The sequence below is a fragment of the Strix aluco genome, chromosome 13 (genome assembly GCF_031877795.1).
Source record: "Strix aluco isolate bStrAlu1 chromosome 13, bStrAlu1.hap1, whole genome shotgun sequence".
Taxonomy (NCBI): domain Eukaryota; kingdom Metazoa; phylum Chordata; class Aves; order Strigiformes; family Strigidae; genus Strix; species Strix aluco.
The window spans coordinates 11,113,537-11,257,715 of record NC_133943.1 but is presented as its reverse complement, the minus strand read 5'-3'; the positions used below and the strand labels follow the sequence as shown (position 1 = coordinate 11,257,715).

The 144,179-nt window shown below is 41.8% G+C and overlaps 2 protein-coding genes across 3 annotated transcripts; both read left to right on the top strand.

Annotated features, from left to right (window-relative positions):
- The first annotated feature begins 79,146 nt into the window (after nucleotides 1-79,146).
- CPEB4 (cytoplasmic polyadenylation element binding protein 4) lies at nucleotides 79,147-124,316 on the top strand. Of its 2 annotated transcripts, XM_074838734.1 has the most exons (9): nucleotides 79,147-82,176; nucleotides 92,239-92,320; nucleotides 109,737-109,760; nucleotides 111,707-111,880; nucleotides 114,266-114,355; nucleotides 114,991-115,109; nucleotides 116,013-116,127; nucleotides 116,338-116,519; nucleotides 119,874-124,316. In XM_074838734.1, exons 1-9 carry the CDS (start codon nucleotides 81,055-81,057, stop codon nucleotides 120,099-120,101), a joined length of 2,136 nt encoding a protein of 711 aa, XP_074694835.1. In that variant the 5' UTR covers nucleotides 79,147-81,054; the 3' UTR covers nucleotides 120,102-124,316. The 2 variants fall into 2 exon arrangements, with proteins under 2 accessions (XP_074694835.1, XP_074694836.1); XM_074838735.1 differs by lacking the exon at nucleotides 109,737-109,760 and having other exon boundaries at nucleotides 79,148-82,176.
- An 8,169-nt stretch (nucleotides 124,317-132,485) lies between these two features.
- On the top strand, nucleotides 132,486-139,112 carry C13H5orf47 (chromosome 13 C5orf47 homolog). The gene is made up of 5 exons (XM_074838359.1): nucleotides 132,486-132,774; nucleotides 134,399-134,487; nucleotides 135,953-136,055; nucleotides 138,620-138,669; nucleotides 139,052-139,112. Exons 1-5 carry the CDS (start codon nucleotides 132,486-132,488, stop codon nucleotides 139,076-139,078), a joined length of 558 nt encoding a protein of 185 aa, XP_074694460.1. The 3' UTR covers nucleotides 139,079-139,112.
- Nucleotides 139,113-144,179: the final 5,067 nt, after the last annotated feature.

Here is a 144,179-nt window from a genome sequence, read left to right as displayed (position 1 = left end):
AAAAGGGGGTTACCCCAGGGATGAATTTGGCCCACGGAGGAGGCTATAAAGCGACAAGAAACAACACAGAGGGGGGAAATGAGAGCAATTAAAAAAATGAACCTGCTTGACCCTAATTTTGCAAATCTCTAGCTGTCAAAGAACGTACCTCAACTAATTATGTTTGGATGTGAAATTATGGAATCATTATAGCTCTGATTACACAGGTCCCCCAGCTCTTGCCTGCTATGGTGTCTGGGTGTGTGTGCTTTCTAATGTGATCTTTCATTTTATATTTGCTTTCTTGTTTTAGCTGTCCAGTTCTCTGGCAGTATCCAGAAATAGGCCTCCAAAAAAGAAATAATTGTATCCCACATCTGAAATGTGCTATCCTCAGCTGTCCTCCCACCTCCCTCCTTTCTCTTTCTCCTTTTGGCCTTTGGAGACCGGAGACACTGCTGTAGTTGGGCAATTATGCTTCAAAGCTGAGAACTGCACTGAACTGCCAAAAACTGCTGAAGCAGGAGAAGCACTCCAGCTTTGAACGTATGGCATGGAAGTGCAAGCCCTTCCCAGTCAGATGCTCTCGGGGCAAGAGCAGGGCAGCTAAATATGAAATAATAAGCTAACGTGAATGTTGGGTGGTTGAGAAACTTTGCGTTTGGGTAGCAAATTAAGTGTAGTCTCTGATGCAAAATGTGTCTTCCGTTCCAGGATAAGGCCTGAAGTATAAAGACTCAGGATTTCTGGGTGTTTCTGAAAAAAGCATTTTCAAATTTGGTCAGCTCAAAGTATACCTCCTGTTTTATTTTTAATTTTTTTTCCGTTCTCTAACACAGCTGCTGGCAAAGTCCACGCTCTTTTTCCTTTAATAGTCAGACTGCCAAGATACTCTGTATAGTATAATTCAGGAATCCAAACCTTTATCAGGGACCTTGCTCTAAGAAATCAATATGACCTGCCATCCCCAAGCAACTCTAAAAACAAACCCTTGCCTGAAGCTCTGATAATCAGGAGCAGCTCTGCAGCAACAAATTAATGGGCATAGCCTTGCACTTGTCGTTCTGAGCCTCTGTGTCCCTACTCCAGAGAGGACAGTCGAGCAAGGCGAGGCTGTCAGGACACAGGATCTGTAACCCTGTCCTTGTCAGCAACTTTACAATAACGAACCAACTTTCTATGTCTGCCACAAAACAGTTGGAGAAAACAAACAAAACAACCCTCTGCTGCAAAACACCACTCCCAAAATAGATTTTGGAGAGATTATTACATGAAACAGCACAGAGAGGAAAGGATGATTCAGAAAATAGCTTGCAACAGTCCTTTAAGCAGCTTGGGATTTTATGGTAAATAATGCAGGAAGGAAGGGAAGCTGCAGACTCTAAAATGGATGTGCTGGAAGGTCTCATCAGCACCTGAAATGTCTTTGGAGATCTTCCAGCAGCAAGGAAACACACCGCAGACATAACTAGTTTTTCTAACACCCCCCTTGACCTCCCCTGGCTCCTTGGAGAAACTGAGTTTCTGAGCATTTAGGGGGAGTAGGGCTGAGTGACGGGCTTGAGGGAAACCCTGAGCTTCAGTTCAGTGAACCCACCAGCCACAGCAAATGCAAAGTGAAGGCTCAGATACCTTCTGTGCAATTCCTGCTGCAGATAGCAGAGGTGCACAGAGAGGAGCAGAGGGCAGGATTTGGTCATTAGATGTGAGGAGAAGTTCACATGACCTCCCTGTTTCACGCAGACCAGGATCCTTCGCAGCACTCTTATACCGTCTGACCTTTATAGCACTCTTGGGAATACCCTTTGCAGGCTGGCTGCTGGTCTGTGCAGCGGTGACCCTGCTGAACGACAGGCATGGGTCTGCAGCTGGTACCGAAAATTTCTTCTCTGGCACCCTGAGATTGCTACTAGCTTTCCAGGACTTTGCCTTCCCCGCTGAGTGATCATATCAGTGTCCCAAAATGATGTGATCTGGCAGCACCATTAATTGAGTTAAGTGAACTGATACAGAACAGGTATCCTGTACTGTAACCGCTACCTCGGAGACATTGCTATTTCTAGCTCTTGTTTGTTGGATGTGTTAGATTTTGGTTTTCTCTTTTTTTCTTAATTTTATGGCTGTGAATTTAAAAACTTGAGCTTTAATCAAGAAGGAGATGAAGACCCAGAGGGTGTTACGTGATAAGAACTTAGCATAGGACCATATGCCCCTGACCTTTTATCACCTTGTGTAACGTTGTCGTAACATGAAAGCAGCCCTTCACTTGCAACTGCAAGATGACTAAAATAGAGTTAAAACTTTTCTTTCAAGGCCTTGTTATCCTTCGTTTGCCCCCTTCTAGAAGGTGGTTTTAAAGCAGCGCCCGCATGAGCCTGGAGACCTGCTGTGTTGCTTTCCAGAAAGAATTTGTGCTCATTACAGAAATGGGCAGCAGATTATTTCATGTATGTATTTTCTGCATACTGAAAAGTGTTTATGGAAGCAGGTTGCGTGCTTCATCATCGTTCCAAACAGACACTTGCAAATGTATCCTCACTGAGACATTAATGTGTGTCAATGTGTGTGTATAAGCAGCAGCGTTTGCATGCTTAATCGGGCACGTGGCCTTTGTTAATTAGACAGTCAGTTAATGCTTTATGTCTGTGGGTCTGCATGTGCAATCATTTGCCCAGAACCTCATTAATTTTACTGGCTGCCCCTCCTGTTGGAGTTCACAAATCAAGCTGAGCATGCACACAAATCCCTTTGAGTAGGTTTCTCTAATAAAGCAAATCAGGCATCAGAGGAAACTCTCAAAGAATATTGAAAACAACAAAGCTATAAGGGCCGACCTGGTGATTTTGCAAAATGGCTTTGTGCTATCAAATGGGAGCTGCAAAAATCAGTCGAGAATTCCCCTTTGCAGCTAGGAGCAAGCAGGACTCTTCCATCTTCTAGTTACTTGCTGTGCGTGTACATACACATATACACAAATGTGCAGTCATTGTCCCTATGAATTTTTTGTGTGTACTCACTGTAGATATCTCCTCTGAGACTTCTGCCTGTAGGACACAGCATCTGCCAATTACCACATCCAAAGAAATAGCCTCAGTTCACAATAACCCAGGTAGCACAGACTTGAAGACTACTCTTGTAGATGTGGATTGTGTGTATAAAAGGGCAGATTGCTTCCACATGCTCATTCTCAGCCCAGGAGAATGGAAAGCAGCCAAGGGGCTTTCTTGAGAGTGGAATTAGAGAAATAACATTATCACTCACTGTTCTAGACTATGGTCAAATGCAGCAATGAGGCCTCTGGGACTGATGGTAGCTGTGGACATTTGCAAAGAATGATTTTCCTTCTTAGTGATCAACAGATCAGTAGGGCAGATGTGTAGATTCATGCTTTTTTTTTCCCTTGTGTTCTTTCAACAACAAAGCAGTAAACATCACTGAAACACAGCCTAGCTGTGATCACGGGGTGAAATCCTCATTCCCACAGACTGCAGTGCAGACAGTATTTCACTCAGGATCTTCCAGACATCATTCCATGTTATTGTTACCCCTTATAGCTTCTTCTATAGATAGAAAGGTGAAAACGCTCCAGGAGTAGCAGCCGGGGTGTTACGCTTCTTTGAGCCGCTCTGCTTGCACTATACACCTCTATTGGCGGAGGCACAGCACGAGTTGTGACTACGCTTTTGCCATCTGCACTGCAGTCCCCATTACGGATGCAGTGCTGAGCAGCTTATTTCACAACTGACTGAAGACAAGGGTATAAGCCCATGTGTGCGTATGAGGTTATTCCTTTCATCATTCAAAACTGATTTGGGGGGTGGCAAGGTAGAAGGTTCAAATTGGGAAAAGCTGCTCATGAAAATGTTCTCTGCAAAAATAAAAGAACTGGTTGTCATTTTTAAAGGACGAACCTACAGCACAGATATGGACGTAATTAAAAACTGGGTTAGACCTGCACCGTGTAAAAGCCTAGCTGCATGCTTTAGCCACATTCCTAAATTGAACTGTTTGTTTGGACTAACCCTGCGCTAGGGGAGTGTTATTTCAGCACTGCAAATACACAAGAATATATGTGGAAATGTGGTAATTACATGGCTCGGTTCCACCTATATCTCCAAACTGGACTGTGTTATTACTGTGCTAAGGGATAACTGTGATGTAGCAAGGGAGAAGTGACAGTGAAACTGAGTTCTTAAAATAGAGAGGGGCTATTTTACTTTTTCTTTTTTCCCCAGCTGTGCTTGCATAAATCTAGACTTAGTTCAGATGTTACAAGAGTTCCAATTGCTTTGGAAAAAGAAATCAGTTATAGTTGTGAAATAAATGTCTCTGCCCTGGCTGGGTTGCTGGGAGGGCTGGAATGAGCAAGACAGGCTGATGTGTCTTTAGCTGCCCTGAAACAGCTCCAGAAGTAATGTTTAATCAAAGCAAGCTGACATTTGTCTATTGAATTGTTATCAGAATTGCTTAGTCATTCATGTGCCATTGTGTTTCAGAACAGAGAGCAAGGGATTTATTCAGCTTGACATGAGCTGTTCCCGGCCATTAGCATTTCCCCAACATCTGACCACTATCTTCATTTCACATTGCTAAACAAGTCACCTTGAGGCCAGGGTACGGCTGACTCCCTCTACACAAAGTTTCTTGCTAGAGCATCCCTGGGAGGTATTTTCTTCTTTATTATCACTCAGCACACCAGCTCTTCAGCCTCTTGTGATGAGTGGCTCGGGGGACGAAGGGGTCTGCCTGCTCTTTGCATGCTGCTTTGGTTTCATGCCACCATAAATAACACTAAAGATCTCCAGTAAACACTACCAGCTCCACCTTTGTTGTAAATAGGCTTGGAGGCTCAGGAGACTGGCTGTGGGATTACTGGCATTTGAAATCAGTTTGGATCAGGAGTCTTTGCCCTCTCTTCTGCTGGGTCTCAAGAAACAGCCACTCTGAATTTTTAGACTGTGTGTGGGAGGAAGAGCGGAGGTGTTATTTGGAGTGGAGAGGGGGTGGCTGACTGAGGAAAGAAGGGATGTCTAGTTCATGTGCGCGTATGTGCGAGGGAGAGACAGACAGACAAAGCGAATGTGTTGCTGAATGCAGGAGTGAAAGCCAGCGAAGGTGTAGCCATAGAAACACTGTGTGCTTAGTAGTAATGGTTCAGAGCAGTACAGCCCCTTTATTCAGCCTGGGGGAACCAGAATATTTTGGTGGTATTTTTAGGTCTGTGCTTGCATGCATTTGCCCTGGGCATGCACATGCATCTCTTACACATGTCTGTGGCTGCTGGTAAACACATGAGTGTCCATGAGGACAGAAACTACCTGGGTAAGTGGCACGGTACTGTTTAAAGAAAGATATACTGATGTGAGAGGAAGGCTGGAACGGAGCCCTGGGCTTTATCAAAGAGCCGAGAAGGGGCAGCAGAGCAGTGGCAAGGGACATGCAAGTGGAGCAGGTAGAGATGGGAGGTGGTGTCTCACCACTACCCAAAACATGCCTGTTGCCCTCTGGGAGCAGAACAGTACCATGGAAAAAGCCTCTTTCCTGCTGCAGACAGAGGATATTTGCATGGGTGGGTAGAGGATGGGCCATGGGTGTTCTCCGCAGGTGTAGGTTTATGCTTGGTTTCAGCTGATCTAATCCATGCTGCTGGGTCATGTGCTCTCCCTGGTGCCAAAATCAGCTCTCGAGTGATCTGCCAGATTAGGAATCTGATCCCTCTGAAAACTAACCCAGCAGAAAGGGAAAAGACAAACAGATAGTTTCCAGCTGGATCAGTTCCCTGGCTTGGCTGATGCTCATGCCAACAGAAGGACAAAGGTAGGGACAGGAGTAAGGAGAAAGTGAAAATACCCTTTTCCTTGGCAGTTTGAACTAATATCAGCTTAATTACAAAACCACTGCTCCCTGAGTCTCTACTGTCTGCACCAAAAAAAGCCAGGAGCTGGGATGAGGAGGACAGTGAGCTAACTTTCCACCCGGTGAAATACTGCTGTGTTTGCTGGGAGCTCAGTGGTGATGTTGGAAAGGAAAGCCGGCCGGTAACAGTGCAATCCCTTCCCTCTGATTCTAGGCACAGTTTACTTGAAGCTTATTAGTTAAGAGGTCAATGTCCATGAATCTCCCCTGATTGCTCCACAGCCCTGCATTCCCAGCATGTCTGGGAAGGAGTCAGGGTAGTGGTGAGGGGCTGTATATTGGGCTAAAAAATGTTAAGTCTAATCTGGTCAAGAGGGAAAGAAAAACTGTGCTAATCTCTCACCCAGCCTACAATGTGCTTCAGGTTGCATCTTTTAAATTGAAAGGGCAAGCTGAATATTTGGGGTTTTCTTGGTTGTGTCTTTGCAGGGAGAAAAGAATTATGTTGGAGTTTTCTCTTTTTAATACAGTTTCTATTTAGGCATTGCCATGTCCGCTCTGCTGTCTAGTGAATGTGCAAAATTGATAGGTGGCTGTGCAAACCATATCAATGTCACACGAGCATGTCACACAAACATCAGTGTCACATAACTGTTGTACCAGTACAACTGAGATACAAGGGCAGCAAGGAGCAGCAGAGGGTGAGAGGATAGCTGCAGAGACCATTGCTGCCTCTTGCCTTGCATCCTGAAACCAGGGCCTGAGATTGGGCTGAGGCTCCTGTGGCTGTGCCTGGCTTTCAGCTTCTTTCCCTCACCCTCTGTGTGTTTTGTTCCTCCCCTTCCCTGCTCACTGCAGCCCAAACCCAAAACAGTAACTAAAGGAAACCTCTGGCTGCATAGCTCTCATTCCTGAGCTGAGTTGCATATGGCTTTACTTTGGGTGGAGATGTGCTTGTGTTCAAGCTTGGTTTTACTCCTCTTGTTTCTAACCTGAGTGAAGCATAACTGTCATAGTCCCTAGCCTCACTGAGTCCAGACCCTCCCACAGCAGCACTGGTGCCGGTGGTGGTGAAACACTCCCAGCCCTGAGATTTGTGAGGCTGTGTGCTGGCCTACAAACCCCAGCCCCAGCGCCTGTGAGGCAGGAGCGTGGGCTGCATTCAGCCTCAGATGTGTCTAGCACAGACAGAGAGGTAGATGGGTAACATCACTACCTCTGTACTACTGCTCTAACATGGTTATAGCTGACCCAAGTGCACGCACTTGTGCAGTTATCCCTGTTATGAGAAGATGTGAGGATTAAGCATATGTAGTGTCAAAGCCTTTTGCATATGTGCTCAAGATGTCACGTTGGTGAGCCTGCTTGGTTTAATGGTATGTGTGTGAAAATAATGGACATGACCTGGCAGCTCTAACTTGGGCAAAACTTCTGTTGAGGAATGAATATAATCAGAGATGGGATCTCTGATTCCAGCCTCTTGTATTTAATGGTATGTTTTATTTTGCATGGCCTTGCTTTGAAATAATTTGTGTCTTTGTGCTTCTGTGAAATCAGATTGTATTTTTTTTTTAATGCTGCAAGCCTGGGAGGCGTTTTCTGAGGGAAAGTGCATAGACAGGACCTTAATTTCTTCTGAGTGAGCATACAGCAAATGTGCTGCTTTGAAATGTCACTGTTTCCCCTATCAGGAAAAAAATGAAACAAAACCAGAGTGGATGACAAAAACACCCCAAAACATGGAACTTCAAACTCTGGTCTTTTCTTACAAAACATAACAGTGCCCTCAGAAGTTAGTGTAAGGGATAATAAAGCTGTGCTTGAAACAGCCAGGCAAGAAACATTGATGATTTAGTGGGCAACAGGAAATCCTTTTTCCTGCTGCTGGGAAAAAATATGGAGTGTGAAGCAGAAAACTTTGCTGTGTGCATCTCTCTCTAATTGGGATGTTGCAGGAACATTTCACATTCTCCTGGCAATGGGGTTTATCCAGAATTAACCCCCTTGTTGTGTGTTCCCTGGTAATAGCAGTGGGCAGAGAGCAGAGAAAGCCGTCCTGCTCCACCAGCCGCAGCTGGGCCTCACAGGAGGTTTGATGTGGGAAATGAGTGGCTCTGACCCACCAACCCCTTCCCTTGGTCCCAGAGTGACCTGGCTGAAAATGTTTCTGTCTTCAGCCCTGCCCCTCTTGGAGATCCCCAGCCTGCTGTGAAGAGGTCTGTGCAGCCACTTGCTAAACTGTGAGGGTTTATGGCATTTCAAGGTAAACTGTCACCTAATTTAGGTTTATCTTTGAACGCTGGTTGTAAACTGCTCGTCAGACACAGCTCTGAAGGGTAGGGTAGATGGACCCAGGTTTACTCTGCTCATTCCCCCTCTGCCTAGGTGGGACCAGCTGTGATATCGGCCTTACAGGCACAAGAGTGTCACAAATATCATAACTGTAACTCTGAGATACTGTCTATATTTTTCAGTGCTTCCATGCTATAGTAGAAACAATAGATTTTATCTTGCTTTGTTTGTCATATCTATTTCAGCTCTAAGCCCTTACCACAAATTACTATTTTATATGCTATGTCCCTGCAGCAATGTGGCAATATTCAGACCCCATGCAGTCTGGGGCTGCTCTAATCCCAGGAAAAATTGTCCCTGCACACTTTGGCTGGATGTCAGGCTTGGAGCAGGGGAGAATTCAAAAGGGAGTTTCTTGGGCAGGTGATGTCTGGCCGGAAAGAAGCCCAGCCTCCCTGCTTCGGTCCAGGAGCTGCTCAAGGATGCTTGCTTTCAAAATCCCCTGGAAGGGGAAGATATCACATGGCACTGCAGCTGGGTTATTCCTCACAGACATGCTGCTTGTTGTGGGTGGGCTTGCTCCAAGTCATGCCCTGCCTGAAGGCATGGAGAGCCAAAGAAAGGTTTTGTTATCTCATGAACCCAATGGCTGGAGTCTGGGTAGGATCCTGTCACGTGGGACCTGTGGCAGCTCTTGGGGTGGAAGATGGTTGGGATGTGCTGTTGCACCAGAAATAAGTAACAACCATATTTGTTCCCCCTCAAACAAGCACATTAATCATTAAATTCGATGTAAGTATTCTCAGAATTGGGGAACACATCTTTCATCTTTATGTCTCTTACAGAAAAAATGTATATGGGAAAGGCAGCTCTTTTCTACTTCCCCTGAAAACTCATGAACTGAGCTTCTTGTGTGCAGACGGTCACAAAGGACAGGGTGTCTGTGCACAGCAAAGATTAGCAAACGCTGCCAAAAGTTCTGCATCGACAAATTGAGATGTTCCCTCTCTTTTTCATTGAATTACCTAGAGCTTGTTGGTCTGGGAGGCTTGGGCTGGATGCTTGATGGGAACAGATGTTCTTCCAAAATTTCCAGTACGTTTTGTTTCAGATCAAACCAGGAATAGCACAAGAACAATCTTTTGTAGTAGCTGGCACTTCCTGGCCCTGGCCCCAGCCACAATGCAGGCATGCAGAGGCTGATGCTGCAGTGAAACATGCTGAAGAGAGTGAGATGGAGTTTTGTGGACCTTGAAAAAAAGGCTTTAAACCACATACCAGAGTTTATACTGGTTCTGCCGGTAATTCTCCATCCTGGCTTTAGTAACTGGAGTTCCAGTTGGGTTGTGTTTTTTAAGGAGAAACTGGTTGCTAGTGATAGGTCTGGCTCAGGATGGGTATGCTGTCTTGGACTGAGATCTTAGTGTATATTTTCAGATTGGCTTCATCCGAGTGTAACGTGTTGAACGCACCCCTTTGTTCCAAATTATCTCCATGCTCTGGAGAAATATTGTTGCAGTTTTTGCCACTTGAGCCCATCTCTTCCCCAGTTCTGTCTTTCTCCAGTCCTTTTCTGCACCAAGAGATGCAGCTTTTTTCCCTCCATCTTCTTGTGTTCACATCCAGTGTCAGCAGCATGTAGTTGTCTTGTAGAAGTGTTTCAGGTCAGTCGGTAGCTAACAGTTGAGGTAGCTTCAGTGGATAGACACTGCTGAAAGAAACTCCCCTTTAGGAGGAAGGAGGTTATTTAAAATGCTACACAAGTGAAAAAAACCCCAAATGTAAACCACAGACCTTCTCTAGGGAAAGCTGCTGAGGGACACACCTTAAGTGCTGGTATGGGAGGCAGCTAGATCCCCTGCGTTTGCTTCGGATATTTTCTTGTTCTTATTACGGGTGTTTCCACATATTTACTGAGACGCTCCCTGTGCACAGTGCCAGTGCTTGTACAAGCTTTCCTGGCATAAACTGGGACTGCTGTGATCCGAGGAACCAGCACTTGGCACCACCCCGTCTTTGATGTTCTCCATCAGCACGTCAAGATGCTCTGTCACTTGTCCGTTTGCTTCTTGGCCAGGGAAGAGTGTGTTGATTTTTTTTTCTTTCCCCCTTTCATCTCCATTTTCTAAGCACTGAACCCATTGTGTTCATTTGTCTGGTCCACCATGGTTGTCAGTTACTTAGGAAAGTCTGTATCTTCAAATCCCCTGATTTATGTGCTCAGAAAGGCTGCCCCTTGGTCCTGGGCAATCTTTTGGAAATGCTTGAAAGCTAAAATATAATAATAATTGCCATAACTAAGGAAATATAGCAAACCAAAAATTTGCAGCGACCATGCATTATGTGTTACATAAGCTTTAAACTAGCAGCCTAAGGTATCTACATACTTGGTACTCCAAGCAATGTGCCTGGTTGCAGCAAAGACGAAGCCCAGGTTGGGCTGCCAGCTCCTTGGGAACTTGGAAATTCTCACATTCCGTGTTCACTTTGGTTTCTACACTACCACAGATCAGCTTTAAAGCTCAGCTAAAAGTTGCATTATCAGCATGAGCTGTAATGACTGTCATGTAGATATACCCATACTTAGGCAATTTCTTCACGAGATTTTGATGACTCCAGCAAACACAGGTTACCTTTACACAATGCAATGCAAGATGCAATGCAATATTTCTCCTGCCATCTAATCTCTGGATTTTGCCCCAAAGTGGGGTGGGATATCATCATCAGACCAGGATATGGACTATAATAGCCAAGCATTTTTAACAGCCTACCAAAAGCCATCATTACTCAGACATCATGGTTGGTCTTTTTTTCCATGTTTTTTGCAAACATATGTATATATATGGCTGAGCCAGATTCATGCTAGCAGGTACAGGGAGGTATATTAATTTTTCCAAGCTGCAAAAGCTGCTTCCCTCACTAAAGCGCTTTGCTAGGGGGGAAGCTGGCTGTGTTTCCAGCCGCATTCTCCCCCGGGACCCCTAGCAGTGCGGTTCATGGGATAGTCCTTCCACTCTGGCCATGCCCACCCCAGTCTGCTCCATCTGCTCTGGGACCACGTGCATGGCTGGTCCTCACCAGAGGGGAGGTTGAGACTGCTGCATACTGTTAATTTCGGCAGCTTTTTCCTCCCTCCCCTTTGTTAGGGCTGGGAGCCCTGCACCCTGGCTCCCATTAGCAGAAGCTGGCACAAATTAAAAACAAATTTAGCCTTAGTGTCTGTGTTCTCAGTGAATTTCACCTCAGCTGATTATTTTTATGGCTTGTTGACAAAATGGTACGTGTGTGCAGGGAGTCTATTGCAGGTCCCTGGAAAATGCCAAATGAGTCACTTTGGGAATGCTAAAACACATCCCTCCACATGGAACGTGCACATGTGCCTGCGTTTGGGAGACAGCGGGGTGAGAACAGGGCATCCACCACATTATTTGTCTCAGTAAATGATTTTTTTTTTTCTGTTTCTGGTGCGTGTGCTCTAGCTGCTTTGTCGTGATAACTGCATCTGCTGTTTCAGACTCATCATAATCAAACCTCCCCCCCTCGCCCCCGTCTCTGAGTTGCCAGGCAGCGGACTGATGGCTTCAACGCCCATTGGGAACCCATTACTCAACTCATCTTGTGCTCGGGATTATTCACATTCTGCTGATGATATTTACGGTCACAGCTGCTAAAACGGTGTTTGCAAATTTATGCTGATTTGATTAGCTAGTTTAGTCATCATAGCTTCTAAGAGCAGGATCTGGCCATAAAATTGCTTTCTGCTGCATGTGACTCGCTAATGGTGTGTCACATGAGAGCACGAGCCTCGGCACAAGCGCAAGGGCTGGAAGAGACCATATGGTGCATCGAGAGTCCCCTCCACCATCTTCAGAAAATTTTATACCCTCTGCAACTGCACCACAGGCAAAGGATTATCAGCTCTGTTGAACCATGTAACCATTCATCCACCTTAATGATATACCAGTAAGTTAACAGGGTTTTCGATAAAACTAGCCCTAAATCAGCCCTGCTGCTGAACGCACATGATTTCCTTACTCTGTGTCATCTTTTGTTCCATACACTGGTCAGAGACTTCTCTGCCACTTGCAGAGCTGTTTGGAGCATGGTGGCAGTCTGTGGATTTGTGCTACCATGGTTATATCCAACCTACTCTGGTTTTGTTTCTGTTGGCTGCCCCTTGAGCGTGAGATGCAATCCCCAGTTATACTCTGTACCTCTTCTTGAGGCCTCTACCTGATGGATTTGGGCATGGCTCACCATCTGGCATTATCTGTGGGTGATGGAGCTTTCTCTGCGGCAGCCACGACAGAAATAAACTCACTCCACCTTAAAATCCAGCTCACTGCCATTTAAAAGAAAAAAAAAGGCTAAAACCTTGTTTTCCCCCAGAGAGACTTCTAAATTACTAGCACTACTATAGATATGTTTTAACCATCTGTGTAATTCTGAAGTCTCTCTGGATGAAAAGGAAGCATTCGTTTAATAAAATAAGTACTACATAAGGGGCACTGTGTTCTTAATATTTTTAGGGTTACTTTTGCATCGGTAACCTGTCAGTTCAACCTTTCCTTGTAATGGTTTGTGCAGCCTTGACTTGGGAGGCAACGCTGTGGTAGATCTGCAGACGTATCCTCCAGCTGAAGTCCTTCCTTTTAACAGTGTCTGGTCTGTAGCCTGCCATTTACTGTTTCCTTGCCACTGCTACTGTTTCAAAGAATCCTTTCAGAGACAGTTTCCTCATTTTCTTCAAAATGACCTTTTTTTAGGTCTTCTCAGACAAGTGCACTCACACACTGACATGCCTCAGGTTTTTTCCTTGGTTTCTTTGAGCTTGTCCTCTTCTTCCCCTGATCCCCCAGGCCTTTCAATTACTTTTTAATGTTCTTCTGGCCTTCTTCCTGAAAAGTGCTGCATGCATTACCTTGCCTGTGGCCCTATCCAGACAGGCTTTGAGCAGGATATAAAGCAGTTGCTCATCTAGGATGTTGAAATTGGAGTCTCTCTGACTGTAAGACATCAGTAATGTTGGACCTCCTGCTCCTCCCAGGTGGGACTGTAAATGAAGGGGGACTAAACTGAGCATCTGTTTATGCTGTAGGTGGAGTTGGCTTCCCTTACCATCATTGCAAAGCGGGAAATGGCCTCTGCTTAGCGCTGTGATGGGTAAAGAAGTGAGAATGGTGGCTGGGTGAAGCTCGTCCCAGCTCTCTGTTAGGGGTAACATACGGGAGCAACACGAAATGGTGGAGGTCAGGGAGAACAAGTGCCTGGTTAAATTTTGGGAGAGGTTGGCAGATGAAAGTGGAGCCAGCGTTTGTATTGGACATGAGTTCATTAGCAGTTGATGTTTGGTTTTAGGAGGACTGTTCTGAAGAGAATGAAGTTGTTATGATGAGTCTGTATTTCTTTAAACAATGAATCATTTATTTTTAAAATGTTTAATATTTTGAGGTCGCTATTCAGCTCATGAAAATCAGGAATTTCCCCAAGTTCTTAGGAAATCCTGATAGTTGTAATTTCATTAAAAAGGCAGGTGTTGCCTTCACCCCTGCAATACAGTGAGTATATCAGCCCTGCCCTCAGGCAGTATCTGCTGCTTCAGCCCTGGCCCTGGAGGCCCTGTGGAGCAGTGTCCTACACTACCCAGCCTAGGCTCCCTCTGCCAAGGCTCTCCAGTCCCGAAGACGGCGGCATGGCTGAAGGAGACGGCTCAGCTTTCTTCAGAGGAAGGAATGGTTTAACAGAATCGGAGTGAGCAGGGGGAAAGGTAAAGTGAGGATTAGGCAAAGTCCAGGCATCCAAGTGCTCCTGCTTTGAAAAGTGTTGCTGGTGGATTTAATAACAAAAAAACCTAGTGGGGAATACGGTAGCTTCTGTTCTCCTTCAGCTCCTCAACTGTGTATCAACATGGAGGTCTAAGCCCAAACCACTTACTCCAAGTTACAAGGTTTCCCTCCTGCGATCTGTGTGGCAGTGGCTTAGTCATTTCTAGAAAAGCCCTATTGGATGCTTTCATTTTGTTTCATTTCAGAAAAACGTTTTGTTTTTTCTTTGCCATAAGGATTAAACACCTTGATCAGGGCTTTGCATTTTCTGTCTTGAACCTCAAACTGAGGGTAGAGGGCAGATTTTGGAGAAACATGCCCAGATTTGTACCAGGTTTTGATCATGCTTATCCCTTCTGCACAGATTGTTTGCCCATATGAAGCAATTCCCCATCTTGCCCACATTAACATTTCCTGATGAGCCAGTGTGTTAATTTTGTGCTCCATGGTTCTCTGCTCACGGGCTTCTGCTGGCAGAGCGGCTGCCTTCCCTTCTGTTAAAGCACCCCATGCTACCGTGCCCTCAGCTCTCACTGGGTTCTGTTGGGTTTGTGAATCCATCCCCTTTTCCCCTTCAAGTCAGGTAGCACGTTTTCTCCTCCAGATTTTATCCAAGAGGAGCCTTTTGTATTACCATCTCTTTAATTAAATAGACATGCTGACTTGATCGAGCCATAAAAGGCATCATACAGAAGCTTGCTGGCACACCATCAAGTGGTATCCCCCATTTGAGCTGATAAACTCAAGGAGAAGCTGCCCTTTCAAGCCTCTGGAAGACTAAATACCAAGCCAAGATGTGATACTGCAAGGCCATGATAAGAAGGGACTAAATCATGAATGCTGATTACATGGGAGGAATAAAGAGAGAAAGAGAGCCCTGCACTCCAGCAGCAGTGATGCCCCATGTGCAGCTTTTATATAGCAATACTCGCAGGGAATCAGGTGGGAGCAACAGCTTTTCCACATCCCGGCACGAGCACTGCTTCCCTTCCAATATCTGCTGTAATAGGAGGGATGCAGGAGCCAGCAGGGGGAAATGCCAGGGAAAGATGCACTCAATTAAAAATAGAGAGAAAGTCCCCAAAGCTCTGACATGGTTTTGTCAGACAGGACTTGCAACAGATGATTCTTGTGAGGATTTCTCACTCTTGGGAAATGCTTCACGGTTTGTCATCACCGGGAAGCAGGCAGCAAGAAAGATGCAAAGAACAGAACAGGCCCAGGAGGAGCAGACATTAAGAGAGCCATAGCTGAAAAATCAATATGGGAATTGTATTAAAAATGTTTGCTCTTGCTGTTTGCAACCCGGACATTGCGACAATTGGAAGCAGGAAGTGAAACCATCTCACTACAGCCAATTCTAGGAGCTCAAATCCTGTGACTCAGCCCTTCTTCCCCCCTAAATCAGGGGACAGTGCAAGAACCTCCTCCCTCCCCTCAGACAAGGATGCTCTGGGTTTTCTGAGCTTTTGAACTTTGCTCTGCAACCAGGAGGGCTATATGCTGCTTGTAAGAAAAAGGTGAAGTGCTGCATTTGCCCTCCCTTGATTCCAGGAGCTGGTGCTTTAAGAAACATCCCTCGCATCCACCTGCCCCTTCACCACACCTAAAATGTCACGAGTGTTTCAGTAAACCCACAGGGATTGGCAAAATTGCTGAACAGAAGCGGCACTGTGATACCATGGTGATGGTTGCTACTGAAAATCCTTCACTAGGTAGGAGCAAATACAGAAGGGAGCCTGCTCTGCTGATGGGCTGGGGAGCTGTGCCCGAAGTGAATAGCCGAAGTGTTGGCTGCTAAATTTAGATTTTCCAGTTCTTGTTCTCTCCTCTACCTGGTTTAAGAGCACATGCTGCTTCTCGTAATATGTGCTCACTAATGGCTTTTGTTTTCTTTCAAATGCCTCCAGCAAAGGGGCCAAATGTATTGTTGAAAAAGCCAAGGAGCCATAATCAATATTTGAGCGCCGCTGCTCTCTCTGGGGTTAGGTTAAGCACTGTGAGCAGAAGCCATGAGGTTTGCCTGCTCTAGTGTCCCTCTTGCCCCAGCCCTTGCCTCCTGATTTCCATGGGGTGAGCCCAGCATTTCCATCTAAAAACCACATGGCCTGGCATGAGGAACTGAAAATCAACACACACTCTAATACGAGTCTTCCTTCTTTATTGCCAAGTTACACTGCAGGGCCATATTCGAGTCCTGTAATAGAGTACAGGCTGGCTTACCTCCAACCACTCCCTCTAGGTGTAGTATTTTTACTTTGCCTATTGTGCTGCTACGAAAATGCTGAACTTAAGTAAAATATACTTCTGTATTATTTTATACAACAATTCAGTGACTTGATGACTCCATTTTTGGATTGCCTCATTCAAGCTGCTTTTCCTCTGCTTCTCTATGCAAATGACATCTCTTCTGTCTGGGTAATGACAAGCTTTTAGAGAAAGGTTTGTACGAAAGATGCTATTATGCTACATATTCTTTGCAGTGCATCAGGACATCTTGTTACAGCAGCCTTGTTTCTTATTAACACTTGACTCAAGCCGTGCAGGCTTGCATGCTGGGGGAAATGAGGGGGCTGTATTTATTCTGACCTATTTGTCTATTAGTTCAAATGACTATCTGGGAACGCATGGGAAGAAGAAAGCTTCAGATCTTCCTCTGCAGACATGTTGAAACAACGAGCTCTTATCAGATCAGCAGAGCTCAGATGCTCAGACAGAAAGATAGGGTTGCTTTGCTCTCAGCTTTTTGCATATCCTAATGAATCTCATTTGCTCAGCCCTGAAGGCAGGTCATCAAACGAGTCTGTCCTGCCGCCCCCAACCTCAGAGGGAACTGCAGGGTGAGGCTAATAAATCAGCCTGCAGAAGGACTGCTGCACTCCGGCCTCGAGCCGCTGGAGGGTGTGGGATGGCGCAGGTGGGAGCTCTGCGCAGGCTGGTGTTGGCAGCAAACACACCACACCATGTACAAAGGACAGACTGGGCACTTGCTCTCTGTAATTAGGGCTTTTGGTCAACTCGCGTGAGTCAGCCAAGGCTTGTGTGTACATAGGGTTTGTGTACCTGCCCCAGGAACAGGGCCTGGTATGAGGAGGGCTGTGCTGTGTCTGTCTGTCTGTCTCCTGGAATGGCTGTTTCATTCTTGAAAGCTTTTCTTTAAAATTTGGGGAGTGGGAGGAGGAGAAACCTTCTTCCCTTGCATTTGTTCATGCTTGCAGGATGTGAAATATGGACAAGATGGCAGATCAGAATTTGGAGGCAGACAGGAGGCTTGGCAGGATTTGTGCCACACTTCCAGAGCTTGCACAAGAATTACGTTAATCTCTTGAATTTCTGTGAAATGTTATCGGTGTCCTCACTTCATGTACAAGATGACAGCAGGGAGGATTGTGCTGACCAGCTCAAAGAATGCCGAGCAAGCACTCGCCTTGCTCAGAGTTGGGGTCACACCTTTGGACTTACCTCAACCCTCCTTCTTGTGCTGAGCACAGCTAACCCTCAGGGAATTGCTGTTTGTTTGCACGTCTCAAAGCCCACTCAATTTTCCAGGTCCCTGGAGACAAAGGTGGTTAAACTCCATAACTTCATGGTTGCCCGTTTTCAGTTGCACCTCTGAGAGTGCACCTCTTGGCACATACGGGCCATGGGGAAGCCTGCAGTTTATTTTTGAGGGGTCACGGCTTATATCACAGAGCTCTCAAGCTGTTTTTCTATTTTTAAGCATGCTAAAATTGCATATGTACCACAGAGCTCCTGGGGTGTTTGGGCTATCTGCGCAACAGGCAATTCGCTGTGCCAGCGCCAGCTCTGTGCGAACTCCAAGCCCAGTCAATCAATGTCGTCTCCATAGAGAAGGAAGAAAAAAGTCACATCTATTGTAGTCTGTCAGCTTCCCTAACCACTCCAAGCCATTAGCTCTGAAGACTTTTCAACTACATCCATATAAAATACATCCTGCCATTCTATTCCTGGTGATACGCTTTAGACTAATTTTTTATGCTGCTTTCAAAGTTCACAGGCAATATATTGATATCAGAGACATACTGTCCCTTTATTGGGCACTCTGGGAAATGTCTGAGGACAGCAAGCACCTGATTTCCCCTGTAACTCTCCAGAGATTTATTTGCCAGTGTAATAAGAATGAACAGCGAGCAGCAAATGGACATCAGAGACGTATAGCTCTGCCTGTAGTTTTGGAAGAGGATGACCTTTGCATTCTTGTGTTGTGCTTTGAATAGCTGGATGAGGAGAAAATAACTGAGTAGCTGCAAAGCCAGAACTAAGCAATCTGAAAAGGAACAGCAGAGCTCTGAAAGTGAAATGGAGAGCTTAGGTCATTTATAAGGTGAGATGGGACATAGCTGATGATGAATTGGTTTGTGTATATCAGTGCGGCTTCTGGGACTGACTTTCATGTGAACAGGGAATGATTAGGAGATGTTTCAGCCTGGGACTTCAGTTCTGGCCACCTCGAAGACCCACAGGGTGTGCTGTGAAATGCTGGAAATGATCACAAGCGCTGAGTCCCAGACTTTAAACATGCTAGAGGTTAGATGTGGTAAGGCACTTTGGGGAATTTGACAGCAAATTGAGCTATTTGTCTAGGCATAATGTCTTTCTCCTGATTGTTTTGAGCTTTTGGGTTTGAATCTGGAAGTACTGTCTTTGCTACATCACTTGCCTTTGTAATGAACTTTCCAGGTGAACGCACATACAGGAGAGAGTAGAGGACTCCTTGTGCATTGTACAACATTTGTTATAGTGCAGCACAAGCGCTACCCATAGCCTAGAAACCGGTGTCAGCAGAGTGTGAGTGATGCCAGGTATAAGCACTAAAGCAAATTCTGCTACAAGGGGAAGCTATTCAACCTGAGAATGGCTTTTTCCATGATATTTAAAGATGGAGCATGTGTGTGCCTCCAGGTATGTATGGGGGAACATAAGTCCACACTGGACCTTGCTACCACTTATCACAGCTTTTAAATAGGTTTACAGGTTTCAAACTGGACCCCAGCTACAGCTAGTTACATTGCTAGTACTGTGCATTGCAGTACGCCCATCACTGGTCATTTGTGCTGCTGCACTTACATGGACCCCCATTTGCACTTTATTTAAAAATGAGGAGTCCATTAAATACAAATTCTGGTCTTCTCATAGCAGTTCTGTGCCTGGGTAGTAGATGTCACAAAACATCAGCAGATATAGGGTATAATTTTAGCTTCCTAAGTTGGTTTCCAAGTTGAAAATAGTCTATGAAAAGCCTGTGTGTAATAAGACATCTGGGACTTACTCATCTGGGGTCTTGCATGGGCCCTTTTGGTGCCGTGGTTCCTTTCTAGAGTGATAAAGCAGAAGTCATTGGTGTTAATTTAATGGAAAGTCCCAGCACCCTCTGCCAGATGTATAAACTACCACATACTAAAGGAGGCAAAAAACAGAGCTGTAATATTCAAATGTAGAAACATATGCCATATGTGTATGTTGCTAACTGCAGCCTCTACCAGCCATATCCCGTAGGTAATGGTATACTCCTTGGCATAATTAGCGATTACGGCTTTGTGCATCTATAACAGATGATGTGGCTATGCATGATTTATGCAGCACAGAGACAGCTTTGCATGCGGCTGGGATGTGACGTTAGTGGCTCTTTATGTGCCTCAATGGCACAAGGCAGGAGCTTAATGAGGAGGTTATTCATGTCCTGTCTGCACCGCTGATTTTGCTGCTGCAGGTATCTGCAGGCCTGTAGAAATGCTCGTGGCCCTGTGTGTGGTGTGAGTTCTCTCTGAGGGTTTCTCCACAGAAGGGAGGATGAGGAGGCAGCCAGTGGTACAGCCTGCACCCTCTGTCCTGCCACTTCCAGATACATTTATTTCTCCTTTCCTACTGGAGGTTTTTGCCTCTGGGCTTGGCTTTCCTGTGGCTTAGCTGCTCCTCCTCACCATCCCCAGGAAAGAGTTGCAGGACAAGCCCTCGCTACTGCTTGCTGGCCGTGTAAAGGGGCAGTCTTCTTTAGAGGCTCCTTATTTAAACCTCCTCCTGCCCTTCCAATTGTTCAGCATATCTGACTTCTGTGTTATTACAGCATTAACTGTAGCAGATTGATGCAGATGGAGTTTGCCTTGGTATATATCCGAGTTCTTCAACTGAAGAAAAATCCTTATCATCTGGATGAGTACCACAGACTTTGTGGACAGCCTTGCCATCTTCAGCAGCACCATTTGTGACCAGTTTTCCAGCTGTATGGGAAATGAGCACCCTGGAGAAAATTGGCAACCCCAGAAGAGAAAATGTAAAGGGGTGGACTGGATGATTTAATGAGGCTTTTGGCTCTCTGACATCCCTGTATGTATGGATTGCTATTTAGAGGGAAATACAGGGAATAGTGTTTTGGACTCATGGTAAGGGAGTTTTATGTTTTATAAATATTGGAAATGTTGTTTTAAAATACAGTTGGGTTATCCTGATGGAAGCTGAATTGGAAGCACCCACAGAGACATACAGAGGTAATGGAACTGGAAGGCATTAGGGCAAATCCTCAGTGAGGACAGAAATTGGTCCAGTACATATTATCATAATATTTTTAAAATGAATAAATATGGTGCTTTCAGAACTGAGGAGGAAACGGGCCTGGTGTACACCAGATATTGAACAGAAACTGGTAGAGGTTGTGTCCTAGCAGACATCCCCTTACCTGCGGGGCTCGAGGGCCAAGCCTCTGGCACAGGTCGGTAACTCTCCATAGTGTCCTGCCTTGCAGCACTCACCCCCTGCACCATGGTAGCAGGAAAACCTCCAGTACCAGCTGGTACAGAAGATCCATTGCTCCACTGCCCCCATTCTTGAGCCCACCTGACTGCAGCAAAGGCTTACTCTGATCTTTTGCAGTACAGCAAAACTGTGAGAGCCCCTGCAAAACTCACTTTAGCCTGAGGGTCTTGGAAAGACCTTGACGTGGCAGATGAGATTGAGAGCGCTGCCTTGCCTGCCTGCGGCTGATGGTTTCTGTCTCGGAAGGGACAGAGATCAGCTGTACCAGCACATCCACCTCTGCAGCACAGCGCTGGAGGAGAATAGGCCCCTTTGTGTATTGCCAGTGTGTCCTGCCAGAGAAACACTGGGGATCAGATCTCATCTCAGGTTCTCCTTCCTGCCATGCCCCCACTCCCACTGGACCTCTGCGGGGGCTCAGACACCCACTCTCAGCTCTTACTCACCCTGTGCCAGCAGTGTCAGGTCTCTCCTCTTCGTGGCTGGGGAGGGATTTGCAACTGGCTTGGAAAAGCTGGGGTTAGTGTGACACTGGTGAGCACCCTGGCCAGGTAAAGCTGCTCCTGGCACTTTACGTGGCCTTGCTTTTCTGCGGGGAGCCAAAATTAGACCCACCTGGAGTAGTTACAGGTTAAATGCTCAGCGAGGAGTGGGCATATGCTGTTACCTCAAGGCAGGGAATAGGGCGAGACACCCCAAAACATTGGGCTTGAGCTGGTGCGGTGCTGAGTGCCCCTGGTGTCCCTGACACTGGGAGGATTTGGGGGAGCTGAGTGTGGCTGGCACGTGGGCTGGGGAAGGGGCTGCAATGCAGGTGGGCTCATGTTTGGTACAAAGCAGGAGGGATACTGGAGACTCGGAAGGCTGCAGGCGCGTTCCCCCAGCTCTTGCCTTCCTGTGTGCCCAGTGAATGAAAGCATTTCCCACATCTCCTCTCCCTGCTTTCCTGTTTACTGAGTTCCCAACGCAGGTGCCTCACCTCCCCAGCAGCTGTCAGGCCATCTCCTCCACACTTCTCAAGAAATTTCACAAATAGGTGGCTGGGGCAGGCTGGAATCATGCCTGGGGAACCAGCAGCGTCTTGGTGCCAAGGTCTGTCTGTTGTGCTTGGCTTGTTGTTTCTACCTGCTGATTTCATTCCTCTATGTGTGTGTGTTCGGGGAGGTTGCTTTGGTTTGGGTGCAGTTTTTTTTGACACGGCTTAAAAATAAACTACAATCTGCTAAAAATTTGGCATTTCACTCCCACTGGCTGGGCGCTGACGCATTCCTCTAGAAGGGTTTTGAATTCAGGAATCTGGGGTGTAGGAGGCAGGTTTTGATCGGTCGAGAGAGCCTGGCTTTGGTTTGTGGGTTCTGGAGGGTGCACCTGGGTGGTGCACCTCACTCTGCCGAGCATTGCTGAGAACATCCTTGTCCTTTGGGAGAGCAGGGACCTGCTGTGCTGCAGCGCTGGGGGCTGCCTGAGGGTGCCTTGCAGCAGGGCTTTTGGGCATACAGCAACTGCTTTTCTACAGGGGTAGGAACCTCCCAAACCTCTGTGAATATCAGATCAGAGTGGGTTTCCCCATTTCTGGGTCACAGGTTGGAGACAAGGAAAAGAAACCCTGTGCCTGCTGCCTTCATGGAGGGATGGCAGTGAGAACTGCAAGTCCTCCTGTGGGCTGGGGATAAGTCTGTGAATATATTAAAGGTACAACTGTGGCAGGAATAATTGGATCTGGGCTTGCTCTGATCCCCTTAGTGTGACTGTTTCTGGAGATGAAGCAATGGTACGATCTTGTCCTGTTGCTTGGGTAAATACTCGAAGCCTGGTGAGGACCACGGATGGCCTGTGGGATGCGCTTGTGTCAGCACAGGATACCTGGAGGCTTCATGCTGGGCAGTGAGTCTGCAGCATTACATGACAGAAAGGCTCTTGGGTGAAATTTTGGCCCCCAAACACCCAGTGCATCCTGTACCACCCAGTGAGCCAGGCTTTCACCCCCGCTTCTTCATTTGTCAGCCTGGGACGGAGAGGTGGTGGCAGTGACATGCTGCCATGGTGACATGGTCCAGCTGACATGCTGACCGCCCTCTGCCATCCACAGCAGCACAGCCCAGGGCCTCGCTGCCAGCGGTAGTGGGGCAGCTTGGCTGGCAGCTCCCAGCTCCTGTTCTCTCTGGGGTGGAATTGCTGGAAAGGCAACTGTGCCCAAGATCTTCTGCAGACATTTACTTTTCCTTGTCTCATCTCTGAAGATGTGTATTTCACCCTGCTTGTTCCTCCTCCCAAGTGACCCCAGGACCATATGTACACACCTCTGCACTTGCTTTTTCTCTCTCATGCTCTCCCTGCTCCCAACACCAGACCAAAATACACAGTCCCCTGCTTGAAGCCTGGGGCACTGGTGGCTCTGCGGGAGCTGTGGGTCCCTGCTCGGCCTTGCCTCGCTCTGTGGCCTGCACTGTGCTGAAGCTCCCCACGCTCTCGCTGTGGCACAAAAGCAAGATCTATCCCAGATGAGATCATCTCCTTGGGACAGAGCAAACAGTTAATCTCTTCATTGCTTAACCGTTGCATCAACAAAGTGAGCTGACCTGGTACAAGGAATAAATGTGACTTTGGCAATGTGGCCTTTAGCCTTCATTGCACAGAAGGAGGTAAAGTCTCGTGGGGCAGCGGGATGTGCCGATGGGCATGGGCATTGTGGTGGCACCGTCACCCCAAAAGCCTGTTGGTGAGGGAGCACGAGGAGCGACAGAGCGAGCTGGAAGTAGTCAGCTGTTTGAAAGCCATGTTGCCATGGCTATCAGGAGTGCGCTGGGAACATAACGCTTCTCGGCACAGGAATGCTGCTGTCTGACTTGTTTTGTGCAACTCCGTGTGGAGCAGGGGACAGAGGCAGTAACCTCGCACAAGGACTAGGCTTAAAACAATATCGAGTGAATGTGCTGACGGGGTGAGAGAGATTGCAACAAAGGAAATTACTGAATCATATCATGCTAATCTAAGCATTGCGGGAGAGCTTATGGTTTAGTCTTTGTGAACAAACACCTTGTATCAGGAGGAGACTGGTTTGGGAATTGTCAGATAGAACATAAAGAGGATTTTGCAGTGGTGAGAGGTGCTGTATTAACAGCTACAAAACACAAACTCTTCCGTCTGTCTTCAAGAGGGAAGTTAAATGTGAATAACAACAAAAGGCTCCTCTATACTGTCCTACCTCAATGCAGATTGGGGTCTGAAAAGCGAGTCTGTTCCCTTGACACATTCTATACGTGGCCCTGGGTAGGAGTGCCAGCTAAGAGGACAATAAATGCCAAATGTCACAGTGTTCCTGAGATGGAGACACTTGCCCAATGGAAACTGGACTGGAGCCAAACTCATTTAGCATAAGCCATCAAACTGTCATGAATTAATTGTAATCTTTGACAGGTGGATCAGGAATACTTTTGGAGAGACTGCTGTTTGCCCTGGGTGCATCTGGAGATCTGTGCCCACAGCGACAGCAAGGAAATGTTATCACACAGTATGCAAAGCCACCTAAACAAACAAAAGTTTCTAGGAAGTGACTCGAATGCTTGAATCCCCTTCCAGCAAGACATTTGTGCTGCACCTAAATGCGCAATCACTTCCATAGCACCTGTCCTTTGCTGATCATGGGGTGACTTACTGGTCTGAACCTCACCTCACCTCACAATAGCTGGCTTCATGGCTGAGGGAGCTGAGCAGAGTGATTTCAGCAAGGTGACATAGGAAGCCTGTAGGAGAGCCAAGTACAAACCCAACCTCTCCCTGTGCCCAGACAGGACCTTTAATCACAAGACTCCTTCCTGCTAAATGTGTCAGCTGGCACTGTCAGCAAATGCAGCACTCTAATGTTTTGCACTTTTAGGCATATTCAGTATTTGTGATCGGTACACATATGAATTGTAAACTCAAGTGTTAGCAGTATGCAAAAGGTTTAAGTTAATATTATTACTGCACACGTCTGAGCAAATGTCTGCACATTGTGGTTTTTCTCTCTTAGTCATTTAGAGTGTTCTTTTACACTCAGCTCCTCCTAGGGAGGTGTTTAGTGATCTGTTTGGAAAACTCATGCCTGTGCACAGGCCGTTGATCAACTTTTGCAGGCAGATCAGAACTGAGTTGGTTTAGTGCTTGATGGGAAACCACTGAGGATATCACCACTGGCAAGTCAGAGGATATTCTTCTGAAATGTTTGCATGACCACACTGGAAAAATATTGACATTGACTGATGGAAAGAGATGTGTAAGTCTGGTGATGGTGGCCCAGCTACCGCTTACGCTGTGTTTGCACTGCAGTGGTTGCTAAATATACCATTCGTGGAGTGCAACTACATGTGCACCAGGTGCTATAATTACACAGAACACAAAGACGCTTCCTAACGTAGACCCCACACCATATGCAGTTAACCCAAGAAACAACAGTTGTGGGCAGTGAAGGGTTGCTGGGATTATGCGGAAGCAGGAAGGAGATGCTTTCAGGGAAGTTTATGCTGCCCTTTAAGGGAGTTCAGCTGCAGTCCTCAAAGCCACTTCGGAGCTGCTCCAACGCATGGTGGAGTTCAGAGCCAGGATTTGAGGAAACCAGGCACATTTGCAGGGCCCTCCCCTGGAGTGCAGACACCTGCTCCTGGGCTGCAAGTAGGGCACGCTTGGAAAATGAAGGAGAAGGAAACCACAGCAATGACTGCCAGCACACAGCCCACAGCCTTGCTGATCGGTTGCAGACTAAACAGCATCCAGCAACTGCTAGAGAAAAAGGAGGCATGTCAACAGCCTTGCCACCGGATCCCCAGCGTTAACTAGAGGAAACTGAAGCCCTATTTCCACTGGGCTCAGGCTGGTGACTGGAAAAATGTTTCTCTGTTTACAGGAATCTGAAACCTTGTAATTCTCCTCTGCTTTCCCTCCCCCTCACCCTTGCTCTCTCCTCTGCAGCCAGCCAATCACTAGTGGACACATTTGGAAAGGAAGGTTTATTCCAACTCAAAACCTCTGTAATTTAATAAGAAAAACAGTTTAGGAACAATAGGAACCACAGCAGCAAGATAAACAAAATATTTTAAAAGTCCAGGGCTAGAAAAGTTGGGACAAAGTGCCCTGAAATCAGAGATGCTGGTCTCCTGGGACCAGTAATAAGAGGACAACCACCTGATACCACCAAGGGCTGGGTAGGAAACCAGCATCTGGAGGACAAGGCAGAGCTGGCATGAGTCCTGGTAGGAGCTGGGCGCTTTCCTGCAGCCACCTGTCTCAGACAGTGGCTGGCACCAGAATCTCCAGATCTCATCCTGATCCTGAAATTTAGTTGATATATAGGCTGCAGTGTGAGTACTGTGTCCCTGCTGCTGACCACATGGGTGGAAATCTAGGGTACCACTCTTTGCATTTGGACAGTACAAAGGCTTTGACTTGTGTGTACTCTCCCTGTGATGAACACAAACAGGCAGCGAAAAGCTCAGATATTATTGGAAAGAAATTCATATGAACTACAGTCTGCATTCAAGAAAAATTCAGATACTGCATAAAAAAATAAGCCTCCCCTTGTCTTTACAAATTAATTTCCCAGGTCACTGTTGTCTTGTGTTGGGCTTTTGTCTCCTTTCTCAACTCTTCCATTTCATTTCCAGAAAGGTAGATGAATCTCCACTCTGACTAGAGGAAAATTCCTAAAATTGTCACATCAGCTTCTCTTCCTCTTTCTGTAGCTGTAAATCTAGCAGTGTTCACAGGCTGGAATAGAAATGGTCAGTAAAACAGGAGGAGGACGTTTGGAGAGGCTTCTCCAAGTCCCTCTTGGACATGCTGCGGTCTACGTTAATTCACCTTGCTTGAAGCTGGATTCACAGACAGTTTGGATCCAGGAGGCATTTTCTCTAAACCAGTGAAATTCTGTAGTTCAAATAAAAGCCTTCAGCCTGCCTCCTCTCTCTGTCACGTGTATTATCTTTATTACTACTTGTCCATCTTGCATCTTGTATGTCATCATTATTTAATATCCCAATGCAAACATGTTGTTATTAGCACCTTTTAGAAGGTTTGTTTCCTGTTTGGACCAAAGTTCATGCTTTGGTAAATGTTTAAAATCTTTTCCCAGCATCTCTGAAATTACTCTCCTACAAGGGGAGGTTGGTGGGCCAGGAGCGTGGCTGAGAGCCCTCTGCAGCTGCCAGGGCTGTAGGTCCTGCCGTATTGATGCCCAGGGCTGGGATGTGACCGCAGCCACCTGTATCGAGCTCCCTCTGCCACAAGCTGCGTGTTCTGGGTAACCCACTGCCCGAAGCACCCAGCTCGTTCCAGGGTACTTGTCCCAACACCAACAGACCATGGCAAACAACCCCCAGTGCAGAAACAAAAGCTCAGTATGCTGCACATTGATGCGCCTTTATTTTTCCTTATTTTTTTCCCCTTTCTGGAATCCTATTGTGAATTATTTTGTAGGCTAATGCTGAATTAATCAGCTGTATTAGCTCCTTTTTACCTGTGTGAAAATGGCACCTGCAGGAGAAGTCAGCAATTTTAGCACCCAAAGGTAAAGGTGAAAACAGGAAGGACAGAAATCCCAGGTAGCTCAGTAGGAATTTGCCTTCCTCAGACTTCTTCTTATTTCAAAATCATCAGTGTTAAATCTTTAGTATTAATTGGAGATTATGTGTGTTTGAATACCACAGATGCATTATTTACCAGCAGAAATTTCTGGCAGGTCTGAAAATACCCTGAGATACTAAGTGAAGCAGGAACCTTTTGAATTATTCAGAGCTTGGACAGACAGCAATCATTGCTGCTGTTGTAACAAGTTTATTATTTTAAATTGTTATTTTCTAGTACTGTCTTGTGTGCATACCCATGGCTTTTTTTATGCTTTCTTTCTTTTTTCCTTATGTTCAGCATGATTTATAAAATTTCACAGATGTAAGTATTGCCAGAGCCCCCTCCTTTCTTCAGATAGTTTGCTCATAAGGAGTAATTGGCTTTTATGTAATATTTTATTGCCATCTAACTTGAGCAATTCCTGATGGTTGTCATGGGCAAAATACCAAGAAGTGCATGCCCCTCCCAACAGGCTGAGCCTCTCCCAGAGAAACAAGCTGCCCCTTTTCAATTCAGTTTTGTATTTTGAGGCCCAGGTGCTGGAATTTTTCTTTGAAGAGATTTTCTTTCTTCCCCTTTAAATCTTGTAAATAGGCTCTTCTGCTTCTTGGGTAATTACAGTTATTTTTGGAGCAGTGAATTTTCATTAAGGCAGAAAGTATTTACTGCAAAAGGCACAAACGCAGGTTTAGATGTTCTTGTACTATAGAGAACGTTGCGTGGAGCGCTGTGCTGCACCCCATGGTGCACGTGAAGCCAACTGAGGCCATCCCTGTCCCCATCCATGTAGGACATGTGGCTCCTCTGTGAAGTGACAAAGCCTTGGGCACCTGAAAAAAAAGCCATGCTGTTGACTTCTGTGAGCTCTGCTTCAAGGAAAGTCAGTTAAAAAGTGCAGAAAATGGGGAGTGGCCAAGGGGACGTTGGCTGACATGTGACCATCATCAACTTGTATTCTTCTGGCCAAAATCTTTAGCCTTTCCTGGTGCCAAGGGACCAGAGCTCCCACGAAAGCGAGTGCCAATGGGGGCTAGTGTATCTCCAGGGCTTGGGGGGTGAAAAGGAGAAATGGTCCTTCCAGGTAACCTATGGCTCTTCCTAAAGAATCGGGATCTCTTTATTTCCCCCAGTAGCCTGATCTCCCCTCCCAGCCCCACTATAGAAACAGATTTTCTTTGGTCCTGCTTTTGTGCAGAATTATCCCTCCATAATCTCTCCACTCCATTTTTCATGGCTTTTAAAAAGTGAATTTGACAGGGGGAAGCACTGCTGTTGTGATAGCTCTGTAGACTGAACTCTTAAAAGAAAAAACCCCTATTGTCATTAGAGAAGAGCTGAGGGAGCACTGTTTGGATTGAGTTGGATCAGTCTGGGTGATAGGATTCAGCATTCAGGGCTGAACGAGGGCTGAGCCTCTTGTTTTGCAGCCGCACAGTCCCACGAGCTGTTCCCCTGAGAATTCAGCTATGGATACCAGACACCTTATCAGGATTGCTATAGCCTCCTGAGAGCTGCTGCATTTTTAGCTGAATCTTTCAGAGAGGTGCTTTTAAGATAACTTCTGCATCTGAACTTTTTCCAGAAAATCATAGCATAATTTAGGTTGGAAGGGACCTCCGGAGGTCACCTAGTCCAACCTCCTGTTCAAAGCAAGGTCAACTTCAAAGTTAGATCAGGTTACTCAGGACCTTGCCCAGTCGAGTTTTGAATATCTGCAAGGATGGAGATTGAACAGACTCTTTGGGCAGTGTAAACACTCATTATTTTTTTTCTTATATCCCATCTGAATTGTCCTTACTGCAACTTATGGCCGTTGCCTCTCATCTCTGAGACTGTGCATCTCTGGGAGGAGACAGGCTCCGGTTTTCTATTGATGTTGTGGAAAACTGCAGTTGAACACCTCCAGAGCCTTTTCTCTTGAATGCTAAAAAAACTTGGTCCTCTCAGCCTGTGCTTGTGTGCTGTGTGTCCTGGCTCCCTGATGTTGCAGGGCCCCTCTGCTGCACTCTCTCCTGTTTGCCAGTCTTTTGGCAGACAGACACAACCTCACAGGTGTTGAGGAGAGGGGGATAACCACTTCCTTTGGCTGGCTGGCTATGCTCTTGCTAATACAGTCCAACAAGGTTAGTCTTCATTGCTGCAAGGGCATACAGCTAGTTTATGTTTAACTTGATATCCATCACGATGCCAGGTCCTCTTCTGCAGAGCTGTCGCGTAGCAAGGCAGACCCCAACCTGCTGAAATAACCCTTTACCAGTGTCAGACTGGTTGTGTACGTGCTGTGATGGGATTCTGGATTCAAGACTGCGTGGATAATATATCTAGGAAGCTCATATTTGAGGGTTCAGCTCCAAGGGTTCATGTGACAACAAAGTCATGGGGTCAGACCAAGAGATTTTCCTCCTCTGCCCGGAAAGATTGTAGAGATACATAGTTACTGGAAAAGAAATAGGAATAAAAACTTAAGGCTGAAGTCAGATACACTATTGTGTCTGCTGCTTTGTCAGGCCAAGAGGTTGCTGTCCCCTTGGATGTGCCAGCGTAACTGCAAGCGTAATTACTTCCTAGCCCAGTGCTGTCAAAATATTTGTGGTTAGTTTAAACATAAGAAGGGAGATGATGATGTTTGTGGAGAGAAGATAGGAAGGTGACAAACAACCTGCAGTTGTCTTGGGGATGGTAACCTCCCTGGAGCTGCAGGCAAAAAAAACTACAACTTTTTGGCAGTGATATTTCTGACATGCTTGTGTTGCTGCATCGAAACAGATCTGGAGCTCCTCAGAGGGGCTGTGGACCAGGTGCCTTCAAACAGCTTCCCAAGTCTGGTCTGATGTTAAATGGAGCAGCACTCCAGAGCACAGCCGACTGCATGGCACCGCGGGGAGAGGATGGTGTTCCATGGTGACCCAGAAGGACCTCGAACGGGAGCTTCGGCCTGAGAGACCAAGTCAACCCTTTGACAGCACCATCCACAGATCTGGTGGTGTGGCAGAGCCTTCCCCTTTGAAATATGGCAGCACTGGAAAAGCCAGAATGCAAGGCATCTGCGATGCCATGGGAAGTCTCATGTATTCCAGGTATTCATAGGTCCTGCTCCTTCCCACATGGGTGTTTTGAAGAGGCTATTCAAAAACACACATGGTGGGTGAAGCTGAGTCCCACTGATTTTTGAAGGACACAGAATTCCCTTGAGCATCTTTGAAAAGCATAGTTAATTAAATTAGACTTCCTTGAGAATTGAGTGGAATGAAAGATTGTTGCGGGTAGATGGGTATACTGTTTAATTGCACAAAAAATGGTCATTTTGCTTAACTTTTTCATGTAGACTTGGAGTGGAAGGGGGGGTGCATTTGTGTGCCTGAAACGTCAGCTTCAGATTCCTTTATTGGTCTGTGGCTTGTTCTGGGATTACAGTATACTTGGGATGCTGTGAATAGAAGGCAGCTCAGGGCACTGTTTTATGTAAGGTAGCACTCTGCACTATTTTTAAATTTTTATGATATGGCAGGCTTGTTCTAGTATTTTAATAAAATGAGACATGCTCTTCCTTTTCTACAACAGCAGCAAAATCTAGTCTAGGGCTGCCCTGCTTGACAGCTTGTGGCAGGATTATAAAAAAGAGTTTATTCTGGGGCTATATATAAATGTTATACGTGGGTGGAGGGTGGCCAGAATTGTCTCATGGGTCACATCCAGTATGCAGAGCACCCTTTGCACAACTTGCTTCTACAGATGCTGGCTGTCAATATCATGGAACTTTGTGGGGTTTTTTGTTTGTTTTTTTGGGGGGGGGTGTTGTTTTTTGTGTTTTTTTTTTTTTTTTTAAATTTCACAAAACGGGGTCTGTAGCATTATCTGCCTCTTGGAAGAAGGGTTGGAACAACCTAGAGCCTGGCACCTGGCAGACATGCACAGCACACCTGTGGGGTGGATATCTATATCGGCATCCTATATTCCTTCTACCTTGCAGCACACATCAGGTATTTCCCAAGAAAAGCCTGGCTGATTTATCTGCCTGACAGTGGTGAAGGCAGGTGGGGATAGGTGGTGATGGCTTTCTGCTTTCTGCCTGTCCCCACCACTGCTGTCCTCCTCATCCCACATGCATTGTGGAGTTCACCTGGAGCAGGCTACAAGCTCTCCAAACACGATGCACGTTTGGGCTCGAGGCTGAGACTGTACTTCACATGTGCTATGGGCATCAGTGTTGCCATCTCACTACTTCTGTCCTCAAAATAAACCCAATTCCTTTCTAAAGGAAGCAACCCCCTTCATCTGAGCTGCTGATGTCAATGTAGCACATTTTTCCTCTGACATTTCCCCCCCAAAATGTTTTGTTTGTGACATTTTCCCCCCAATTCTGCCTTCATTATGTCTCCATACAGTAATGCTGGGTATGTTTACAGGCCTGATTCTCCATGGGTTCTAAGTCCAGAGCCACTCTGTTAGAGTTAAAATAAACATGTGCTCGCTTTAATCACGTGAGCTCAAATAAACATGTGTAAACTTCTTAAAAGTTAACTAGGACTCGCTCAGATTTTGATAGTTTAACTATGGTTAAATGGATTTTATCAGATTTTCCTGAATGATTCACCTCCGCGCTAAAAATAAAACAGGAGGCACTTTGGGTAATTTACAAAAGAAGTATGCATGAAAGCAGGGGTTTGGAGTCAAAGCATCTTCTCTTGCATAGTCAAGAGTATTGCACGACAGCCCTGAAGTTCTGTGTAAACAGTCTCATGAAGGAGAAACAGGGAGATGAGAAAAACAACAAGGAGCAAAATTTGGCAGATTCATGGGTGTTACTCCATTTTTTTACTGTAGGAGCTGATGATAAGAACTTACCCACCGGGGTTTTAAAAATTCAATAATGATTTTTAAAAAAATCACTGATGTAGGAAAGGACAAGGGAGAAAAAAAGACCTAAAGACAAGATAAGTCATTAGAGATGCAGGGAAATGCTGCTGTTGTCTTCAGGCTAAATCTATCGGAACAGAGCGCCATAAATCGAAGATTCATTGCTCCCTCTGCTCATTAGCTGTGTGAAACTGTGACTAAGCTTGAAGGTTAGTTGGTGTAGCACAGTATTATTGTTCTTATTGCCTTGCTCTGAATCAGGCGCGTCGGCAGGCAGCCATGATTCACACATACTGTCTGCCTTGCTAGGTGCCAGTTTTCCACTATTTTTTTTCCATGAGGGGGAAGATTCTGCAGCCTTGTATGTCTTCTGGCTTCATTAATTTTTGCCTGGACAAAGGCAAAATTATTCGAGTGGATCTCTTATTTATTAAAGGAATTGAATTTGTTCACTAGACTAGACTCGGAATGTAACAGGCAGCAGTGTAAAGCATGAAGGATACAAGCCCAGTGGACATTTTTATTTTAACAATGAAAATATGCAATCTGTCTCAGCAAAATACAGCTGCTGAGCAAATTAACTTGTGTTGAATGCTTATTGGGGGCCCATAGCTCATTCTTTTGTTCTTCCTGTTCAGCAAATGTGTTTTTCTGACTGAGAAATAATAGATTGTGGCTCTATAGAGCCTTTCATCAGATGATCTCAAAGTACTTGGCAAACATTAGTGGTTTGCTTGGGAGAGACTAAACCTTATAGTATATCCAGTGGATGGTACCTAGAGAGCAGGGTGAAAAGTACATTGCAACTATTAGAGAGGGCTGCAAAATGTTAGGCTAATATGACTAACAAATACCAGGTGATCTCTGACTGGATGTCTGGTGTTGCAGCTATTTCTTTTTTGATTTATGATAACATTAAGAGGATATAATAATGAGGTTTTAATTTTATTTTCTTTTTTCCAAGCTAAGGTGTGCGTGCCCACCCAAGTATCCAGATAACTTCATTGTAGTGTCCATGAGCCTTGGCTCCTGTCCAAATCTTTGTTCCCATTTCCCTGTGCTGCTCCTATGGAAAGTAGCCCATCCCACCTACCAGCTGGGAATTTCCCTGACACATGGGCATTCTCTGGGTAATATGAGATTGGCAAATGGTGGTGTGTTGCAACCCTCCCCCCCATTTAAGCAATGAAGTATGTTAGGAGTGCCTGAATATTCAGTATCAAAAGACTTTGAGCTGCAGCCTCTCCATGCTCTGTCTCGTCTGGGTTGCAGTCCACAAGCACTATAGGAAGTTAATTAGGAAAGCCCTGGAGTTGTGGTAATTTGAGGTAGGGACTGGACCGGTCTTCAGTCAAGTCCAGAATTAGAGCAGAGACGGTTTTCTCATGTCTTCTTCGTTGCTCCTATTTCACTGTCTTGACTTAAAGACTGTAGAAGGCATAGCTGACGTTGCTTTTGCTTGCAATTTTTGGATTCCTATTGCTGCTGTGCTATTCTTTTCATCCACCATTCAAAACCAAGTTTACAGAATTTCAGCACGGAATCAAGTATCTGCTCAAATGTAGGTGTTTACACAGGCCTGGGCAGAGTTCTGGGTTTGGAGCTAGACTGGAGCTAGAGCTGCAAACCTGATACTCCGTTTCCAGCTGTCTGAAATTTGCAGAGGGGAAAAAGGCAAACTTCTGCATTAAAAAATTATCCACACAGTTCCCCAACTGGTAAGAGTACTCTTCTGATGCAGTCCAAGGCAGAAGAATCCTTAAATAGACAGTACTGAAAATACCACAGAAGAGTCACTTTGGAAATACAGCCTTATGACAACACCTCTGAATTGTGATAACATTGGACTTAAGCATATGTTCTCGTTTAGACCCAAGCATGAATTCATTTGTAATGTAATTTTGTTATGAAGATCTGAGAAATCTGCATATCATCATCTTTGACCCAGCTCCTGACAAAACCTATGAGAGATGGAGTTTCATAAATAGTTTCATGTGGTGCTAATATAACCCAATGGAGCAGAGAGGGGAGAACAGGGTAGGACTGAGCGTAAACCACTGAGTGCAGCTCCCAAGAGAAAAAGAAAACTTCAGCTCTACTAAGAGATTTACATAATGTTAGGAAAAGCGATTTAAATGCAAATAGCCTGGTAAGATTGTTAGAAATTTTGCAGTGGCTCTGGCAGCCAGGTGTAGCATAAAGAGAATAAGAGCTAAACAAATATTTCTTTCCTTCTGTGAGTTCATTTATTCACAACCCAGGTTCATTTCTTTGGCAGGTGTATCTTCCCCTTCATCTTAAAAAATAACAAAACAAACAAAAACTCAATAGAAGGCTGGCTACTCCCTCTTTCCTAAACACACTCCTTTTGCACTACAGCAAAACATGCACCCACCTGCAGACAGTGAATAACCTCTCCAGGTGCTATGTAATACATATATTTATTGAATTTCCCATCATGTTCTATAAGGTGAGGCAGATGTCAGTATTTTAAAACAAATTCTCTTCTACCTCTCTTCTTGTATCATTTGCGACACACAAATTCAGGTATTTGGGGAAATTACCAAATACCTTTTTAACTCTGCCGGTTTTAAAGACTTCACAAACTTGCAGCAGAATTTCAGGATTTGCCTTCCTGAAATGGCCTTTCAGAAGTGTGTACGTGTGTCCACATGTACCATGAAACCAGGATGGTGCAGTCAGGGAGGGTGTGGTGAAAGCCTGAGAAACATCTCGGACTGCTGCATGAACGTGGAAGGCAAGGGGGGCTTTTCATTTTTCCTGTGATAATTACCAAACTGCCCGGTGGGATTCTCTCAGTGCATGTGACAAAAAAGAAACTGAATAAGCAGAGGGAAACATTGTTTTCCATATCAGGCTTGTGGGCACATGTTTTGGATTAGGTGTCTTTGCATTTTCAGCATTTTGCTTTGGAGGAAGCTAATATCCTCAGATGGAAAGCAGGGATGATCTGATGTGACACTGCTGATCTTATAGCTAACAGCTTTCTAGTGGTTGCAGGTTCACTCTGTTAAGACTTTGGGAAGGTCATTTAAAACTTCGAAGGGTAAACCTTGGCTGCACTGAGATCCAAAGATCTTTTTGCCATTGATTAGTGTCAGTTAAAGTCTTGGTGCCTCAATTTTCTCCATTGTAAAATGAAGACACAAATGCTCTCTAGAAGTCTGCAAGAGATGATTTCTTTGCTGCTGGGACAACTGTGATCTGAGGATTGATTCCTAAAAAACAGGAAAGAAAGAAAGAATTATACAATTTGTATTAATTAGTTACCATTCCCTGTCAAAACAGTGCTAGGTGTCTTGTTGCCTTCATGTTGCAGTCTGTAGAGGATGCTTGCAATGGATCCTGTTAGCAGAGAGCTGGCATGAATCCCTCCACAGCAAACTTTCACCTGCTAGACCACTCTCTCCATGACATTGTAAATGTATTTGTTCTCTTTAGAGATGCTGCATTTAGAAATTTGCTGGGTCTCCTTTACACCTAACAGCTTTTCCTCCTGAATTAAATAATGAGCAATTTCTAAATGAAGAGAATGAACTGGAGAAAGGATCTATTTTACTTTTCTTGTCTCCCAATACTTGGGCAGTACCTTAGCAGTCAGAGAAAGAGGAAATACACATCTTCAGAGCTAGAATCACGTAGCATCTGTTCCAACTCTGTCAGTAGAAACACAGAAAGGCGGTATGATTTATCCAGAATTGTGTGTTTCACAGAAAGGCTATCTGATTTATCCAGAATAGTCCTTATCAGGAGCACAAGCAACATAATTTCATAGTATGTAATATTTTGGGACTTAAGAAGGGCTCCACAGTCTGCCTTGTTGGCCATGTGTCACCAGTGCAAGAGCTGGTGGTGTTGGAGTGGGTGTGAGCATACTGGAGGCATGTCCCCATGCCGGTAGGGGTGTACACTAATGGGTGGCAGACATTTCCTCATGCAATTTTGAAAACATTTGCTTAAGCAGAGACTTGTACCCCGATTTTCTGGATAGACTGAATGTAGATATGAAGGCCGGCTTGGGTTTGTGCTGAAAATATTTGTTCCCTATTGTAGATCTACCTGGTGAGCCTGACCTGCTGTGGCAGTAGCCAAAAGTGGTCACTGACTGGTGGGCACTTGGTGTATCTCTAAAGAAGTGAAGTTTGGCTTTTGAAAAAGCCTCCATGCCAGGAATTTTTTTGGCTTGGCCAAGAAGCCAGTTAGTGCCCTGGCTGTGCGCTGGCTCTGCTCGGGGTCCCTGCAGAGGCAGCGAGGCAGCTTTCCGAAGGCTGTTTTGGTCATTACCGATCCTGGCTGGATTTGAAAGTGGTCCAGGTACTGTGCTGTTTCCTTCATGTCATCAGCCTGTTCTAGCACAGTGAGATTTTTCTGGTTTTGTTTTCAGACTTTTCATAGAATTGTTTCCCCCTTTGTGAACTTTTTTGCTCTCCAGACTCTGCATTTTGCTTATTGACCTTTCAGTCAAATGGCTCCAGTTGGAGTTGCTTGGCTCAGTAAAGCATGTGAAGGTGTCTTAAGATAAGAAGTTAAACCTCCACCTCGCTGATGACTGCATTTACCGTTTACTGCAGCCTTAATAGTCTTTGGAGCCATACAACCCTTTCCTCTCCCTCCCTGTAGATCTTGGCTAGAGCTTTTCCCAGTCAGTCCTACTGCACCCATAGGACTGCAAAAAATATCCATGAGATATGCAGTATAATATGTGAGCACTAATCTAATCTAGCAATTATCTTCACTTGTGAGGGCAGATGAGATTACTCACCATGAGAAAGGTCATAATAACAGAGATCAGCCATCATGTGGTGTTTACACACACTGATTGTTGGTTTATTGCGAGATAGTAAGACACAGAAGGAAGAGTTATCATGAAGCTGATGTGATTATAGGTATTTGCCTATTGTAATTGGATTTCTCCTGGTAACAGAAGAACAGTTGTGAAGGAATCCATACTTGATGTTGCGCTTTTGCATACTCCATATAGTCATATACTTGCTTTGATCTCCAACGAAACTGTGATATTAAGAGTAGCAGCTCTCAAGTTTAAATAGTCAATTAATGATCTCATATAAAATCTTGAGGCAAGATCATAAAATCTTGTGGAAATAAGATCCTAATTTTTCTATTTTTAAGCATTGTCATGGTTTTCCTCCCTGGGATTTGAGTGCTCAACAGGATTTTATAGTGTGGGTTTTTTTGTTTGTTTTATTTTTGAGTTTTTTTCTGTGTGGCTGGATCTGTTCCCTCAGTGAGGGAGACTTACTTTTCTTGGTAATAATCTTTATAAAATTTATATGCTTAAATCTACACAAATAACCAAGAGATTATCAAGCAAACTCTAAAACTCCAGACTACACACTGGAGAATCATCCTGTGTTTAAAAAAAGAAAAGGACACAAGTGAAAAATTAGTCAGGAGAAAATCATTGAATTAGATAAATTACCATCCTAGGAGAAAGGTCTTCCTACCATGCTGAGTGGACTTCTATAGGTATAGTGCTGCTGGCTGAGAATGAATAAAAATAGAGTATCTTTACAAAGCAACAGCCACTCACTCATAATAAAGGATCTTCTGCTACTCCTGAGATCTTGCTGTCAAATACGCTCTGACGCTTTGCTTGGTTTCATTTTCTTCTCTCTAATTCATTGTTGCTTCCTTCAGACGGGTTAATCAATACTCTGAAGACTATTTTTAGATTCAGTGACTAGTTGACTACACCCTCAAGGCAAGGTGAAAAGTTTCCAGGTCTCTCTCAGCCCTTGGTTAGATTTCAGAATGGCTTTGTAGGAGAGGGAAAGTGAGACTTTTCAATAGCACAATATTTTTAACCTTGGTTTGCTGCTAACAAGCTCAGGTTTTTCAAATGTCTCGCTGCTGGTGAATAAACACGATTGCAGTTGCCATTATATTGGAGGAAATTGATTTAAACCTTGTTCTCCTGATTTTCAGTGGCTCCTTTGCTGGAGATGTTGTTTTCCTGCTGCAGTACTCTCTGGGTTGAGCATCTCAGAGAGCCTTCGGTCCCCTCACCCCACCATACTCCTGCCCTACATCCCATCCAAGCCTCCAATGCCCAGTGAGGTCCAGGTCCAATTCAGGCTCTGTGCCCAGCTGTGGTCTCTGGGCTGAGCAGTGCTCCAGCCTGGCTGGCCCTTGGTTCCCCTCTGAACCCTGCCTCGCAGCTCCAGCTGCCCACTGGCTGCTCATCCTGGCCCCAGCCTCCTCTGGGCTGGCCAGGATGCCTGCTGTGAATCCAGCTCTGACCTTAGCACAACAGGGAACCACTGTGGTTCTCCAAAACTAACCAACCTGCTATTTTCCCTCCGTGGTAGCAGATGATAGGACACAGGCCCAAAGTGTTGTGCCTTAAAAGATGGGGGATCAGCATGTGGCCGCACTGCCCGTGCTATGCCTCTTCAGCATCTGCAGCTGCAAGGTTGGCAACTCTGCAGTTACTTTTGTCTTTAACCTCTACCTGTTTGCTTAGCTGGGATTTGAACAGATCACTGCATCCTTGTGCTAATTACAGTTTAATAATTAGTGCCTATCAAAACACTGCCTTTCAACTGCCATTCACTTTGCTCTTTGCTTGCCAAATAACTTCACCTTTCCCTCACTGCAGCCACTGTGTTCAAGGGTGACAGAATTAGCATTTCTTAATTTCATATCCAGTTCATTCTCTATCCTGTATATTAACCGCAATGGTTTCAGTTTTATACAAATCACTTTCAACATGCTTGTAAAGAGCAGAAAACACGCTGCAAATAAACCAAGCCCACGGTTTTGCAGTACAGCTGCATAGCTGATCCTCCAGCACAACAAAAGCAGAAGAAATGGCAGCCAGGCTGGTCAGTGCCATTTTAGACTGTAGAGATTCATTCAGGTTTTATGTGTTTTTGTAGGAATTACAGAGAGTCAAACGCACAAGAGGCTAAAGGGAGCTAGTTCTCTATTCCCAGGATTTTAGATGCACTGAGACGGAAGAAAGTGGCTAAGGAATTGTAAAGTCAGAGGAAAATTCTTTCCTGACCTTTAGCCCAATGATCAAATTGGTTGGCAAAACCAAGAAGTATCTGGAACCTAAGCTAGTAGTTTGGTGACTTTGAAGCCTGGATAACTGTCCATTCCCATCTATTTGAATGTCAATAGCAAAGTTCATACATTGCTGCCTCTGCAGCAAAATGCAGTTGCTACTGAATGACAGCGTGAGTGTATTGAAAAGTGACTGTGCACCACCAGGAGATGGAAAGAAAACTGATTTTTCTTGCAGTGTAAATCATAGATCAGAAAGAAGCTGAAACTTGATTTGAACAGTTTTCAAGGATTTCCGTGCTACATCTAATTAGTGCTAATTACAAGCTTACGCCAGTGATTAATCAAACATTAGAAATGTTGCAGACCAGGATCTATGTTATGTGATCTTTGAACACCTTCATCACTTCTTGCTAGGGGATATTTGATCAGTTCCTCTTCATTTTACTTTGTTTTAATCAGCACAATCAGCCCATCACTGACAATAATCCTGTAAAGCCCCTTTATACTTCCAGCAGTGGATCAATAAATGTTGGTCTCTCCCTGCTTTCTGCCCATTCACACATTTGTCCTCCAGAAATGGAGATGTCAGGACTTCTCCCCAGGGCTGCTGAAGTTGCAGCAGCCCAGAGTCATGTCTGCCCTGTCAGTAATAAACATCCAGAAGAGCTTCAAATAGTTACTGTGCTGTCACTTTCTGTATAGTTCTAAGGTTAAAAAAAAAAGATTACAAAAATGTTCCAGCAGTCATTAAAAAAAAAAAAAAGCGTTTAATGGTGTTGCAGCAGTAATGTGGATATGTTGGACATAAAGTCAAGAATTGAGTGGGTGCCTGAGGCAGCATCTCTCTCCCTTTCAGGCTTTGGAGGGCAGCGGGGCTGGACAGGCTGGGCACACTATGCTCTGCCCTCACTCCACTGGCCCCATGGGGAAATGGGACTTGATCTATCAGATCTGTCTCTCACCAGTACTTGAAGATACAGAGGTTGCCCACCTCGCTGCAACTCACAGAGATCTTACCAGCGGGGCACAGAGAGGCTGGAAATCAAGGCTGGATTGACCAGGCTTTCTTGCAGCTGTGAAACAGCATGATACAGATGTGGAAGGGGCTGGGGATTGCCCCAAGCTTTGAGACATCTCCTTCCTATCTGCGGCAAGGGGCTGTATAAATTGCCGATAGATCCACCTCTGAGGGATTGCTCCAATTTTTCTGCTTTTGTAGTCAAGTAAGATTTCCTGCTGAAATGGCTATAGTTCAGGTTAAAAATGTAATGCCTCCTCAAAAGGTTCATACCTCTGAAATACAGATGCTAATCTGATCCCTCTGCTCTTTTTAGCCACCATTGTGAACATGGGAAACTTAAAAAAAACCAGCAAAATGAAGATGTGTTCAGATCTCAGTTTGAGTCATGACATTAACCAATTCATTGCCTGCTATTATCAATGGGAGATTGCTCAACTCCTGCCTGCTCAGAACTACTGTCCCAAGCACAGAGTTGGATGGAGAAAGGGCAGGCCTAACAAAATACAAACTATACAAATCTAAATAATGACACCAGTAAGTACTAAGATGATAGCTTAAGAAGCTCCCTGCTTCCTGGAGATACCATACTGCATTAGAGCAGGACAGATAAGAGCTGTTCAGGGAAGCAGGAAGCTCTCCCCGGGGCTGGTACGCCCCATCAGCTCAGCGACTGTGCGATCCAGTGCCTTCACGCACCCCGTCGGCACCCAACTCAGCTCCTTCGCCTTCCTTCCAGCTCTAGTGGGGCTCCCTTCTACCTCAGGTGCTAGAGAGCATGGAGGGACAGAGAGAAGAGAGTCCCCGGCAAACACAGGCTGTTCCCCAGAAGGGAACAGACTTGAGGGCAACACACATGTACTTTTATAATCCCAATTTTTTCTGCAATGTTTGTTCTCACATTAGCATCAACAAACAGGCTCTGACCTTGCCTGTTGATGCTTTAAATGCCCTGTTACACAGCAAGCATGGGAATGAGTTAGTCACATGGAAAGTACTTAGTCTCACATGGGCTGTTCATGTGCAGAGAGGAAAAAAACCCCAGTCTCACAAATACAATAATCTCTGCAGGAATCTCTCTCTCCCCTCTTCTATAATGATGAAATACAGGCTGGATTTTTGCTTTAAGGCAGAATCATATCATGGTTTCAAGTCATTTAAAAAACATAGACAAATCAATACTTTATTCTTCTTAACAACCACAGCATTAACTTTGTCACCCAGGCCTGTCTTTTAAGAAGCCACCTTTTTTAACACACAGTGCTTATGTACTTCAGCTCAGGGTAGGGTGAGAGTCTAAAAAATGAAAACTCCAAATCCTCTGAAGGGAGACATGGGCAGAAAACAGTCCAATATATTTCCCCTCCCAGCTGCCTGTTCCCAGGCCAGAGGTGAGCTGCCAATGCATCTGGAATTCGTGGAAATGCGAGAAAGAGGTGGATTTTCTGGCTGCGATGCCTCATTCCCAGAAACACACACTCAGCACAGACCCAAGCCAAAGCCACTGCAATATGCTCTGAAACGTGCCCTGTTATGCTCTCAGACCCTTTCCTCGCTCATCTTTATCAAACAGACACGAATTTTCCCAAAGACGAGGCACTCTTAACCATAAATCTACTTTAACCATAAAAAACTGCATGAAGCAGTGGGTTTGGGTGTAGGTTACATGGCCATTGTTGCTGCATAGATCAGTTGTTTCTCAAGGATTTCATTCATGTGTGACAGCTCTGCCAGGTAGCGAATTCACTGGTGACACCCAAAAAATTCTTTCCATATTTTGGGAAAACCCCAGCAGTTGCACAGACAACATAACCTTTCCCCAGCTGGAAAACCTTCATGAACAACTGCAGAGGTATTTATTTGGGTTGCGAGAGGATACTCTCTTTTGTTGCAGCTCCCAGAATAGCCTCTCACAGTGGGACTTGGCAGCTGAGGTACACGTGTGGCGTTAGCCCTGCGTGATGCTGCGTTTCACGGTCGGAGCCAAGTCAGTCGTCCGTGGGCCCAGCTTTGGAGCCTTGCTGCTGCTTTGTTCCTTCACCTTCATGCTTGTGCCTGGCTGAGCAAAGCCGTGAGGCTGATTTAGCCTTGGCCTGATAATGACACCTGTGCACAGAGTATGTCCCTGCAGCTCGGCTGGTGCTATACACCCAGGTGCTTCCAAGTTACAGGAGTCCCGCGTTGCTTATTCATCCAGCTGTGCGGCTGCAGCGCTTCTGCTGGTGATAGATTAGTTGGCCGATCTTCCCCAGCCGGGTAGAAGCCCACAACTCCGGCAGCTCCGGGCACCGATGATGTTATCTCTCTTGGAGCCAAATGCCAACATCAGTGGTCCCTGCAGGATTTCATGGTAACCTTTCGTTTGGCTGCTGTCTCCATGCCTCATTGCTGCTGCCGACGGGGCTCCTCTTTATGACTTCTGCATGCACGTGTGTGCCGCTTCCCTCCGCCTTTCCCATTGCCGCACTTCTGTGAAAGCACCAGCACTTCTGCTGCCTGAACACGTACCCGTTGCTACCAGGGAGCTGGTAGGGGAAGAGGGAAGCAGTAAATCCACAGCCTCTATCTCCATTTGACTAGAGTTCTTGCTAAATTTCCCGGTGTGTGTCCTTGCAATGCCTTTGTGTTTTAAATCCCTGAAAGAGTGACTTTCTTGCAAATTTGTAGTTTGAAAGTGTCTTTACCTGAAATGCTTGGTGCTGCTTATTCTTGAGCAGGAGAGCCACAAAACCACATTAGCAGCACAGTGGCTGACACAATTCAATGCTGCAGTGCATCAGAGAACTGGCAGTTGCTTCTTGCTTTCCCATCCTGCCTAATGCCAGCTGGCCTGTGATGTTGATTTTTTTCTTCTGGTGTTAGAATACAGTTTTATGTGGGTGCAGGGCTTGCTCCTGCTCCTTGGTATAGATCCTCATCTCAGGATTGATGGGATGGGGTGGGGGGGTGTACACAGGCCTGAATGCAGGTTTTGCCTCTGTATTGGCTGGGCTCACATGGAAGGGGGGACAGCTATGATACTATTATCTGCTAGAGGAGTCCGGATAGTGGCATGTATTTTTTTTTGGAGCTGCTGGGCCAAAATTTCAGCCTTGGCTCCACAAGCGTTTATTCAGAATCTGTCTCTTTCCACACCAGCCCTTGGACTGATTACACCACATAGCAGAATTGAGGCCTGATCAGTTTTGACGGTCCTCTAAAAATGGTTCTGATTGTAATTTCCCTTAGCAAAGGATTTTCCCCTAATCAGGCTCCTTCCAAAGAGGTAGATGGGTTTGAAAATGAAAAGGGGAATCTAATCCATTATTAGCAATGACACTCAAAGGTGATGTGCAACTCCCCTTCCTCACCATGTATATAACATAATAGAGCAAATGCTGAAAATACACCTGGGAGCCTATGAAGAAAATACAACAATAGTTGCTCATGGCATTCATCTATCTCAGTACATTTACCATTCAATCAGAATCCAAAGGGTACTTTCTACCATTTAAAAAAAAAAATAAAATCTGTCATTTTAGTACAATTGCTGTAAAATCAGACTGTGTTTTGTATACTGAACTTGCAGGGTACCACAAAGTAAGTTCCTGAATGAGTCACATAAATGTGATGCCTTTCATGCATGGTGCTCCACGTACTCAGAGAGGGTAATATTAATGTTAACATAAACAGGTATTCTATCAAATTGGAAGAAGCAAAAAGCTGTTCTTATTCTGGGAACATGCAGTGCTAATATGTACTGCAACGAAAGAAAAATCTTGGCTTTTCACATGAGATGTAACAGTTTTCTGATTACACATTGGAATTGAACCCCATTTCTGACCCTCTGCCAGCTATATGTAATCCGTAGACAGCATAGTGTCATTCCTGGTTATTTATTGTTCAGGGCATAGTGTGTTGCTTTCTGTGTAATTACTGATGAACATAACGTGAAGCTGTACGTGGCTTTCCCTGCTCACAGACTGCAGGGGTAGTACAGTTCTGTTCACGTGTGCAATGCTGCAATGGCTCGTTTGCTCTTAGCCAGTCTTGACATTTAGCGTCGCCTTGGTGATTTTCTGGGTTCTGCAAAGTTAGCCTGAGCTTATAAAACATTGTCTTGGAAGTGGAAAAATTAATTTTGTGAAAAAACTACCTGCTAAATCAACCTTTATTCCTTCTTGTTGCTCTCTTCTGATCCATATCTGCTTTCCAGATTCGGCTGATAGGGAGAAGAGTTTGCTGAATAGCAGCAAATACATTTCAGCCTATGAATTGTTTGCAAATTGGGTGCTTTGATGGTCTGTGGTGGGTGATGGGCTGCCAGAATCTCGATGCTGCTCTCAGAAAAAGCAGCTACAGGCTTTAAACTGCAGAATACTATTGGACTATAGCAGGTGACTGGTGCAGAGGGTAAGTCTGTCTCAAATACACGAAGGGTATTGGGTTTTGACAGTTATTTGAGTTGTATTTTGTGCTATACTAAGTCCCAACAAGCCCAGAGGCTGGGCTTTGTGAGTATCAGCACTATAGGAAGTAGGGAAAGATAGTACCTATGCTTGGGAAGTAGCGTGGAGTGGAGGATATGGTAAGAGTAAGGAGACGTGCAGCCCAAGAACTGAGTGGTCTAGGTGGTACCTGAAACTTCACCAATAAATTGGCAATGAAGTGTTTTTCCCGTGGAAGCTGGACAAGCCCCTGTGCAGCCAGCAGGTCCTTGCCTGTCCACTGCCTGACACAGGGACCATCAGGAGGTAAAAGAGCTTCCAGGACCTTCTCCTTTTCTCCTCAATTCCTCCAACCTGTCATGCCTGATTCTCAAGACACCTCATTACATGAACCTTCCAGTTTGAGCTGCTCTGAGCTGCATGAGCAGCCCCGAACGGGCCACAGCCAGTCCCCCTGCAATAAGCTACAGTGTCAGGTCTTCAGGAAGACATGTACACTGTGGTCATGCCTTAGCTCTGCAGAGCAAGATCTGATGACTTGTCACATGAAAAAAATATACAATATCTCTTTGTCTTTTAAATAATATATATTAATTAAGAAGCTTTTGGTAATGAAATCATCACCCCTGTCTTCTTCCCATAAACTAGTTCTCTGTGCCTTGCCCCCCACCAGGCAGAGCTCCCCAACTTGGAGTGTGCTTCATTTCCCAGCGAACCTTTTGTACACATCCTAATCACATGCATTAGTGGAAGAATAAAAACTGCTGTTAGCTTGTTTCAGGGGCTGTTGGCGTCCAGAGCAAACTCCCCAGCATGCTGCAGAATAAACAACAGGGCCCTCAGTAATACTGATGTGATTCTCTGGCTGTTCAGTGGGATTTCACCTCAACAGGACCATTCACATGCTATCTCCTGGCCATGTTTACATAAGTGATTGTCTCTCCAGCCCCCTCGTCCCTCCTCAGAGAATCTTATTCACTCGTTAGGCTTTTCACTTGGAACCATTCAACCTTGCTGCTTTGATTTTGTAACAGGACAAACTCCAAGTCCTAGCAGGATAAACAAGATTGCATGGCTAATGATTTGTGAGCTTAGCCTGAATGCAATTTACTGCAGAAATGCCAGCCTATAAGACTTTGTGACCTGCTAATAAAGCACTTTTGGCAGAGGCTGTACAAATACAAAGGATTTCATAGCCTCTGATTCTGGGTTCATATCACTCTCCCAACTTGCAGAAAAGCTGGGTTAATGTACAGCTTAAAAATCTAGTGACAGCTGTCGGAATGATGCAGGGTTTCACCCCAGTTTGATTTCACTTATGAGGTGTAAGGGATGTTCATTTCTGTATTTTATACATTATCTGCTTGTAGTCAGAGTCCAAAGATGCCTCACAAGTGAAATGGGATCCTGTCCTTATCAAGCACTAAGTAATAATAAGCATCATTACAGAGTAATTCTGGCCTAATCAACATTAGGAACTGACTCAGTCTCATCTCAGTTTGGTTCCCTGGGCAGGGAACAGGGGGCAACAGTGCAGTGTGTCACATGAAGGTGATCTGCTGGGGCAATCCGTTGGATTAGGCATTTCCTCAAGAGTCTGGGTTTGTAACTGTGGCTCTGTCCCTTTCAGATTTGACCTTGGGCATGTCAGTACACTTGGAAAGAGGATATAGTCATTCTTCTTTGTGAAGAGCAGAGCCTTGAAAGTCTCATAGTCATTATTTTAAGTTGTTTTTAAGACCCTAACCATGGTCAGGGTCTGGGCACCCTGATGCTAAGATACCCAAGTGGTGGTCCCTCTCCTGACCTCCTCATCTGGTGAAGTTCCCTCAGACGCCAGGAGAAAAAAGTGGACCTATGGCCAAACACTAAAAATCATCAGCCTGTCTTGTCCACTTCTTTATACTGCTGAAAATCGGAGGGCTGACCTGGGAGCATTGCTTTGTTTATTTGCTGAGATTCAGAGGCCAGCTTCATTTTATTGATTGCAGAGAGTCTCTCCTCTCATTCATGGATGCTGTCTACTCCCAGATATTTAGATGGGATGATGAGGAAATGTCTGGTTATCCATTTCTTTGTCAGAGTCAGAAACCTCTTCCAAACACAGCATTAGCTGACACAGGCAGACTGCTAGCTAGACAAACACTGGTCTGTGTGTCGCGTTCGAGTAAATACCTGCATTTGATTCCAAAGGGCTCCATTGATTAAAACTGGCTCCCCCCGCAGACCCGGGGAACAATCATTACAATAGGACACTGAGCCATTAAACATTACTACACAAAAATTCTGCTGGATCCTTTCATGTTTGTTGCTGTTCTTATTATTGTTGAGATCTGGAAAATTACCCATCAATCACTCCTTAAGCTGCTCGTGGAAGTTTTGCTGAACGCGGGGTCTGAGTTTGCTGCTGAATTTGTTAATACTCGCTCCTGAAAAAGAAATAAAGCCACAGGAAGCCTATTGCACTTCCATTAGGTTGTCTCAATAGCTGTTATTCCCAGCCTGTTTCAAATGCACTGATACTGGCATATGAGATAAGACACACAATTTCAGACTCCTTATTATAACATTTCCTACAGATGTCATTTTTTCAGCACTTTGGGTAGATTATCATGATGTCCATATTCGGTTAACTTGTTAGCCGTAGCAAATACCTTTATAAATGCCTAAGAGTAGAGTGCAGTTTGGATCAGACCACGTGTTCATCTAGGCCAGTATCTTCTCTTCAGCAGTAGTTCAGAGTGGATGTAATGTACAGAGAAAACTATATGAACAAGCTGAACAGCCAGTGATACCTCCTTAGTATATTCTTTTAGCCTCAAGCAATTTGTGGCCTAAGCATAAATCCACTGCAGTTGAGATGGTTTTGGTCTATAAAATTCAAAACCAGAATAAAGTGGAAAGACATCTTTCCTTGGAGTAATCGGGTTATTAAAGCTTTTATTTAGCCTGTGGCATGCATAGCATAGAATACCTGTGGAACTTAGCAGAAAAGTAGTCGGGGACTCTATCTGGCAAACAAAATGCCTTTGGGACAAGGTGGTTAACTTAGGAGTCAGATTTAAGGCCACTGAAGAGCTGATCTTTTAGGACTCAGTCTTGCAGTGGGTGGAAGGTAAAACAATTACGGGAAGTGTCAGGTAATACTAAAGGAGACTCCACCTGCTAATTGCCGAATGATAAACTGGGACTGCAGTCCCTGCCAGTGTACAAAACCCGGGGAGGTCATCTCAGAGAGACAGGAAAAGGAGGGTTTGGCCACAAAAGGAGGACAGTCATGCTTGGGAGAGGATAAGGGCAAGCATTCACCAAGGTGTATGAAAACGGCTTGAAGAAACTAAAAGTGATTGAAGGGAATAGGGAGACAGCGGCAGGAGAGCTGGCATTCATTTTCCTGGGCAGTTTTACGCACATAGCTCCTCCATCTCCAGCATTCACGATGAGCTGAATAGTGCTGGAGCGGCTGAACAGTTAAATCTGGAGATGGAAAAAGCCCCGCAGTTGTTGGAGTTTGGATCAAAGGAAGATGTTTGCTTTAGAGTCTTGAGATTTTATTTTCTCAGTTCTGAGTTAAATCCCAAAGCAGAAGCTGCTTATTTCCTTGTTTAGATGTGGCCAAAAACTTACAAGAACAGCCACTCCTTCAAGAGTTTGACGTACGATATTGTGGGACTTATGAGAGCAATGACTCTTGTGAGATTTCCATCATTTTGTGGAAGCATCTCTTAGATCAACTTTTATGATAATGACAGTGTTGAATTGGAACCTGAATTTTAGGCTAGATTTGGTTCCAGATCTTTTGGTCATTCTAAAATTAACTTCCCCTTTCAGCTCACACGTACGTACAGGGAGGAAAGCGGAGGAATAAAAAGCCATCATAAAATGTTTGCTAATGAAGGGAATGAAGCACCTGTGATCTCACACGTATTATTTCTATTTTCAAAGATGAATGCAAAGTCCATTGGGTGGAATTTAAACCGCTGTCGCTGAGCTAACTGTAGGAACACGGCGTTACTATGGAAAATTCCTGATTAAAGTCTGCAAAGAATTTCCTATGCAGAGGCTGTTTATTAATAGGTACCTCAGCCTCGCATCTGACATTGACAATTCTGCCCTTTAAACACATCATTTTGCAAGCAGCGTGATAAAATGCCGCACTACTTTTTTTTTGTATGAAGAGGGAGCCTGTCCCAGCCCTCCCCCTCGGGCCTCCGCCAGCTGTAACCGCTACAGTTTGCTTTGCTAAGCACAGGAACAAAAACTGCAACCATGAAATTATTTTAACAAGACCATAAAAAAAAAAAAAAAGGCAACAACAACAACAACAATTTGCCCAAGTGATGCTTGGAAAAAAAAGAAACTCCTCTCTCTAAACTAATTAAACTGTACTATGTGTCCTTGTGCAGTTCCTGGCGTTTTTCTGGTTCACTCAGTTTCAATAGATGCACAAGGACCGGAGCCAGAGCTCCTGAGTGACTAGTTCAGAACAAAAGCAGGTCTCCTGAGTATTCTTGAGCAGCCAGCAAATTGAGGGAAAGTTATTTTGGGTTAATCAATGTACTTCAGTTGCAATCACATTTAGCTTCTAACAGAGGAGCCTGCAAACAAGGAATTACTGTTCTGAGCTCAGCTATGGATGGGACTGGAAAGTGTTACTGGCTAGACTGTGCTCTTCTCAATGCCTTTTTTTTTTTTTTTCCCTCCTTTTTTCTTTTGCGTCCTGAATTTGGTTTGGCAGTTTTACATGTCCTCTCCATTTGCATTTTCCCCCCATTTATTTATTTATTTATTACTGGCACCGGGAGCATGGGAAATTATTGGCAGTTGCTTAAAAGTCCCCGTAGGGGAGAATTCTTACCATGTTCTAGCCAGGCCTACCGTATGGAGCTAGAGCAATTGTGATCAGTGCTCAGCTTCCCGGCAGTAAATCCCTGATTTATGCAGGTTTGTGTTTATGAGGGCTGGCAGTCGAAATCATTGAGGTGTGCCGAAGCAGGGGGATGGGTTCCTGGAGGACAGGCAGGATGCAGTAGAAGTTCTTTGGATCAGACTCCCAGGTGAGTTTAACAGCCTATACTTAGGTGTGTAAATATAAAATTATTTCTTTTGACAATCACTTATTTTCTTGAGGATCCTGAATGCTGGAAAACGTGACTCCCTTGCCCCACATCCTTTTTCAAATAGGGCTGCTAGGTATGAGGTGTGAAGCGCTTGCAGAGACCACCGGGGTGAGGGTGCCAGTGCAAGGGGTGCTGCAGGGCACTGCAGTCTCGCCTGCCTTCCGCACCAGTTTTGGGGCATCAGTGCTGCTGCAGTGCCTAGACCAGCCCTACTGAGGTTTTCTGGCGCTGTGAACAGAAGCTTTCATAGGTATTTACAGCCCTGAAAGCCATCGTCTTTTAAATGGACTCCTAAATTATTGCTCCTGCTGCAGTGTTTTATTCATCCAGCCACTCCTTACTATTCATGTATGTGCTATTAAGCTACAAAAATGCCAGGAGTCCAGGCACTCAGGCTGTGCTGGAAGAACCAGTTCAATAGATCCGTATCTATCAGTTCAAGCAGAGCCATTGCTCTCAGGTGCAATCACCAAACCCAACTCCTCCGTCCTTTCGGATTGCAGACTCTTCTACCCCTAGCGAGGCTCCTGCCTGTTCACATGCCAGTAAGCCCACCAATACTGAGGTTTCATTCACCCTTTCAGAACCTGGTTGGTTAAAAGGTTGAGATGCCCAGACCCCACTGAATTCATGCAGGAGTTTGGGGTTGCTCAAGCACAGGGAAAAAGTCTGCATGTTACTTAATCTCTTGCAATTAAAGGTTTACCTGGACAGACAAAAATCCAGGCAGCTTTCCAGAAAGTTCCGATGTTTTACATCCCATCTGCCTTCTGGTAAGATACATAGCAGTACATATCACCTTAAAGTTTTCACTTCACAAGGTTGCTCTTCAGGTCAAGAGAATACTGTTACTGGGGAGCCGTCTTGAATTAAAACATGTTTTCTTTCCAACTTGCACAAGCCTGAGCCCTAGTACAGCGTTATTGTGCAACACAGTGCTCAGACCCCTGGCTGTGCCTCCTTCCCAACTTGTGCCTCCCCAAATGGATCGGTGGGCTGTCTATCTCTCTCTGAATGGAAGAGGTGGGCCTAAACCATGATTTCACCTCCAGATACCAAAAAACTCTGGATCTAAATCCCAGTTTTGCAGCTTTAGGTACCAGGATGACATAAGCGCAGTGTGCAGAGTCCCGCTGCCCACGGGCCTGCTTGGGAGGGGGTCCCCTGCTAGGCATGTGGTCCTACAGAAGACCTTTAATCTGACTGCAGTCAGGTTTAAGTGATATACTGTATCACAACCACAGATCTGTGAGCCCAGCACCACTCAGTCCAAGGAGAGTTAAACCTCCAAAACTGTGCGTTGAGACTCACAGTAGAGGTAAATGAACACGAGCACATCCAGATCTATAAACGCTGCTTTTGTTGTCACTCATACTCTTAAGGATGGGTAGGAACTTCTGTGGGTGAGACCTTCTGTTTCAGAGACTTACAGTCCATCTGCTCTGGAATTACATGTGAACATTTTCTAGTTCAGCTCCTTCTGTTAATTTTTGTTTTTAGGGGCTGTTTAAAAATGTCTTTATCTGGGTTTGCTTGTGCCATGCTTGCAGGATTCTTGGGTGGAAGCCATGTCTTGGAATCCCATAACTTTTTCAGGCATGTTTTTCAGTGCTTATCGTGCTCTGCAAGGGTTGTCTCTGCTGCCATTATATTTTGGCTTTGAAATAATAATTTTTATCCTTTTGCCATCCTTTCCTTTAGCATCTCTTCTTAAAGCAGTTTTCTTCTAGCTTCCTTGATTAAATACACATTCAGATGTCCTGCTTTCTGGAGTTGCATCTGAACCAAGATTGTAGACCTTAGTGCTAAGTGTCAGGCTGAGACAAAACACTACTTTGTCTTTGGCATTCACATTTTCTGAGACTGTTTTGTTGAGACCACATCAAAATGCGAAACAGAGATCTGGACCTGTAAGTGTGAAAACTTGCTTACTTAATTGCAGGTGGTTTTGAAGGGCTGTTTATAAACACTTGAAAACTGAGTGTTACAAGAGTTGCTCTGATTTGTTGTGCCAAGTAACAGTTAAACTTTGAAAAGTCTCAGTGATTGAGAGAAACTAAGGGTTTTGGCATGGAGATCAGGCTTTAGTACCTCTAGGCAATTGTATAGGACCAAATCTGTTTGGCCTGAAGTTCAACCCCTTGGTTTTGGGGTTTTACACTACTTAACGCTGAAATCCTTGGTCTGCCAAATCAGTGTCAAGCCTTAAACATTCAAAGCACTTCATGGGGTGTTAACCACACCAGCCCGTACTTTTAATGCAGCAGGAAATTTGCACAACCAACCCCAAATACTCTACGCACAGATTTGAAAGCAGGAAAACTTATAATTTGAACTGTGAGATGAGAGGAATCGACTACAGAGAGCAATCGCATGTGCTCAAATGCTGCCTCTTAAGCCAGTGCATGTCATGCTGGCTGGAGTAAAGAAGTGCCAGTGTCAGGCGGGACTCCAGTCCCAGCTCTGCCTGGGACTTACTGGGTGACTGTGGGACAAGTCACTTCACCTCTTTGAGCTATAGCTTTTCTATCCATAATGTGACAGCATGAACCTTAAATAATCAATGCCAACAAAGCTCTCCTAGAGCCTCAATGAAAAATGCTTCCTGAATGTGAAGCGTATTACTGCTGTACCAGAGAGGTGCAGTGGTTTTGTGCGTGGTCCAGGAGGCAGGAATAGCGAGCGGAGGTGTCTGTCCTGCCTGTGACCTTGCAGTTTCTCACTTTTGGCAATTTAGGTCAGGTTCCTCTTCTTTTCTTCTTCACGTTATCTTCACACAGTTGTCTGTGAGTCTTACTACAGTGGGCATTTATTTTATTCCAATAAGTAGCTCTAATTAAATCAAGCTGCTTCTATGACCAACAGGTCAAATTTCTCAACTACAATTGACATTTACATTCTTATTGTGTCTTCCTTATTGGATTAAGTCTTGATCAAGGAAAATCATTTACTGGGGCAGCATCCACAGAGGGGCAAAACAACATTCTGCAGCCTGTTCACTGCCAGTGTGGTTGGAGAGGCACCACAAACTGTAGGGTGATACAGGGCTGTTTTCTACAGCCGTTTGCCAACTTGCTGGTCAGTGGTCAACAACAATTTTTCTTGTCTGAAAGCTGTTAGTATTCAGGTATATTTATTAATAGGCTTGTATGTCTGACTGCGTCATGGATGTTTATGATTTTAGCTCCTCTGTTCTCTCCAAAAATGTCATGTTTCGTTGGCAGTTTTCACAGAGGCCAAGGGGAGACCATGTCTTGACAATAAATTATCTTCACAAACTAGGAGGGACTTGCAAGGTCAGAGCTGAAATATATATTATTTATATTGTATTATGTTTATTTTTATATGGAATACTTATATATATTCTGAATGTTGAAAAATCAAGACTTGGTTCTGCGGCCCCCAGTTTCTCCCTGCAAAAAAGAAAGACTTCTGGTTAAAAAATGTCATGAGCTCTTTCTTCTCTCTCTTTTTTTTAATTTAATAGGGACGTTTGGGCTGAGTTTAAAAAAGAAATTATTTAACTTCTGATTTATGAGGCTTAAGGGTCATGTTTTTAAGCTTTTCTTTGCAGTCATGAGACCTAGGAAAAAATGAAAGCTAAGACTTTCAGTTAATGAGAAGAGTCCAGGAGTTTAGACTTCAAGAAAAATACCAAATTCCACAAGGCTTGCAGGAAAATTGCTAGTGTTGTCAACCCCAGCCATCCCCTGGGGAGGGTTGTTAGGAAACACTGCCTGGGCTTCTATTCCTAATAAGTGAGGATCTTTTCGGGGAACAAAGAGAGCTGGCTTCGTAACTCCCAGGGCAGCAGTACACCCCAAACCCTTCTGTCTCTCTGTAAATGAGGTTGTATTACTCAGTGCTGTGTTATAATCCCATTCTAGGGAGAGCGCAGGTTCTCAACTAGATTATAGACTGGCACCAGTCCAGAGGCAAACCCTTCTGATACCAAGGGAGGAATTTAAAGCTCTCGGCCCCGCTGTGCACATCCACTGCCTGACAAGGTGTTTATCTGTTGGTGTCCCACAAGCCTTCTCCATTCCCTGGCTTTGTGGCAGGAAGCAGGTCTGGTGCCCCAGCTGCACCTCCAAAGCCTGTTTCCTGGATGGCACCCGAGATAGCACTTCTGCCTCTTCAACAAAACTTTTCTGACCATTATCAGAGTTCAGTATCAGTTCTCCCAAATGGCACCAGGAAGTAACTCTGAGCAGATGAACACCTGCACACCCGAAGGCACCACCACCCTCATTACAGCTCAAGGGCTGAAGCAGAACCCCGTGGCAGAGATGCTGATGTGACAAACGATGTCTGCGCAGGCAGCTCTTCATTTCTATGGTAACGCTGTTCCTCCTCCTGTTTATGTTCATCTGCATGTGCACACACAAGTCTGGGTTGTTTATCCCCATCCATGCCAACAATTACACCATTCTCAGCCCTTCACCAGTTAGTCCAAGGAATTAAAAGTGTCCCTTCTCTTGCCATATTCTAAAGTCCTGTAACAAGAGGAAACCTGAACACTTGGGTCATGGGATTTCTCTGAATTATTAATCATGGGAACAAAGGAGCAGGAGGTTTCCTCGCCAGGAGTAGGGCAAGCAGAGCACGTGCTTCTCCTTGGGAGTATGCAGGAAGAAAAGGTGATGGCTCTGCTACTAACGGACTGGTTTAGCCAGCTTTTGATTGTTTTGGATACACTCAGGGATGCTGCAATGACTCAGACAAAATTGCTGCTTTGTCTGAGAGACACGTTTACTTCTCAGGGTAATGAGTTGATCTCCGCTCTGATTAGATTTCACTGCAGTACTCGTTACAGTGGGTGTTGGCAGGAATGGGAGTGGTGGAAGTTTTAACTCAAAGGAGAGAACAGAGAGGAACCTGCTCTACAAAGGGATATTTCAAAAAAAAAAAAAAAAAGCATTAATTGCAGCGTAAGCTGATCATACATAATAGCAACCTCTTTCCACCCTTGCTCACAGTTTCTTCATCTTGAAGCAGACTGATCTCTGGCAGCTCTGGAGATCAGCAGGAAGCAAAGGTGATTTACAGCCCTTACTAACACCTCCTTCTGCCCTTCCACTCCAGCTGCACTGGGCAGACACGTGGGTCCTACCAGGGGGTGAAATTCCCAGCACAGAGGGTGCAGAGAGGCTCTCCCCATGGCTCACGCCCTGCGAAGGCGGCATGTGGGGGTCCCTGTCTGCCTCTGAGCACAAAAAGACCTTAGGAAGCTTGAGACGGGGTCAAGTTGAAGCACATCCAGCTGCAGCTGGGAGAGGAGCCCGGCAGAGCTCACCCTGAGCTCCAGCCGCTGAAAGCCCCGGTGAATGTCACTGCTGCTCTGTATTCATCTTAAATATTATGATTCATTACAGTACACAGGAGAACTTTGTCTCAGGCAAACATGACATAAGAGTACAGCTGGGTGAATAATACCGGTGACATTTTCTATGGCAATTAATTAAAACTAAAATTCCAGTTTGATCCGGCCCTCTTCAAAGGCCTTCTCCAGGCATTCCCACACAGCATTGGTATGGGTGGAAATACTGAGCTCACGTACGCAAGTGCTTGCAGAGGAACAAACTTTATATGGGCTCACCGTGAGCTTTCATGGTGGGAAAACTCCCCAGCAGTTTAATTTCTCCCATTACAGAGCAGGAATGAATTCCAGCCGGATACCTGAGTATCAAATGATTAGAGGGTAAAAAATAAATAGCTTGTCAAATGATTCTGAATAATAGACAAAAATGCTGACCACTCATGGGCTGTTTCAAACAGAGGGAGAAAAGAGCTTTGCTTGCCAAGGTCTCTCGCAGCCCATGTGCGGCAGGCCAGCACTTCTGCGTGGTGCTTATGGATGGGTTTGCCAGCTCAGGGAGAAACCATGATGGCCCCATCAGTGCCTAGCATTGGGGCCTAAATTGTTAGTCACTGCCAACTGCCACACGACACCCAAATTAACTCCCCCTTGGCCAGATGTGTTGCAAGTTCCTCTCCTCTCCCCTGAACGCTTTGTGCCATAGCTGGGTTGTTCACCCTTTCCTGCCCATGTGCTGGGCTGGGCTGCTATTCCCCACTGTGTGCAGAGAGGCAGAAAATAGGAGTGGAGCAGGAGGGTGCTGAGCTCCATGCCCGGCTGTGTTGATGTCTGTCTCTGCCAAGGGGTCCTCTGGTCCTGCCTTGGGGCTCCTGTTTGGAGCCATGGTCTGTTCTAGCAGCAGCATAACCGCCCAGGGGCACAGTGGTCCTGCCATCTGTCCCAATTTTGCCTGATAAATAATTGATCGCAAATGCTTTGCAAAGCAGCCTTGTGCCTCTGGTAGCTCCTCACCCTGTACACATCTCTGAAAAGGGTCCTCTTCCCATCCCTCCCCTCTGGTAACAGCACTCAGTCTTTTTTAAGCCTTCAGGAAACTTTTGGTCAAGGAGATCAGTGTCTCCTTGCTTCGCACACCACCAGTGGCCAGGTCAGCTCTGCACTTCTGTGTCAGTGTAATACTTTCCACACCAACCTCCGCAGCCTCCAAGAGGTCAGGTCTGAGCGTGAGTCACACAGTGCTGGCTGGTGCCATCACTTCGGGTTGGAAATGATATTTAGTCTCTTGAGCTTTCTGAGATGCATGTATTTTAGTCTCAAACCCTGCAAGACACAGGGATCTGTTTCCTGGCTCATCACTTGGGCTGGAGCATCTCTCACCCTGGGCCTCCCCTTCTCCAGGGTATCCCTGAGAAATGACTGCCTTTGTACACTATCCCAATTCTAACCGCCATGTCTGCTAAGCTGTAGAGTGCTTAGATCCCTTCCATGTTTTACTTTCCTCTTCCATTTTTAAAACATTTCTATCCTACACTCCCATCTTTTTTTCCCTAGAGCCCCTCTTGTGCTGGTAGGTACCTTCAAGGCTGCCCTCTTCCCTTCCACTTCTTCCTCAAAATCCTTCTCTGCCCAGAAGTGCACTGAAAACCTCAGCAGTGGTTTGGCAGCCAACGTGCTCCAGATAACCAGGCTTGTTTCCATGTGGTCTTTGCAGGGAGCAGGGTGAGATGGTTTCCCTCTATCCCAGCTGTTCCTTCTGGCAAGAACAGAAGATTTGAAAAAAAAAAAAAAAAAAATCTGAAAACCCATTTTGGTTTGATTTTGAAAAAGGCACAGAAATGTCCAGACCATTTCACTTGACATTTCAAACAAGGCTTTTTTTTTTTAATCTTTGTTTTGATTCAGGCTGACTCTTCATTTAAAAATGTTCTGGAGTTTGGTTATTATGGAGTCCAGCAGGAAACATTTTTGTCCAGTGCCAAGCTGCCTCTTTTTAACTTATAAAATCTCAGACAAACAAAGTTACTCATTAATGTTTACAGTGTTGTCAGCAAACTGAAAACTCATTTGCTCTTATGCTCCCTTGCCTGGTCTGTACCCACTTGTTCCTCTCATTCGTACCTTGACACATTTTTGTTGGAAAGTGCTGATACACCACTTAGCACAACGGAGCCTCTTTCATTGCTAAGGCCCATTGGACACTGTTGTATTACAATAATAATATAAAATGGTTTGATCCACTTTCCTCTGAAGTCAGTAGATGTCCAGCATAGTGTTTCTTTCCCTTTCAAGTCACATGATAAAAGAATCACAGAAATCCTCTCTACTGTGGCTTTTCTACACCTGCACTGCCCAGTGCTTCAGCACCGAGCTCATTAGCTGCTACCAGAGAGATGAATGCTGGCCGGGGAAAGGGCTGAGTGCCAACCTGTCAGATGAAAATGGTTTCCAATAATTCTCCAGAGGGTATTTTCTGGGAGCATGCAGTTGTTTGCATGGTGGTACACTCATTTCAACCTGCATCTGGAATAGTACATTACCATATCAAATCTTGCTACAGGCTCCTCTGCACCAACGGGAATTTCTTCTTTAGCATTTATTTCTGAGTGCATCTAGCAAGCTCTAGCTCTAAAGTCCAGTGAAAAAGGAAGCAAGAAGTTTTACTAGGGTCAGGGCACCAGAGATGATCCCTTTCCATTACAAAATGTGTCCGAGTTAGGATGTTCCCCCAAACTCAGTATTGCTGTGACAAGATGGGAGAACTGCCCCATGCCTTCAGCTGAGGACATGTTTCTCATGGCAGGGAAAGTGTTTTCTCCCTCTCCCCCCGTCTCTGCATTCTCCCTCAGCAGTGACAAACCCAACCACCAGCCCTTCCCGAGAGAGTTCTGTGTGCAAACACAGGGGATGTGTTTGTTCGCCTGCAGAGTAACAAATCTGAGACTTAATCAGGCCTCTATTTCTTTCATTGCCCGAGGAAACCTGCAAACCTTAAATAGCTTTTCTGGTCTTGTTCCTTACATTCTAGAGGGGATTTTTACAAATCACTGAGCATTTTGCTTTGGTGGGCAGGTTAGTTCATGTTGCGGTATTACCAGCTATTGCTGTTATGGCAAAGGATCAATAGTATTTTCCGCTGTGAATGTGCCTCCCCTCTTTCTTCCCCCCCCCCCCCCCCCGCCCCGCCTTTTTGACTTTGTGGACTTTGGCTGCGAGGCAAGTGGTTCCCTTCAATTTGGGAAGTGGCATCTTTCCCCACATAGAAAATTAGTTTAGCTTGGGATTTTCAGTGCAGCCTAAGATGTGTAGGTGCACAAACCCCAAAATTAGATTCATCTAAATCCCAAAGCAGCTTTCAAAAATCTCTGTTGAGGTCCCTTAAGTCTCTGAGGGACTTAAAAGCAAAGTAAGTGGTGATGACTTCAGATGCCTGATTTAATGTCTAGAATATTTTAGTTCCTTGTGTTTTTATGTATTTTGGTGGAGTGTATGGATGCCTCAGTAACAACTGCGTTAACCACTCAGTCTGCCAAGATGGCTGACAACAGGGTTCAGACCGACGCTGATGTTTGGACAACAGTGTGAGAATTTGGTGGCACTGAAGTTGATGTTAAGGCCTGGGTCTGAAAGAAGCAAAACTGGGGGAGAGCAGGCAGAGTGTATCACCTGGTTCTCTTGCTCATTACTGTGTCCACAGATGGACAGGAGACACGTCAGAAGCTGTCACTGCCTCTCCTCTGCTGGATAGACATGAGTGGGTCAGACCTCTGCTGGGCTGGGGCAGAGCAGGGCACTCCTGTGGGCAGCCGAGTCGGATGCAGAAGTGCAAGGCAGCAGGAGATGTTCTAGGCAAGAACTATGGCATAAAAGCTTATTACGTGGGTACAGCCAGAGGCAGGTGAGGGAGAGCATTACTTTCCCTGGCAGAAGTGTTTTGACAGCTGTGGGAGCTGGGAACTGGAAGAGCAGGTAGTGCTGTGTAGGAGCTCAGGGCTGGAGCAGTGGTACCTCAGCAGGGCTGAGCCAGCCCCTGCTGCCAGCAGTTCTGTGTTTCACTGCCCAAAACTTCCTACCCAGCCCCCCGTCCTCACCCCACATCTCCCACCTCCTTTTCCATAAGCACTGCATGTGAAGGGCATGGACGTGAGGGCATAATCAGTGGGAGGCTGTGGAGCAAGAGGAGGAACAGTCTGAATGGCTTTGAACAGGTAATACTGGTGGCGTTGTGGCAGAAAGGAGAAGTTTGCTACAGGCAAGTCACAAGGCAATTTGTGTTTGGGTTAGTTTTCTCAGTGTGGGAATAGAGGAAAGGCTAAATTTGAACATACAGCAGAAGAAATGACAAGCCTTCTTCATAACGTTGAGTCAAAGACTGAGTCAAGGAGGAAGCCAAGGCTCAGACTGGTAAAGAAATGGGCATTAGTACTTTCTGCAAAAGAAGAGGTTTGAGGGAAAAGATTAAGCACATGGTTGCATGGCATATGAGGACAGTTTTCCTGTGCTATGACTGTGTTACCCAGTGAGGTGAGCCCTGGTCTGTCTCAGGGTAAGAGGTATGTGGTGTTGTTGAGATGGGTAAAAACTACCACTGTCCTAACATGGAGCCCAGGGCTCAAAAAAGAGAGAGGCAAAACCAGAATCTCACCACCGAGCATCTCCAAACGCAGTCACTCACAAAGAGCTTTCAGAGTAGGTCAGAAAGTTATTCCCAGAGGGAGTATTCCTCAGGGGACTGTCACAATACACACTCGCTCGCTTGATGAATTCACTTGCCCATAATAACAGGTGAGGAATGCACAGAGTAATGTTTTTTTCTGAAGATAACTGCAAAAAGGCAAATTGTTTCAGTGGGGATCTGCAGTTTTTCACCCAAATCAACAAAACCAACAACAGGACCTGAATCAGGACCATCCTGTTTTGAAAGATGGGCCTGGGGAACAGAAACAGGTACATAACCAAGCTGGAAATCATTACAATACAGGCTTGCATGTGTATGTTTTAAAGAAGGCATTCAGGTCAGTCTCCACCCAGGAGGGATCCAAGCACACTCTGTACTGGGAAGGGAAAAGTCTGAGCCAACTATGTAATCATTCTCCACCTTATCATTGCCCCAACATGACTAATGAGCTAGGGACAGACTGGAGGGAATGAGGAACATGGAAGCAGCAACAAAAACAACGTAGGTGTTTGCAACACCTCTTGTTCTGAACAAGTCCACTGAAGAGGAAATGGCTCTAGATTAGGTGGTAGATGATTTTTTAATTTCTCCCCAAATTAGCAGTTGTTTTTTTTCCAGTTTGAGGGGTAGGGAAGAGTGGAGAAGCTGTTGTTTTCTATTTCAACTCTGATCTGATCTTTTTTTCAAATTCTTGTAGCAGACCCTAGAAGTCAAAACGAGATCACTTTTATAACCAGAGTTGCTGGTTATGTACATCACGTGTTTACTACATACACATGGTCCTGTTGCTTATTGCTTTGAAGACTATGTCTGAACTAGGTAGATTTGTGTGAGCAATCTGCAGGGCAGGGACATGCTATGTCTACCAGGCGTCAGTGCTCCTCATCTTTCTTTTCAAGTGGTAGATCCCACAGGTCAGGGGTGAAGATCCTCCTATCCAGTTATTTAGAAAGTGTCTTTTGACAGAGCTGTGAGTGAGGGAGAACTTGGCTGTATTGTCAGTGACCAGAGCAAAAACCCCCTTGCTTTCAGGAACACTAAATTAACTGCAAAATAAATAAATAAAATGAAGAGCTCTCTCTCGTTATTGTGCTGCCGGCATCATTTATTAGATGCTGCTGTACTATGGAGTCCTTATCTCTCCCTCCAGATAGTGTAAATCAGAACTCCTGTTGCTGACACCCTGAGAGTGTTCTCATCTGTCAGAGATTTAGCTGCCCTTTCCTTGTATGTTTTCCTAGAGAGTGATTTTTTATTTTTACTTTAACCCTCAGCATACTCATCATTCATGGCTTACACACTCAGGAAATAAAGGGCCAAGGAGGGATGCTCCAAGGTCTTTTGTTGCTGTTGATGAACGTTTCTTTCTGTCCTTAGTGAGAGGATCTCTGTCAAAGGCAGATGCTTTAGCCATGCTAAATACGTGGTGCTTTATGCAGTGTAAGAGTCAGAGCTCTCACACTGGTTTCTCCCTCTCTTGCTGATCCAGCTGCAGTCATCAGGCTTCACCACCCCCCCCCTGCACTGTGGTTTTCAATATTATTCCTTTAATGGGCTTAATGATTTTTCCACTTCTGAAACATGAATCAAATATACAAATTACTCTTGAAGGTAGTTGGGAAAAGCTGTGATTTTATTTAACTCCAGTGACTTCTCTCACTGAGAATCAGTGGTACTTCAGCCAGAGGCAGGAGAAGCACATCCCATGTGGAGGGGTAATCCATCTCAGCAGGCAGTAGCTTTGGTTATTCATCATTGCTTTACCTCGTTTAAATACACTTTCTGTTTGTTTTGATGACTTGCTGTGGACATGGGGCCAAAAAATCTACTTCTAATTAGTTAGGGGCTCTCAGACTACAGTAGGACTCTAGGAAATATCTTCTCTGCCCAGTGGATCCCTCCCTGATAGTAAAGGACTTTATGTAAAGAAGTTCCATACTTACAGAGCATGGACTTTATGTGATAACTCTCCTTTTTGGTAATATTATTTAAATACTTGTGTGGGTACATACTTTTATGACCCTTCTCATCCTTCTTCCTTTGTGTCTCTCTTGCCAGTGGGTCTCTTGGCCTTATTAAACTTCATGTCTTTTATTAAAGTCACTCCAGTGCTCTTCCCTCCCTTAGCCATCATGCTTATGTCATTCATAACTTATCTGTGAAAACTGTCAACACAGAAACAGTTGAGTTTTGAGGAAAAAAATGATAGTGTCTTGTCTCAGTAAGACTATGTGTTAACTATTTGGGTAAAAAAACCCAGATATTGTTTGCAGCAAAGACATGGTTTTAGTTTGATTCTTCCTTTCAGCAAAGGTCCTGAGCAAAACAAATTGCTGTATCTATTTTTACCCATTTTTAATCTACCTGTAAATGGAAATGTCCTCAGGTTCTACTGTCCAGTCAGAAGAACAGAAAGAAACTTTATGAAGAGCTCAAACAAAATAAATGTAACATGTTGACAAACCATCGGAGTTGGGGTATAGACCTTTAAAAGTGTAAACTGATTGTATGTTTTTGGGTTGGTGATCAAAGACTATGAAAAATTAAATGGTGCCTAGCTCTATTACAAGTGTTACGACAGCTAAATAACATACATGAATGCTAAAAGAAGGCTTGTTTGTACACACTGTATACACATGTATATATATACACATCACTTTATGAGTAGAAGTGTGTATTGTATGTGTGTGCTATATACATTCTGGACTGAGATACTCTGCTCCAATCTTAATGCAAATGAACAGTGTCAAAAAAATCTGTTTTTCATTCTTGAATCTTTCAGAAACAGATTCAAACAGGTGTTTTGTGCTCAGAAAATATTAGTCTCAGGAAATGGAGGGTCACCAAATCCAATTCCCTTTTATGGTGATTTTGATCCAGCTGTATTTGGCATTCACAGTTTCTTAAAAATCCAAACAAAGCACCTATCATTTTAGGAGATCTTCAGAAAGCAGCTCTGAAGACTCCTAGCAACAACTGCTTAGTTATCTCTGCAGGTTGGTGTTCTTGTTCTAAGCATCGGTAAAGCAATGTGTCACCAACCCGAACGCTCAGTGCTGTAATTCCTGGGCCAGTTTCTGGTGCTCGGCAGGAGTTGACTGTGCAACACATTCTGCACAGAGAGCAGAGTTTGGCTTGAAGATCTACAGAACCTCGGGTGAATTTCAGCCCACAGCCTGCAGTAGTAGTTGACTCTGGGACAAGCCACATACATCTCAGGGAAGCTGCTAGAATTAAGTCAAGGCTGCACAAGAAGGAGTAAGTCAAAGGGTTTTTACTGGCCTGATAGGTCAAACGTACTACTTTTACTATCCTGAAGAACTATGTATTACAATGCCCAACTACAACAGCAGAAAGACAGCTTATTATTTTGGGTGTGAGCAGGTGATCTGAGGACACCTGAATTGCTGTGCTACAGATTTATTGGGTGAACTGTGTCCAAGTGAATTGGGTCAAGTTACTAAAAGATGTTTAGATGCTTGAATACTATTGATACCAAGACAAATGAGATTCCCAGTTACTGTTTAGGTGCCCACCTAGTCTGCCTCTGCTCCTACTTGTCAAATGTGTCCTGCTCCATTTCCTTGCTCATTTTTCATAGGGTGCCAGGGATAAAAGACTGCGAGGCACCTGCTTCAGTGGTAAACAGGCATTTAGAAGATGTATTTTCCCTGATAGGTCTAAATTGATGTAGCAGGAGATCACAAAACCACAGCTTAAATTAGGCTGGCTTATAGTAGATGGAGATGTAGCTACTTCTCCTTACTAATTTTGTCTTGTACTGTTGAATCTGTTTTGGGTTTCTTGGTTGTTTTTTTTTTTCCTTTTAAAATTATGCCTTTAATGCTATTATTAAAAGATTATTTTCAGAATGCAGATTAATTACATGCAGTGCAATTGGCCCGGGTATGGCGAGAACTTGAAAAACATTTCAGAGGCATGCTTATGGCGTAGAGTATACATACAAAAAGTGCCAGGACACCAACCTGATGGATGGTGCAAGTACACTGCAAGAGAGGACCTGCCTCTGCTCTATAAAATTGTGTTGACACTGAAGCTCAGCAAAGGTATTTGTAAACTTGTCAGCATGGTCTGGCTCATATGATTAAATACTACTAGTCAGTGTGTCCTACTGTCACCTCATTAAACGTTGGCATTTACTGATAATTGTTGATTTCCATATGTTGTTGAATTAGCTATATTCTGCAGCTGAAAACATGGATAAATATGGAGGAATGATTCAGATGCAAGAAGTCATCAGAGTCAGCTCTCTGTAAGGTAACCTGGAAACACAACATGGCTTATAAATGGGCTTGTGTGGCCCAAAGGATATAGATAGAATCTTTTATCTTCATCAGATATAGGCCAGAGCAGCAAAGTTCAGATCTAGTTTTGGATCACTGAACTAGTTCAGTAATATCCAGCAGGAACCAGACCCCGCCAGATACTCCATCTGTTTTGGGGGTTTTGGAGATCTGCTTCTCTTGTACACTTCTACCCCCATTAGATCAAGCTACACCAGTGTAAAGTGTAGAACTGGGTCTAGATCTACCATCCACAGAACTGGGGGAACTGGAGGATGCAAACTGGAAAAACCACACAGAACATCATCTGCCTTTTTAGTAGGTGGAATTTATACTGAAGCAATGGAAGACTCAGTTCTGGTACTGAAAGATTTAATTATTGTGTTTATTTTATTACTAGTGGCTTTTAGGGCACAAATATGTTGTGGGGTGCTGTACAAACACAAGGGAAGAAATGGTCTGAAGAAAACAAAGGGGAGAGAAGGGTTAGAATGAGCTGAAAGATCCTCCAAGGTAGAGAGGACACCGAGGTATGCAGGATAGGTGATCAGTGTAAGGGAGCAATGCATGAGGCTGTGGTGGAGAACACTTGAAATTCCAAACTCTGCGACTGCAGATTCTGGACGTTTCATGTTTCTGATTTTTTTTTTTTTCCTCCTTTCCCTTTGCATGGCACACCTTCTATTTGTTTTTCAAAATTTTAATTGTAAACTTCAAATTCTCCTCCTCAATCTGCCTTTATATTATTTATGTCCAGGAGATTTTCTGCTTCTCTGAGGGCTGACATGCCCTGCCTTAAACTGGAGCTGCCCTGAGGATGATTTTATATTTAGTAGCTCCTTATGAGCTGCTCTCATTTGAAGCAGCCCAGACTGCCTGATACAATATTTACTGCAAAAATCTCTCTCTTGCCTCTCCCAATCACAGTGTAATGATAAGGCTGAGCTTGAGAAGGGGCGAGAACCTTACCCAAAGTGTGCTTGGTTAGCAGAGCCTTGTGGGGTACGGTTTCTAGCCCTTTTATGCCATCAGAATAACCCACAAGATCTATGGTGAGGGATGAAATTCTGTCCCACAAAATCTGTTGCCAGGAGAGCATAACTATCAGCTTGTATCATTCAGAATATACCTCTATAAAAGGCCTAACCAAGTGCAATCTCTGTTATTCTCCCCACAGATGTTGGGGGCGTTTTCTGCATTTATTACAAGTTGGCCCCTTCTTAGAGTGGTGTATGGATATGGAGGGCTTAAGAGAAAGAGGTCTTCTGCAGGAGTGATACAAATGCAAAATCACCTGGCTTCTCCCATCCTTTGGGTGTCAGATTTTTAGCAGGGAGCTTTCAGGAATCCACTTCTCAGTTTTTATACAAAGCTCCTGGCTTTAGTATCCAGGTGATCTGATATGACCATTGCTCCCCATGCCAAGTCCTTCTGATAGCAGTGGGGTGAAGCTCTGGCCTGCAGCTTTTCTCTTTCCAATGGAAAAGTCAGCAGTGAAGGTTCACAGGACTGCGAAAGACCCGCACCTCTCCCTCCAAACACCCCACTGGGCTGCAGTCTGCAGCAGACAGGCCAGTCCCTTTTAAAATGGTCCCTATTTCAAGCCTGCGATGCTTTTACGTATGACAGCGTGTGGGCGCGTAGCAGTGTTTCAGATGGAGCACTGTCTCATCTCCCAGCATCGTGAGCCTGCAGAATAAAGAAATGGCACAATATTGCCTCCGTGGAGAGCAGCCTTTCCTGGAACATTTGACTGAAGCAGCGACGTGGTAACGCAGACTCTGGTGTCTCTACATTGTGTTCCTGGAAAAGCTGTTCAATTATTGATAAGGGTCGCACTGACATCACCAAAAGACAACGAGGCTCTTGCTTGCCTTTAATAATTTCTTACTCAGCAGATCTTTCACTTACAGCTCAGCAGAATCAGCATTGCAGACACATCAGCTGAAATACAATATGCATGCTGGAAAGACAGACAGGCTACTGCCCAGCTTTTTGATTTGCAAACTAGAAAGGAATATAGAGCCAGCACCCCAGGTCGATTCTGCTCTGCAAAATGCTAACAGCCATTATGGAGTTGGCACTACCAGGTTTTCTTTCCTGCTGATAACATTTGGTCCTTGTTCATTGTTCAGAGCTGCTCTTGAGTTCCTCCTCCCCCACTTATCACATATGCTGGAAAGGAGGATTTCCCAATAAAGGTAAAGAGAAGGGACTGATACTAATGCTCCAGATCTAATTCAATTTAACAAGCACTACCCTAGCTAGTAAAGCTGCTGCTGTTTTGTTCAAAGTATAGTGCTGACAGCTTATGCAGGGAGGAGCATTAACCCCATCTGTTCCTTGTACAAGATTTAGTATTCCAAGAGAACTTTTTTTAATTAGAGAGAAAGCTTTAAGCCTAAATGTCCGTTTGAGACCTGGGACTGCCTTGGGTTTGTTTCTGTGAATATGCCCTACAGAATCAGCTCCAAGTGGAAGCAGGATGAAGTATTGGAGGACCCTTGTGAGATTCTGGCACTCTTAAACCTGAACCCATAGTGAGTTTGGTCCAGAAGTTGAACTGGCACCTAATATAAATGCATGTGAAGAGTCCCTTTTTTAACCTGTTTTATTGTTCATAGACATTTCTGAGCCTCTTCGTGGTGGCTGCCATTCACTTAACTAATGGGATCACTAGCCACCTGTGAAGTAAGGAGACTCATGATTGAGACTCATTAGAAAATGGAAGAGAGAGACTCTCATATCAGTAGATCTGAATGTCATTCAGGGCTTCCCATCAGTTTGAAAATGTGAGACCTGTAACTTCCCAGAAATTTCAGGCAGTGCTGCAAAATCAAAATCGTGCACCAGTGTCTCGCCTGGGGAAGGGTCAGCCTGGTCATGGAGTTTCACTTCAGCACTTCCATTTTGTCTGAGGTCTCTGCAGCCTCAGAAGCTGTCAAACCAACTGCTTTTCCACTTCCATGCAGTTTTAACAGCAAGAGGTACGTGTGTGTTTAAGGAACCTGTTTACTGTGCAAAGGTAAACAGTCAGGTTCCATTTTCACAATTACTCCTGTGTTAGAGGTAGATGCAAACACTGGGTTGCCAGCGCTACTGCGTCACAGATGCAAACAATTTTCATCAGGGTGAAAGCCCGGATGATACCACCATGGCAACCAATTTTAAATAGAAACAATAGGCCAGCTCCGTTGCTGAAATAAAGGCACAGGACTCGAGGATCTGGCTCCATATTCGTACAACAGACAATACAATTTTTGAGCATTCACATTTTCTGTGTTTTTACTGGTTCTTTCCTCAGAGCACCTATCTCAACATGCTGTTTGCAATTTCTGTGCAGTAAATACTAACGGAATGAAGCCATCTCTGTGGGGCTAGCAGCAGTCAGAAAGCAGCATGGTGGATAAAGGAAGTTCTTGCCAACTTCTTTATCTTTCCAGTCACAGAATCTTTTAAGTCCCATGCAGAGAAGTCAGTCCAGTTTTTCCCTTGAAAATCACCAAAAAATCAACAACAAATCATTAATGTTGGAAAGATTAAGTGCTGAATCATGCCTCCCACACTTTAGACCTTGTGTTCCACTGAGTCTAATTATTTCACACTTGCTACATAAATCTTTGAGCAGTCTCTTCCAAGAATATTCATGGTGAGGGTTGAAAAAGAGAAAGTTCCAATGAACAGTCTAACTTGGGGACAGTAGTTCTGGTCAAGCTCACTGGAACCTCACGTTGACTTATCTCATAGGAATGGGATTTTATTTGGCCCCAAACAACCTCGAGCAAACTTGAAATTGCCATGAGAACAGTACAGTCAATATGCAGCTGACTGAGCATAAGGAAACAGCAAAAAAATGTTGAACATATTTTTAAGCACCACTGTCTTTTGTGTATCTGAAATGAGGTGAAAATATGTTAAAATCCCACCAGATCTCTCTCTCCCTTGTTGCAGCCAGCATGTCCTTAACAGAGTCAGTGGGTGTAGAAACAGGAAACTACTTTTTGCTTTTGCTTGGGTATTGGAGATGGGGAATTACTATTTGGAAAAAAAAAAAAATACTAACCTACAGCAAATTCAGGAAGGGCATGTTTTGAGTACTCCACAGCTCTTAATTCTGAGAAGGAACTTCAATGCTCTGGCATTGTTTTCCCCTGTGCCATTCTTATCTGACAGGTAGTATCAGTTGCCAGAAACGATGTGGGTTTATTCTGTACTTTGTATTCTAATATAAATGGAGCTGAATACTTGTCATAGTCCTTTGGGCAGGGCTCCTTACTGCTGCAGAGTTTAATATTGAGATTGGCAACACTAAGTTAGCTGATGTAATCCGTTCCATTACAGATATTTACGGCATGCCATATTACAATACAAAGGCAGAGGTTTAGAGACTAGAAAGATGTGACAAGCCAAAAAAGCCAACCCATTCAAAACTGAGGCTGACACTGAGAAGGTCTGTTTCCCTCAGTGGACATTCACAAAATTTTCTTTTCATGCCATTAGGAGCATATGTGATGCAAAATTCAGATCAGGCATAAAGCAAATGGTAACTCCACTGATGGCAAACAAAGTCAGCTATACACACCACATCTGACTGTATATCTGTCTTTAACATTAGCCAGTGACTCACGATCATCAGCATGTATTGTCCAAAGTCACTCCTAGGTTTCCCCATTCTTTGGCCAAACACTGCAAATCTTGGCTTATTGTAATGCAGGGGGAAGGAACAGCATAGAGGAGTGTTTGTTCCTCTTTCTAGCAGCCTCTTTATACTCCTGCAGTAGCCTAGGAGCTGATACAGTGATCTGTGAGTTATTACAAGCCAGAAAACTACGTGCAGCTTATTTATGCTTTCACAATCCTGGATAGTTCCTTCTTGAATTTCTTGCTTACCTCTAAGTCTCATCAAGCCTCATCAAGCAGCTCTTTCAGATTTGAGGGTACAAGCTGAGTGACTCCCTACCTCTTTAAGAGCCCATTTCTTTCCTACAGCTTTCCTGGAGGATCTGCAGCATCTGTTGTGCAGAATCAGCACTTTCATTAGTCTTAATGGAGCCTCTTCTTGTGGAAGACACTGGAGAGCCTTCGCATGTAACTGAGGAATTTCTATTACGGACCATCAAGGAGATATATGCCCCACACTGCCTGGTGCTTGTGGTTTGAAGTGAAAAAAATACTGATAATGTGGTATGAATGCAGTGCTGTGTTCCCGATACAGATGGGCCCAAGCTCTTGCTTGTTTCCCTGAATTTCTTAAAGTTGAAGAGAGGTTGGAGCCAAAGTGCCTAACTGAACAGTCTAATTTTGTGCTTAGTTTTATTTGTCATGAAACTGGCAAAATTGGCTTTATGGAATAAATGTTGCTTGCCATACCATTAAATCAGTTTCTTGCCTTTTGCAATGGCTTCTCAGTGCTGTTGGTAAAAATAATGTTGCTTTCCAGTATATCATGTAAAGTGATTTCAGCTGCGTTTTTTCCATTCCTGACCTCTGCAATACTTGCATTTGAGACACTTTTATAACCTTATTGATTACCTGATGTACTGTTCTAATTTCTAGGAAGTAAGAACATAGCCCTTAAATCATCCAGACTCTTTGAAATGTTTTAATTTCCTCAAGTAAATAGAGCATATTTTGCCAGGAATCTTAAATGCATGATACCTGGATCTGATTTCACTTCTACACAGGTCTTGTATAACTCCCTTCACTTCAGTGAAATTACTCCTGATTAGCATTGAGAATCAGGTCCAGTATATGGGGAGGAGAGGGGTTAATGCCATTTTTTCTGACACCGAGTGCTTTAAAAGCACTCTAAGACTGTAACCCATTACCATTTCTCAGTAAGTGCCCTCTGAGAGGCTTGGGAAGGACTGAAGAGTTTTTAACCAGTAAGTCACTTCAGGTCTTTCACAAAACAGTACAGATTTAACTAGTTTTAGCTACTGGCTATTTCATGATTATGTACAGTCAGTAAACTGGTGGTCTCAGCCACTGATGGACAGGTGTCCATACCACAACCGCTACTATCGATTTAGCTCCCTTGCTGGCAATCTGGAAAGAGGGAGGACAGAGCATGGGTCTGGTTCTCTTCCCAGGCTTTGCAAGTTTTCCTGTCAACCAGGAAGGAAAGTGTTTTATAAAAATGCGCTACAAAAGTGTATTATTTGCCACATCCAGAATTGTCATGCTCCAGTGCCTAAATACGAAGGCTGATATTCTCTAACAACCCCGTCAAACTCCCACACTGTAGATGACTGCTACAAGTTATAAGAACTCCCAAAATAGGGCTGGATTTTCACAGTGATAATTGAGAGCCATAACTTTCCACCAGGGAGGCTCTGTAGGTGGGAGCAACAGCAGAGGCAGTAGTATCAACAGAGTCGAGGCTTTTTACCAGGATGTTATCTAATTTTATTATAGTATATATACCGTAATCCTATCAATGTATAGCCTTTCTTTAGTGGATGTCTCCTGTACAGTTACGGACCCATCTTTTGCCAGTGTGAGAAGAACCCCAGGGGAGCTGAGAAAAAGCCTTTGTCCTTATGACTGTCCTAATCTCTGGTTTGGGAAAATGTTCATATTCAGGACTGTGCTTTATGGACATTGTTAATTTGTGCTGGCTTCAGTGAACTGATGACTAGAAAAGGATGTTCATGCAGAGTTTTGTTTTCCTTCAAAAGAACTGAAAATGTTACTTAGTACTACCACTACTAAGGAAGACCTTTAACCACCACCACCCACTCATTAACTCCATTCTGATGTAAATATCAGAATATTTAAATCCAAGTTAAGTAACAAGAAGCTAAACAGAGCAATATTCTCAGTCACTGTAAGCAGTAATTGTTCTTTTGGGACTACATGGCCAGAAAGACTGAATCAAGGAACACTTACAGTTCACATTCTTATCTGGTACACTGCCACCTCAATCAAATAACGCCAGAGTTGCATTGCGGCAATTGCTGTTGAGATCAGAATCTGCATATAGATTCTGTCTCTCAAGTTCTAAAAGTACTGTTATATTTCAAGTCAAAGAGAAAAGAGAGAACAAATAACCCAATTTATTGCTGCAGATTATTTTTATGCCTGTGTGCTCCATTTAAAAGAATAATCTGTAAATGACTTATTATCAAGAAAAGTTATTTGTTTGCACTAATCAAGCCTTAAACTTGGAGGCATAATATGGAACTAATTATTTTTAACTAACTAATCAACATGTTTCATTCATAAGTTGGGATTTATCAATATAGCACATGAAAGGAGAGAACATATTATTATTTCAATTTAGATAATATGCAAAAAGCACTGTGTTTGTAATGACCTGCTTTCACTGAATATAATCAAGCTCCAAAGCTCTATTACAGGCTGGAAATAGCAGCAGCTTACTTTAATGAGATTTCTGGCTCTGGGCCCCAGCTGTTCTACGCAAGGCTCTCCCTTTGCTCTATGACCTACCAATATGTGCTGTCACCAGTAATGAGACAGGACCTATTTCCTAACATGGGGAAAAATTGGAAAGCATAAGTTCATTCTACTCTGTCAGTGGAAACACACCCTCTTTCCCCTGCAAGGGAGAAGGAGGGGAACACTGAATATGCAACACCCCCCCAGTTCCTTGCCAGTGGAAATATGACATGAAACCCATAAGGTAGAGAACTCAAAGGTAAGATTGACGCTCTCTTCTTAGCTCATCCCCTTAGCACATAGAAAACCAATATTCATTAGGCACATACAGAATATGTTTCTCCCCAGTGAAGTACCCCAGCAGAGGACTTTATCTGCAAGACATGGGGAAGGGGGAACAGTAGCAGTCTTAGGCTCTGATTTTTATGGATTTTGTAGAATTATGCTCATCTCAGAGCCGGCTTGGGAATGTGCCAGGAGCCAAAGAGCTGCACTTAATTTGCTTAAAATGGAGCAGATTACCACTGCTCTCCTTTTTCATAATGGAGATGCAGCCTGGAGACTACAGATTCCAGCAAGCAACGCTCCAAAATGCGCTGCAGAGACAGAGCATTGCGCTGGGACCCAGCCTTGAGGGGTCCTGAAATGCTGCAGTAAGGGGTACGGTGACTCCTGGGTGGAAAATAAAGACCATTCTCATTTTGGTCATTCTGAAATGGCCTCTTAATGTTGTTCTCTTTGCTTTTTCATTGTTATATCCCACACTTCCCAGAAATTCTGTTCTTGAAAATATTTGATTAGCTAACATTTGGGGGGTTTAATGCTATTTTTATCCTTAAGCTGTCACTTGGATTCATTAACACTTCACGCGTGAATCTGGGTTTTTTTTTAGGACAAGAAGCCAGTGTTTTTTCCCCTGAATAGCATTGTTAAGTATTTCAGGAATCTAAAATCCACAAACTATTTCTGTGCCCTGAATACAAACCTCTTTGGAAAAAGCCAATGAACATTTTAGTCAGAAAATTGGAAGGTGTGTGCTTAATGCACTTTGAAATTAAATGATTTGCTGCTTTTCAATTTGTCTTTTTGCCCTTCCCAAATACCCAAAGGCACTAGCCCACTTTGTAAATGAATAGGCTATGAAATCTTATTTTGAGAAATGAAGGTGTCACCGAGTTGCAGTAAAAATTAGCACCAGTGCACTTTGTAAGCCTTGACTAATTGGCCCTTGCAACAGCCCTGATGCATTCCTCCTTTATTAGTAGGAATTAAATAACCAGTTATTTTATTTTAGAAGTGGAAAAAAACCACCCCAAAACCCAGGAGACTGAGAAAGAAAGTCTCCATAGCATAAACAGCTTCTTTCCTATTAAATGCACTGAACGACTACTGCCTTCCAGAATGCCTCTTGGACAACTGGTGGGTGCCGTGGGCAGGCTGTCCTGGCACGCCTGGGGCTGGCTCACCCACCGTGCTCAGGCTCAGCCTCCCAGATATTTGCAAAAGGGCGCCCTGGCTATGCCCGAGGCCATGCTGTAGGCTGTGCTCATGGCAGATGAGCCTGTCTTGAAAGGGTTCTGGGGCAGCCCTTAGCATACAGACCAGGCACCAGAGAGGTATCTTCCTCTTGTGTCCCCCATGGATGCAATGCTGTGATGCAGTTGTGGTCAAAATTTAGGAACGTTCAGCTTTAGAAATCCCATATTAGCACAGAGATACAGGAGGCTCTTTGCAAAAGCTTGCAGTGGGCAGACAGATACCCCTCATGTGGTTTTTCCCTTCTACAGTTTCAGAAATAAAATTATAAAGTTAACTTTCAAATTTGCATTTTAAAGCTCTGTATCTGTGTGGAATTATTGTCCAGCTTGAGGAAGTGGTATCCTTAAATGAAAAAAGAAAAACACATTTCTAAAGGCCCCATCACCAGATTTTGAAGTACAGTGCTAAGAACACCACCGCCTTTGCAACACTACCTATTTCCTCTTCTAAATTATTTACGTATTTATTGTATTTTACATGAGCCATGGAAGCTAGAGGCATTTTTGCAGTGTCAGGTCATTCTAAAGTACATTCCATACAAAGAATAGGTCTGGAAAATACAGTTGTACGTAATATTGTTCATTAATATTACATAATTACTGCACACAAAATAGTTCTCTGGGCAGTGATAAGGATTTTTTTCATAAAGACTAAAGACTCCAAGGCAATGCATTCCATTAAGGGGTTGCTTAACATATGAGGGTATATCAGTATATAGTACCTTCATCGAGTTGCAGAAAAATGACGAAGCCAGCTTAGCCAAATGAAGCCATTAGCATGTATAATGTGTTTTACACAAGAGTTAAATGGTTTACCGGGTTTATAACATCATACTTTGATATTGCAATGACCAAGCTGAGATATGATCTAGCAACAGCAGTTGCAGCTGCATCAGCACAAAAATGAACTGCTGGGTTTTCTCTGTGGCCTAGAGAACATCTTCTGCAGTCTTTGAAAAGTGCTCTGAAATAAAAAAAGTATCTACGTGTAGGCTAATATTAGCTACTGACAGCTTGCCTAAAGTTTTTAGCTCAGCCTTCCTGGAGCAATTGTTTAGGATAAAATGTTGATGCAGCTTTTCAGGTCTGTTGGTTGCCTTAATTACCATTGAATGTGAGCAAGTCCTGCGTCTTATGTGATACATTAGACTTAAAGTAATGTGGAGGAACACCTGAGTGACTAATAATCCCATAAATGATTCCTTTGAATTTTAGTATAGTGCAGTGCACCCTTCCTAAAGTCCCTGTTCTGTAAGTATAGTGTTAATTTTTACTTTAAATTTGATTTGCTAAATTGTGTAATAAGCTGTAGACTGTTGTATGGACAAGATACAACAACCATTATTAATACCAAACTGGAGATCCAGACATCCTGATAGGACTTTTGACATTCAAGAAAACGTCAGGCCTTGTAACAGTTTTTGATATATAAGTTACAGTTGATAATTCTGCTCCTAGAAAAGAGATTCTTATCGTCTTTCTGCTCCTTTTTTTTAAAGTCAGAAGATGACTTTAACTATATGGCGGCACAACTTGAATTCTCAGTTTCCCCACCAACAGTGTTAAATAGGTGCATCGGTCTGATGTTTCTGTAGTCGGCAATGTGTGCAGCGTTAACATTTGAAGTTTGTGTGTTGAGTCACCGAGGGTTCACCTTTCTTTCCAGATGACACCGTGACAGCTGCAATCAGCAGATGCATGAGAGCTGACAGTCCTTTGATTTAAAAAAAGAGAGAGTTGCTGGCAAGGCATTTTCCATAAGGAGTTCCTTCTAAGCTCTGTAAGTCATTCACTTCTTAGCTCAATAGGACCTTGATTTGATAACACTCAGGGTATATCACAAGCCACACATCTGTTCTCCTGGAGTCTCCCAGGATGAGGGGTGTGACTAAGCTGGAGAGGCTCCTTCCTGGGGATTCCACTTTTTTCAGGTTTACTTTATCTGTGAGCTAATTCTATTAAATGCTCATTAATGATTCCACATTTTATGGGTCATATGACCTTATGAAGGCTATGTGGTCCATCTGACAAAATTGTTCTGTTTTGCCCTGAAGATTTTCCCCTTTGCTGTGTTTCATTGGGTGTGTAACACTGAAAGGCTGAATGAGTGCTACACCAGACCCAAGCAAATCACAGATCTCAAGACTTTTTCTGACTGACTAAAAGTGAGCAGATTTTTCTTCATCAGTTCAGTCCTCAATTATTCCTGTGACCTGAGTCACAGTCGAGCACTTATTGGGTGACGTGTTATGGTGAGACTGTCAGAATAAAAGGAGGCTAAGAAATCTAATCCTCAGAGGAGAGCAATATGTTCCCACTTGTGATTTAGTCTCACAGTGAAGAGGTTGTTAAGGGGTTTGCGATCCTGGAGATTGATTCTGGGGGGAGCCTGCTTAGTGCAGAGTGCCATTGGCAGTCATCTGCTAAAGCTGCCTAATGATGTCAGCTGGAGTGGGCAGGGGAATCCTCTCCTGTAAGGTAGCCAGAAGAGTTAAATTCCTTCCAGAAATGAATCCATTAGATGCTGACAGTGATTAGTGGAAGGTACCATGATGACTAAAAGTACTTCAAGTGTAATTCAGTCTGAAATCCCTTTCAGATGAAGGGTGTTAGATACATCATGACTGAGCTGCAGGTACCTATTTGGTGGATGTGAAAGCAAATCTGGGCACTGAGTCTCACCACTGTGTGTGAGCAAATGCTACTGAGCAAACTCTCCCCCTTCCCTCCCACTGGAAATATTATTGGCTATTTATTTTTGAGGTAAAGGCAAATTTAGGATTAAATTTCTAAATTAGTTAGATTCACATCATTTTAATGCCCAAGGGTATGGGGTTTTTAATTATTTGGACCTTATGTTTCAAGTTTAATCCAAAAATTAGGTCTTGGCATAAGCTACAGGAAAATCAGCGTGTCACTTACTACATCATAAAGGGTTAATCTGGGCACATTTTAATTGGGTTAATTAAAGGGTACAAAGATCTTATGGCTTGAGCAATTTAAAAAAACTTCCTTATACCATTAGCTATCTGTTGAATTAGAACAATAAGAAAGTTTTTAGGAATGCTTGTCACTATTTTAGTCTGTCTGTAATGAAAAGCAACAGTAATATCTTCATCCCTCCATGGAAACTAGCTTGGTTTTGTAGTGTTAGACAGCTGGGAAAGGAAGATTCTCTCCCATAAAAGAAGGTGGCAAATGAAATTCTATTGCTATTAAAAGTAATTAATTTTAAAATGTTGGGACAAATTTAAAAACTAATCATGTAGCTGATTTGATGATCATTTTCTGCAAAACTTATGTGGCTAATCAAAAAAATCCTGTTGATTTTCATGCATTCCAAATAAAGCTCAGCCACATTATTTGAGACTCTCTTTACGTCATCCAGCCATCAAAGTGGCAACTTCCTCACAGGTTGTTAAATGCACATACTTACAAATACTACCAACATTCTTCAGTGATTTATTCTTCTTTCTAACTAATACAGTGACTGCAATCTCTGCATATTGTTCAGGTATTTTTCCTCAAAGAGGTTGAATAAAATGACACAAATCCTGCTGGGCAGCTGATACCATCAAAATGTCAGCCATTAAGAAACCTCCTGTGGTTTCAGCAAACTATGTTTGTCAAGCAAAGTGATTAAAGTCAGATTTTGGAAGTTCTGCTCCTATCACTCTAGTTGATCTGCATCTACCCTAATGCATTGCAAGGGTGTGCCTGAAATTAAATGAAGGCCATCTACTCAGTCTTTCCCAAACTATTCACGTAATAGCAGTCTACTGCTGGAGCCAGGTTCATAGCTTCTTGACAAATGTGCTTGTTAACCTTGAATCTGATGATGATGATGATAATAATAACAGTATGACTAGAAAAATACAGAGAAAAATAATACTTAGTATCAGATGGGCTCACATAGGTTGCAAACAGTAAACAAAAGGGGAAATTATAACCCAGTAATTACACGTTCACAAGCAATGATGTTTTCGTCATATGTAAACAAGTCCATTTTCACACATGGAAACAAGGTATATATGATTGCAAAGAAAAAAGTATATTTAATAAAATTGTTGAGAAATACTGGGTTTGGTAAAAGTATCTGTATCATCCAAACTTACAATCAGGTGACTGACTAGGCTGGAAAGAGTCTTGAAAGAAGTATTAGTGGACACCCCATTACTAAGTGAAAATTATTCAGGAAATGTTTCTGCATGTTTCCTTTTCTGCTTGATTTTTCTACTGGTGTAACTACATATAGCTATTTTAATTTCACTAATTTTTGTTACTTAATTTTGAACTATATGTTATTTGCATATTTTAATTTGTAGATGCATGAAAAGGGCACCCATCCCAGAAATTAACTATTTTACAAAATGAATCTGTAGTGGACAAATATTTTGATGCTTGCCCTTGAACAATACACATTCCTGTGCAAGAATAAATTTTAAAGCGCACATCAGTTCTGGACCCATGATTATGCCCATATACAAAAAGCCAATCAGATGTGCAATGTATGGTGTTATCCATCTGGTAACCGCATTTGAAGTGAAACTGGAATTTCACTTTGTATGCCTGGCAGCTGGGGACAACCAAGCCCATTGCTTTTATACGGATTTGCTACGCATGATGAAGTAATAATCACTAAATGTTTAATAAATAACAGAGCTATATAAAATATGTGCTGAAATAATATTTTACGTTGTACAACTTGCTGTAATATGCATTCACTTTCAATCCAGAATTTTCTAAAGTATATTAGAAACTAGGGCCTTTGTATTAGTTACTGGAACAGTTTCTTGCTGGGGCAATCCTGTCCTAAGGTACCACACACTGGCACCAGTTTTACACCGGGCTAAGGTGAAGGTATGGTGGTCCAGGAGGCACTACCTGAGCCATGAGAACGTTCAAGATATCAGAGTAATGCAACAAAGGTCCTCTCTTCCCACCACCACTCCAGCTCTGAGAGCTGCACTTCAGTGCAACTGTGTCTCTGTAATCCCCTTCCCCATAAACACCTCTATTTATAGTGCTTAAAATGTTGTAATGGCCTCATCCATCATCCCGAAAGACGAGACTTGCTGGCTGTCACAGCTCAAACCTCCTGTCCCTTCACTGACAAATACGGCTGAAAATCAGAAAAATCCCCCTTCAGCCCATGTGATAGGTGACAATTCCTCTCGTGCTGGATGGGGAGGACCTGGCCGGCACGGTGTGGGCCCAGCAGCCAAAACCATCCCTGATGAACTCCCACTTACTGTCCATTTATTTGCACCTATCCTATCTTTCACTAATTTTTTTTTTTCCTTTTTTAAACCAACATAACAAGTTATTTGGGAAAGCCTTTCAAATTTCTGAGTTGGAGTTTTGAAAGACTTTCAGAATGACAATCTTAGAGAACTCCCAAAGTTTTTCACGTTATTTTTAATATAACCCTCTGCATCAGATTTCTATGTTTCAAGAGCTAGAAAACAAGCAGAAGTCAGGTATTGTGGTATTTTCTCCACATAACTTGCCCTCTGAACATTCTGTTACGCTATTTTGCTGACTTTCCATTCCAGGAGTGAGATCACCCGAACATGGTGGCCCAGGCCTGGGTGGTTTAGGGAGGGGAGGATTCGCTAGAGAGGGGCCTCTGCACTTGGGTGCTGAAGGGTGTTACAGACTGGCAGCGTTTTGGGTCGGATTTAATTTTTAGTTATTAGCCATGATATTACAGCAGGGAATGACTGTCAGTAGATACTGGCTTGGGGCGCTCCCGGGCAGCCCGGCCTGTCAGGGCCCGGTGCCGAGGACGACGTCCTGCCCTCCACAAAGATGGCCGCCCGCGGCGGGAACTGCGCTCCGCCGTCCAAGATGGTCGCCCCGCCGGCATCAGTCCGACGTTTTGCCCGTACTTAGGGTGGCTACTAAAGCTGTGGGCGACGTGCCCAAAACAAAAGTGGCCGCCCTAGCCAGGGTGTTCCCTGCCCCTACCAAAAATGGCGGAGCGAGGCGGCAGCCGGCGGGCGGGGCGGGGCGGGGCCTCCTCCCGGGGAGCCGGGCCCGGGGGCGGGGCGGGGGCGCGCCCGCCGCCGAACCGGAAGTGCCGCGCTGCCTCCTCCAGCTGGTTGTCATTTCGTGCGGCAGCTCGGTCCTGAGGAGACGGGGCTCGGCAGCGGCCGGGTGGGGAGGAGGGAGGCACCGGCTGCGGCACCGAGGCAGGAAGCGGCGGCCGCTGGGGGGGTGGGGGGAGGGGAAGGAGACAGAAAAAAAAAGAAAAAGGAAAAGAGGCAAAACAAGGCGGCGGCAGCAGCAGCAGCAGCAGCGGAGGCTCCGCGCGGAGGACCCGTCGCGGCAGGGCTCGCCGGCTACCGAAGCGCCTCCCGACTCCCCGGAGCCGGTGTCGCGGCAGCCCTCCCCCCTCTCCTGTCGCTCTCGCCCGCGGAGCCTCCCCCCTCCTTCCACCTCCCGGCAGCAGCGTCCCCCGCGGCGACCCTCCCGGTGCCCGGCCGGTTTACATGAGGGGGAAGGAAGCCCGCCTGGAGCCGAGAAGACGCGCAGCAGGGGAAGGACTGCTCCGAGGAGCCGCCGCCGCCGCCGGACCCCGCGCCCCGGTTAGTCCGCCGGGCCCCCCCTCCGCTGCGCCCAGCGGCCGAGACCCTGTCCCGTAATCTCCGGGCGATTTGGGAGAACCGGTTAAACACCTTCCATGGGGGAGAGAGGAGCCCGGCCCCCCGCCGCCTGCACCTTCCCCTCCCTGCTGGAGGCTGCTCCTCTCCTGAGGTAAAAAAAATCCCTCCTGCCTTCCCCGACACCAGGACTCTTGCGAGGGAGGGGGGACACCGCGGGGGGCACCCCACAGAGAGCCGGGGCCTGGCGAGCCGAGCCTGCCTGCGCCGCCCGCCCCTACCCCGCTGGATGCCGAGTCCCTGAGGAGGAAAAACACATAAACGCATATCCACCCGGCCGTTCGGGCGGGGGCTCGCTCGTCTGCAGGGAACCCCCGTATCTCGGTGGAAGGAGGCGAGCCCCGCACCAGAAACCACCCTCCCAGCAGCAGTGAGAGCAAGAAAATCTCCTTCCCCTTCCTCCTGCACAACTCTGTCCCCTCCCTTCCCTTTTCCCGAACGCTGAATGCTGATTTCTGAGATGAAAATCTTCCTCTCCGGACAGCCGGGACTCGTATGAGGGACACGCAAATACTGGATCATAAATAAGAAGCGAGTCTGGCGAGCTCAGGAACCCAGCCCAAAAGGAGCAGCATCAAGAATCCACCCTTCTCCTGCACAACTCACTCCCCACCCAACACACATAGAATACTAATTTCCTGAGATAAGATCTTACCCCTTTAAAAAACCACACACACACACACACACATAGAGTGTATATTATTACTAAATATAATAGGTTAAACCCAGCAGCACGGGAAAAAGCCTCTTCTGCAACTCACTCCCCCTTTTCACCCTTCTGAATGCTGAGATCCTGAGGTAAATTTTTTCCCTTATCCACAGCAGAGACTCTTTTTGAACAGGACACAAATATATATTAGATTATAGAGATGTATTAAATTATTCCAGATTTAAATCTATTTTTTGCTGCCAAGGGGTCGGGGGACCAGACGTCATTGTGTATTTTTTTTTTTTTCCTTAACTCATTTATGGGCGAGTCAAGGCTGCTGAGGAGGAGAAAAACAGGATAGTTTGAATCTCTTTATCCTTATTCCCCATAAGCTTTTTCTCTCATTGCTGTGCATTTCCTTTAGAAAAAGGAAACCTCTTATTTTGTGAACCAAAGATTTATTTTTCCCTTCCTCCTGGCCAAAGGAAGGAAACGGACACAAATTGACACATTTAAATAGTTGAAGAGATCTATCTTTTGCAAAAAACAAACACCTTTATCCAAATCTGAAATAGAGTGGAGGGAGAAACTGGAATATTTAGCTAAAACCAGGATACTTACTAATACCGCCTCAGAAGAGGACGAGGTAAACGCTAAACATCAACTTGTTCTTACAGGGAGGATTCAAACCCTAAATATAATAAATGGGGGATTACGGGTTTGGAGTGTTAGTGCAAAACAACACTGGAAATAAGTCAGCTTTTCCAGTCAGATTTCATCCACATCTGCAGCCTCCACACCATCATCAAAATGCAACCCCCAGCCCTGCTGCTTTTATAAATAATAACACAGCTGCCAATGGCGGTAGTGCTGGGTCAGCTTGGCTCTTTCCTGCTCCAGCTGCCCATAATATTCAGGATGAGATTCTGGGGTCAGAAAAATCTAAAACTCAGCAACAGGAAAAGCAAGAGTCCCTAGAAAAACAGCAGCTTTCCCCTGGTCAAAGTCAGGAAGCAGGCATGCTCCCTGAACCTGAGAAAGCTAAAACCGAAGAAAATCAGGGCGATAATTCTTCAGAGAACGGCAATGGAAAAGAGAAAATAAGAATAGAATCGCCGGTGTTAACAGGATTTGATTATCAAGAAGCTTCGGGGCTAGGTACTTCAACGCAGCCCTTGACATCCACTGCATCTTCCCTGACTGGTTTTAGTAACTGGTCTGCAGCTATAGCTCCTTCTTCTTCTACAATAATCAATGAAGATGCAAGTTTTTTCCACCAGGGAGGGGTCCCTACTGCCTCAGCTAATAATGGTGCTCTGCTGTTTCAGAATTTTCCACATCACGTCAGCCCTGGCTTTGGTGGTAGCTTTTCCCCCCAGATCGGACCCCTCTCTCAACACCACCCTCATCACCCCCATTTTCAGCATCACCACAATCAGCATCAGCAACAGAGGAGGTCTCCTGCAAGTCCTCATCCACCTCCATTCACACATAGAAATGCTGCTTTTAATCAATTGCCTCATTTGGCTAATAATCTTAACAAGCCACCTTCTCCATGGAGCAGCTACCAAAGTCCATCGCCTACACCATCTTCATGGAGCCCTGGTGGTGGTGGATATGGTGGGTGGGGTGGGTCCCAAGGTCGAGACCACCGCAGGGGACTGAACGGAGGGATAACACCCTTGAACTCCATCTCGCCATTAAAGAAGAATTTTGCAAGTAATCATATCCAGTTGCAGAAATATGCTCGACCCAGCTCAGCTTTTGCTCCAAAATCGTGGATGGAAGACAGTTTGAATAGAGCTGACAACATTTTTCCTTTTCAGGTGAGCATAGTCTGTTAAATCCATAAAAAAAATAACACGTAAGTGCTTTAAAATGCCTTAGAAAGGGTCAGGTGTTTGAACAGTACAGTCTGATTGTATGACTTCTGTGCTTGCAACTAAAAAAAAATACATGGCTAACTCAAAATGTCATAGTGTGAATTATGCTCTGAGCTGTGAATCATGGTGGTTTTTTCTAATAGTGATCGTCATATAATTCTCTGTTGTCCATCAGACAGCTGTACTAGCCAGTTTCCTTCAGCTTAATACTTACACACATTCAGAAATAGCTGATGAACAAATTTAGCTGCAAGTAGTAAGTGTATCTACAAAAAGGAGTAAGGAAAAAAAGTGCTGCCTGATGAAGTGTGAGAGATCTGAGGCCTTCAAAATTATCTGAGAATGTACAACATCTGAGAAAAAAGTATTAAGTGATTGTACTTTGGTTTATAGTATCATATGGACTGGCAGTGCAACATAATTTTTGTAGCATTCTTTGGAAACTTTGATTTTTTTACATAGTTTGTGTCAACACAGTTTGTTTTCCTCAGTGATGGCAGCAAATTTTGGTTACAGGCCATTAAATCATCACCAAAACCAGATCTGGACGAGTGTCAGTTGGTGATCTCCTCTATTTTAATATGGCCTTGTCCTGGCAGGAGGCAGGTTGTCTGGCAGTTCAACCTCTCCTTCTAGGCTGACTTTTTACAAATTTGAAAAGAACTGTATAATGTTGAACCTAATTTGCAGTAAAAATTAAAACACAAGTGTTCTTCATCTGACCAGTAGTTAAATCTAGCTTTTAGGTGTGTGTGCGCCTTTTGTAAACTCCTCCAGGATGAATCCAAAAATCCAAGAGCTCTTTTACATTTAGAGGGTTGTTTTTCAAGATCTTCAAATGAGGGCAGAAGTAAAAATTTCAAAATGATTGCAGTATTTCTAGCCATGCTCTAAGAACCAGGGTGACCTACTTTAAAATAATTTGAAAGATCTGTAGATAAAAACTGTGCTGCATGTCTCATGTTATAAACCAACCTAAAGAAATAGAAATATATTTAATAATGACTTTGTGGATTCAGACATAGGAACAGTTCAGTTCTCCTTTGTAAACTGTTCAGTTTCCGTTTGGTTTGCAGGGCCTGCCTATGCAGCCTTCTGACAACGAAGCAGCTGCTGGCAACAACTTTCCATTGGAGACCTTTTTTCTACTGCAGAGCTACTAGCTGGTTCGGTATCAGGCAGAGAACCCTTGTAAATTTAGAATGTGTAGTAAGAATCGATTTTAATGTCAGGATTTGTAATTAATATAATGAACCTGTGTCCAGCATACCAAATTTGTACACTGAAACCATTAGAAAAAGGGACACAGCTGGAGTCGGTCTTTTTTCAGCCTACTGCAGCGAGACTTGGCTCACAGTTTAATTCATTCTGTACCCTGACACGTAGCTGATGTTCAGAGTGACAGAATGAGATCAAGTGTGTCCTTGCTGCTGTGTATAAGGTCCAAATATATACACAGTGGTAGAAATGCGCTTGGTTTGACATCAAGGAAATTTCAGGAAATTGGCAAAGTCAACCTTGACTTCTGGGTTGTGTTCCAAACATAAAATATCAGACACACGTATTTTGATCATGGTAAAGAGTAAGTTTTGTGTAGCATGTTGGTATCTGTTTACATAAACACGAAGATGAAGCTGTACATGTCAAGACCAAGTCTGACACTCCTTCATGCCAAGAAAAGGAAAGTGTTGGAGTGAAGTGCTTTCCAGTCTGTTACTATCACTTCTGTGAAGAAAAGGGCAGGGCAGCAAAACAGGACTTCAGCACTGCAGACCTAGAAAGATGCTGATTAATTTTGAAGCCATCTTGGACAACTGCTTTTTATAACTTTTTTTGTGTAAAGTCTTTAGCTCCTTTGGTCACTTAGTCATTTGTGTGTTGAAAGCATACTGAATTTTTGAATCGCTGGAAAAAAATAATGTAAAATTTGACCTTTGATGTCTTTTTATTTTTTCTTGATTATGCTGATTGTATGCCTGACTCAAAGCAGAAATAAGGAATACTGGCTTATTTTATATTTGTGTTTATGCATATATATATATATATATGAAGTATCCTTGATGATGCAATCATGTACTGGACAAGGCTATTTTGTTACTGGAATCTTCTTAGATTCCTGCTTAGGAAATAATTGAAAGCTGTCTTTGCTGCAGCAACATAATGGAGTAATTTGATACAACTATCCCTTTCATTTAATATTTATGTTTTGCTGCTTAAATCATTAACAAGTGTTGCTGCAATCTAGTGAAAATTAGTTTCTTTAGAAGGCAAGATGTAAACCAGCAACTGCAAATATTTGGGGATCACTTTCTTTTTTCTCAAATGTTGTCTCTGCTCCAAAGCTTGGTGAAACACAGAAGTCTATGTTTTGATGGAAATCTTAGGGTAACCAGGTGCTTGTTTCCTCTTTGGAGATGACAACACTGCATCATGTCCCTATAAGCCAGTAATGTGAACTACTGCTCACTTCAAATATTTCTGCCCATGGCCCTTACGTGCTTGTGATGAAGTGGGCATTCCAAATGGTGCAGATGAAAGGAAAATACTGTGGTGATCTGTTTGGTAATCTTGCAATTTGATGATTGCTTGCTCGGTATATTGAGAGCTGCATGCAAAACGTTGTGCTTTTTGTTCTAAGTGTTTTTCATTTGGAATTCTGTCTCAACATTTCTGAAGTACCATGTCTGTAGGAACCTCTTGTTGCAGAGATGGAACTGGAAGTAAGGTCAGAGAAGACTGTACCAGATCTGTTAATGAAATTAAGTTTTGATATTGTGCTTTAGCCAGTGGGCAGGCTTCTCCCTTCAAAGATCTTTTGAAAAGAGAAAAGCCATTGTTCTTTGTGCGTTCATTTGAAAAGGAAATGGTCTCCAAACGAAAAAATGGTTCCTGAATTAAAAAAAAAAAAAAGTATTTTGGATATAACAGCCTTCCCTGAGAATAAATGAAAATGCTTTGACTGTGACTATTGCATCTTACAAAGTTACTGATTTTAAAATAATTCCTTCTACTTCTCTCCCAGCAGCACTGACAAACTAAGTGCTCAGTAATTGCATTTTACTGCAACATTGCCTTCAAGATTGTTTTGGCTTTCCTTTTGCTATGTACTTGCACTTCCTCATGAGAGTGGAACATCCTGCCTGTTATGCAATGCATAAATCTTGCTTTGATAGGCATTTCCAGGTTTCCAGATCTCATCTTCAAATGTGTGATGATATTTTTTAAATTGGTCTTTGAAGGCACAAGCAAGTTAAGCAATAGTGTTCAGCTTTCGGTAAAAACACTTAAAAATAATTTGTGTCTCTTCCTAGAATCAGACTTGAAAATAACTGCCCATTTAAAATAATTTTGTACATGAGAACAGTTCATTATATCCACTTGTTCAAAATGTTTTTTCCTTTCTTTTACAGTGGCTAGTTTCCAGGTATATAACCCCTTCCAAATCCATTGAGGGTCTGTGCCAGAGAGACTTTCTCTTCCCCCAGGCAGATACGGAATGTTTGAGAAAACACATACGTGATTACAGAACGTGTTTTAATTCTGAACTATACGTCATAATTTGTTTGCCCATAGAAATGGCTTGATTTAATAAGTGCATTAAACAAATTCACAGGGAACTGGAATTAAAAAAACCTCTTGAATGCGTTTGCCAATCTTTCCTCTTGAAGGAATTTTGCAAATAACTTTCTTTACCATGCCTCTTTATTTTAATACTTGTTCTTTGTTTTTGAGGAACCTTTTCATAAATCATGATGGCTGGTTGCATAAAATGAGGCTACTTGTTTTGCAGAAAGCTTTGCAGAATTTTATTCTAGCAACAGCAATTATTCCAAGAAATTTCAAGCTGTCCTTTTAAAATAGGATAAATACTTGAAGTTGGATTTTTAAATGTCCACCCATTTTTCTATAACTGCATCAGCTGTGTAGTAATTAGTGTTTTGTATGCTGTTCCCCACAGCTACTGATCTGTGGAATTAGAAGCACTCTAATGTGGTATGACATGCACAAGTTAAGTACTGTGGAAGTTAACACTGTTCTTGTTTTATAAACTTACTACTGATGTTAATACTTCGGCTTTGGCCCTCCTGTGCGTTTTTGACCTCAGGGTTTCTTTTTAAAGAGAGCTTTTGTTAGAAGCTATTTGAATTATGTTTGTATTTTCCTAAGATTAAAAGGAGTACTCTTATTAAGCATTTTGCTTTGAAAATTGCATACTTAGCAGCCCAGCATAAAGATTGAGAACACAAGATATCGTGGAAAATAATTTCTAGAAGATACATAAAAAACTTAGTATGTGGCTAAAATAGAATCAGACATGTTACTGGAAATTTTTATAAAGGTCTGTAATTTCTAACACTTAGAAAAAAAGTTCAAGTTTGACTAAACCAGAAGTGCTCCCTCCCAAAAAAACTCCTATGTTATGCGTCACTTAATTTTTCCAGCTTTTTCTTATTGTTCCCTGGTGAAGCTATAAAAGATGATCAGGGCAGCATACAGCAACATCCTTTCAGGAAAAACCTGTTTATTCAAAGCCTTTAATTCACTGGATACTGGACTGGGAGCTGGAATACAGCATTTGCACAGTGGTGGGAAGGAGGAGAAGCTTACCCAGAAGCATAATCAAGTCCAAATTTGCTTTGCAATTAAAAGAAAAATGTGGAACTTGTATTTAGTATCTACAATATTACCTCTCCCTACACACTTTGCCTGAGACACAAGGCTTTTGAATTGGGGGAAATATGTAGAATAGGTTTCAGAAGGTTTCAGGCTTCCCATGCTATAATGAGGGCAGCCAATGTAGTTGTGAGTTTTCTGATTTTCACAAGTATTCTGGTTTGACAAAGATTTAACTAAATAAAATAAGCCCGAGTTTTACAAGTACACCTACTCCATAAATACTGCTTAATCACCTTCAGTAAACTGTGTAATGCAGTGGCATACTTTGCATTGTTATTGATGCCTCGGTCTTCAGAGAAATCATGTTTTATAAGATTAGGCACAGCCTTAGCTACCACCAAGTGCTCATACCTTGCCCATCGTGGGAAGAGCTGAGTAGAAACTCTCAGGTTCTGGAATCTTAATTGTTCAGGTGATGATAATGCTGTGGGTGCAGATTAAATATAACGAATCTGCACTTTAATAGTTAAGTTAGATGTACGATTTTCTGATGTACACAAGAATTTAGGTATGGGATTTTTAAGTGCAAAGTATAATCTTCCTGTGCATGAAAAATTTGTGTTTAATTTCTTTTGCATAGGAGGGTGTTCTAGTATACATTGCACATACTTAGTACCAACTGACTTTCTTTTTGGAACGAAATGTCTTTGGACTTTGAAAAATAAAATTGCAATTGGAATTAGAATTTAGTGATTTCCTATTTACAAATGGCTCTGTTTTCTGCAAAACCTCTAAACATAAAATAATCTATCTGGGCGCTAGTGGGGAAACCACTGTAGTCACAGAGGTGAAGTGGTTTGCCCATGCTGTATGAGTCCAATGACAAAGTTGTGACATCAAGTCCTGAGTTCTACTCTCTATGCTTTAACAATGAGATTGCATTATTATGAGCACTCTACATACTTCCAAATGATTTCTAGATAGTAGGAGAATCAGAGTAATTTTACTTTTCTGTAGACAGAGCTGGCCAGTGTATAGTTCAAAACTGTTGTGTTTGTTGTAGGATATTTACAGTCTTGATAGCTCTCTTAACTAGATCTGCTAGCTGTCACCTCTTGGATATTATTGTGAAAACAATACTGCTTATTCAAAATTATGTTTAATGAATGTCTTCTGAAATGTTGGCTGACGTTTTAAACACAGTCATACATTAAGACTGCAGGTTGACTTCTTTCTTTTTGGTTGTTGTTTTTTTGGTTTTTTGGGTTTTTTTTTTGTGGCCTTGTGTTCAACCTGATGTCTTTCTGACTCAGTTCTGTTTCCCAAGGATAAATGTGTATGCCCTTTGAGCCTTCTGATAAAAAAAAATTTTGGATGCCCTAAACAAACTTGTGTAAAGCCAAGGTTTTGTGATCAACCTGGGTAAATAATATCAGGCTGTAGTTAATTTACTGTGTTACTGAAGTGTACATACTCTGCTTTATTCCAGGGTAGTCATTACCCTTATATCTTTTCTTTATAAATAAATTAAAAAGTATACAGTAAGCAATCCAGTTCCATGGAAAGCACTGTAACTTTGTGAATTGATCCATTAAAAACACCACCATATTTTTATTAATTCTCTCTACATGAAGTCTTTTGGAGAAAACATCACTTTTTTCCTAAGTACAGCATGGATTGTGTGCTTTATAACTCATAATTAACATGTATCTGAGATCAGCTCCCATTTATCTATCAGTTAATGATCATTCTCTTGACTGTTACAGCTTTTTTGGTGTTATGGAATTAAATGTATAGTTACACATTTCTTCAGCGGTACGGCCACTATCACTAGCCTGTCATCAGTCTTTATGTTAGGTATACAATACGTATATATATATATTTCAGATATAATATTGTGTTTCTGATAAAATGTGCTGGCCAGCTTGGAAGTTAAGACTGTCAAAATCCGTGCTACTGTTTTCAAAGCAGTCTCACTACAAATGGCCTTTAAATTGTGTAAGAATTCTAAAAAACTACCAGTGGTGACTTTTTCTAGTAGTGGGACCTTTTCAGTGTCAGGGCAAGTAGTCAACTAAATTAATGGAGTTCTTTTATAACAAGCACTGTGCAAATATCTGAACCAGTTGAGTATGGCATTTTGGCTTGTCTTTATATTTAGGACATACATGACTGACATCTTTTCATTGGATAGATGTATACAGGTTTACTTATATACTATATATACTTATATACTCTTGAATTACCCTGCATTTCCAGAGAGGTGGACTGCTGCTTTAATTTCAGGAATATATCCAAATTCAGTGTAACAGTAGTAGTGGCTCATAGTGTTGTGCTTAACGTGGTTTTCTATCTTCTAATTGATAAGCAGACATATGGAGGAGCAAAGTGTCTCAAACAACCCAAGCATACGACTGATCTTCCCAAGGGTGTTGAGGCTGGGGCAGTTCAGCACCATGAATTGACAGTGATGATTAGATATGCTGTAAGCACAGAGACGTTTTGGGGGAAAGATAGGCAAGGAATAGATAGTAACATATCAGTGTTTTGAGGGTGCTCTAGCCTATGACAGTCTTCTCCATTCCTGTGACAAGTTATTGGAACCAGGGGAGAGTGTGAGTATGAATGTGGGCTGCATTTTAGTCAGTCCTCCTTTTCATGTGATTGCTAATAGCTGCAGTGGGAATATGACGAGTTAATCCTTAGTATCAGAGTGCAGGGTCGTGTTTTAAAATGTTTTCAGTATGATTAGAAGTTTATGGACCTTATATTACAAAAGTGACAGCTAGCTGGTTCACTCAGAAAGAGAAAACGATAAACTCCTCACCACAGAAAGCTTCCACTGGAGAAGGTGGTGCCCCTATCAGCTAACCACTTTGATTCCATTTTTTATTCTCAAATGTTTAAACTCTCTGGTCTCAATATTAAAAACTTTCCATTGCAGCAAAACCCTCTACTTGTTACTGTAGGTCAACCCAATATAACACAGACATTTTAGAGACAAGAGATTGTCTTTGGGTTCACATACTCCAGTGCATACACAGCACAATAAATTAGAAATTACTCAGCCTAGGTTTCTTGCTTCACGTGTCTCAGACAACTGAAATGTTAAGTGCCACAAATTCAACAAAGACTTGGAACAACTGAGGTTCTGCACCTGGTGAAATAAGACTTTTGTGGCTGTTCATGGATTGGACTTGAGGTTATTTCCACACAGAGAAACACAATACACTATGAAAGCCAGAATGGAAGGAGTAGCTACTGAGGGATGTCAGGTTTTCAGAAGATGCTCCCACCTGTGTTTTAGGTTATTTTTGTCATGTTGTGAGGACTGATGAAAATGTAGAGATTGTTTTCTAGCATTCATTCCTGAGTTATGCAGCTACTGGATCCAAATGGGTCCAGGATACAGACCCAAGGACTTTTACTCAATCCTACCAGGGAATTTTAGTGTAACTATAGTTTGAAATAGTTGTGAACTAGTAATGTATAAACCAAAACAGTAAACTAAATACTACTAGGAAAGGAAGCAATCAGTAGGAAATATGTGAAAGTAAAACATAGAATTTAAGAATTTAAACGCTTGTGATAGTTTCTCTAATATTTTCTTGTAATATAAATGACCAAGGAAAAAACTACTGTGGAGAGACAGGGCAGCACTATGCTTTTTATAGCAAATTTGATATTGGGCTAGACTAATAAAGCAAATGGTTCCAAACTCTGGTCTTTCTAATGCTATTTGAAATGCAGCACATCCGGGTAGAAATACTTCACCCATTCTGTGTCAGTAATAAACTGTTCTGAAGAGAGGAAAAACAGAAAATTTCATTGAAAAAATGGTATTTTTTTAGTGGTCAGAATGTAACTTATGGACTTGGAAATGGATCAGGACTCTAGGAGCTAGTGGGTTCCTGCTCTTAAAATAGTATTAGGCATTTAAAGTCCAAGATGACTGATCATTGTCTGATATAAAGAATGCCTTTTGCAACACCGCAATCAATGCTGCCTTAGCACTTCATCACTGGAAGTAAAGGACTTTATAACTGGATACACAACAGTCTTTGTGCAATACTGCTTTTTACTTCACCGCTGGTTTTAAAAATGATCAAAGCTGGATCTGTGTGCTTTGGAGAAATTTCAGCTTCACAGCTAGAGTTAGGGACAAAAAATATATATTCACTGCTGTAATAACAATAGTTGTAGAGAAGCAGTTTAGAGCAAATCTCTGTCTTGAATTGCTTACATTTTGCTTTCATATTTGAACAGATGCTTTCCATGCTTGATCTCAGTTCAGAGGTGAATCTCTTAGAACATGAATGAAATAAAATCTTTAGAACTGATGTTAGAGTTCTTGGACACAGAAAAATTAAATTCAGGGTGGATTAATATATATGAAACTCTATCCAGGTGTTTCTACAAATGTCCAAATGTATAAATACATAGGTAACATGGATAGATGAACAATTTTGGGAATGAGAGTGATTTTTTTTTTTTTGCCTCCATTAGTGACCTTTTATGATACTGTAAAGATTTCAAAGTTTATATATAGTTCCAGTTATTCTGAAATTGCTAATTAAAATAATGCAGTGCCAGGATATTTTATGCTGTTTTACGCTAATATAGCATCAGATTTGTACGATGTGGAATGTGTTGTTTTAGTTGGGAAAGTCTGAACCATGCATGTGTTAAATGATGGCTTTGGTTAATATGAAAGAGAAATATTTGGTAAGTATACTTCAAATGGCTTCAGATAATGAAACAGTAAGGTACATGAGACATCTTGCTTCCCATTTGTTGAGTCCTCCTTCAATTCTAAGAATGCTTGGAATACCAAACTTCTGAAGTCAGGGAATTAAAAATCAGAGCGAAGTTTTCCTCTCGTAAACCAGGCTATCTGGGACATTACTGCTTGTATGGAATACTTTATAATTATGCAGAATTTGAACTGACTGTGCAGAATTAGATTATTTAAGTTGTTGGGGTAGTAGTTTAGGTGAAGGAAATTGTATGTGTTTCCGGAATTCAGGTTGTCCTAAATGCGGGATGAAATACCTATTTTATGATTTCTCCTTGCAATTTAGTCTCCCAGGATATGATCTTTACTACCTAACTGTGAAATTATTTTTAACAAAGTTTAACTGCATAGCAAGGAATACAAACTAAATATTGAATTGGGGGTTTTAAATTATTGGTTATGCTAAATATAGATCAGATTCATATTTAAGACTTTTCTGATTTTTTGATATTCCTATATCAGACTGCCTATAGTGGTGTTTTTGCTTAATTCTGCTGTAGTAATGTAGAACAAAACTGAAGTTTTTGTGTTTCAGATGGTCTTGTTTAACACTGTGTGTTGCCTAAACTGGCTTTGTTTGCATTTGCTTGCAGGACCGCACAAGGACTTTTGACATGCATTCACTGGAGAACTCGCTAATTGACATAATGAGAGCTGAAAATGATTCACTGAAAGGTAAATTTAGAAAGAGACTATTTCCTGCAGTAAATAATTGGGAAGACATGCTTACTTAGAATAAGAAACTTCAGTTTTGGTTAGGAAAAGTCAAGTTACATTGTGCACCTAATGCATATTGGTCAGATTGGGTAGGCCTCCTTTTTTTCAGTTGTCTCTAGATGAAGCTATTGCAACACATGAACACTTGAGTGTGTTTTGTCTTTATACAAAACAATGAGAAACACAAACATAAGCTGATCTTTTGTGTAAGTTGCCAGTGTTGTTTTTAATAGATACAATGTGTGCAGCCTGTAAAAATGATCAACTTCAGGAATCTTGTGCTGCTCAGTGAGACGTAACTTTTTTCTTAATAGTGTTTTCCTGCTGAAGTCATAGTCCTTTCTGTTCTGAGGAAGAATGAGGTTTAACGATATCAGTTTGAGAAGAGCACCGAGTATTTCCTCACAAATTTTTTTAGTTCTTTACCTCTCTTTTTGTTACTGCCTGGAATTGCAGAATTCTTTGTGCTGTTGGGAAAGGAAAAGGGGGTTGAACTGACTTGCAGTTAGGATTTATCTTTTTTTTTTTTTCTTTTTGGTAAAGGTAATCTTTCTTTGATAATATCTCAACTTACAAAATATTCAAAGCATTATCTATATTAGAAACTGCTTATGGTATAGAATTCAGAAGTCTAGTTTCTTATTCTTGTTCTGTATAATGAGTAATCTATTTCAGTTCAACAGTTACTTGTATAAGTAGTCAAACTCTTACTTATGTTCATTATCTAAGCATTCACTTTTGTTACCAGTCATGAGACCACTAAGAAAACAAACCCGCATTTGTGGTTTCTGAAAGTAAGTTTTTTTCGATATCAAGGCTTGTGGTGTTAATGAAATCCGACTTGTTTTAATAGTGATTATTGCTCAGAAGACCAACCTTTGATAAACTGGCAATAACTTGCATTTATTGCATTCACCATGGTCTGAAATACAGCTTGCATTTCATAGCCCCAGTACTGTGCAGCAATTCAGGGTGATGAGAAACACCAAGAAATACACTTTCCTATTGAAATGACAAAGAGAGCTGGATGTAGATAAAAGTAATGCCAAATGAGTTAAAAAAACAAAATACATTCCCCCCTTGTATAGTGGGGGCCAGGCTTTTATTAATGATGAGTAGTAGTAGCTTTTATTTGTTTTATATGCTGTCTGGCAACATCCTATGCCCGCAGCATTGTATACTGAACCATGAATCAGGTGGCCTTCCTTGACTGCAGCACCTGGGATTTGTCCTGAGACCTTCTATTCACTGTCAGGCAGGCCCAACCCAGGTTTTAGCTGCTGAGATCTGGCAAGATAACAACCCAAGGTGACATGGCTGTAGAACAAATAAAATTTCCCTTTAAATTTGAATTTAAACAAAGTCAGGTTCATATGTATTTATATTCAGCAACTAAACAAGGGTAGTTCTGTGCAGTGGTATGATTTTTCGTTTAAATGCTTTGAAAAGATTCTTTGCAATTGAAATTTTTTTTGGAGTGCTTACCATGTTTTAAGAATGATAGAGTGTGTCAGCAAAGAATACATATAGTTCTGATACACGTCAATTCCTGCTTGAGCTTGATAATCCCCTGTGCAGTCATCTATGGTTTGTCTAAAGTTTTGTGTGCCTTGTATCATACTGACAAAACACACTAATATCAATCAGGTATTGTTCTGGGAATTATTTCTTAAGTTCTTTATAAATTGTTCTGTTTCATGGTTAATAGTTATAAAACTACAAAGAAAAAGCCTCAAAACTGGGATGAAAAATTTAAGTGATCCTGTGTGAAATACTTTGTTGCGAGGTTTCATTTTTCAAGGATTTCCTCAGCAAAAACATTAAGTTTGCTTGTAGTGAAATACACAGTACACTGAATTTGACTGCTGCTTACCTGGCATAGCATACAGTAACTTAGTTGCTGTAATATTCTTAGGAATGGACCTTTATTCAAACTAGCACCTACCGTGTTGTGATAATGCTGCAGTGATCATCCATCAGTAGGGAAGGATTTGTAGGGAGAGGAAATACCTTTAGTTAAACCAGCTGATACAGCTAGAAAAAAATTGTAACTTGCTGATACAAAACATATTTCAATTCAAGTGTGAAGAAGGGCTTATGTGATCACAACCCTTTTGTGGTTTTTTTCTACCTGTATCAGTTGGTGTATGTCTTAACACAAATTGTCTCCTGTTTTCACTTTTCTTGCCTCATCTTTATTTAAACTGATTAGAAGGACTCTTTGAAAACCTTGATCTAGAAATCTTAAAAAAAGACAAATTATGGTTGTCAGTTCCAATCTTCCTTGCCATTTCAAACACCTGCAGTTAAATAAGCAGATCCAGAAGAAGTTTTTCGTTTTGCATTTTAAATGGGTTAATCAGTGCATACAGTGCTTTTAAGCTAAAGTTGGATACTCTCAGAAAGGAAAAGCTTCTGGGTTTGAGACTTTAAAAATAGCCTGGGCAAGACACTAATAAAACATACTGTAGAGAGCAATCTCAGAATGGCATGGAAATAATTTAGATGATCTAATAGGTCTCACTGCTATCTTGTGAGTCTTTGAGAGGCTTTAATATTGACTCAACATGAGTTTCTAAGAGCACCCCGTTTCATACTGTAATGGACTTCAAGAGAAAGAGGTACTATGTTAAAATATACCTTCAAAACAACTTAAAGAGCATGGACATGATAATAGATACCAGTTACAGTTTGGAAACCACCATCTCTTGAAAATAATTTCTATCTTTAAATAGTTTGTTCAGAGCAGCAGGTTTTGGATCCTGTAATAAAATTATAAGTAGGAATTCTTCAAAATTTAACAAAATCTGCTCACAGTGTGTACTTCCTGACTGAGGTGATTAAGCTGTGCTAGCCTTGGATTTGTTTCAGACAGTAATAATTATGTTCTTAGGTTGTCTTGCTACATGAAATAGTGTTTCCTGCTTGAAGTTCAAAGGTGAATCTTAAGTATCATTGATCCAGTACATGCAATATTACCTTTTAACTCTTTTGATAGCCATTTTACCTCTTTTTTTCCTCTTTTTAAGGTATATTTTTATCCCTGCTCAAATCCTCTTCCTTTACTGAGCAGCTGCCATTTCAATATGTTATTTTTATCCACACGAGTGAGTGTGCTGCATGCTGCATAGCCAATGACAGCCTGCAGAAGCCTTTCCCTGGAGACTAATTGCATCTTCTTTACAATGTATTCGGCCTTCATGAGCTGAGCCTGGGATCCAGAGACTGATTTTTGAATCTGGGTCTTCCAGATGGCAATTTGAGCATTACTGTAATAGTAGTAGACTGACTAAATATTTCCTTGTTAAGTGACACTGAAATGTCTTTAAATACTTTATAACCGCAGACTGGTTTATTACTGAAATATCCTATGGTTTGGTTCAGAATATAAGGTTATTGCCTGGAAATTATGCAAGGTGAAATGGATTAAAGAAACAGGCCACTACATCTGCTTCTAGCACTGCAAAGCACTCCTGCAAAATTTGGGTGTGAATAGCTCAGTATCTGCGTGAATGCTATGAGGGTGAAATAGTCTTTAAAGACTAAACATACTTAACACACAAAAAGGAAGGTTTTAGAAGTAGTGTAAGGTGAGATATACATACAGACACAGGGAGAGTCCAACAGCAGCTCTAAATTTCAGAGATGGAAAGCCAGAATGATGAGAACTGGCACCATTCAGCATTTCTCTGAGCAAGCGGATATTCCCAACTATTTTTAAAGCAGTCATCAGCCCCTTAATATTGATCTGAAAAACTATTTCAGATGTGAAGAAAGTAGGTAAACCTTATAAAGTGTTCTTTGATGAAAGGGATCAAAATAGTTTTGATAGTGTTTTCTGAGTATTGGATAAGAAACTGAACTAGTTGTTTCTAGTTGTATGGACTATGTAACATATTCATATTAATTGAGTAGAATGGGCCATTTGGTTTCCTATATGATCGAGAAAATTAATGCGAATCTGGTAAGAATCCGTCCCAATTTTTGCCACAGGCTAAATAACAAAGGCTACGATTCTTTTTAGGGAAGTGGTCCTTTACATATGCATGGGACAAAATCTGAGCTATTTTAAGATGTAAAATAATAGATTTTTAGGTTTTTCTTAAATTTTAAAACCATCTTTGTTCTCATAGCAATGAGGAATGCTTGAGGTTAGAGGCTAAGGTCAACCTTTCTTCCCTACTCTTGGTGTGTGCAAAGAGTTGTATGATCTAGTTATTGAGTTCTGAAAGCCGAAGGCCACTGGCAAATGTGTACGTCTGTACCGATGCTGCAGCCATCTTCACGCCTCTGCTGCCTCTTGTACGTGAGCCAGCTTTCACAGGGGAACTGTGGTGGTCGTACCTCAGTGGCTGATGTCATCTGTGTGCCTTGTCTCAGAACAGTTTTATCTAAGGATTACTCGTTTGCAAGTTTTTAATGTATCCAATTTAGGATAAAATGCACAAAATCTTTTGCTTCTACTGTACCAGGCTACAGACAAGTTTTTGTAGACAATTAAGGTTTGCCATGATTGTCTTTGGAAACTGTCGATGAATTACGGTGTTGAATGTTTCCTACTCAGGATCATCTTGAATTTTGCCTCCTATGCAGTAACCAGGAAAGGCTAATGGGATTTGCAGACTTGAGTGCAAGTTAATTAAAAGGAAAATCAATTGTTTTACTATCTCAAAATATTGCCGAACTGGGTCCAATAGCAATAAACTACAACCCATGCTGATGGAGCTGTGATGGAGGAAACACAGTCTGTGAATTTTATTTGAAATTGGCAGTGCCCTGTTGCAATCCACTATTTTCAGCTGGGTTAGAGTATAAGTATTATAACTGCTATTATCAGGTAAGGGCATGCTTTCTTTCCAAATGCAGCTAATAGTCAAAATTTTGGGGCAATATTCAGAATTTTAAGTTTTTAGTCTTTTTGGTATGCTTTTTTCCCCAGTTCCTCTCATGGCAATTGAAGTGTTCCTTGATTTATCCCTACCTTTCCAGTATTTGGGGTTTACGAGAGCCTTTGTTTAGAAATCCAACAATCTAGTACGAAAATTAAATCACCTGGGCAACAGGAACGAAATCTTCTATTAATACCAAGATCAGACCATAGATTGGATTCTAACCTTACATAGAAGTAATCACAACCATACATAATGTATGATTTCACATTCATTGGCTGTTATGTAATAAACTTCCACCTTTCTCATTTAAATTGACGTTTGGCTTTGTGGCTTGAACTAAAATGCTTCTTTGTAAGAGATGCTTAATTTCATGCGGCTTAGAAAGGCAAAACTTGATTTGGAATAGAAAAGCTATGCCTCAAACTTGCAAAAAAAAAATGAGGACTTGAACACAGCTGATATGCCGCGAGAAGTCAAAATAAAACCCCACCACACCAACTTTTGTTTGAGCAGACGCGTTTTACTGACGCTCCCTTCCGCGGCTCACCTGGCACTACCAAGTGCTCCCAAGTGGAGGTGGGCGCCGTTCTAATTTCAGACAGGCGTGAAGGGAATTTTTTTTTTGAAGTGTCAGCCCACTGAAACGCAGAGTAAAACACTCCCGTGTCAGAGCCAGTCCGCTCTGCACGGCCGATCTCTGGTGTAGGGGAGGCCCTCAGGCAGGAGGGGGTGTAGCCACCCCCCCCGCAGTTGTCGCCTGCGTGGACTCTCCCGGCTCCCGCCGCTGTGCCCCTTCGGCGACGGGTTGGCTGCTGCTGCTGCCGCCGGTGCCGGGAGCGGCCGTCCCGGAGGGTTTCGCACCGGCCGGGAGGGTTTCGCACCGCGAGGTACCTTCGCTCTCCCGGCGGGGCTGCTCGTGTTCGGGCTGTGCTCAGCGATAGGCGACTGCTTGCCTGGCTTCGTAATTGCAGCCGAACCGCTGCTGCCTTTTCAAGCTGGTGCAAGTTGACAAGACTTCTGTCTGTCGTAGTTAGGCGGGGGGAGAGGAAAGTGTTGGAGTGTTGCCTTCGGTGGCTGGGTCCAGTAACTTTGTTTGGAACGAGCGCTTCTTTGAGCGCTGATTTAAAGGTCATCGCTGGTGCTGTGCTTCCTGACGGCGTGCTGAAGCCTGCGTGCCCTTCTCGGTTTGTGTGACTCTGGTATTACACAGCAATGGAGACTTTTAATATGGCTGTATTCTTAAAGTCACAGGCAGGCCCTCTCTTCCCCCAGCCCCATAATTCAGGCTTCTGATTCCTCACCTACAAATCCCACTGGCCCATCAGCACTGCGAGTGCAGTGGGCTTGGATTATTTGTGTAGCAAGAGAAAGAACATGGCTGTATACAAGATATTTTTGACAGTTAAAACCTTGAAGCTAGACTGATTGCTAAGTTGTCAAATGATTGCCTGGTTTTGTGGCGCTCTATGCCATAACAAAATAGGGTCAATTTAACAAAAGGTTTTTCGTTTATAGCAGTCTGGAATGGGCAGCATTTAGGCAGATGTAAATGAAACGAGAATTTGCCTGTTCTTTGGAAAACGTGGGCTGGGACACAGATGCCCTGAGGCAAAAGTACAGTGGTTTAGTTTAAGACTTTTGAGAATTTTTTTTCCTATTATTCCTTGACTTTGACACCTTAATTTTCTGTTATCAACTGCGAAAAGCCAAAACGCGTTTATACTGTCTCAGAAAATATTGTGCGTTACCTAACAAATAATTTAAACCATTTGTGACAGTGTACACTAATGCACGTGATTTAAAAAATAAAGCAGTTGTTAAATTACTGCTGTTTGTTTTACTCTTTGCTGCAAATTCTCTTATTACGATGAAAACTGCAAAAAATCCCAGGACAGGGATGCAACATTTAAGACAGTATAATAAACACTTTTGCATTGCAAATTGGAATAATTTGGGAAATTACAGCACAATCCACATTATGTATGGAAATGCAGCAGTTTAGCGTTTTCAGTGATGGAAAACATCAGTTGGAAGAGGTGAATTACTGTTGATGTTAAATTAATTCCTTTGGATTTATTGATATTTGTAATTTTAAGTGTGTGGGAAGTAGTTTGTAGATAATGGTGCTGCTCAGAATTTGGGGGATTTTTCAAAATGTTGACATGTGCCTTTGGAGCTGCATTCAGAACTTGAGTTTGATTTATGTTAAATATATATAATATTAAGGATAGTACCAGAAGAAAATAAGGTAAGGAATCAGATATTGTTGGTTACCTATGCTGGTACTACTTTTACACAAAAAATACTGAGTAGTTTAAACTTTCTGATAATTCCTGCGTTTTTATAGAAATACAGGTCGTGATAATGCAGGTGTCAAACAACTAGATGTTTGTACTTCACTACTGTGGGATTTTGAGGTAGGGTATTCATTCAACTGAGGAAGAGCAACACCTTGATTTATGCTGTCTAAAACGTAGCCATTGAGCAATAAACTAGAGGGTATTAATGTAACCACCCTTTGAGGCCAGGAAATTCCTTCCCCTGCCACCACGGAGCACTACAAATATCCCAGGGTTTTCTGATCCTGGTCCAGCTTTGAAATCAGTGTTAGGATTCCTATTAACTTCATTGGAGTGTAAGACCTACGGTTTTTTTTTGTCTGATCTTGAAACATTTGTCTTAGGCCTCTTGCCATGCCGTCCCATCTCCAGAGTCTGTATGGAAAATTAAATGCCTTTCATACTCCTTAGACAAGATATTCCCTAGGAAAGTATGTACTGCAAATTCTGTGGCATAGAGATTTTTAAAACACAACAAAACATTGAAATACTGCTAAAAATTTTCATGTCTAAATCAGTGATTTGATCTTCAAAATTGTTACAGCCAACAAAATTGTGCTGAATTCCATGACAGCAGCCTTGCTAATCTGATTAAAACCTTTCTAAGGTTTTCTTGCTTTCTTTTTTATATTTTGTCTTTGTTAAATTAATTCCATCCCTTTTTTTCAGAAGTGTGCTTAATCTTCTTCCTTGTTTAGTATCACTTGTCCACCAAGTGGTTTTTGGTTTCTTTTTTTTTTTTTTCCTTTTTCCTTTTCTGAATTCTTGCTTTGATAATCTCTGACCATTCTGGATCATCTTCAAAGCAGCCCTTAATTTGGAGCTGTATTCCATGAGTAGTGTCTGTGCCTTGTTTTAGAAGACAGAGACCTTGCCCACTTCCCCTTCCAAACTGCTGAAAGTACCTGTCTTTCTCCTTTTTGCTCACTTTGTTCACTTTTTCCCTTGATGTTGAATTGTTAGCTCTTTGAGTCTTTTGTTAGCAATGTTTTGCATACTCTCTACTATCATGTTTATCAGGTTAGAAATGGTGTGAAAGGAGCAGAAAGAAAAGCCTGAAGTGCTTTTCTTAAACCTGGAGATAAAGAAGAAATGGGAGATAATGAGAATGGGGATGAGTTTTGAGAAAAGATAAGGAGGTTACAGATGAGGTTTAAGTGTAAAGGGGAACAAGCTCCTAGGAGAGTCATACAGAAACACTTTTTAGCAGTGGGCAGTCTTTGCATATACCCAAGAGTGACTGTGTAGCAGCCTGAAAACTGATTTTTGCATCAATTCCTTGAGGTATTTTGAGAAATAATTGTGATGCATATAGAATTTGTGTATTCAGTGTCTACTTATTTTAATACAGCATTAGGTAGAATGATAAGAACTATTATAAGGCAAATCTGAAAATACATTTTAGAGTAGATTTATCCATACTTGGCTTAAAGTATTGTTGGTTGGAATGCAGATTGATTAGCTGTGATGCTAGTTCTTTGGTTGGTGGTTGGTTTTTTTTCACTATAGTATTGATAGTTGGACTTTCAGGTGAGTGGAGCAGTCAAGGTGCTGTCTCTAGGTACGCAAATGTCAGGTGTCTTTAGAGGTGCAGAGAATGGTTTTCTTTCAGCTTTACTTAGAAATCCTATTAACAAGAATCCCAGCTCAGCAGTCAGATTGCATAGATATGAGAAAAGGAGAAATTTTGTGAATGGAATGTGGGGATACTTTTGATGGATAAATCAAATCTATAAAACCATTAATAATATATTAATAAATTCCCAGTAATTTGTAGTAATGTTACATACAAATCTTCATATTGTCATTAGTGTTAGTGCACGAATGATGAGGGAGATGGGGATAGCTTTCTGAAGGTATTCTAAAGAATGTCTTGGTTGCTCATGTGTGATTTAAAATTGTTACAATAAATAGTGTTGGTGTCTGGTCCTGTATACCATTTTGAATTTAGGCAGAGGAAATGAAGTGCTGATTCTTTTAAAATACAGTTTTCTGTTTCTCTTCCCATTTGGTTTGGGTGTGGGGAAGTGTATAGTACATTTTTTTCAGATATATTACTGGAAAAATTAGTGTCTTATGTTGTTTACCATAAAAATGAAAATATGGGGAAATGTTATACTGCAGACTTGAGTGTGTTGATGTTGACATTGACTTACTTGCTTGTGTTACTCCTTCCTTATTGTTTGGGAGTGAAGTCAGAGGATGCTTAAAAAAGTAACAAAGCCCTCATGTGGCATTCCAGGCTGTCTTGTGATCGTTCCTTCCACAGACAAAAATAAGTTGCTTTGAACCTATTATTGTACTTAAGGAACTATGGTTTTAAATCTCGCAGCATTTAAGTATATGCCAGTGTAAATCCAGCTCTTGCAAGTCATATGCAGGAACTGCATTTCAGGTTATTCATTAAAGCGTGGGCAGAATTCATGGTATAGGTGTGATGGTATAGGCAGATACCAGCATCTCTTGAGCTGAAATGCTATGTATAAAGAATCCAGGAACACAGTGCATATGAACTGGGACTGCGAATGGGAGGTTTGTGAAGTTTTTGCACCTTTTCCATATGTTTTCATAAGTTATTCAGTAAATTCTATAATAGGTTCAATAAATGGTTCTTGTCACAATATAAATTCTGTCTAGCAATTTTTAGCATATGACATCCTATTCTTTCCTTTCCTCCTGACAGAAACTCCATCATTAGTATGTATTCTGGAATTTACTAATGTTACCACATTTGAAGTAATTCTGTGGCTGAGAATCTGATTGCTCTTTGCTGGCAAAGCTGTATTACGCTTTTCCTTCTTCCAGTTCCAAACTCTGCCTTTCATTTTTTGAGTGAATCTAGTAATAGTTTAAGTGCTCAAAAGATAAATGCTGCCAATTATTCCATATCATAAACTTGAAGATGTATTGAAGGAAAAGATTGGATGTTTTTATAACTTCTTGTCTATTCTCCAGAAGTCATACGTTACTACAAACTAGAGCTCAGGGCCACTGGCTGTAGGGTGCCTGCTTTTCTGAAATACACGTGTAATTCCAACTAACATCTAGTCTCCAGCAGAGAGTTGTGCTCCATGATTTGCTTTTTGCTTTTGGATTCTTCTCTCTGACCCTGTGGGGGCTTTTGGAAGAGAGTGAAGAGTTATATTCAAATACGTATGATATTTAAGGGTTCCACTTAGACTGATTTGCAGTAACCCAGTGTAATGTAATTGGAATTATGGAAAGAATATTGATAGCTGTAGCTGTGTTTAGGATTTATAGCGGGCTTGTTTAGGAGAAGATTTCTCTGTATTCTTCTGTTTGATAGCGAAGAAAACTTCAAAGTTAGCTTTGAAGCTTCTGTATTTTTGAGAGGAGTGAAACTGGATTTGGTTTGTCACCTTTCATGAGTAGTTAAGTGGTTGTTGAAAGGTGTGAAAAATCATCTCTTGAAGTTCAGTCCCCGTGGCACTGTGTTAGTCTGGCAGGCTACCTGAGAGCATCAGCAGTAAAGGAATAATAAAAGTGGTGGTTTTTAAAGCTTTCACACAAACCCAACTGCGGTGTTTTCATAGTTAAACCTTTTTTTTTTTTTCCTCCCCCCATTTCCGCTTCAGTCTTGTGCTTGAATAGCGTGCTGGAAGCATGTCTAGGGCTTTTTGTCTCAGTTGTCCAATGTGGGAGTTAGCTTGAGTTTCTCACAAGGGTGGGCTGGAACCAATGCTGGGCTGGACTGGCTCAGTTGGAAGCGGTGTGCTGTTCTGCCCTGGGTACAGCTGGGTTTGTGTAGTGCCTGGGAATGAGGGCCATTAGTGGGGGTTTTTTTCCCCCAAAGATTATTTTTTTTCTGTATATAACTGCACAATCTCTTCGGTGAGACAGTTTTGCTTTAGGCAGATTAAAGCCCTGGAAACTTGGAGCTCATTGCATAAGCCTTGGAAACAGTAGCTTTCACTTTCACTGTTTCTCATCTTCTCTCCCCTTCCGCCCCCCTGGTTATTTGATGTATAAAGTTGTCAACAATCAAACTATTAGAAATTACTATGCTGATAATCCGTTTTGTGCCATACAGTCAGGTTCTACCTTTTTACCATGTGAACCCAATTAATTCAATATAATCACAGATAAACAGTGTTAGCATCAGAAGAGCCCTAAAAGGCTTTTATAGGTAGAATCTCTTAAGGGTTTTAGAAGAAAAGAAACCTGTTTGCTTTTAGTGTTGGTTGCATTTTGTGACAGCGACCTGAAATTTAGCATGGAAGATTCTAGTCTGACCTGTACTTGAATGCTACAGAATACCAGAAAGTTCATTTTGTTAGTGTTCTCGGCAGAAGGAATGGGTAAATACTTGTCTTCAGGCATCTGGCTTTACTTGAAATAAAGCATAATACTTGCATCTACAATAGTACTCTTGTTTTTCAGCATTTGTTTGGACGTTTTGGACATAAACTAGAGCTATATTTCTCATCACATGCTTTTTTTTTTTTTTTTTTTTTTTTTTACATTGTGTTTCTTTAAAAAGAAATTAGGAGGAAGAAATGCAGTTTTTGGCATCTCTGCCACTTAATTTTGCCGAATCAGTACTTCCAAAGGTGTTAATCCTTGATTTTACTGTGCAGCCAAATGTAGTCTACTTTTCTGGTTTCATGGTGACTTTGACATAGCTGTAAGTGTGACAAATATACATTCTCCAGATGTACATATAGAAGTGTTTAATTTTTGTAAGGTTGTCTTAGATTAAGAAAATACTGTTTGAATGTTTTTCATTCTTTGAAGTTTGGTAGTGTTTGAAATCCACAACATGGGGAAACTTTTATATCCCTTTTTAGTAGCTTATTTTTGAAAACAGTTTTTAAAACAGGGATCTCATTTGACAATATCATAAAGATGGCTGTGACTGTAAGATGCAAAGTTCTGACATGGAATAAGTTCACTGTCAGTGTAGATTTGTTAAATTTTGATACATTTATTCTGTATTGACAGAATTTATCCTGGATCTGGTATCGCGTGTCTGTGCTACTCTACCATGCGTTGGCTGTTGTTCCACAGTCAACATATCATGTGCTTGGGGTAATTTGACAGAAATGAGATTATGTGTTTGAAGTGGGCAGAATTTTGGCATACATGCACGTGTCTTATGTTAACAATGGTGGAACTGTAGCCTAATGCTTTTGTCCTTAATATTTTAGAACTAAAATCAAGGAGTGCATAAAAACCAGTACTTTTTTGCCTGTCATGCAACACTTTATGACACTATCTTCTTTCCTATTGAAAATGTAATCTAAGACTTAAATTGTGAGAAATACTTTTGTGTATAATACATATAGGTAGATATGATTTTTATGTTCTAATTAGAGAAAGTATATATACCTCTCTGAAAGTACCTGCCATGGTCTCTGAACTGCTCCTTCATATATGGAGATAATTTAACCAAAGGTAGGTTAAATATAGATGTTCTTTCTAATTTTATTTTTTCTGCTTTTGGTTTGGCTAAGGATACGATTAGATTCTTCACTAGTGAAATAGGGCTTAAGATGACCTTACAGAACTTCCTGTGAAATGTACTGTTACCTGTGGTAGAAACATGTGATCCATGTGTTAACTATGAAATGCATTGTGAAACATGAAGTGATGATAAAATCTAACTCTTGGGTTACCATCAACCCTACCTGCCCTCAGGGAGTAGTAGGGGAAAAAAGGTAATAAGATACTATAGTTCATATTTTAATGGCCTTGTGCACAGCATTGTTAGTCTTGCTACAATTACTAAATACAATTTAGTGTAGAATAATTTAGAAATAAGACTTTGCAGTTGGAATGGTTAAACCAGATTGTACTTCAGTTATTTTTCTATAATTTAAAAATAAAACTCATGAAAGCATAAATATTTTCTATAATAGATTCAAGGATATCTAGCTCACATTTAGAAATAATCCAGTGAAACTTTGGTACTTCTGTTTCTCTAAAAGTTAAGGCATAAGTGAAACAGAGGACAGACCAGCATGAAATTACCTCCTTACCTACTGTTTAGGGGAAGAAAATGACTAGCAGAGTAAACGGTTTTGGTGAAACTTGAAACTGTGTGTTTCTGTATTGATGATACTTGCCTTCCAACATAAGAAACTGGCTGCCTATGACCATCTACAGTGAAAAGTTTTTTAAAATAATATGGATAGGTTTCAATATAGTCTTAGAGAAAGCCTCATTAGCCCCCTTTTTTAAAAATTCTGGACTCTACACTTTTCTCCATTTATATGATATTTAACAAATAGCTGATGATAGTATAAAGGCTTTGTTTTCCCTCCTACTCTTCGCTGCTTTCATTTGCAAGAGTTGTAGCCTGTTTGCCCTGTAGTGGTTCCATCATTTGCACCGCAGGTTCTTGTTTGTTGCTTTTTGTCCCTAAAAATCAGCAGTTAAAATCATTACTTCATTCATGAAAGCTTATGAAATTGGGATCCCTTCAGCAAAACCTTGTTCAGCTTGAATGTATTTCCTAGAGCCTGTATGATTGGTGTAGAATACGAAAGAATAATACGCAAATGGGTTGAGTTTCCTAGCTTTCCTGCAGCTGGATGGTGGGAAGCTGTCTCGGTGGTAGAGCTAATGCCTGGTGGAAGGGTGTGATTGGGTCTTACCTGTTCTCACAGTCATATGTAAAAAGTCAACATGAATATTTGTCCCTTTTAAATTTAAAAAATATTTCTCTGGTAACTTCAGTGATTAATATGCATAGAAACCTGAAATTCCTTGGAACTCGCTAATGAAGCTAGTCTGGTTTGATCTTTGAGAGGAAAGAAATGAGAGCATATTAATGACTGAGGTAAAAGGTTGCAGTGTGTTACTATGTTGGCCTCTGTGCCACAGTAAAGAGCAGAATCCCTGCCTTGAGGAGCTCTTGGACTAAAGATATGAATTAGGTACAGAACTGAACAGGTATTACATCACCCTAAGATTTTGCGTGCCTTGAAACAACTATAGCAAGGTAGTGAGAATGAAGGTACAACCATAATTTGACTTCGAGCATTCAGTTGATCTGCCTGTTCCAGGGTTTTATGGTGTTTATGTTAATATTAACTGTGGATGCTTGTATAGTTCTTATAGTTGTCATGTGTCCTTAGAAAGTTGTGATGGTGTTCACAGGAGATACAGATCTTGCTTGCTGGTCCCTTTGCTTTAAACAGTCTGCTCTTGAGCTGACCTTTTAATGTAAATCTACCACGGTTAACAGCACAAAATACACCTGAAATTACTACCATCCTGCAGATTGGAAGGCAGCAAGAACCATTAAAGAGTGCCAGGTGCTCAGCCTGGGCATACTTTTTGCAGGACAAGCTTGTAGTAAGTTTGGGGTTTGAGTGATTTAGGACTCCTGCATACATTTTTCATGCTTCTTCAGCAGAATATCTTTGTCATTGGGAACTGTGTACTTTATACAGAATTGCACGTGTGATTATACACAACATGCTGAGAGTCTTTTTGTGCTTCCTATAGAGAGAAGAAAGCTCAACATGTTTAATTGGAGGTACATTAGACAGAAAAGATGTGGGTTTTTTTAAAAAAAATAAAAAAAAGAGGGAGATGGCCAGGAGCCCATTAAGTGTCTCTAATGAAGAGAAGATGCAAAAATTTGAGTGGGTTGCTTATTCATTAAGTTCTTTAAAATGAACGACAGTAAAAGCAGCAGATTTTTGCAAAAGATCGTTGGCTTTCTGTAAGGCCTTATTTCTTACATAGAAAGGAGTGTTGCAGGGAGGGCTGAGGTGACAAAATAATTGAAGCAGCTGCTAATAGCGTTTTAAATTTCAGACTGATTTTATCAGAAAAATATCTCTGCATAGGTTGTTTATAAGCAGTTGAACCGGTGGCATAAACAATGTATTTTTTAAGTTTTGTAACATGATTCTTGCTCAGATATCTTGTGAGATTAGTAAATCTGTCCTAGGCCCTTTATGCAGTTAACTGAAATGTTGAAGAAATGGGGAAAGGAAAAATAGATTTGAGGAATACAGACCAATGTTGTGGTTGTCTCATTTCTCAGCAGGGGATAGGCAGGCATCCTGATCTTCAGAATTAATTTTTTTTCTCTGGTTGGTATCAGTTACCTTAAGGCTTTATTTATGTTCCAGTTTAGCTAGGGTACTCCTGTAGCAAAGATTTCTCTTAATATGAAATTATGAAAGCCAGAGACAGAACTGGTAAATCAGAGTTAGCTGTCTTCCTGGCCGGCCAAAAGAGCATTCTTTAGTTTCAGTGTTGTGTATTACATTGTGTGAAATTAATGGTGTGTGATGAGCCCTGAATTCAATGAGCAGGAAGAGTTTGTGTCTGTGCTGTACTGGGGTGGTTTATAAACTGTGGCTTCTGAGACATGTTTTCAAATGTTGGTATTTTGTGGGTTAGATAAAGCAAATGGAGAAAATAAGAGGCAAAATAAGAAGAAAAGAAATCTTACTATTTGGTTCTCAAAACCTCTTCAGTTGTATTTGGCACTGGAAATACTTCCTAGCTGGTGACTGAGCTTTTTTTGTTGTTTTCTGTACTGGTAAAGGAGAAAAATCCTATTGCCTTGAGTGACACAGGTGGCGAAGCAGCGAGGAGTCTGCTGACCTAAATTGCGGTCACAGATCTGCAGTGGGAATCGTATCTGTGCTGCATGCTTTGTTGCCAAGAATGGGTGTACCAAGTGAAGGAGTTTGTGTGGTTTTGTTAGTAATTTAGAAACCACAGTCAAGATTTTTATGGCTTTATAGGCAGAGCTGTTTTTGAAAGTGCTTAATGTTTTCTAAAACATGCAAAGGCTTCTGAGCTTTGTCAGAAATGCAGTAAGATTGCTCATTGCTTTCCATGAAAGACAGGTTCCTTAAAACTTTCTACTTTGAGGACTGTATGAGCATCTTGGATTTCTAAATTCAAAATTACCAGGGAAAAATCATACTCGTAAGGGCCCTCAGCCTTTAAGATTCTCCCATAAAGCCAGTGCCTGTGTGAACACTTGAGAATATGCTTCAGTCTGAAGACTAGGGCTTCATTATTTTGTATTCTTGGTGTTAATTGTGACTATCAGCAAAAGATCAGAGAAGTAAAATGATCTTACAGATGTTAAATAATCATGAAGTAAATTGGATTGATATGATTTTTATTCTGAAAGAGGAAACAACTCCTGTTTTGTTGTGGTTTACAAATATTTAAATGCTTAAACTAATTGTCAGCCTCAATTTTGAATGAGGAAGCAAAATAAAATGCATGATGTACTCAGAGTTTCTCATAGTACTTGCCAGGAGAATCCAAGTTTTGAAAACAGTTGGCCTGCTTTCAGATACAGATTTTAATGAGACTAAAAGAGAAAGAATGTGCAAGTTTGATTAGAAAATGTGGCCATATTCTGACAATGTGTCCTGGAAGCCAGCACAGAAAAATGTTGTATTTTTTAGTGGTAGATTTGATTTGTTTTGGAAAATGAAAAGTAGGAAGCAGTGTCGAATACTTACAGCAAGGTGTACTGAGTCGGTATGAGAGAATCTGTACTGTTGTACACAGACTGCAGGAGGTCTGAAAGGCAATTTTAGTGCCCCAGATGTTTTCTCCTTAAGTTTTTCAGCTGGTTATTTGCCAGTAATAATTTAACCATGGATTTTGTGGGGTATGCAAAGCTTTTGTAGCAACCTAATTTCAAAACAGAAATTAACACAGTATTCCTCTGCTTTCCTTGTGTTAGGGCTTTTCCTACAGTTCAAATGAAGATCAGTGTTAGAGTATGCTTGAACTTGGCAAGGCTGAGAGCACATTGTGTTGCAGAATGTGTCAGGAGGCCTGGTGCATGAGAAAAGATCCGTTTACTTGTAGGCAGAGGATTAAGGAATAGATTTGAAAATAAATGTGCAAATTAAGAACTAAAATTGTTTTCAAACAGTCTCTTTGAGTATACATATATACTTTGTCAGCCTCGTATCAACATGTTTTATCAATAAGTAACAGAGATGGTGCAAGGAAGGCATGGTATTGGGGGTGGTGGGGGAGGTCAGCTTGTGAACACCATTTTAAATGACCTGGAGTATGAAAAGGCTTGAGAATCACTGAGTTAGTATAAAGGCGATAAAACAAGGTCTTTTGGTCCTTATAACAATGTTTGAAAGGCTGTTTTCTTTCTCATTTAACATGCAGCAAGGACATATGGGAGAAGGCGAGGTAACAATATTCCTATTTAATTTTCTAATGTTGACAATGTCTCATGGGAGAAATAACATTAAGTTGTTACTAGAGGGCAAATTTCAAAATTTAAGATTATAAAGGATCAGTTTCACATAAGTTTACATAGTCTGCATGCCATAAATAAACATTTCAACTGAATTAGGTAGTACTCCACAGTAGTACTATTGAGGCTGAAATAATCACAATCCTTACAGTGGACATCATCTATATGATTGTTACATTGGAGGGCTACGTTGATGTGTTTGTGTGTATGTTATGAATGCCATTGCTGGAGAAGTTTATTTTGGTTCTTTTGGGTGCTGATGGTTTTCTTGCTGCAGCATAGACTATAGTGAGTATATGTCCTGGCCTGCTAGGTTAAAGAGCCAGATCCTGCAAGCATGCATGCCGAATTATCTAACAGCAGTGGTAATGCAGATGAACCTGAAAAGGTTGTTTAGGTGTGGAGTGTTGCTCCCTTCCAGTAATACCTGCAGGATTGGGGTCTTTAGAGATGAAACCAATGACATGTGCATCAGTTCATTAGGGGAAAACAAAATAACATTTAAGTCTATATGACAATATTTTTATCACAGTAGTAACCAGGTTTGCCTAGCTACAGAAATAGGCCTGATTATAGTTGACTTTAATTAAAGGTGTACAAATAAAGCAAGCTGGCCAAGCCTTCAATTTTGTATTTGTATAAATTCTATGGACTGTGGATTTTATTGTATTTTTTTCTTCCAACTTGTTAGCTGCTTGATTTTTGCATACTGCCATTTGGATATTAGAACTAGTCAAATTTTCTGTTTTCAAGATGTTTTCTTTTTTAAAATCAATTTATTTCAAAGGAAGGTAGCAAGGGCAGGATAAATTAACCTTACCGATACATTACTGTAGTTGATTGTAATGAATTTTGTAAAAGCAGACATAGTATATCACATCATAGGCAAAAGGAAATGTATCCTAAAACTTGTAGCACACCTCATTTATTTGCTTACTTTCCCTATACATATTTATTTATTCCTAAAATTTTCCTTAAATGAGTAGAAATCATTCAGTTTGTTGTCTAGATATTGAATACCATAACTAAAGGGTGAATTCATGGAAGAGATCAGCTTGTGTGCTCTATTTATGGTATTTAGAGTTGCATTTATAAATCAAAGAATCTTATTTAAAAGTAATTAATATTATTAAGGAAATCTATGATAAGGATTATCATAGAAGAATATTGGGCTTTGAGGGGAAGCATGCTTAGAACATTTTCTCCTAGAGTGAGTTCATTAACGAAACTGTTGTAATATCTAAGTAAACTTGCTTCTAGGAATGACACAGTATTGCTTAGTTTTTAGTCTTCATTTGCAGTAAATTACAGTGGGTCTTCCTGTTTTTGTCAGGATATTTTTGTTATTTACAAGTGGGTGGTTTATGATATGTTTTGCTATCAGGTAATTTAAATGTGTAATATATTTAGCTGGTAGAATTCTTGTTTTCCCATCTGCACCGTGAAATTGTATCTAATTGTAAGAAGCTGTTCATTGGAAAATTATATATATGGCTAAGGTTTTAGTGATGTCTGCTATTGGGAAAGTCTCAGGAAAAAAATTGGCTTCTCTTCTGTTTTTACACCTTTTTAAAAGAAATCTAATTGGAAACATGAAATATTATAGAAAATGGTCACCTCGAGCATCCGTTTAGTGCAGTTATGAAGAAGGTAGCAACCTTTTCTCTGAAATAATGCATTTGAGTTACTGAATGATATTGAAAACAATAAGGGTCATATGAAATTGAAAACACAACTGCTCATTAAAAGGGAAGATTGCAAACAGTTCTACTGCTAATGCAGCAACTAGTGCTTTTTAAAAAATTGTTTAAACAGTGTGTGCTTTGTTCTGTTAGTATGTTTTTTTTCCCTTTTTTTTTTTTTTTAACCCCCTCTTCAGGTCAGTCTTCACTGTTTCCAATGGAAGACGGGTTCTTGGATGATGGACGTGGGGATCAGACTCTTCATAGTGGTTTAGGATCACCTCACTGCTTCTCCCATCAGAATGGAGAAAGAGTGGAACGGTATTCCCGTAAAGTCTTTGTCGGCGGACTGCCACCAGATATTGATGAAGGTACACCCCAAAAATCTTATCCAGAAAAGCTCCTTCTGGCTTAAAGACAAAACTACAGTGTGAAACCTTTTGTCTGTTAGCTAATGAATGTTTGTTTTCCAAACTCTACAGAAAGGCTTTGATATGTAAATGGATCTTTGCATATTACTACTTTCAGTCCATGGCAAATGTGAGATAATTCAAACTAGTTCAGGCTGTAGCATTGTTCTGCCATTGAAGAACAAAATCATGTTACCACACAGTTAACTGACTTCTACAGTATACAAATTATAAAAAAGGGATAGTGGTGCAAAAATAAACAAGTAACTATCACCTGTTGAAACTCATAAATACATTGCAATAATTTTATAGGCACCAGAAGCCAGTAGTAGGAAAAGTATTGCTGGCAGTTTTATGAAGTTTGTATAGCATAGTAAGTCATAGCTCTTTATTTGGATGCTGGTGTGTAGTTCTCAGAGGTTGTCCTGAGGAACATGTCCTTTGGTAGCTTCTAACGAGTGCGTGATGAGGACTCGGGAATGAGTCTCTGCAGAGGCCGTTGCATACAGTGAGGAACCAGGAATTTGTGGTGGGTCCGTCATACAAGGATGACAGAGTACTGCAGTTGTTAAGAAAAACAAAACCAAAAAATATCACGCGCCAACGTTGTGAACCATCATTTCACCAGAGTTCTGTATTCTGTATGTATAAGCGTATGATTTACAGCAACTGTAAATGTGAAAAGCTGCTTTTTCTTAATCACAAAATCATTTTAATACCCTCTTTTTCTGTCAGGAAGAGTGTGATGCACTGCAGTGTGTACTACTGTGATGTGACAACCTGAGTTTCAAGTCAAACATAAGAGCTACTTTATTATTAAAGGGTCAAATATAACATGGTGTTTAAAAGTGGAAAAATGATCTTATAGTTTCCCTTTCTTTGTTGGTGTTTTGTTTGTTTTTTAACTTTGTCACCTTTGTGGTTTTAAAAGCAGATGAGCACATGAATAGTTTGGTCTCTGTGGACCCTAGTTATTGAAGAATAGGATCTTTCCTAAACCTGTGCTAGGAGGGTAGCTTGAATTTTTCAGTTGCTTCTGTCAGCGCTCTTCCAGTTGAACAAGTGTGAATTAGAATAAGGAGTGTACAATTTAAAATCTACATCACAGCTGAATTTTTGAGGTTTTTCTGATCCTGTTTCTAGAAAGCATTTTACGTATGTGCTCCAGCATTAAATTTGTGTTAAGTGCTGTTCTGAACAGAGATCTGTTTTGAGAATAGGTATGTAGTAAGTATTGTTCTCCTTGGTTTATATCTTCATCATCATGTAACCTTGACACAACCATTGCTGTATATGTGCCTGATGATCTATAGTGCACGGAGAAGCTCTCAGTACAGTGGATTGTCAGTCACTATTTTATTAGCAATGTCATCAAAGAGTGTAAACAAATTGAAAAAGACATAATTAGTAACACTTTCTCAGATTTCTAACTGAATTTGAGGATGGGGAAAATCCTCTAAATTGTGTATTAGGACCCTCCCCCAACAGTGTGCTAGTATAGAAGGCCCTGTAATGGCCATAAACAGAACACAGCTGAGCAGTGTGCCAATTTAGATGACAGCAGTGTGAAGTTTGTTCTTTTTGTTTCAATTTTTTAATGAAAAATCTTTTCCGGAGAACTTTAACTAGCAATCGTTCAAGTGTGTTTGTAGAGAAGGAAAAGGGAATAATCACTCAATTTCAAGAACAGAATTGCAGCTAGAAGACTTCTATGGGACTAGCAAATTTATACCAGTAATTTGAGGTCAAAGGCAGAGTTGAAATGGTTGCAAGAATTGCTTCTTGATATAGTAATATGTTCTTGCCATCTCTCCTATAAAATTACATAGCAATGTCCTGCAAGTTTACTCTGTTAGTTTGAGGTCAAGCTCAGATAGTGTTTGCATATGTGGCACTGGCATGTGATATGAGCAGGCATGGCTGGGTCTTGTGATAGTCCCTTCATTTTTTTCCGGTCTTTCTGCAGTTACAAGGCATATTGGCCTTACTAGCAAGTCAGGAAATTGTCTCTAAACACTCTGTGGGAGAACAGTTGAAGCTGGGTTATGATAGCTGTATAGATGCAGTGGCTCCATTTCTGCAAATCAGTGGGTTATGAGCTTTTATTGATAATCATCAGTAGAAAGAAAAGCTTGATCTTTGACCTGTCTTGTTTTCCTAATGTGTGTTCTGACTTGCCATAAAGATTCCCCATCAACTAGCAAGCATTGCTATGAGCTGCTGAGCCTTTAGGGTCACAGAATGTATGTTTATAGGAGGAAGCTACCTGAAATCAGTGTTCTTCAAATGTCTTCTAATCAATATATTTTAATTTCAATTCATGCCTTTTCCTTTCTCTCTTTACAGATGAGATCACTGCTAGTTTTCGTCGCTTTGGACCTTTGATTGTAGACTGGCCACACAAGGCAGAGAGCAAATCTTATTTTCCTCCTAAAGGTAAATATCTGATAACCAATAACATACAAGCATTTTAGAATCATTTTTCTTGATAAGACTCCATTTTAGACAAGATTTTTGTGACAGTGACCCAATGTTTAGGGGGGAAAAAAGTTGAATCCTTTGGATTGTTATAAACTGGTGGAATTTAGAATGTAGCTTTGCAATTATTCTGCACTAAAAGAATTCTTCTTTAACTTCCTGTTTTTACTTTATTCCATTTTCCTTTTTCCCCCCATGTTGTTCTTTGTTTTTGTAGTAATAGTCAAGAGTAGTCCTCTTTAAAGGGACTAAATGCCCTCCACAGTAGCTGGAGAGGATTTGTACCTTACAGTAACAACTGTCCTGACAGGTTTGGCTCTACAGCTGTGGCTTTTGTTCAGTTCATACTGCTGTCTTATCCTTTTCAGAGGAAATGGGGAGAGAGTGTGCTGATCAGCAAGCTCCCTGCTTTCCTTCACGTCTCTGCAGAGGACGTGGAGGAGGCTAGGTTGGAAGTGTGTAAGAGCCCCTTAAAATTTGTCCCTTACTGTATGGTAGCATGATGACATGGTGCCAAGCATAATTCTGGGTTAAATTATTATCCTATAGGCAAATAGACAGAAGAAGTTATGTGTTTGTTTTCCCTTTTGTAGGGTATGCATTTTTGCTGTTCCAAGATGAAAGCTCTGTACAGGCACTGATTGATGCATGTATTGAAGAAGATGGAAAGCTCTATCTTTGTGTTTCCAGCCCCACTATCAAAGACAAACCGGTAGGTAGAATTGTCAGGGCCTGCACAATTCCTGTGTGAGAACCAGAAATTGTTCTCTTCAGATGCCTTTTTTTCTGTCTTCAGATTGTTAATGTTTAAATTTCTTTAAGGTATCAAATTAAGTTCTCAAAGAGAAGACCAACTTACTTGTTTTTAAACTACACATTATGAAGTTTTTTAGTCTAGTTACAGTTCATGTTTTTGTTAGAAAAAGGTTTGCTAAATTTCACCATTGCTGATGTAATAAATATATTTCCAGACAGGTATTTTATGCTTATTATTGATTAAAATGTAGAATTCATATTGTTTGAGTGTTGCATGTAACATGTACATGAAATCCAAAAAAACATAACGTGGCATTGAACACTAAACGATTAGTACAGATGGTTTGGGGGCTGATGTGAGTCTGTTAATAGTTGGAGAGGCTTCTGCTATATTCCTGTACTTCAAATTTGGCCAGCTGTAGGTAAATATGAAGCAGCTAGTTTTGCATAGTAAATAAACACACAACTTTGTGCACTGGAGCCTGTTGCATTGAGATAACGCTAGTCTAGGGCTTACACTTGGCTAGAACAACACGAATAGCATAGATATGTATGCACCAGTGTGGTTCGTACAGCACAGTTCAGTCATGATTAAGTAAATGTGTAAGTAGAGGGTGAGGTTTTTTTCCCAGAAATTTGGGTAACAAGGAAGTGGTGAAATGTAGTATGATCAAGTGGTCTGTCTTAACAGAGCTTATTACCATTTCGTTTTGAGAAATGATTGCTGAACAAGTGGAAAATGAGTTTAGGAAGTACAGTGTTTAAGAGGTTTTCTTCTTTGTAGGATACTGTTTTAATTTATATTACTGAGATACTTTGAATTGTGAATGGTTAAAAAAAAAAGGCTTTTTGTCCATAGGTTCAGATCCGGCCTTGGAACCTTAGTGATAGTGATTTTGTTATGGATGGTTCACAGCCTCTTGACCCACGAAAAACCATTTTTGTTGGTGGTGTTCCTCGGCCTTTACGAGCAGGTACACTGCGTGTTCCGCAGCACTGGGCATGTTGAATATGCAGTCCGATTTGGGGAGCAATGGGGGAGACAAGTTATTTCAGCAAGGGAAGTATTAAGTGTTCTTGACACTTATAGCGGGGGACATGAATACAAATGGACTGTTTCATTTGATGCTTTTAGAAAAAATTACCAAGTCTACAGCACTGTTTCATTTTCCTTTCTGCTTTAGTGGAACTTGCAATGATAATGGATCGGCTGTATGGAGGGGTGTGCTATGCTGGAATTGACACAGACCCTGAGCTGAAGTACCCAAAAGGAGCTGGGCGGGTTGCGTTTTCTAATCAACAGAGTTACATAGCTGCTATCAGTGCTCGCTTTGTTCAGCTGCAGCATGGAGAGATAGATAAACGGGTAAGGTCTTCAAGCGTATTCTATTTTTGTTCAGTGCTTTCTCTAGAAATGCTTTTCCATGTAAATGTGTGTCATTGTGAAGACTGTAAATGTTATATCAGATTAATTGCATATTTAGGGATAGATTGTGCCACTTAGATACAACACAGAATAAAAATGAAGGAGTGGTACAGAGCTGTTGCTTCTGGAACGTGGGAGGCAACTGTGAAGCAGACTTTCTCAAATTGCTTCGCATAATGGGAAGCATGTCAGCTGCCTTGCCCTTTTATAAGAATATTGCACTCGTCATATACTCCCACTGCAAGTATTTGCACTTGCAGTGTTTGTATAATGTCAGGGAGTAAGGTATCTGCCAAGGACAGAGCAGTTCTTACTCCTGTTCTGCATCTTTTTAGAGTGGGCAGAATCTGGCCCTAGCATTACACATTGTGTGCTGAGTGTTCCTAACGAGCATCATAGTAACGCATTGTCAACTTGCTAGTGTGCGTTACAGCCTCATAGTCATCCTCCACAGCTTATGTAAAGGCTGTGTCTGGTTATTTTATTCCTTTATTATTATAAATTAAAGGAATGTGCTAAATGGATCTGCAGTTTGCTTGCCTCTGTCCTCTTCATCTATATAAAACGTGACTTTGCCAATTTTAGTGATCTTTTTGGGCCACAATTTTGAGACTCAGATCCTTACATCTACCGTTCTAATCCCTGCTTTGTCTCTTTATTTTTCTTACATGACTGTCATTATTGATTTTAATTTTATAATTACTACAGAGGAAAACCCCCAAACTTGGCTGGTTAGCTGATTATCATTTCACTTCTGCTTTGGCTATAAAGCTTGGGTAGGAGAATTGTAACAACACTTTGACTGTGGGCCTGCGAATTGGAATGTCTTTGTTCTAATCTTGGCTCTGAAATAAATTCTGTACGGCTTTGAACAAATAATTTGGGCCGCCCTTGTGCAACTTCTGCTTGCATAAGCAGACACTTGGGTGAATAGGTCCATTGAAGCTGGTAGGACTACAAATTTGAGTAAGTACTTGTGAACTCCAGCAAAGATTTTGCAATCTATTTCCTCTTCTTTCTCTCCTCCCACTCCTCCTTATTTCCCCATTTTGTGTGTAGCTCAGAAGAAATGTGGGGAGATAAGAGCTCAGAGGATTCATTATAGGAGAGGTTGGGTACATGAGAGATAAAAGTACAACAGTGGCAGTACTACTTTTTGTTAATAATGTACTATGTATTAATACTTTTTCTAATAAAGTTTATCTGTAAAAATAAAATTAGTAACAAGAAGGGATTTCCAGTAAAATTAGGCAAGGAGGTGCTGCTAAAGGGTGTGCCCTTCAAAGTGATAATGCAAATTAAACGCTCAGTGGCCTGCAGCACCAACCACAGCAGAGCTTCTGATGAGTGCTGCCACCCTAAGCGTGCCTGATGAAGTTGCTGTAGTTTAAGCTTTTTCTCTGTAGCTGGGAAACTTCACTCTACCTAGCACAAGTAACAATTGCAGGTTGAATCTGGCACGTGCACTTCAGCACACACTGAATAAATGTGCTGAGGACTCTAATATCTATGGGTTGCAAACTTGCACAAAAATGGGTGCTGCAGTAACAGGCTAAAGCAAGCAGAGGTATAATTACCTGTGCTGTAGTTTGGCCTCTGAATATGTCTGAGTAGACATAATAGAGCAGAACTGCCAAGTTGAGGAGGCCTGCATAGCATATATTTGTAGGTTCTCCTCTTAGCACTTGTAGAAGACAACACTCATCAGTGAATACCCAACCTCAAACTACATAGCAATGTAGGTGACAAAGGGAGAACGTGGTGTTAGGAATATTTGTCTGCCTCAGCTCTTTTACAAATTCATTCTTCTGAGTTGGCGTGAAGTGGTATTTGAGAAAGGCAACTCTAGCAGTGGAGCAGTGGAAGAGGAGAAAAACTGAGGTCAAAAAAAAAAAGGCAGCTGTAGTGTCTCCAAGTAGTTTATATGTACCGTAAGCACAAATGACATCAAACTACTGCAGCGCTCTGTCTGGACTGTGATAAAATTGGGTAAGTTTAAAAACACAGGAACTTGTAAATGTCCTCCTCTGAATGAGCTGACCTAACCTCTGAGGCTTGTGAGGTACAGAAAGGACCATCTCTAAGCCAGATGCAGAGATAACAGTAGAGACATCAGTCACAGTCTGGATATTTGGAAATGTTTGTGAAAACATGTAACTAACACTCCTAGAATGGGAACTGGTACCTGTACTTTTTTAACGTGAAATTTTGTGTTGCGCTTCTGATACGTCACATGGACCTTTCACAATTCAGTGGAGCTAAGGAATGGTGGTGGTTACCGGTTTTGAGGTGAATCTGAGCCTTTAGGGGTTGGCAGTTCTGCAGTTGTGATTTGAACACATAGGCATGTCTAAACGAGCTGTGCTGTAGCCAACTCAGATGCTGCAGGCCGCAAGCTTTGCCTTGCTGTCACAAAGTGCTCTGGAGTGCTCTGAGCAGGGTTTTGTAGCCCACAGTACAGCAGGCTTGGTTTTGGTATGCAAATGCCTAGATTAAAAGGTAGTAGCCTGCAGATGTTGCAGTGTAGATGTATCCTTGGAGCACCAGCTGGTAATTTCCTGTGAGTCATTATCAGTTAAGAACTTGAAGAAATTTTTCTTTTCCTTTCTTGTCTGCTGTACTGAATTACTGCTCATCATCTGTCCCTTAATGCTAACAGCGTAGGTGGGCATCAGTCCCATGTTAAGCTTCTCATTTGATCCCAAGAAGATTAGGTAGCTTTTCTTTTGCTGAGAGGACTAACCCACAGAAAAAGAAAAGAGAAATGTGCTGTTCATTAAGATAATAAATGAAATTTGTTGGAAATTCAGACATTGAAATTTGCAGACCATGTGTTGTGTAAACAATTTGCATTCCTACCTGAAAGGGTAGGAGCTTAATTGTGCATCACCATACTTAAAAATAAATCCCCAGAATTCTCCACAGTTTTGATGTGAATCTGTGTTTCAGTTCTGCAGCGATGGGTTGATTGGTCCTTTCTGTAAATCAATGACTGGTCCTTTCTGTAATCAATGACAGCCTGTGTGATACTGGTGGGCAGCATTGGTTTCTGGGGGTTTTTTTAAGGATCACGTTGGACAGTGGGAGCAGGATTGTTCTCAAGTTGAGTGCCTGTAGTTTTGGGTGTTCAATGGCAATGGTCGTGTGCAATGGGGGAGAAAATTGTTGAATGTGCTGTTCGCTACTACAGAACTGTGATTGCAATCCTGCTAGAACACAGTAAATAGTGTGGAATTGTCATTATCTACATTGTTATTAAGAATTGTAAACTTTCTTCTCATTTTCTGAATACAGGTGGAAGTTAAGCCATATGTCTTGGATGATCAGCTTTGTGATGAATGTCAGGGGGCCCGTTGCGGTGGAAAATTTGCTCCATTTTTCTGTGCTAATGTTACCTGTCTGCAGTATTACTGTGAATATTGCTGGGCTGCTATCCATTCACGCGCTGGCAGGGAATTCCACAAGCCCCTGGTGAAGGAGGGAGGAGATCGCCCAAGACATATTTCATTCCGCTGGAACTAAATGATCACTGCAGTGCTCATATGCAGGCCTCAAATTAAGTGCACTCTTCTGTTATCCTGATTTTCCCTACCCCACCCTACCCTTTCTCTTATTCAAGATAGCATGCCCTTTTGTAGTAGTCTGTAATTTAACAATAGTATAATGAAAGAATGACCTATAATATGGGTATTTTGTAGAATCTTGTCATTGAAAACTGTATTGGGAACTCCTTTTCGTATTGGTAACATGTTGCAAGTGAGTTGCATTCTCTTGTCTTTACTACCGAGAGAACACTTAATTTCATGCAACATTTTCTTAGAGGAGAGAAAAATATTAAGAAAAAAGAATTGAAACAATAGAGTATTTTGGTTTTTTAATTAAATTATTGTTAATAAAGAACATAAGAATACTTTTATTAAAATAACCGTGTAACAATAACACTATCGGTCTGTTCTGACACTTTTCCCCAGGGAAGCCTGTTTTTGCCTCTCTTTTTGTTTCGACTTCGGATTTTTCCAGCAACAGATGAAGTTAGCATTTACCTACCAACAGGAAAGAGCATGTTTAAAGCAACAAAAATGCATGAGCAAAGTTGAAGCAGCGTTACAATAATGATCTCTTTAAAAAAAATCTGTTAAAGGTTTTGAGGCTGAAATTTTAGCTCTGTATGTATCTGACCGTGCCTCTTGACTACCACCCACATCCAAATTACTAATGAGACAGGCAGAGCTTACTATATTTTCATCAAAATGATTACATTTTAAGAATTCCTGAATGTAAAAGTTGAGTAAAGTTACTACTGAGGGGGGAGTGCACTTTTTTTTTCTTTAAGAGAACTCAATTGTCTGGTTACAGCCCTAGAAATCCTACCAAAGCTAGAGTAATGACAACTAGTTAACTGGCATTTCCTCTCCTGAAGGATAAATATATAGATTTTATTTTTGATGGCTATATATAACTCTATATCCTAATATACTAACATTCATCAGGGGCCAGCCTTTGCTCTCCATTTTGACGTGAAAAAGCAGAAAACCTAAAGATACCTCAAGGATATCACTGATTTTTACTGAAGTTTTGATATTCCATCGTGTCACACAAACTAAAATTGACTGCTTATTCGTTTCCCATCTTGGATGTAAAGTTAGTTTTAAATACACTCTAACTTAGTTGTAACAGAAGGCATGAACCTAAGTAGTTTCCAAGTCTTGATTTGCACTATTTTCTGAATTTGTGCATGAAATGGTGCAAGTGTGCATATGCCTTTCTTACTCTTCCTGTAGAAAAAATCCCAACTAAGATTCCACCTCTTCAGAACTTAAAATGGGGAAATAAAGAAACACAGGTATTTGAAGTGCCAACATTGCTAAGTTAATGCCTGCTTTATTATAAATGAGTTCTACCTTGAGAAGCATTAACACAGTACATGTTAATTGAATGATAAAGAGTGGGTGCAGGGGTTTAGTTTGAAATAGTTGAATGAAGGATTAGTTCTGAAAATTATTTTTATCTCTTTTGAACTAATGCCCTGGCCAGCTTCTCAAATGATTATTTAGCAGTGTGCAAACAAACAGGTTTAGTGGCAATCTTCTGAACTGTCTGAGTGGCATGGTACCATCCTAGATTCTCTCAAACCAAAGACTTGCCTCAGCACTGCTTGGAAAACATCTGCTCCGTTAAAAGCCTTTGTCGGCCCCCCTCATCCCGTTCCCCTAGCCCAGATCATCTTTATGAGAAGCAGTTTTTATTTTCAATACAGGCTTTAATGAACTATACCTTACCAAGTTCCAAAGGTCAAAATGGAGACATTTGCTGTCTACTAGTCAAGTATAGAAAGGGAGCTGCTTTTAATGAAATCCCTGAAAATATTGACAACAGTAATGCAAATGCAGAGTGCTCTTGTGTAGATTGTCAGGGACTTTTTTTTCTCTGAAGTACATAATTATAGTTGGAATGTTCCTTTAATTTTTTTAATGCTTGTAGGTGGCTTGGGGTGTGCTATTGTGCCGATCCTACCCAGTAAACAGGTGAGATGGGTTACCATTACAAGAAATAACACTGTTTGAGAACTAGCTTTGAATAATAATTTTCCCTTTGTACATGACCTGCTGAATTTCGGTACAGTGTTTTTGTAGCTAACTTATTTTGTCATGCACATAATGTATATTTGTTATGCACTACTTTTGTATATCTTGTTTTTCCAACAGTGAGCATTTTTAGGCACACTTTTCACTGACGGGATATCTCTTTATGCAATACCTCAATTTTTCATATTGCAAAGAGTAGCTTTTTGTACTTTTATTACTGAGAGATCTTCATATACTTCATTTTTTAATATAAATAATTTTAATAAATTTTATTTTCTTATATTCTGCTTTTTATACATTTCAGTGCTCTGCATACATTTTGAATTATGGATGTTGTGCACTGGCAATGCTATTTTAGAATCTGCAGAGAAAAGAAAGCATGTTGCTTAAACATCTTAGCCCAGCACCAGGTATTTGGTGTACATATAATTTAAGAAATAGTATATGTAAAGTTGAGAATTAAAGAAGAAAAGCATGAAAGTGACAAATGACACTGTCTTTAGACCCATGAAATTTAAATGCATAAATATAGTGTAGAAATTTAAAAGTAAAGAAACATCAAAATTGTCTACCGCTTCTTACTAAGTTTTTAAAAATTATACACAAATGCAGACGTTTTTGGTGAATGTTTAGCCATTTTTAATATTAATAAAAAATTGATGTTAGGTGTTTGATGCAGAAATGTGTCTGCTCTTTTAAATTATATTTAAAGAATAAAAGAGAGCCTGCTAGGTGGCAGGCATGTAATGTTAGTATGCATGACTAATGTAAGAAATTGTTATTCTACTAATATTCACTTGTGATTGTGTGACAAGCGTGTTTACAGATTATTTGGTTACACTTCGATTTACAGGGCATAAACAATTATATACATTACTCTGTACTTAAATAGTGATTACATGTCCTTATGATTACATGGGATTTGTAGTTGGGGTTACCATGTAGCTCCAAACATAATTAACATGTAATTGGGTTACCAGTCTTAGGGTATCACTTCAATTTGCAAAGGGGTTAATAAGCATGTAGTTTTATCACACTAGCATGGCACTGGCCATGTATTTACAATGTAGTTACAGAGTAATTACATGGTTATTTTTGCAATGTAAAATAAAGTGTTTCTGATTATTTTATATGTAAAGGAACCCCACTGCCCCGTGCTTTTTGGTATAGTATATACTTCTCCATACACAGACCTCTGCAGAATGCAAATTTAAAACTTGCAGTGAATGCATTTAGCGTTTTATAAGGATGCTGTTGGAAAGACTTGATAATTCACCCCTTTTGTTTTTGAAGAGTTAAAACCTTCTGTTAAAAGGTGATTTAAAACTTGAATGTGATGAATTGTGGCAAGTTAACTTCAAGTTATGTGCAATACCTATTTCAGACTTCTGGAAGATCTTTGCAGTGTAATTCTTTGTTTTTAATTGCAGACATTTAAAAATGTCATTTTCTACTGTTCTAGTAAATCCTCTTTCTTGCTGGTGTTTCTAAAGAAAAGAATCAGAAATCAATCTTTCTACTAATGTAAATTTGAGATTATTTTTAAAAAAAATGGAATAAAAGGTTTTGGTCATTTGCTTTATTTTATTATCTTATTTTAAAGCTACTGTGATAGCATTGTAAGAATTGGGACAATATTGTATTCAACTGTTTTATTTTTTATATTTTTAAATTTTAAAGTATAATTAGTTTTTATAATTTTCATCAGATTTTTTTGTTATATTTTTTGGAAGTGAAACTTTTAGCAAGTGGGTGTCTAGTTTTTACTAATCCCTAATATGTTTTTCCCCCAATGTATTGCTCATATTATCAGAAGGAAAAGTTATTTAAGTATGTCAGTTAATTGTACTACTTGGCTGAATTTCCATATAGTTTTTACTGTGTATGGGGAGGTTGTAGTATTTATTATAGCATTTTAAATAAGGGTAATTCATTTTTTATTAAAGTCATTTTCACGTTTAAGTTCATATTTTTGTATGTTCTACTCTAAGTTATATAACACAAGTTACTTTTTTTAAAGAGTTCATTTGTTGAAGTGCTAGTGAAAATTAATGTTATTAAATAGTTTGCAAATGACTATTTATACCAGTATGCATATAATTTTTAAATATTTGTAATGTGAGATGTTGAATGAATAAAACTTTTAACTCAATGTTTCTTCTTAACCTTATTTTAAGCCTCCTGTAGAAACATGTTCCTTTGTGGCTGAAGCTCATGGGGCTTGGGGAAGTGATTTTGATGAAGTATATGGCACACGTCTGGCTGTGTGTGTAAAGTGTTTTAGGCTAAATTCTGCAGTCCTGTGCTGGTCAAAACGTGGAGCATGGTTTCGTAGGAGGTGTGTGAGGGAGGATATAACCATTTGAGGTGCCAAGTACCGTGAACACTGCATTAAATTGGTACAAAATTAATGTTCAGTGCTGCAGAAATGGAAAGGGCGATGTCTAGAGGACTGTAGCTCTGCTCTCTGTTGAATCAGGCTGTAAGAAGAACCCTTTTTACTGCTTGTGTCCAGACGTCGTCTTTAGGGAATGTTGAATGCTAACTACTTAATTTTGTGAATTTGGTGCTTGTTGAATATTCGTTAGAAATGTGTGTAGCTTTGGAAAAGCCTTTCAGCAGCGTCAGAACTGCCGTTTCTGGTTTTTGCACAGCTGTAAGCATATCAACCTAGCTAAAGAATTGTAGCAAGTTTGCTTCTACTTTGTGCTCTCTGCAGCTAATTCATAGGGGCAAAGATGAAAACCAATACACAGCTGTGAAATCAAGCCAACTGGGCAGGTGACACGTTCAATGGGAAGAATACCACTGAGGCACATGTAATGCATCATGTAAGTCAGAAACCACTGTGCAGCTGGGACAAAAAGATAACCAGACTAGGGCCAGAGTAGAGCCAAGCAAGGCGTGGGCAGACAAGGATTCTTTTTTAATTGTCTCATGGCTGTGACCTGACACTAACAGAACAAAAAAGTCTGGCATTTTAATGAGCTTGCTACCGTGTCAGCCTTTAATTTAACATACCTAAACTTAAGATGTCTAAAAAAGTTTTGTGAAGCGTTACAATGTCACATATCTACCTTTCATGGACTATTCAAAAGGAACCCTGCATAAAGAATTCAAGAGTTTTGCATTCTCACTAGGTAGGAATTCCCCAAACTTTGTTGGTTTTCTTACTTTGATACAAAGAGCCAATCTTCAATGAAGTATAATTCTGATTGGTCTGGAAGTAGCTCTGCTAAGTGGAACCATGAGTCGCAATATGCACATGTACCTTGTGAGAAAAAAAACCTGCTGCCCAAAGTACAGTACTGCAGTAGGAATCGGACTGCGCTCACTGCACTGACCAGCACTTTGCTGTTGGCGTTTGAGCTGCTAATCTCTTGTGCCATCATCTAAGGAATGATGTTGTAAATGTTAAATAGATCTCCGGTATCGTTCTTTTCTGTGGGTGCTTCAGGAAATGCAGATCTTACAGAATTGAGCTATAATGGGATTAGTTCTGCAAGATGCTAATCACTTCAGTTCCCAGTGGCTTCAGATGATGCAAACTTAGAAGCTAATGCCTTTAGAAACTAGTTGTTGACAAGAATGAAAAGTTTCGCTGGTGACTCCGTGGGTATATTCCCAATCCCTTAAAATGGCTGTTTAAACCGAAAATGCTGGTACGCTTTGGATCAAAAATACAGAGGCTAGAGATGTGTTGTCTGCCCAGTGAATAATGAATTCCGCAGTGCCGTGTTTTATGCCAGCCAAACAACACCAGACAGTATTGACCAGCTTTTAGCGTGTGACTTGGCTGGTAACGGAAGCATTATCTCTCTGTTCTCTGCGTTGGTATTGTTAGGAAATAGTCATAGTTCAGCCTCTCCCAATGTGATAACAAGTTCTTGATACTGTTTTCAAGTGCAAATGGTCTTTTAGAAAGCATGTGCTTATCAGTGGTTTATCTGATAATGTTTTTTAACAAGTACGATAGACATGAAATTTGGTCCTGGAATACGGGGGGTTTAAGTCTTTTGATGCCATGGTGGTGGAACTAGTGATGTCCTTCAGAAGCAAGGCACTCCCTGACTCATTTCGATTCAAAATGCTATAAACTCAAAGGTGTTTATCAGGATATAGCATCTGGTTTATGGTTGGGGATGTGTGTATTAGTTCTAAAATTTCCTATATGAAGATTGCAAAGTACTTTGTTGAATGGTTAATAAATGAAATTCTATCACATAGGCAGAGGCTAAAAAATTCAACTCATTAAGGTGAAATGCCAGAAGCCTGGAGTGTTCAAAACTAAAATTAGTCACTCTTGGTAGTGATGGCCTTGGCTGATTCTGAATTGCTGAGAAGTAAATTTCTAGGAAAGATGATATAACAAATCCCTTTTGGGTTTCAGTTTGTCCTGAAACTATAAATAAATGCTACAGGCAGACTCTAGAAGATGGAAGTATGCCTGCTGGGTGGAATTTCAGAATTTCCACAGTACATGAATCTCAACTATTTTCTTTCAGCACAAACTGCCACCAGCTTTCTCTTGGGTGCTACTTTCACTAAATGAACTGCTACATTCCACATGAGTGAAGAAACTCCGTTTGGGTGGAGATGGATATAACCCATCTAGTACAGATTTAAAGGCTAAGGTATATTTTAAAGAGAGTCTCTTAGCTGTCAAGTCGTTGTTGGACAGTTTCTACTGTCTGTCCCGATTCTCCAGCTGCTGTTTATTCAGTGCTATGAAAACCCACTCAGCCACAGTCCAAAATGCACATTGCTTGCCTACAGGAAATCTAAGACAAATAATAGCTTCAGAAAGGATAGATGAGGAAAAAACATTGACATCTCTTCCTCTGTGTAAAATAAGCTGATTCAGTCTGTCAGTATGAAAAGCAGCCTCTGGGATAAGAATATACTTGCAGCTGTCTTTGCAGTCATAGAAATTGAAGGGGGCGGGGGGCTGAAGCAGTGCTCTAAATACTGAACTCCCCATTTAAGATGGGGAGAAAGTCTTTCTGAATCTTGGTGCTCTGATGAATGCTATCAGATATCACCTGTTTTCATGACACATGAACGATAATTTGCTGACTTTCTGTAGGGCTTATCAGAGAGACAATTTGATACTAAATGTTAATTTATTTGAATGTATCTATTACTAAGGGAAGCTCCCTCAGTCACCTTGCTTATGGAACTTGGGAGACTGTTATGTGGTACTATTCCATTAAGGTTCCTTCACAAAATTTCCTGGTGAAAAGTTCTCAGTCCTCCTTTATATATAAAATATGGAAATATATAAGGTTTGTGTTTGAGTGGGTTTTTCTTTATGAAATTTAATGTTGGTGAGTCATGAAAGCTGAGATTAAATCCTCTGAATACAACGCAGGTAAAGGGTAACTGTGAGAACACATTTCTGGTTTTGCGTTAATCTTAAAGTTGTAAATGGCGTTTTGTTGCTCTCAGCTATGTGACATCTTTTTATTCCAAAACTGCGTGGCAGGGTGAGCTGCTGTGCTTTTCATGTGAATGAAGAACATCAATTTTACTTAAATGGCAGACTGATAGTGTAGATGCAGTTGACACACGCTGTGTGCCTTAGTAACTCTTACAGTTTTGTAATCTGTGGAAGGGTAGCAATTCACACATAGAGCAATTAATTTAAAAAAAAAAAAAGTCTCCTCCAACCTTCTCCAACCCAACGTTTGAGAAAATGTTTGCTCAGTGTAAATCACCATCTTACACTGCTGCTGACTCATGAACCGGGATCAGTTTGCTTAGTGACAGTTTATGCCTTGCTATGCATGTGAAAGCATTAAGTTGTCAATTTAACAAAGTGTCATTTTTCAAGACAGTGCTTGTCGCTTTAAGCACATGCCCAGTACTGGTTTGTGTATGGAGTACATTCATGTAAGCATTTCTGAATTTTCTTTCAGTGAGTTAAATGCGATTTCTCAGGTTTTTGAGGCACATTCTCATTGTAAGCAGCAGGCAGTAGCCCCCAGCTTTGCTTCAGCAGGCCAGCTGTTCACAGGCAGATGTTGCTCTGTACACACTGGCAGAATCGACTCGGCTCTTCAGTCAGTGGCAAGAAAATTTGCTCAAGCGTTGCTTTTACAGGGGGATGTCATTGGAGGAATGTGATGGCAGAACAAAGCAGTGACTGCTTGAGTTTTCTCTGCAGAGTTAGCAGTCCTTGGAGACAGAAGCCCTGCGCTGTTCCTTTTCTGGCAGTATCCTTATGTCTCTGGGGGTAGGGAGGGAGCGAATGTTCAGTATCTGGAACAGTTTTGCAAAGACCCTAGTACCATTACAAAGTGGACTTACTGCTGAGGAATGAGTATGTTCAGTGGTATTTATCCTGTAGTTAAATAGAACTTTCTCATATATGCAGACAGATGTATTGGTGATTATGTTAGCCTGCAGGCACACTTTGGCCTGAGATCACGTTAGATTTCAGAAGAGAGGCTAAGAAAACGTGAGCTTTCTGCGCTTGGACAGGTGGTCTTGTAAGACCCTACAGTACCACTGAATCTGAGGATGATTTAGTGATTTTTGCTTTTTATATCCTGTACTGAACCAGTATTCTTCCAGGATGTGAGAGAACAGTATCTGGAGGTTTATCAAAGGTAGGACTAAGCTTCCTCATCTGTGTGTTCATGTATGGTCGAACTGCGTATTCCCCAGAATAGCAGTAGTAACATTTAATACCATAGTCCCTGCAGCCCAAAATTTGGTAAAGTTTTATTATCTCTGATTTGGAAACAAAGGATGTCATCATTAAATACCAATAACTTGCACATCTGTGTGGAAAAATGACATCAGAGAAACTGAAGTCCTTGCCTTCCTTTAGCTGTATTCACTTGACTACAGGTCTTTCCCAGAAATAAGATTGTTTAATTCTGGTGTTATCTTCAGTGCTCATTTTGCCTTTTTGAGTTTCCCCCATAGTTTTATTTCAGATTGACAATGTCTATTAAAATCCTGTAACACAAAGTTCTTCTAAGTTAATGGTTTCAGTCTCATTGACTTGGGTTTGATTATGAAGTCTATGGATCTTCTCAGTGATTTGAAAATCTCAAGGGAAGGCTCAGGCTTTTATGTAACAAACTTAGTTTATAGTCTGCTAAATATTTTTATGCACAGCCTGAAGAAATGGGAAAATATGCCTCTCCTTATGACTGGTGTGGATGAAGTGATTCCCACATGTATGGTTTGTAAAGCAATCTGAGATATGCAGGTTCATTAATATGAAATGCAGGTGTGTTAAAATGGCAGCTGGCCATTTTATCTCTCTGCTGCTCTGTGTTATTGCTTACATAATTAACTGTGAGATCCATTGTAAATTATGAAATTTTACAAGTAAGCAAAAGCTGAAGGCATAATGCATTGCTTCGATTTACCAGAAATGGTGAGTTTTGTTTTTATAATGATTCCTAGTTATACTAATAAATGGTCCCCAGAGTATTCTCTAAAGTAACCACATTCTAATAAAATACCTCACTCCAGTGACTCTTATTAAATATTCTGTGAAAACGAAGGAGATACAGTAATTGTTTGTGATACTGCTGAGGGTATAATTAACAAGGTTTGACGGTAGCTGTTACCAGAATTAGCATACTTTCCACGTAAAAATCCCTGTTAACCGTGTTAAGATTCATATTTCAGATGTATTCAGTAGATCAAGATAATGTAATACTTAATAAGCAACCTGCCTTGCCTGAATTATGTTGAATTATGGTGAGTACTTTGTTTAACTCCATTGCAAAGAATCCTCATAGAAAAACAAGTCTCCAACAGCAGGAGTTTCGTTTTTGCTGGCTATCACTAGGGAATCAGGGAGTTGCTAAATGTGCATGCAGCGATGTCTCATCAGCTCCTTCCTTCCTTCTCCTTGGCGTAAGCTATAGCCTTGCTACCACCAAAACCTACCTTATTTTAAAATTATAGTCAAGGTTAATAGATGATGTGTACTGGGGCAAAGTAAAACTGAAACAATAGAATTCAGGAAACAATACAAGTTCTGAGCTGAAGCTGACATTTGAACACAGAACAACGGCATGATGAGGTGCAGGCTGGAAGCTAGAATCTGGTCTATTTTTAACTAGACAGTTGAAGATGTGGTGAAGAGCTGAGATGTTTGTTCAAAGTGATAAATACAGAGGTAGCGGCTAGCTGGTAGTCAGTTCATACATCTGGAAAGGAGGATGAAGAACAGTGTGCAGCTAAAATAGCTGAATTTTTCAGTTTTGCAGACTCATAGATTTTAAGGGGGCATTGATTTTTGTCAGTAGCAATAGATCCTAAAAGGGATCTGAGCTTAATTTGCGTTTGAAGTCAAAGTCCTGGCAACGTGCTGTTGGGAAAAGTGGACAAAATGTGCCACACAAGGCACGTGTATTTGTATTAGTAGCGTGGAAACATATTCCATAAATACAGATACTGAGAAAACCACTGATTTGGCAGCCCTGATGCCCTGACAGGGACATAGGAAGGAAGCAGCCTGGCAGTTGGCAAAGGGAACTCCTGGTCAGGGAAGACACAGCAGCAAGTGTTCATGCACAGTGCAAAGACAGTCATGGAATGAAAATCGTGCTGTTTATGTGTATGTGTTCAGTGGTTTTTTGTGTTGTGGACTGAGACTTGTGTGCTTCAGGAAAAGGAGTACTTTCTTTACCAGGGCTTTGTGATTAATGGATATGACGAAGCTTGCACTCCAGTATCAGTTTTTAATGAAGCTGTTCGGTTGCCTTTCTCTGGGCTAAATACCCCCAGATTGAACTTCTGGCTGCTACCTCACTAGGCCAATTTGTTAGCTCAGATCTTTGCAGAGGAGGGAGTCTCAGGTGTTTGGGGAGTTATTTTGAGATTACAGTTGATCTCAAGGCTACTGACTCAGTGGTTGTATTGTATCTGTGACCTCCTTTTTAGTCCGTACACTTTGGAGCCTGCAGTAGATGCCCTTTTATCATTGGGAAATAACAAATTACTCTGGCAAACTGTCAGGCTGTGCCTCTGGAAATTGTTTTCCTTTTTTTCAACTGCATACACAAAATGCCATTTTCTGACAGCGTGTAAAATACCTGGAAATCCTGGGATACTTCGCAGAAGAGTTCTTTGGGTTTTTATCCTGTCCTGAGCTCCCCGTCTTCACGTCAGGTCGCCGCAGAGGTAGGGACACAGGCTTGTTCCGTAGGTAAGGCTGCCACCTCGTGGGGTCCCTCTGCACAGCACCCTGCCCTGCGTGGGGACAAGGTGACAGCAGCCCTGGGGACCGCAGGGACTCTCAGCCTCCTCAAAGGCTGAGGAAAGACTCCAATTAGCTTCGTGGTCTTTTCGGATCCATTGGCCAGGGTGACAAATTGTCAGCGTCGTTCATATTGCTGGTGCTGCTAAAACAATTAGAGAAAGGTCTTTTCACAGAATTTATTCTTTCTAATCTGTAATGCTTTCCCTCCTCTGAGCAGTTAAGTGTGTTAGACTCTGGGAAATAATATGGAGCAGTATTTAAGAGCCAAAGCAAAAATCAATGGGACTTGTGCTCTTAAGTGGTTTGAGAAATCCCACTTGTCACTGGCCATATCTCGTAAACCCGCTGCTGCAGAGGGACACGTCTCTGTAGAGCACCTTCACGGGAGGGACTCCTGCCTGCGCTGGGTGTCCCCTCAGTATCGCACAGTGCGCATGTACGCCTGCTGTTGCTTGAAGAACAAAATGATAACAGCTGTTTAAATTACTGTTTCATAAATGTTGTTAAGCAGGTGGCTGGAGCCACCCAGCCATGCCCTAGCAGGTAACCTGTTTCAAGTACACCAATGTGAAAATTCATTATATCAATGCAGGAACTATGGAAGCTCCCACACCAAAAAGATCCCACTTGTTCCTCTTTCAATCACAGCAGAGACAAACAATTCATCACTGCCTTCATCCTGGAGTCCCCTATATCACTTTATCAATATTGCATGAAATATATCAGTATATGACTTCAGGCAGCATACTTTGTGCTAAACCCTAACTAATGCTGGCCAAAAGCAACCTTGTGGAGCAGGTTACTACTGAGAGAGAGAGACCGGGAGAGGCCTGCTCCCATTCTGCGCTGAGCTCAGTGTTCCTGCTCACAGTTATTTCTCCCTTCTTCACCACCCAGCTGGGACACTGAAATATGGCGAGCAGACAGGACAGGGCCGGAGGGCTGCTCTGCAGGTATCCCCACGCTATGCCTGCCCAGAGGAAGAGGCCACGGGTGCTGTTCACCCCACAGCGTGGCAGCCAGGACGCCCGTCCATCCAGCCCCCGCCTCTCCTCAGCAGGGCCTCACCGCCATCCTGCCCCACCACAGATGGAGCCTGGCCGCAGCCAGGGGAAGCTTTGTGTGACGCTTGTTTATGTCAACAGCTTTGGCTCCCACCGCTGCGGCTCCATCATCCGCTACAGCAGGGGCTGCCGATGGGCCGAGGCGGGCCGGGCTGGGCCCTTGCTTCCCCAGCCGAGCCCCATGGGGGAGACCGGGAGGCAGAGGGCAGCCTCGGTGCCAGGGGACGAGGCCAGCCCTGGGCTGCCCGCTGCCAGTGGCAGGGCACAGGTGGCAGGGAGCTATGGCGTGGCGAAGCCTGTCAACTGCCGTTGCGGTACGTGTTGCTGAGCGCGGGGACCTCTGTGCCCCTGGGCACCGAAGAGCACAGGGCTGAGCCACCGCCATGTTCCCCTCTTCTGGCGGGAAACCATTTCCCCGCAGTGTGTTGATACTGTGCCACTGGGCTCCTCCCTCTCAATCAGACTCTGCACACTCGGGGGTGAAGGTGGCACAATTTTTTTTTTAATGTGCCCAGTACAGTTGGACAGGGTATTTAGGCAGGAGGTGGAACATGGTGTTAAACTTACATGAGTGAAAAATTTAATATTTTTGCCCCAAACTCTTACACTTTTGAGCTACAGCGTCTCCGACCTGTAAGGTGAGGTGACTGCCTGCAGTGCAGCCTTCCCTGTCCTTTTCTGTGACAGCAATAAGGCCAAAAATAAGCTACATCCAACAGGGCTGCTTGTTACACACCAAACTTCTGGGTCCTTCCTTCCTCTCCTCAGGAGATTCCCGCCTAACCAGAGAGCTGCTGTGCTGCTGGCTCCCTTGTTGCTGTGACAGCTCAAAGATGTTTCTTAATTTTCTTTCTTTGTGGCTGGAACCAAAGAAAGTTGGGATGGGCATGGGTGTGGGTGCCTTTTTTTATAAAAGCAAACAAAAAAGATTAGGGAGTTTTCCACTGGTTGTGATCTGTTATGAAACATAGCTCTGCTGCACAGGACGAAATGGAGTGAAAATGGAGAACATGACCTGGCTTCTGGCGTGTGAGCTGGAAATGATGGGTGACACAGATAGGGTGGTCCTGAATTTTACTAACTTGTTGCTCTTGAGATGTTTTCATTGTCTTACATTTTTTTCTCCTCCTAAAAGCCATTTTTCCAAAGATGTCAAAGTGAAATGTTATATTAATCTGTAATTAAAAGCACCACTTCTGATGGGTTATTATCTAAGTGATGCCAACCTGTGGCTCGGAGGCAGACTCTGACTATCGGTAACTCAAAGCCTTGCTCCTGCAATGTGGCTGCCATGGGTATCTGGTGGTGGGGCTGTGGTGACCTGGAGGATGCTGGTTTGCCTGAAGCCCTGCTGCAGCAAGGGATGAGCCTGCAGCTGTGGCCATGTTCAGCATCCCCACATGGGTCACCCTTTTGCTCAGCTCATGCCATGCCCTGCCTGTCCAGCAGCTCCTTGGAAAGCTGCCATCCTCACCTTGCTGGGAAGTCACCCGAGTCCTTCCTCCTTGCAGATATCTGTCTTGAATCCACAGTATCAACCTGCCCCTCTTGTTTCTGTTTTTTAGTGCTAGCAGGGATGATTTGTCTGGTTTCTTGCCTCAATCTACTCACCTTCTCTTTGAGCTCTGGCAGAATTTTAGTAGCTGCTATAGCAAGGGGAAAAAGAGAGAATTAAAAGCTAGTTTGTGTGGCCCAGAAGCCTGTTGTCTTAATTTTTGGTTGCTGTACAGTTTTGAAATCTGTTTTGTGGAGTTTGAGAGACACCCACTTGGCCCATGGTTACAATGGAGAATTATATCGCAAGGCAATAGCACAGTGTAAAGGCTGATATCCTGTAACCTGCTGGGACCAGAAGTAAGTTTCCACGTGGAAGATCTACAGCTTTGGCAGGAATATATTGTAAACACTCAGGATATGCTTTCTAAACTCTCTTCCTAGGTGACCTTCGAGAGGCTAAGGCTGACATCTTTGACTTTCCCTTCCCTTCAAGAAATGTTGATAAAGTAATTAAACAAAAGAAGCAAAAGGTATAAAATGTGGGAGCTGAATTAGCTGCTTTTGCGTTTGAGAAAATTGCTTCCTGCTTGTTCTGTGTATGTCTATGTGAGAGCATGAGGGGAGATTAAAAGATTGAATTGGTAGTCTGTTACTGAAATCCTTACTTACAGAAAAGAAAAATGGTATTATTTTCCCTCTCTGGGGGCTTTAAAATTCTGGCTTTCATTCAATAAAGCACTTAAGTGTGTGCTTACCTTGAAAAATGAGAGCATGCTGTTGACTTAAAGCCTGTACTGAAATGCTTTGCTGGATTGGGGCCAGGGTGCTGCACACCTTGCTGGGTGAAACCCAGCAGGAAAAAGCTCTGCAGCTCCTCTTCCTCTTATGTTTTAAGCAAAGAAATCCCACAGGTTACAAATAAGTGAAAGCGAGAATCAGAGGTATTAACACCATACTAGTAGCAATACAAAATTACTTTCTGTTTCACAGACCTATTTCTGTTCCTGTTCAGTAGTTCAACAAATGCTTGAAATTTTAAAAGGCACATTTATTAAAACAGTAACTCATTATGAGATTTCGTAATGTGTGAAGTACAAGTAATCAGCTAGACTGTACTATAGTAGTGTCACAGATACTTGATTTAAAACTAGCAAAATACTACTGACTTCAGAGGAACAGCTAATATCATACTATAATATCGTTCTTCTAGTACATTAAATAGTCTTCAAAAAGAATGAGGAATATGTATTATGTTTTAGCCATAAACGTCCATGAGAAAGTGATTATCTTTAGATTTAAACTAGTTTCACGGATGGGGTCCAGCAAAAGTCATAACGTTAGCACATTAACAGCCATTGGTATTTGTTAGGCTGCCTCTCTGCCTGAATGCCTTTGTCAACAGTTCCAATTTAATATTTTAAATGCACAAGTTTGAAATGTGCCCACTATAAATGGAGCTTTATGCCTCTAAAATAAAGGTCATCAACATCTATAAAACAGATTAATATGTATTTGATATGAAATAGGCAAGGTTGTTGCTATTCTGGAATCTGAGTGTGGGGTCTGAATTATGCTGCTGTTGAGGAATTATATGGAAAGTTCTTGCTCCTAGAAAAATAAACAATCTTATTTATCCTCCCATTTTGGATTACTTTAAGAGAGTTTAATGGCTCTACACACGTTTTCATAAGATCTTCTTATCTAGAAGGGCACTTCATAAGCCCTGCATAAACAAGAGTTCTAGGCAAGAAAGGAAGAGGATATCGCATGTGGAAAATCATGAAGTAATTTATGATTTTTGACTTTTAAATAGAGGTCATTCTTCCAGTATATCCCACATATATATCCCTCCTCCAGACCTCCCCCTTCCTGATCCTCAGCAAAAAAACAACTGGACTCCATAGTCATGCTGGAGAATTCAAAGTTCTGCCCTATAGATGTTTTAATGCAAACTTTTTATATGCTTCACTGAGAAAGTTCAATCTTACCTTTCAGTCCAAAGCCTGGCTTAAGGTCCGCAAAGTAATTTCAAAGATGCTTGAAGAAAATGAAAAGTTCAGAAGTCGACTCTTGACTTGCAGTCAGTTTAATGGAGAAGGTAGGCAATGAACTGATAAGGTTTTATTTTACTAGAGAAAACAAATTATTAATGTAAGTGCTTTGACTTAAGATCCCTAGGTTTAAGGTCCATTCAGCTGTTTGTTTTGGGTAGTAGGTTTTATAACTCACAAATTATGGAATTCACTGCATACTTTAGACACTTCTAGCCATATCTGTAAAACCCTTGTGTTTCACTGAGGGTCTTATGTGTATTCATTTGGAGGAAAGAAGGCAGAAGCGTTTGCTGCTAACATTAAAGACATGAACATAAAATATCTGCAAGTTTTTCCGAACACATGAAATACGTAATTAAACTATTATTCACAGATTGGTCTAAGGCAGTACTTGTGTGAATAATTTATTTTTTCACATAGGAAAATACTGGTTGGTTTCATACAGACAATAAATAAATTAGACGCTCCTCAAAGGTAGCTGTAACACAATTTAACACAACCATCAAACATGTTCTCACACTGTGGCCTGAATGCAGCTATTCATTACTGGAAAATGACTCAGGAATTAAAACTTGTGCTCTGCAGTGAGCCAACTTCAATTAGAGACATTGTAGTTGCTGCACAATTTAAGATAATGCAGTGTATGCTTACAAATGTAATTGGAATTTTTGACCTCACAGCCTGATGAATTTTTAGGAAAAAGAATATACTAATCCATGAAGAGTTACCAGGCACGTTAAAAAATGGCATATTCACCCACAGTACTTCTGCTTAGCTACATTTGTACTGATGGAAGTTTCCATATGTAGGTGTGTTAGGGTATATTCCAAAATGGATGTCCGTTGTTGCCAGTATTTTATTTTTGTAAAATGTTGTATGTTGCATACTAATTAGATTTCTGCATACCTGACAAGAAAATACTCCCTCAAAAATTTTCTTCATGAGAACAAAAAAGTGCAATTCTGTTTTAAAACAAATATCTGTCTACCTCAATGAATGCCCCCTGTGACCTACAGTGGATGTTATTGGAATAGTAGAAGAAATTCCACAATATGCTACAACAGCATGTTCTGCAATTATTCAGCAAATATTAAGCATTTTGTGCAAAAGCACTTCTTCTGTTTGCTTTAAAACCAATTCCTGAATAATTCTGGTATTATGAAATGCTGGGTATTAACTATGTGCTATTTATATTCTTTATACCAATCAAGATTCCATTGGCCTCTGTCATATTTATATTTCTATGCTGAGAAGTTCCAGTCTACAAAGTCTCTCCTTATATGGAAACTCTTTTGTGGCTCTGATAATCCTTATTCTCTTATCTTTGCCATCAATCAAAATGCTATCTGCTTCTCTATATGGTGCATTGTTCATCCATATTATTGCTCGTTTGTTTGAAGTAATGAGAGTGAGCAATTATTTGCAACCATAACACTGTATCTAACTCATGCCTGTAGAAGTGAGCACCTGTGACATTTAAGAGTTGCACAGGGTTGGGCATGGGTACCTTCCCCCTGAACTCATCCATTCCTGCCTGCCAGGAGAGGTTTGGTGCAGGGGAGTGGGTGTCGTTCATGTCAGTAGTGTTTTAGGATTTTTCCTGCTTTAACACTTGTTGCAGAAGCCCTTGTAACGCTGTGCTACTCTCCCTAATCGAAAGGTTTTGATCTACAGTTTGGATCATTGCAGAAATTTTTGTGTACAGCTATTAATGTGTATGTTGGATGTATATATAGCACATATACATCTGTGTATATGTAGGACACTAAAGAAAAAAAAAAACCTTCCAGGTTTTTTGTTTGCTTGCTTTCAACAAAAAGGAGATCAAGAGATGAGGAAAAAGGAGTAGAAATCTCTAATAGGTGATTTCCTCCAAAATTTCATTTTTTTGTAAAAAAACCCCAAAATTCTGCTGATATGCGATCTCCTAGGTGGATTTACCGTCTTAATATAATGGCTGCTAATCTGATTTTGTTACAGATATGCAATGTCCTGATTTGTGAAGCTTGTATTTATAGACAGGGCCCCTTCCCTTTTCAGATACTCATTTCTTTTTGTCATCTGGAGGGAGAGCATTATCTTTGTATATAATTGCCAGTAACTTTAAAAAAATCCCAAACCAACCAACCCAACACTTACTCTATCCCTCAACATTTACTCTATCCTTAATTGTAATTGCACCTCATTTTTCAGAAACTTTAATCGAGAATTTACTATTAAACTCTATTTAGGTGAAAACCATCAATTCTAATACCTTCTTCCTAATTAACAGATTTTACACAACATCAAATCAAGGAGATAAGTCTCTTATTGATCTGAAATTTTCATTAAACAAGAAGCAAATGGAATAATTCTATCAGACCTTTAGATATGGATCAACAAATCTGAATAAACTGGGTTCATTTTATCTTCTTTTTTTTTTTAATGAGATTAATAAATCTGGAAAACTATTGCTGCATTTTATTGCCTCTATAAATAGTTTTCTTGAGAGAACAAAAATCTACTTGAACTCTAATGCCACCTATTTACTCCTTGGAATGTTGCAATTAAGATTAGATTCAGTGTGACAGAAAATGATGATGTGCCTTCACAAAATATTCTCCCACAGGCAATGATATGAACCGAAGCTCACAGAATGAGGCATCCTACCTGGACAGGGTATGTATGTAGTCCGTTAATTGCCAAGCAAGCTTAAATGCTAAAATAAACAAAATCATAATATTAAAAAGATGCACTGATATTGTTTAACGTTATTAATAAATACCCGTTGTATACTTCAGTATTACTGACATTGGGCTCAAATGTTTTTTAAGATTTCAGTCATGTTTGGGAAGCAGGATAGATCTGTCCTCAGCAGGAAGGGCTGTGTGCATTGCCAAGACTGGGATGTAGATTTTGCATTTTTATTGAGCTAAATCCTTCTGTGATGGTCCAAAGTAAAATCTGAAGAATCTGAATAGAGTATTTGTCACACTTTATATTGACTTTTTTTATATTAAAGGGAATGCACCACTTCATTTTTGTAATCTTTTTTCTCTAGGAGTCATCTATCTTTGACTGGGTATAGCAAGAAAATAAAGGAAGATTCAATCCAAAAGGAAATATGAAAGTAGTGAAAGTTTTTATTTTATCTAGTTCTTACTGATGTCGGTGGCAAGACTGCAAGTGATTTCAGTGAAAACAGGTTCTCTGTTGTTTGTCTGGTGGATGTGCTTCTACTGTTCAAGAGGTTTGTTTTTACAGTGGCTTAAACAGCTCTGTTGCGAGATATTTATTTCAAGTCATTAAGTCTAGTGTTTCACTTAGCTATTAGTTTCCAAAGCTTTTTAATGAGCATAATATTGTGACAGTTTGCTTGCAAAAGAATAGAGATACACATTTAGCATTGACTCTGTATTTATATCTATTTTTTTGTAGCTTGTCAGAATCATAAACAAACACAAATTCAGTAAGGCAGAACTCCACACAAAATATAAAGAAGCATTTTTTTTCTTACTGATTTGAATATATTTGACTTTATTATATTAAAATACACAATTACCCTTATGTTCGTTCATTCATTTATACATGAATCTCAGCAAGTATTTTGAATATGAAACCAGGTGAATGTTTTCTGTCTTACTGTTCACCGTGAAGCACATAATGATATTGTCATAATCAGAAGGTATTGTTTATCTAGCTGACTTCAATAACATGATATAATTTTCTTCTGTTATGGAGTTTCATACTTGAACTCTTGATTGACTGTTAAGCCCTTTTAAACTAGCAAATTGTGTAAAAGGGACATGAAGACTGCATGAAAATAGTATGTATATGGATTTCATCTCTGTAGATAAAACATTTACCTGTCACAATTAGACATCCTTGGTTTCAATAAAAGGATTGTTTTCTCATTGCATAATGTCTTAGTGTTTGCAGATATAATGACTGGAATGTCAGTGTTGAGCTTTAATAACATGCTAGTGATTGTGTCATTAAGCAGCAAAGCATTTGGAAGGGTTTAATCTCTGTTTTCTTAATAGTAAAACTGCAAATATGTAACTGGAATGTGCCTTTTGATGACAGCTCTGGCATCAAGATTCTCTTCTGATTTGTGGTTGAGTAATATTCTGATTTTACTTAAAATAGTTGACATTTCAGCTTGGAAAAGGAAGTGAGAAAGCAAAGTATTCAATCAAGATGTGATCATTTTTCTGGCAGAGCAAAAATGTCATAGTTCTTTGGTATTTTCAAAACACATGTTTGAAGTCACACTTTTTTCTTTTTTTTTTTTTTCTTCTTGTACTAAGGGCGATGATCTCCCTGTTCCCACAATTCTATCAATGAAATGTTTGCCTGGAGAGTATTTAGTTTATAATCCCAGATTGTAAATTGTAGAGTTGGTGCTCTAATGTTTCTTTTCTTGTAAACTACAGCTGCAGTTGGTACCTGTACTGACACAGACTTAAGGGGCCCTGGAAACAAAGCTTTTCTTCCAGATGGATAATTGCTACTTTTACAGGATAGACGAGATGCATTAACCTAAATCTCTGAATGAAATTCAGCCTACTCATTAAGATTTTTTGGATAAATATAGACCTTTGTCTGTGGGACTATGCTACATCATTTTAAAAGGAAGACATTCTGAAAGATAAATATGGCCCTAGATCATCCTTATCCATTTACCTCTTACATTTGGAAAAGGTGGTACAGATTGGTTGCCAGTAGCTGCCAGGGCTATGTGATAGTGTTTAACCTGCATGCTGCAGCCACTTCGTGTATGTAAGCGTCCAGAAGGTGCAAGGGAAGATTAGATATAACAGATACATACAGATAGAACAGATTAGATCTATTATTGGTACACATGTGGGAATGCAGGAGTGCCAGCTTCCCCTCTGTGTGTTCAGGGACCAGTGAGGTGCGATAGTCTAGTCCCAGCATTGCCCAGCTTCAGTGGCTTTGCTAGATTTTGTGGGGATTCAGAGTAGCCTGGACCCATGCGCTGTGCTGCTCTGTTTTTCATCCAGGTGTGATGTGACGGGAGGGCCTATGCAGTGTCAACCTTGCCATATGGTTTTATACTTGTTAACATGCTGCTAATCAAGAGGAAGAAGTAACTACTGCCTTTCTTATTAATCTCAGCAAATCTATCTTCTTGCCTACTTGTCTTAGCCTTTGTCCAGCATGCCTCTGTTCTACTCCTGCCTCGCTTCCAGCTCACTCCAGAAAGCAGTTTGTGTCCAGACTGAAGGCTGGTGAGCAGCAGTGCTTCCTCAGCCTTCAACGTGTGTAAAACCACAAGTAAGAGTCAGCAGTCCCTTCCCCAGAAACCCTGTGGTAGTGATGATATATAATTAACTGGTTGGGATCTACTAATAGAAAAAAACTTTCAGTTGGCAGTACTTTGAAAGGGCTCTTATGCTTCAGATCACTTTGGGCCAGAACAACTACTGCAGTGGGGCAAAAAGATATATGCTGACTCAGGTTGAATTTGTAACTCTTTGGGTGATGAAGTCTAGCTTTCTACTGTAGTGACTGGATTTCAAAGGTACTGCTGTGAATAGGGGTAGTCAGAGCAGTTAAACTGCTGAAAAAGGATTCTGGAGAAGAACCTAGCTCAAGATATACAAACCAGAGCAGCTGACACATACACCATCACCATCCACTCAGACCCCTGCAGTAATGTATTCTTTTTTTATAAGTCATATGACCACTTAAGTGTAAACTGCAGAAGAGAAAGTAAGTGTTGTGTTGCATTAAAACATGCTTGTATGATCCAAGTAAGTAACACGTTCAACAAGAAAAAAAAGGTTGGTTTATGTAGGGAAAATTTTATTTAAACCCTCTTTGATAAAAGGAGTCAGAAATAAATAAGGGAACCTCAGGGCACTAGATCATATATTTGAGATTCAGAAAACAACTAATCCTCCTCTGAACTCCTTAATCACCACTGCAGAACCAAAAGCAAGTGTTATACTGTCCTGCTGTGGTTCCTGGGAAGCAGTGTTGATCTTTCACATTCTTCAATATGCATATCAGTTACCTGAAGTTTTTAATAACAAATCTCACTTGGAGTGTGAACCGAAGCAGATGTGCAAATATAGAGGTCACACTTTGTCTTTGCTTTGCCTTCTCAGTACATAATTTACCTTTCTACACAGAACAAAAACTCTAGCTTATTCTAAAAGTTCGAAAATTTTTCATCTCAACCCTGTGAATGGTTGCCAAGAGATCTGAGGAGGTACCTTGCGGTATAGAGGTGGGAGGGGGCAGCCAGGGCACACAGAGTAGCTGAAGGCATTGCTGGTGAATTCTTGTTATCCATACATAATAGTGTCAGCCACTTGTCTCAGGATCTTAAAGCTGGTCTGAATAAGTGTTCTTTTGTACTGTGTTTCATAAATGCAGATGCCTCTATATGAAGATAAGCAATGGAGAGTAAGGCCTTTGGTTTTCATATTGCTTGTTAGAGATTTATTGGTAAAAAGTTTAGCTGGAAATAGCACATCTGCTGGGCCTGAAATATTTTGATTGAAGTTATCCCAATTGGTGAGTTCTTGCCAAATTGAGCTCCTCTGGTTCCTGGAGCACTTGGCAGATCAGCCCAGGCAATGCAGCCTCCTCTGTCTTGGAGTAGTCTGTCCAATGGCACCAAGGACTGTCCAGGGCTTGGGGGCCTGAAACTCCAGCTGGTGGTCTTGGGCAACCACTTCCAATCTGCTGTCAAGCTAAAAGCAAGAAAACCCTGGGAGCTTGAACTCCACTTTGATTTCCATGTCTGGAAGCGCTAGAGGTTTGGCTGAAGCGGGACTGCCAGAGCTCCTGCACTCCCTGACGTGGAGCTGTGACTTTGGGCAGGCTTCCCGGGGTAGTCCTCAGGATCAAGGCTGCACCGGAGCCAGAGGGTCTTGGGAGCTCCCACAGCTACTGTGTGGAGCTGGCGTTTGCACATGCTGCTGCTATTGCCAGAGACTGTCACTGATCAGCCACAGGCTTGGGAACTTGGGAATTGTGTTTTGGAAGTGTTTTGATGTTTCTGAAGTGACCTTTCTGGGAATTTCCAGTTTGTGGGCATTTTCAGAAGAGTTTGTTTCCTGCTTGAATTGGACCAAAGCCATCAATTCAGATAAAACCTCATTTCCTGCAAACTGAAGGCTTGCCAGGCAGCTCTTCTGCTTGTGCCCCATCTGCTCTGGTGGTGTGATGAATCAGATTCCTCTGCCCTAACAGCAGAGCTTCTGCAGTCCCATGGCCTGTGAGGTTATCATAACTTGGCCATTACTACGTAATCAATCACCAAGGTTAACAATATTTCATTGATGATTTATTCCATGAAAAGATTTCAGCTCTTAAGCAAACCTCGAGAACAGGATGTGGAGTTTCTAACATGGTCAGATTTCGGGAAAGTATAAGGTGACCTTTGTCTTCACTGAACATTTACATCCAGTAAATGTCTTTGTCTTTAGGGCCCTCTCTGGTAGTCAATGTTCATGTTTTAACTTCAAAGCTTCTAATACAATTTTGCATGGACTCTGACTAAAGAATAGCCTTCAGTGGGCAGTTCAATTCTGGTTGGGTTTTTTTGGGGGGACGTGACTGAAAGCAAATTTTGGGCATATATGACACTTTATGTGTGCAGTAGGTCCTTAAATATAAAACAAAACGGGATGCAACTTTGATTTATAGCTCTTGAAAATAATTCTCAGTGACATGGGCAGGTTTGTCTACTATGTACATTTTCATTGCATAAGCACTGATATAACTATGATGATAGGAATTTGCATAAAAAACAAAGCAACCATACTTTGATGAGTTTAACATTATAGGCTTTCCAGCAAATTGAAGTAGCAGGGGAACTTATTGCTTAAGTGGAAGCTTACTTTATGAGGAAAAGAGCAAGATTTATTGAAGCATATTAAGACCACAGTGAATTTTTAATAAATATTCACGGGAAGTTGCTCACTTGTTAGTGACAGCATTGTGGCCATCTGATCTGATGCAGAAAAATTAATGTTTGAAAGCTTCTGCCTGCCTCATACCTAGTGAAAATCAATGTGTGTAGCTGCAGTTTCATTTTCTTAGAAGTAAAAGATATGTAGGTCCCTAAGGAAAAAGGGAGTATACCTTGATCCAGAGAGAGGTTGAATACCTCCCGGAAGATGCCGAGTACTTTCACCTCCCATTGACTG

Excerpts from the sequence above, each read along its gene's own strand:
- CPEB4 (XM_074838734.1), top strand. The coding sequence starts at position 81,055 with ATGGGGGATTACGGGTTTGGAGTGTTAGTGCAAAACAACACTGGAAAT. Across the intron at positions 82,177-92,238 it reads ACAACATTTTTCCTTTTCAG|GACCGCACAAGGACTTTTGA; the intron begins GTGAGCATAGTC and ends ATTTGCTTGCAG. Across the intron at positions 92,321-109,736 it reads TGAAAATGATTCACTGAAAG|CAAGGACATATGGGAGAAGG; the intron begins GTAAATTTAGAA and ends TTTAACATGCAG.
- C13H5orf47 (XM_074838359.1), top strand. The coding sequence starts at position 132,486 with ATGGAGCCTGGCCGCAGCCAGGGGAAGCTTTGTGTGACGCTTGTTTAT. Across the intron at positions 136,056-138,619 it reads CAGTCAGTTTAATGGAGAAG|GCAATGATATGAACCGAAGC; the intron begins GTAGGCAATGAA and ends ATTCTCCCACAG. Across the intron at positions 138,670-139,051 it reads AGGCATCCTACCTGGACAGG|GAGTCATCTATCTTTGACTG; the intron begins GTATGTATGTAG and ends TTTTTTCTCTAG.